The following is a 144,179-nucleotide window of genomic DNA, read 5'->3' on the forward strand; positions in this document are numbered from 1 at the left end:
TAACGTGAGCGACTTTGCAGCTGTTGGGAAGAGCTGTGTTGGCCTGGTCTCCACGGAGGACACCAAGGGTCAGCAGAGCGTGCGGGAGGGAAGGCAGCCTGCAGTGCTTCTGCGGGGGGTTCTCCCCAGCATGGTGCTCTGCTGAGTTGACTCTTCTCTGAGTTTGGTTGCCAGAGGAGCAGACAGCAAAGTAATGAGTTCTGGAGGGATTGTATAATGACAGGAAGAAATAGGAACCTGGAGATTTTCTGGACTAAAACACGCTTTTCGTTCCTGATTCAGTGTGTTCCATTACAGAATTGATGAGTTGTGTCTATTCTGGGACTTCATTGAAATAAACGTTCAGCCTAAATGTTAAGGGATTTGGTTTATTTGGCTGGAGGACTCGAGCCGGGATGACAGCCTCTCAGATCACTCTGAGGGACTGCTCCCAAGAGGTAGGGGAGGAGCTAGGATAAATAGAATCTTTACAACAAAGATCAGGTAATTGGAACAATAAAATATTGCTTGTTATCTAAAGAAAACCAGATATCTCAAGTTCAAGTATTTACTGCTTTTCTATGTATGGTGAGAAGCAAACATTTGGGTCATTGAATTCATTCCTTTGGCAAGCCCCTGGCTATCTAGGGCCAGTATCCTGTCCTTTCTTACTCTGAGTCTGCTCAGAGGGCACCACTGTGAGTGGCTGAGAGGCCGGGCTGTAGGCATGTACTCGCTGGGGTTTGGCAGCAGCCGCTGATGACTCGGATTCAGCATTCTTTGTTTACTGTCATGGTTGCAGTATTTTCATGCACATTGTAGTATTTTCATTCACAGTGTTCCCCCTTGGTCCTAAATTCGACCAATATTTTGAGAGAAATTTCATGACCAATTTTGTCCCACATTGCTAGGATGGCTCATTCCTAGTTCAGGTGAAGAATCTTCTGAGTTGCCATTCAAGGTGTTAGTTTTTTTTATCAGGCCCTGTTGATACTAAAAGTTCTCTGGATCACCTGTCTTACTACTCTATTATGATCCAGGAAGTGTTTAACCTTCTTTGCTCATTCCCATACCTAGAATCACACTATTATATTTATTTTATTCAGGGTTATAAATTTTATCTGTTTCTTCAAGATGTTTAGCCATCATCAATCTTGTGGGCCTAGTTACACATTGGGAAATGTAACAGACAACAATTTTATAAAATAGACAGGATATAAGTAATACAGCTAGTAACGTTAATAAAGTCACGAGTAAGAATTTAATAGTCGAGAAGTTGTATTTTTGGGTTAAAATTTTGCTTGTGTTTCTGAGTTTGATCCTATGAGAAAGTTCATATTTATGGTCAGGGTCAGAGCAGGTATTAATTGGCCAGTTGAAATCTCCCACCTTGTAAGATCAACAGTGGCCTAAACAGAACTATAATTTCTTTTTAGAATAATGTTTCTGAGGGCTACCTAGTTAGAGCCTTGTATTAGGGAAACCCACCAAGGTAACACAGAAGTACTAGACATAGGTAATTTATCATAAACTTAACAATTGGAGTAGTTCATAATCAAAGGTTGGAGAAATTATCAAAGTAATTGGTATACAGTCCTGGTCCGGTGTCTTGGGTCAGCAGTCTAGCTCAGATGTCGTCTTCTTCTCATCCTGGTATGGAAGCTTTTTCTCCATTTGGGCATTGTTTTAAGGTGAGCAGCGCTCTATAAGCCAGTGCACTGCAGGGGCTGTTTCAGATAGGAAATGAATCCGAGACTCCGTTTCCTTCAGCTTTGGTGTGTATGGTCTAGTTAAGAGTATCTGAAAAAGGGTCTTTCCATTCAGGTTGGAGACAGTTCTTTAAGTCATGCCTGTTGCAGTATGTATAATCCCCTGGCTGCAGGTCATGGGGCATTGGAATTTTACCCAAGGATAGATTACTGAGCTTCAGAATCAAACCTAGAGTATTCTTTTCATAATTCAATTAAACTGTACAGCAGTGTGACATAACAGCAAGGAATGATCTGGGAAGTGTCTTAGTAAATATGGACCTCAATTAACAAAACTAGAATTTAATATCGACTAAAATATAATTTTTTTCTCTCTAAAGTTACCCTCAGTTTTCTCAAATATAGCCAAATCAAGATTAATTTCTTTACAAATTAAATCTGATTATTTGATCATATAGGCTTTTTAAATTGACTGTGTTGGAAGTTTTAATACGGAGTCTCAGGGTAGAATGTTAATAAGGTTTTCTAAGGCCAAGAAAGCCACGTCAAGGCTTTTCATGGATTTTTGCCTTACAGATTTAGGTAAATTCTTTTCTCTTTAAAATCCTTAAAATACCTTTATACTCCTATATCTCTTAGGAGATGATCTCCCTAATTTGTCTGATAGAGCCACTGGGGACTTAAGTATTTTTAGTCTTTTGAGGGATCAGATAGAGAGAAAAGATAACTGTTCCAAGTCTGTATACATAGTTATAATTTATCAAATTGCTGTGAACCATAACTAGCTTAAGGAGAAGAGATTCTTTATGTCTGGGAAACAGGTTAAAAGGCAGTAGTATTTCAAACAATATCAAAAATTATAACCATATTCAGCTGGTTAATCAGTCCCATGTAACTAATTCTTTTAATGAGAGTTTTCATTAGAACTTTAAAATGTCTTACCCAGTTTAGTTCAGTGCTGTAGTTTGAAATTTATTAGAAATCAGTAAATCTCCTTGAAGAGAAAGCATTTTGCAAAACCATCAGAAGAAAACAATTAACTGTCTATAAATGACAAAAGATTTAAAAGCATGGTTAAACACCATTACACTATAATCAATAAAGAAACCTGTTCACTATACCCATAATTATCACTGGTAACATTTCAGATAAACCAGAATTTTAGGGAGTCCATATAATTTCTACAATACCTATATTAATAATATTTCTCATTCAATATAACCTTAGAAGTTTTATGATTCATTTGACAATTCCATGTTATTTAAAATGCCAAATGAAACTTTATAGTTAAAAATCTCTCTTTGGGATGTTTCAGGGGCCTTCTGTAGCATCCCAAACTTAACTGGAGATTAAAAGAATTTTAATTAATTAAATTAATTTTTATTTAATTAATTAGAATTTTATATTTGGGGAGCTTTTTGAAAGATTTCAGAACACTTGATCAGATAAACATATAGATCACTGTAAAGTAGTACTAATTCATTAACAAGAAAATACGTCAAATGTAAAGGCAGAACAGATCAGCTAAGTGGTATAAGAAGTTTTACAATCTGTTACTGAAGGTGGATTAATATTTTAAGAAAATTTTTTCCTCTTAACAGAGAGAAAACCAAATCTAATCTTGTTCCAGCTAACTTCTAAGATTCATTTACGTTGCCCAATTTGATTCTAAACTTAGCCAATTCTGACCACGTACAAAACTTTCCTCAGGGTTCCTTTTCCACAAGCCTTCCACAGCTTTCTATACTTATATTAGTGTGTCCCTTATTTTGTCTTCCATTCAGAGGTAACCAGCTTCAGGAGAAAGTCACTATTTTTCATTAACAAAGTATTATTCCATTCTTACATCTTCCTTTACGCATTTATATTACTTTCCTAGGATACTGAGATCATTCCCTTACTAATAGAGACTATTTCTGTGTGACACCAACCATTTATTAATATTTCTAAACACCTTTAGTTTCACTGTAAGAGGAAGTTAAATGTTAAGTAATTCATATTTCAATCTTATTTTATCTGAAAATGGCATAGATATTTAATAAAATCTTGTCATTTAACTTAATTTAGCACAACTCTAGAATTTAAAGATATCAAACATTTAGAGATTATTTTAAGCATACATTTTAAAAATATATTTTAAATATTTACCCAAAGCTCTCATCTCATTTGCATTTAATTTACTTAAAATTTTACCACAGCACATTACTGTTATTTTTTTTTTGACAAATCTGCAACAGATATAACAGGATCTTATTTGACTTTCATTAAACCTAGGTACAGTAAAGGTATTATAGTTAAGATGGATGATTTTAAAGATGTCTACATTTATTAGAACATACTTAAACTAAACAATATCAAATATTACCTTAATATTGAATATTTTCCAATTCACATGACACTGAAAGTCAATTTGTTAAGTTTTTATTTTAAAAATACTTAATTTTTAAGCTCTTATATTTTTACATCAATTAAGCAGAGCTCTTTGACTTCGAAATTTTTTTTTTTTTAGCAGTAGAAATATCTCACTTCTATAATCTGTATGCAGGCTTATAAACAGACAAAAGCTAGAGATCTCATAGCTTCACTTTAAAACTTACTTATATTTATAATAATAGTTGGAGTAAGCTGAATTTGCTTGCTCAAATCACTAAGGCTTACTATTTATGAAACAGATAATTAAGATTTCCTCACAAAGTCTGAAGGACCCGTCAGAGTTCTGAGTTCTAAAATGCCAAAAATTTCATGGCCTCAAGTTTTATTTCGTTGAGCTAATTAGGCTCAGTCCTAGGTCACTGTTTGTTGTATTTATATTTCTGATCTGCAAGACAAAGACACTCTCTTCCAGGTCCCAGATAAATGCTCTGTCACCCAGACCCAATTTTATCTCCTTAATTGGCATTTTTGTATCAGTGAGAAGAGCTGTAAACAAAGAATTCCATGTTTTAAAACTAAGGTTTTCTTTATTTTGTCTTCCAAAGCTTGCATAAGACATTTATTAAGGTCTCTTTTCCTTGAGTTATAAGTTAAACCCAGGGTAAACCTATATTTTTTTTTTTAGCTACTCAAATTACTTTTTAGATTTACGTTATATTGGACGTCTCAAGTAACTATATTGGTTTCCTTTAATTTGTTCAATTAATATTTTCAGAGGGATAGACATGTGCCCAGCCTTATAATACCAAGAAGGATAAGCGTTTTTCCACTGAAACATATCTATCCCACAACATAAGCAAAAGGTTTATATAAAGACCATCTAAATATACCAATTTCACAAACTTTTATCTCAATTTTATTAAATCTTATACCTTTAATTTTTATATTTATTAAGTTTAATCAATAATTCTTATTTCTAGAAGGAGTGACAGAAACCTTTTTTTTGTGGGTGTACATTGTATATAATTTTATAGAAGTCTCTAGGATGCCCAAGTTTCAGCCAAAGAGCTTAGGCCCTTCTCGATTTTTAATTTCATTAATTGGTCTGTTGTCCCAATCCTTGATCAAGTATTTCAGTCTACATATAAATATATGTTAAACTGTAGTAAATAAAACGGACTTGTTTGAACTTTAATGTTGGGGGGGAGTAGGTGAACTCTTTGGCCCTTTTTTTTTAACTTTACGTAGTGTAGTATCAAAACCCTGTATGTAAATCCAAAAATGTCCATTTTATTTATCTCATTCAAAATAACCATATAAAAATATTTATCCTTTTGGGATAAGCCACTTATCTGTTTTTTTGACATTTTTACAATCCTTTTTCCAGTTATTCAACCTAATTAACATTAATTATACTAAGTTTTTATTAGCATCCCTAGAAACATTAATCAGAAAGGAAAAACAAAAATGTAGCTTTTCAAACCAGTTATATTTTTATATCTGAGTTCTTAGGTTAACCATTAGATATATTTTTCTGCATTTAAACTTTATTTTAATAGGTACCAATAAAACAGCCGTTTATAATGAGATCTCTTTAAACTTTCACCAATTAAAAAGTTTTTCCAAATTAAAAAATCCATCATATGGCCATCAATTTATATATATATAAATATATATATATATATATATATATATATATATATAGTGATTTTAAACCAATAAGATGAAGAGGCCCTTCCACATGAGAGTCGGGGTGTTGCCTAAATAAAATTCAAAGGTTTACTCTCCAAAAGCTTATAGCCTTCGTGGTCCAGGCTGATGCAACAAAGTTTAAGATGGCAAAATATCTGAAAATTGGTACAATCAAAGAATTGCTTAGAATCACAATTTATTTGCGTGGCCACCATATGTACACAATACTTGAACTTTTGTATGGCAGAGTCCAAGGTTTCCTTTAAAAACTAAACTAAACATATATATACTTACATGCACACACTTAAAACATCCAGAGAAAGATAAAACGTTTACATTTCAAGGACACAGGAAGAGAAATCCAAGTTCCCACTAAAGGGGATTTTGTTTTTACAAGTTCAGAATGCCAAAAAATGTTTTTATCAGGCCTGGTTATTTCCAGAGTGAGTTTTTTTTTTTCTTATTCCCGATTAATGTTGTAAGTTTTGTATGTACATAAATCTGGCTGGGGTTTTACTTGGAGACTGGCAATCTGTCATTTCTTTTTCTTTTCTTTTCTGTTCTTTATTTTTTTTTTGAAAGTTCTATTCCCCATTGTAAGGTCGGGTTCTCAGAATAAATTTGCTAGTAAGATTTCCCAGAGGGACAACTCTGTGGCATGAAGTCTTTGTGTCTACCACTCCTGGAAGATTCCCTGTCACCCGAGAATGCTGTTACCAGCCAGGAGGATGGTCCAAAATTTGGAGTTGAAAGTTTCCTCATAAGAGTTTTACTTTTATCCTGAAAAATTCAATGGAGGTAACCAAATTGAGGAAAACATTAGACCAGCCTCTTACCTAACCACTCAGTCCTGAACCCAGTGTCTTTCAACTTGGACCCACTCGGGATGTCTCCACTGGGTGGGTAATTCACCTCAGTTTCTTTCAACTGGAGGGCCACGTACCTGGATACACCGCCAGATAAAACTTAGGATCATCAACCAATATGTGAGATCTGAGAACCAGGAGAGACTCAGCCAAATTCATCTGGACCCCCCGAGGAGGCGGATGAGCACAAAGGGCCACTGCTGGTACCAAGGCTCTGGTTACTTGGAGAGTTCAGGTGGAGAGAAATCTGCTGTGGTGCTTCATGGTGTCCAAAACTGTTGACTGAAATAAACGTGCAGCCTAAAAGTTAAGAGTTATGTTTCATTTGGCGGGAGGACTCGAGCCAGGATGACCGTCTCTCAGAACTCTCTGAGGGACTGCTCCCAAGAGGTTGAGGAAGAGCTAGGATATATAGGAGCTTTACAACAAAGACCAGGTTGTTGGAACAATAAAAGATTACTTGTTATCTAAAGAAAGCCAGGTATCTCAAGTTCAAGAATTTAGTGATTTTGTATGAATGGGAGGAAGCAAATATTAGGACTCACTGAATTCATTTTTTAGACAAGCACCTAGCTATCTCGGGCCAGTAGCCTGTCCTTTCTTATTCTGAGTCTGCTCAGAGGGCACCATTGTGAGTTGCTGCAGTGGCTGGGCTGCAGGCCTGTCCTCGCCGGGGAGTGGCGGAAGCCTTTAATGACTTGGTATCAGTATTCTTTGTTTACTGACATGGTTGCAGTATTCTCATTCACATTGTAGTATTTTCGTTCACAGACCGAATATGGATCATCTGCAAACTTGGAAAGCAACCGAGATGGAATTACTGCAGATACTTTCTGCTTTAATAAGCCGTGTGCAAACATAAACACGGAGGAAGCATACACTTGGATTTGGAGGTGTAGGAAAGGGATCCTGCACATTGCAGGAGAACGCAATGCAGAATTCCTTAAGTCCAACTTTCTTTACTGTAGTGGTTTCTGAGAACAGTTTATGGTAATTAAACAACATTGACAAACGGTGGCACACATTGCTTTTAAGAGATGGCCGGCTGCAAACTTTTATATTGGACAGGTGGAATTCATAGGCAAGTGGTCAGGTGGATGGGAGAGAGATGGAGCCAAGGCCTGGGCCCAGATTCCGGTTTAAATTGCCATTTCTTCACCATAGGGCCTTGGAATAGAATGCATACTCTCAACCTGTTGGTGAATCTGTGAAATGGGCATGATAATATTCATTTCTTCCTGGGATTGTTGTAAGATCTAAAGAGTATTATAGCACACATGAAGCATTTAACACCCTGGCACTTAGCAGTGTTCACTGTGTGGGGCTGCCCCGCTTAGCGTGCGTCAGAGCCGTAAAGGCAGCATTTGTCTGTTGAGGATGCACTTGTAGCCCCTTGGCTAGGTTGTGAATTTGTTGATTTCCTTTAATACTTGTAACTCTGTGTGACATGGGCAGTTATTTTCATGGACAGATGAGGAATCTCAGGGTAAAGAAGACTGTGTAATTTGCCCAAGGTCAGACCATAATTTTGGGTGCAGGGGCCTCAGTTCAGCATGGGCCCCTGGGCCTTCTGCTCTCTCCGTTCAGCACCAGAGCCAGATATGGAGTTGGCTGTTTCCCTGCCCAGAATATCCGGCAGGACCCAAGACACACCTGGCCCTGTGCTGCTTGAGCAAAAACTCCGGAGGAGAGGGAGTTACAAAAGGGATAAACATAAAAACAGACGACAGCAAACTGTGATCAGCTCTGAGAAGGAAAGGAACACGTCTCGCCGTGCAGAGCTGGGAGCTTTCCCGTCTGGGCTGCTCTGGGGGTGTTCATCTCAGCTAAACAAGTTCTGCTGTTGCAGCAAGGCAGGAAGGCAGGGCGCATGTGGGCAGGTAGACAGGGCCTCATTGATCGTACTCATTCCCCATTAAGCGGCAGCTTTCACGGGCACTTACCTAGTAAACATTGGCCATAATCTTCACGCAATTTGCTTGGTAGTTTTATTGACCCCAGCTTTGAGATGAGGTCATTGAAGCTGGGGAGTTTGTTGCATGCCCGTGATTACCTTGCAAATACCCCCACTGGTCTTTCAACCTAGACTGGTGTGGCTGTCATGCCCCATCCCTGTGAATGGCATCGTGCAGCTTCTCCCAAGTGGCCCAAGTGACTGACATTGATATGCTTAATTCGTAGGAAATGGTATGTGGCAATAAGAGAAAAAGATAGTAAGAAATTGTTTGGAAAACAAGAAAAAAACCTATTCTTCCCCAGCTGGGGGAGCGTAACCTGTATCACCCACCCTAATCACTGCCTGTCACCTCCTCCCTGAGGATTCTGTGTTCAGAAGCCACTCTGAGCCTTGGGAGAACATTTTTCCTCATGACACTTTTGACTAGGACCCGCGACATCTCTGTCCCTGGTTAACACTCTCTTCAAAGCCGTTTAAATTTTTTGCAGGTTCCTCCACTCTGATGTAAGAATACCCTGTATAACTTCTTGATGCAGCTCCTTAATGAAGATCTTGTGATGGAAACCTAGCCAAAACTGGGATGTATGCACATAGTGACTGCAACTTCAGCACATTGTGAGTTCATAATCAGAGGGGTGGGTGACTCAGGAAAGGCTTTTTTAAGGTAACAAGGGGAAAGTGAAAGAACGCTTGCTGTGTGAGAAAGAAACATCTCGGTCACAGCCAGCAAGACACCTGTGTTCATGATGGGGTGTGGCGAGTGCAGAGTTCTCACAAAGAAAGAAGTGATGTGATGGGAGGGAGGACAGTTGGGTAATTTATTGGGGAGGAAAAAAGTGGGCTGAACATTTCCTGGTTGAACAAGAGGATTGTGACATGACGTGCTTGTATTTTGGAGAGAAGGGTTTTGTGGGGACAGGCCTAGGAGTACGCTGTATGGCTGGGGAGTCAGCACAACAGAGAAACACAGAGAACCGGGCAGACCCCAAGGCCCAAGCTGGGGGAGAGGCTGCCCGCAAATTGAAACCCTGGAAGCTGGTTCTGTCCCTTAGCTGGGGCCTCAGACGTCACTTCACAGCCCAGTCCTGTTGATACAAGAATAAAAAACGTTGGGCATGAGAAGGGCTGTGTCCCAGGCTTTCATTGAGACCCTGGGATGTGCCCCACCAGATTTTGTTCTTTGACTTCATGCAGTAAAGAATTCAAGAGCAAGCCAGTGTTGAGTAAAGGTATATATATTCAGACAGATACATTGAAATGCAAGAGAAACGTCACGAGGTGTGGTGGTTTCATGCACAGATTAGAAGTAGGTACACACCCCACAGACAGAAGGTCTGTCTTCTCCAAAGAGGGACAGAGAGTGGTGACCACGAGGTGGCGCTGTGTTGCTTGTTTTCTTGGGCTTGGTGGTTTCATATGCTAATAAGTAGAAGGACCAGCCTTAGGGCAAGGGGCTAGGATTCCCAGGGAGTTGGCCATTTCCCACCCTTTGACCTTTTGTGGCTATCATTGGGACTGCCATGGTGCCTGGGGCATGTTATTCACCAGGTTACTATTACAATGGATGTTTACTGAATCTCAAGATCTGCTAGAAGTTAAATCTCTTCATCCTGAGCCTCAAGGCCTATTGGGGGTTGAATCCTTCACCATTTTGATGTCAATTGCTGCGGCCTTCCTTGAATGGCTGTGCTCTTCCCCCTTCCATCCTGTATCACTGTGATGACACAAAGACAGCAAAGGCCGGGCCCTAACCGTGCTCCTGCATTTAACGGCAGGAGGTGTGGTGTGGGCTTATGATGACTCTGAGTGGTGAGAAGGATGTTTCAGATTTTCCCACGTGAGACATGGCGACTTACCAGCAGCCTCCCCAGATTTATCTCACGGGCATTATCGCTTGTGTTGTTATGGAAACAAAAGGCCAGCCAAGAAATAAGAATCACACAGAGGGTTGGAGTACTGAGATTTATTACGCTGGCGGGCTCAGAGGGGTTTCTTTTCCAAAGCTCTGAGCACCTCCAAGACGTGCACATGAGGTTTTATAGGGTTAATTACAAGTATGGGGCTATTAGCCAATAAGGCTCAAACAACAAAAAGCAAGGAATCAGTACACTGAAGCTTATCAATTTGGAACAGATCACGTTACTGACAACTGTTGACCTTGGATTTTCGGGTTAGCTTATTAGCCCAGTAAACTGACACTAAACTTCAGATTTACCAGGTAGCCCAGCAAAACTTAGATCAGGAAACCGACACTTATCACACTTTGATTTGTGACTTAGCTTGTTAGGCCAGCTGTGGTTTTCCTTCAGTGTCACTTATCTTTTGAATTTTTCTTTTTTTCTTTTTTTTAATATTTAATCCAAATTTAATATCAGGGTTCTTTGGGAAAGAAATTTCTCTTTTTCTTTTCTTTGGTGATCTTTTAGGGGGGCAGTTAATTAGATGTATTTACCTGTTAGTGGAAGCCCTGGGGCTTCAACCCAGGACCCCGTGCACGCTAAGCACACGGTCTACCACCCGCCCCATCATCTTTTCTTTTTGGTTTCGCTGCCAAGAATCCTACAGCTGAATTTCTAGTCAGCCTTAACACTTGCCCTGACTTCATGGAATCCATTTTTATGAGTTTACTTCCCCCTGGTTTCATTTAAGTATTGAATCTCCATTTTCTCTTCACTCTCCGTTTTGCCTTTTGTTGTTATGGTTGTTAAGCTGTGTTTAACAGAATTGTTTAAATTCTCTTTTAGCAAGAGGCTGAATGTAAATAAATATGTAAGCAAACAGCACAATTAAATGCTTTTATACATTCTGAGCTGTTTAGTAGTAACTTAAAAACCGAATTGAATATTAAAGTGATAGCATTTTAAAAATATTTTTTAATTTTTCATAAAAATATAGCTGATTTAAAATATGATATTAGTTTCAGGTGTACAATAGATGCTCCATTTATAGTTACTGTAAAACATTGTCTGTATTCCCTGTGTTGTAAGATACATCCCTCTAGCGTGTTTACATTACATGTTGCAGTTTGTATAAGAAAGTTGGGTAACGCAGAGTCTGGAAAGTGGCTGTGTATGACTCAGGTTCACGTTCACCCTGCCTGTCAGAGCTCAGGCCTTCACTCCTTTCTGCAGGGGAGCGAGTGGAGGCAGCTCTCATCAGCGCTGTCACCACCCTCTGAGTGGCAGTGACAGCAGTGACTGTGTGTGGACGTGCAAATTGTTTTTCCAAGAGCTTTATATGCGTTTCTGCATTTAATAATTAAAGCCCTCCTGTGAGGAAGCGTTTTAAGTTTTTAATGCATAATACATTTTATTTTGATATTGATAGATTTCAAAACTCTGGAAAATTTACAGGAGTAGTACAATAAACGCTTAGATACAGTTCACTTTAAAGGGCACTATTTGGCTTTCTGTGTCTGGCTTATTTTAGTATAAAGTTTCAAGGTTCATCCATAATTGTAGCCTGAATCAGTACTTTATTCTTTTTGCTTGATAATATCCTTTTCCTTTGTTTTCGTTTTTGGTCTATTTAAAAATATTTTCATTGAAGTCTTGTTAGTTTATAATTTTGTGTTAGTTTCTTGTGTACAGCACAACACTTCAGCTAAATAGGAACCTACCTGTATTCATTTTCATCCTCTTTTTAAACATAAGTTACTATAAGATATTAAATATATTCTCCTGTGCTATACAGTATAAACTTGCTGTTTATTCTTTACATACTCAGTATCTGCAAATCTTGAACTCCCAGTTTATTCCTTCCCACACCCTCTCCCCACTGGTAACCATAGTTTGGTTTCTATGTCTCTGTGTCTGTTTCTGTTCTGTAGATAAGTTTATTTTTTTGTTTCTTTCTATTTTTTTTTTTTTAGAGTCCACATGTGAGCAATCTCATATGGTATTTTCCTTTCTCTTTCTGGCTTACTTCACTTAGAATGACATTCTCCAGGTCCATTGATGTTGCTGCCAATGTCATTATTTTATTATTATTTTATGGCTGAATAGTAGTCTATTGGACAAATATGCTACAACCTCTTTATCCAGTCATCTCTCAGTGGACATTTCGGTTGCTTCCATGTCTTGATATTGTAAATAGTGCTGCTGTGTACATTGGGGTGTAGGTGTCTTTTTCAATTAGGGTTCCTTCTGGATATATGCCCAGGAGTGGGATTGCTGGGTCATCTGGGAGGTCAATTTTATGTCTTTAGAGGAACATCTATACACTTTTCCACAATGGCTCCACCAAACTGTATCCCCACCACAGTGTAGGTGTGTTCCCAATTCTCTGCAGACTTTCCAGTATTTATTGTCAGTGAACTTCTGAATGATGGCTATTCTGACTGGTGAGAGGTGATACTTGATTGCAGTTTTGATTTGCATTTCTCTGATAATGATAATGAATATTTTTTTATGTGGCTACTGGCCATTTGTACGTCTTCATTGGAGAAATGTTTCTTTAGGACTTCTGCCAATTTTTGAATTGAATTGTTTGTTTTTCTTTCTTATTAAGTGTAAAAGCTGTTTACATATTCTGGGAATTAAGCCCCTAGCAGTTTCATTTATTGTAAATATTTTCTCCCATTCCATAGGTTGGTTGTCTTTTTGTTTTGCTTACTGTTTCCATAGCTGTGCAAAAGCTTGTAAGTTTAATTAGATCCCTCTTGTATATTTTTGGTTGTTTTTCTATTGCTTGAGTAGACTGCTCTAGGAAAACATTGCTGAGATGTATGTCAGATGTTTTGCCTATGGTTGCTTCTAAGAGGTTTATAGTGTCTTGTCTACATGTTTAAGTCTTTAACACATTTTGTATTCATTTTTGTATATTCTGTGAGGGAGTAGTCTAACTTCAATGATTTACATGCAGCTGTTAAGTTTTCCCTACACCATTTGCTGAAGAGGCTGTCTTTACTCCATTGTATGTTCTCACCTCCTTTGTCAAAGTTTCAATGACCAAAAGTTTGTGGGCCTATTCTTGGTAAATGTGTTTATCCGTTCATTGATGGATGGATATTGTTAGTAACTTTTGGCTACTCTGAATGGTACTGCTATGAATATTGATGTGAAATTTTTTATGAGAATATGTTTTCATTCTGTTGGCTGTACATTTGCCCCGCCATATCTGTAGTTTCCACTACATGAATCCAGATGGTTGATTGTAAAGGGACTCGAACATCCTTGGATTATGGTATCCAGGGTGTGGGGTTCCTGAAACCAACCCCCCAAGGATATTGAGAGATGACTCTATATGTAGGAGTGGAATTGCTGAGACATATAACTCTAAGCTTTTGAGGAAAAACCAGACTTCTCCAAAGAAGCTGCAACATTGTTCCTTTCCCCTGGCCGCATATGAGGTTTCTCTGCCTCCTGAACGACATTTGTTATTGTCCATGTTTTGGTTATAACCATCTTAGTGGGTGTAAAATGAGATCTCATTTTGTTTTTGACTTCCCTAGTGATGCTGAGCATCTTTTCATATGATTATTGGCCATTTGTATATCTATTTAAATTCGTGGTAAATTTAAAAATTGGGTGTATTTTTTTGTATTGTTCAGTTGTAAGCATTCGTTATATATCCTGGATACTACTCTCTTATTAGATACATGCTTTGCAAAATTTTTCTTCTATTCTGCACATTGTCCTTTAACTATATTTTTTTAAACATTAAAACAATTTCTTTACAAGGGAGGTAGTTTGATGTAAAGATTTATTTTATTTTTTTGCAAAGCACGCACTCTCTGACTTGAGATACCCTTTTCCCCTGTCATTTCACTTTCTTGATGATGTCCTTTGTAAGAAAAAGGTTTTAGTTTTGATGAAGTCCAGTTTATCTGCTTTTTCCTTCTATCACTTGTGCTCTTGGTTTTGTATCTAGGAAACCAAAGCCTATCCTAGGCCCACAAAGATTTATACTGTGTCTTCTTTTAGAAAGTTTATAGGTTTAATTTTTACATTTCTGTCTGTGATCTATTTTCAATTAATTTTATTTGTTATATAAAATATGGGTGTTCAGATTCCAGATTGATTCTTTTGCCTGCAGATACCCAGCTGTCCCTGAACCATTAGTTGAATAGACTATTCTTTCAATGGAGTGTTTTTGGCCCCCTAGTGGAAAAGTGTCTGTAAATGTAAGTTTTTCCCCGTGGGTTTTTATTGTGTCTCTTAGACTTATTTATCCAAACTTATGCCAGTATCATACTGACTTAGTACTATAGCATTTTAGTACACTTTAAAGTGAGTCCTCCAACTTTACTCTTCTTTTTCAAGGTTGTTTTTGCTGTCCTGGGCCCCTTGCAGGTCCATGTGAATTTTGGGATCAGTTTTTCAATTTTGCATAGAAGTCAGCTGGAATTTTGATAGGGATTCCACTGAATATATAGTTCACTTTGAGGATTCTTAACATTTTTAATAATATTGTCAATCATTCCATGAAAATGGGATGTCTTCCATATATGTAGATCTTTTAAAATTTATTCTGGTGATACTTCAAAAAGTTCAATGTACAAATCTTGTAAATTTTTGTTAAATGTATCTCTCACTTTATTTTTAATGCTGTTGTAAATGGAAAGGCTGAATTTCTTATGGGTGGGACTATGTATCAATCTTCTTATTTGTAGAATTCCTTCACAACAAATACCCTTGGTATATATTTGCTACATAAATCTATCCACAACTATTCCCCGCCCCGTGTTATAAGAAACCAAGACCCAAGGTAAGCTACTTGAAAACACCTATGTGGAAGTGAGAAATGAGACCCTTGGGTGGGTCTTTGTGCAGATGATACTGAGAGCTTATTCTGAATGGCTTCTTCTTAATTACTTTTAAACAACCCTTTCAGTGTATTTAGTCAGATACATTAAGATTATGCCCTTTTGATGTGCGGAGTAGCTAAGACTATAATTTTCAAATAAATTCTAGTGAGAGTGTTGTACTTGAAACCTAATTTGCATCAATCTTTGAAGATTTATGTTTCAGGAGCTTTGACTAAAGAACAACTGTCTTTATTCTATAATGAGAACTAAATGCTCAAGCAACATGTAAGAGTTTGAGCAAACTGCCCCCGCCCCGTAGTGCTGGGTGGCTGCAGCTGTAACTGGAGTCAGCACTTACCTCTCCCAGTATGCTTGTGCTGATCTGCTCAAAGTGGTTCGTCCAACAGTTTGTCAGTAGTCTGTTGGACAAAGTCATAAAACATTGATTGAAGGTTGCTAGAATGCAATATATTCTTATTAATATTAAGTAAGCACATATTGAATGCTTACTGTATGATGGAATTGTCCCTCAGCCTCACATGAATATTATTTGTCTTGAAACCTCACATATTTCCTTGTTATTCTCACTTTACAGATAAGGAGACTGAGAATTAGGTCTTCTCTCTTTGGGGGGAGCTCATTATTAATGATGGGCAGTTGTAAGGAAAAAGATATTGATTCATCATGAGAAAACATTTTTGTGAGAGTCAGCAATGAAGAAGATGAACACTGAAGAAGGTGATCATTGTTCGAGTGAGACAAGCCCTGGGTTGTGCGGAGTCAGCATCCCTGTCCTAGACACGGCACGTGTAGAGCTGCGTGGTGGGTGAGGCGGCGCGGCCGTGCAGGGAAAGCGGATGCTGGGGCCTTAGGCTGTGCTCAGGCCTGGTTGGGCTTTCTCCTAAGGGGAGTGAACCATCATTGACAGATTTTAAGTAGGAGAGTGGGGTGCTCTCATAGTTCATATTTGTCTTCTAGAATGTTTGGAAACATTTAGAAGGCTTGGCAGGAGATGATGTGATGAGTCAGAGTAGGGTGGCTGCGAGGTGTAGCAGTGTCCAATTTTCAAGTGGTTTTCAGGCCCAGGCTTGTGGCTTAGTAGCCGTGTCAGTTTGAATGACGCACGCAAGGAAGTGAAACAATTTATCTAATCAATTGAAGCAGTGATGTACCCAATTCCCAGGACTATTGTGGAGATCCAGTGAGATACACTGTGCAGTGTGCAGCGTGGTCTCCAGCAGAGGGTCAGTGCTGAGTGAGTGCCAGTGAGTATCTGGTAGGTCAGTTGAGGGTAGTGGGACTCGGTGTCTGAGGATATCTGGTCCCTGAAGGAGGGGTCCATTCACATCTGTGAGTGATGGGCCTGAGTTGGGAGACGCAGGGAGACCTTACCCTCCGACCAGGGGCCCTGGTAAGGACGGCTATGGGAGGAACACCGTGAAGTCAGCTCTTTGCATGTGGAGTTGGAGCTGCCTTTGAGACAACTAACTGCAGTGTCACGAGCTTAAAGAGGAGATCTGGGCCCAGGTTGTGCATTTTCCTAAAATCTCAACTCCTAAGGACGCCGAAGTATTGATCACTGAACGTGAAGTCATACTTTAAAGGACAAACGAATAGTAGTATTATCTCTGTCATCAAAGCTCACGTCTATTTATTCATCACTCACTTTGCTAATTGGGTACTTACAGAGCTCACTTCACCGTCCTCCCGTGGGCTCAGGCTCCACAGAAAAGAGCTGGTGAGACTCCCTCTTTTCTAGAATAAGACACATTTAGCTTGTAGACTTCTCTACCTCGCCAGACTTAGGAAATTAGTTTGTTGGTTTAATTGTATTTTCTGTTGGCCATGTCCTGACAGGAGAGAAATTTTACCTCATGGTCATGTTTCAATTAGCTGTTACTGAGAATTGCTGATCTGATACATAGTGTATGTATTACATTAACTTTGTAGAGTAGTTATCATTTTTCTGTCTTTGCCCTTTAATTTTGTTTGCCCCTTCAGTGTTCTATTCTTTTTGGGGCCTTATTTTTTTTTAATTAAAAAATGTCTGTTAGCAGTTAAGAAAAAAAAAGCACAGAAAAAATGCACATGAGAACTAAATTTAGAAAATGTCTAGTGTGTTTTCTGTCTCGGCAATGGAGGGTACTAGAAACTCCTGAAAACCTTCATTACACAAGTTCCTTAAAATGCTGATTGAGAAATAAAACCTTCCTTCCTCATCTTTCAAGCTGCACAACTCATTGTCAAGAAAGTGAGGGAAAATTCTCAGAAGCCAAGACAAACGAGAAAGCAGGGTTTCTGAGAGATACGTGAGCGTTAGAAGCCGTGGTGTGCTGGTTGGCTCCTGAACTGATTTTCAGTTGCCTTGACAGGAGGGAGGGATGTGAGCCCCAGACCTCTCACACTAGGAGTTGGATGGGTGATCATATAATGGGCCAAGCCCATCCTGAGAATCTTGCTTTACTAAAGGGTGAAATAGGAAAAAAAATTCCTCAAAACAAGAAAGTAAGAAAAGTCAATTTTGTTGGAAGAGGGGAAAAATAACAAATCCAAAGTAAGGATATAGTTTAAAGCTGTTCTGGCATGAGAGTGACCACAAACACCTGGCAGAAAAGCACAGCTACTCCTTGATTGATAAGTTGTATTTTGAATGAATCAGTGAACAGCTATTCCGAAAAAGGCCTCCAGAGTCTTGTGGATCAAGATACTGGACAGCAAACACCTCTCTTCCAAGGTCTCATTCAAATAACCAGAAAGGTTTTAAAGGAAACTAACAATAATCTGAGTTGTATTTATTGACATTACTATATGCTAAGAATTCAGAGGTGACTATGGAGTTGTCTCCTATTTTATGGACCTTATTTTCTCTTTGGGGAGAAAAATGACATAGTTGGGTATCTTGGTGGAGGGAGGTGTTAGTCTGTTGCAATTAGCCAGGAGAGGAGATTAAGAAAACAGTGAAAGATCGGTGAACTTTTTAGCTGAGGACAGTCTTGTTCACTTGGCTTTTAATTGCAGGCTCAATGAGCTGTCACTGGAGGGAATAGATCTTACGGAGGATGGACTTAGCTCAGGCCTCTTTTGAATGGACAAGTGAACCTGGAAAAAGACAGTCAAATCTGTGCAGACATTAAAGTTCACTTGAACGTGCTGCATCCCTGAGCCAAAGATAGGACAAATATGCAGCAATTCTTGAGGACAGAAGAGTGGTTTTTAAGGTTCTCCAAGAATGAATCCCATGGAACCGAGATGGCCAGTTGTCAAACTGAGACTTTGTTCTTTGGACGGTGTACCCAGCAAGGGTTTTGGCCTTTTATATGTTTCCATTTGTCTTTAATACATGTCTGTTGATGAGGACATGGGCACAAATGTTTGACACCTTGTCGAGGCGATTTTGGATACCTGCCTAGAAGCACGGGCACAGTTGTGGCTGCTTCATACATCTTGCAGCCCATCCCTTTCCCCGGCTCCGTGATCACGGCAGAGTGGTTCCTTGTTGACCTGTCCGTTTCCTCTGTGACATCATAACCCATGAAAAGACCGGAGCATATTAACTTGGCTTTGTTAAAGTCAAAGAAACAGATCAAATATGGAGTCAGATTTGTTCTTTCCTATTTCAGTAGTACCATGGAGATGGCAGTTTGGGCAGCTTTTTGTAGTGTCCTGGAGGCTTTCTCTCTCAGCTTCTGGGTGCCTCTATTGAAAACCCTTCATTGCTGTCTGGCCTGCTGGTAATGCACACTGCCTGTTTTGCCCTGAAGATGTGTTCTGTTTATAAACTCATCTCTACTCCTTGGAAAACAACTCAAGAAAAACTCAGTTGGTTTTCCACCAGCCATGGGCAGGGGTGAGGTAAACCGTGTTATTATTTCATAAAATAATAGTAATAATAGTAATAGTCATAGTAGTAGTACTTGTAGTAATAGTAATAATAATAATAATAAAAATAATAATAATAATAATAATAATAATATTAATAGAAGTCTTAAAACAGGACAGAGCACATTGGAGAGAGTCAAAAAATGCTTTCTGGCTTAAATCAAAAGTGATGACTAATGATTCCATGGCTGCTGTATTTGCTAAGCTAATTACTCCTTTGCTCCATTACACATTTCTTTTATCTGAAAAAGAAATACAAGGAAATGGTTTAAAAAAAAACTCAGAGAACAAAAATACACAAGTGAAAGAAGTTTTCCCTCATCCTCTGTTCTTTCAGCCCTCTCTGGAGATGCCTCTGTTTACTATCCTTTGGGTGCTTTTCCAGATATGCTTTGCACATTCCCACCTATGTATGTAAATTCCTTTAAAATTTTAGTTATTTTTAACTTAAAGGGGTTTAAATCCTCAAGTGGCATCTGGCCGGGTAATATAACAGAACAAATCTGACTCCATATTAGATTTGTTCCTTTGAATTTAACCCTATGCTCTGTCACCTAGGCTTCATCTTGCTTGTAAAACAATGTTGCCTAGAGCCTGAAATAAACAGGAGACCCTATTCTGAAGGCTCTGACCTTTAAGGATATTTAACACTTTTTCATTCATTAAAAGATAGCAAATTGCAGAATAGAAAATAACGTTTCTTTTGTTGGAGGTTTACAGGGATCTGACCCACGCAGATAGCTGCAAGAAGAAAGGATTCTAACAAGAAGGAATTCCTACACTAAGAAGTTTGCACTAACCAAGCACATAGGAAAGGAGCCTGAATTGTGACTTGGGGAGATGGTTTTCCAGGACATTAGTTTGCCATCTAGGTCTACAGAAACTTGCTATTCCATGCCCCAACATCTGGTCTCCCAACTTATTGGCCTGTCCTGCACTGAGGAGAATTAATTTCGACTTGGTAACACTCCTATCTACCTAGAAAGCTGGGCACTGGAGCTGAGTGTTATGGAAACAGGCCAGCCAAGACAAAAGCACCAATCGGAGTGTTGGAGTACTCAGAATTATTATGCCGGTGGGCTCAGAGGGGCTTCGGCTCCGAAGTTTTGAGTACCTCCAAGACGTGCACATGAGGTTTTAAAGGCTTAGTTACAAGTAAGGGGGCATTAGCCAATAAGACTCAAAGAACAAAAAGCAAGGAATAAGTACACTGGAGCTTATCAATTTGTAACAGATCACATTACTGACACTTGTTGAGCTTGGAATTACGAGTTAGGTTGTTAGGCCAATAAACTGACACTAAACTTCAGATTTACGAGATAGCCCAGCATAATTTAGATCAGTAAACTGACACTTATCACACTTAGATTTGTGACTTAGCTTGTTAGCCCAGCTGGACTTTTCCTTCACATGAGGACAGCTCTCCCACACCCAGGGAACTACTGTGAGCCCTTGATGTTTCCACTAGGGTGGGGTATGGTTTACCCAGGAGGGATGGGGACTATGCACCAACACTCAGGCAGTCTGCTCTGTCTGGGGCTCTGATCTTGTACCATCCCGCTCCCCGCCAGCCCAACACCTGGGACAGTGGAGCTAAGGCAGAGATCCTGCCTGCCTGTTTCCCAGCGTGTAAAAGGGGAATATGTGCTCTTCCCAAGGTAGTTCTGAGCGACAACACCTGCGGGTGCTTGGTTCTCAGAGCAACAGAAAACCCAGCTCCGCGTGGGGGCAACGGGTGTGATCTCCCTAGGGTTTCTGCAGAAGCATCGGACGGAGGGTTGGATCACGGTGGTAAAATTGAGCTGCGGGGCTTGAAGGGTAACAGAAGGGTACAGAGGCAGGTCTGCCGCCTAGGGGTGCCCCAGAGGTAAAGCTTTTTTTCTCCAACTCCTCTAAGACCCTCCCTTCTCCAGATCCCTTCCTTCTCTCTGCTCATCCTGTCCATCTGTATCCCACCAATTTTCCCGTCCTCTCCACCCGCTCCCATTTTCTCCCTCCCTCGCTGTCCCACCTTCTCTCACAGAACCCAGAGAGGATCGCTGGCCCTCCTGCGCATGCGCAGTCAGTGCCAAGTGGTCCGCTGGTTGGGAGCTCCATATCCGAGCCGGGGATCGGGCCCAAAGGCTTCTCAACTACGTCGCCCGGTAGGCCTTTGGTTCCTGCCTGGGGTCGGGGCCTCTGACTGTGGAAGTGCAAGGTGGGGGGCTCCTGGGAAAGGGGTCAGGCGGCTGCGGGAGGGCGGTCCGCCTGTCACAGACCCCAAGGGCGCTAGTCAGCCCGTGTTCAGATGAATTGCTCAGGCCAGACCCCTCTGCCAGCGCCACCTGCCCCGGCGTCCCGGCCACAGTGTCCAGGGCCTGGTGTGCACCTGCCATCTCTCACCCAGCCGGGATCCCCTCAGTCCGCGGCTGGCGTCCCCTTCCCCTCTCCCTCCCGCTAGTGCTCTCCTCCCGGGCTTCCTCTTCTCGTCCGGCGGCCCGTCCCCGCCCCTGGGCGGGCTGTGTCCCGGGCGGGCGGGGTCTGCGGACCCGGACGGGGGCGGGCGCCTGGGACTGGGGCTGGGGCTGTCCTCCGAGCGAGGCTGCAGCCCGCGTCCCCCTCCCCGCTTTCCCTGCCCCGCGACCCCGGGGCTGCCCTGCTCTCCCTTTCCCGCTCCCTGAGGACCAGCTCTGTGGCGTGGGCGCTGCTACCTGGGCTGAAAGCCTCCGGCTCTAACGCCCAGCTTCTCCTGGTGGAGTCGGGAAAAGGGAGCGTCACTGCTAAGCGAGGTTCTGTCTCCCCCCTCCATGTTTCTGCCTCAGGTAAGTACCTTGAACACTTTCAGGTGTTATGATGGCGGTGCTTGTTGATGTCACGTGTTTTTATAGTGAGAGGGATTGCAGTGGTGAAAGCAGGGCTTGGTTCTGTTAAAAATGTGCTGAAGGCATGAGGCTGTGACATCCTCCTTCCTTCCCTCTCCCAGGGTGAAAGGAGTGATCCTCGATTTTCAAAAGATAGTTACAGTCCCTAACTAGCCCAGCCCAGCTATTGTGTGTTAACAGGAACAGCACCACCAGAGGCCTTGGAGACCCAGGCATATTGCAGTCCTAAAGTGCTCCTGGCATAGTTTGGCTTGTTTAGGTTTTTTGTTTTTCTTAAATTGTGAGACAGACTAGTGTATAAACTGAAAAATAATTGTCAAGAAATAATTTTCATAGGACAGTTTTATTGTGATATAGTTCACAAACCATGAATTCCATCCATTTAAATGGTACAATTCAGCAGCTTTTTGCATATTCACAGTGGTGCATCCATTATTATTCCAGAACGTTTTCATCACTTCAGAAAGAGCAGTGGAAATGAATGACCTATCCACCCCTCCCAAGTGGTGGTTCTAAAGAAATTTCTTGGCTATTCCTGACCATAAATTAACTTGTTATATTCCAAGAAAAATCTGGTAGGAATTCTAACCAGAATTGAAATGAATCTGTCTATCAAAACAGGAAGAATTTATAACTTTATGGCATAAACTTCTTCTACCCATGAATATATCTGGGACCCTATCTTTTCATCTGACCAGAGCCTGGCCCATGTGAAGTTCTCACTACTTTTTGGGCTTGTGAATGATGAGATTCTATACATCGTTAGTTGCAACTGTAGCCTTTCACAGAAGAGAAAAGTAACCTCAGTGAAGCAAGTGACTCTCTGATGGTCAGAAAGAGTGACAGCCAGTGCTGGAGTGATCCAGTGGACTTGGTGTTTGCAGCTAGATTTCTCGACCACCTACAGTTAAGGGGATTAGAGAGTTCTTTTATTTTTTCTTAATGGCGTTGCATTTATTTTTACTTATTTTTTAAAATTATTTTTATTTAAGTGTAGTCAATTTACAATGTTATTTTCAAGTGTGCAGCAGAGATTCAGTTATAAACATATGCATATGTATATATATATGTTTTAGATTGTTTTTAGTATAAATCACTACAAGAAATTGAATATAGTTCCCTGTGTTATATAGCAGGCCCTTGTCATTTATTTTATATTTACTAATTTGTATCTGTTAATCCCCCCTTTCCTGCCTGCTAAACACAGTTTGCATTCTATGTCCATGTGTCCATTACTAGGAGCACCGTTTTTCCTAGTAATATATGCTCTTTTGCTGCTTTCAGTTTCAGTAATTCCATCTTATCTGTGGGAGCTTTTCTTCTGGTGGCCTTAATGTGGTTTGCACACGTGGTAATAGAGATCTGTATTTGGGAGAACCCCAGGCCTCGTGTAGTCCCTGGTACAGAGTGCCCACTGAATTGATGCTTGAACTGGGAAAAAAGCACAGTAAATGTTGGAATTTCCACTATGGTTGAGAATTCTATAACCTCTTAATATTGGCTGCACCCATTCTGGGTAATTTGGTGGAAATTCATGTTATGGTGGTGAAGAGACGGGGCCTTGTATGCTTCTTCTCTTTCTGTTTTCTAACACTCATTCTCCTGGGCCTTCCAGATCCTCCCCTAGAAGTGCCAGGTCTGGCTTGGTGCTGCACTGAGGCAATATTTGTTAATAAGGCCCTTTCCTCATCTCTTCTGAGCCTCCGGTTTTTTCTCTGCACAATGAGGGCTTAGACTAGATAACTACTTTTCAGTTTCTTTTAAAGCCATGTTTCCTTTGAGAAACAGAAAATGCAAATCTCTCCTCTCAAACCAACCCTTTAGATTTTGAAAAGTCCTCCAAGGAGTGACATAGCTCTTTGTGGAAAATGAATGTGATTGTGATTGCAGGTGACACAGAAAAGACTATTCAGAGATTGATTGCAGGGAGAGGGCAGGAAAGGGGCAGTATGTCACACTTTCTAGTGTGAGCACTAGAGCAGGGGCTTGGATTTAAATACGGTGTCTGACGTGGCCTCTCTCTAATCTTGTAGAATGTGATAAACTTCTCTACCTCAGTTTCTTGATGTGTCAAGTTGGGGTGATAATATTTTAAGGCTTTTGTGAAACATTATGCACATAAGCCATTTGTGTATGGGTAGAAACAAGACCTGCTAGGGATTCAGGGATTTGTTTAAAAAAAAATCGTGTCCATAGCACTCTGTCTGTGTGTATTTAGTAGTTTCTGAAGGGTGAGGGTGAGTCTAAAGTCCATCGTGGGACAGGTGGCCCATGGTTCTCTGTGCCCCTGAATGCCCCCTCCTCCCCAGTCCTCTTCCTCAGTCCAGGATGAAGTTCCCTAGTAGATTTACTCAGAGGTCTTGTGAAAATGGCTATTCATTTTATTGTTTCACCAAGAAGGACTGCCATCATGACCTCAGCCCTCCCCGGCCGCCACACCAACCCGGATCCCACCCCGGTCCATGTCCACTGGCCCCGCCAACGGCGCTGCCGTACATTTACCGTCTGTGAGACGCCGCCCCAGAAAGGATGTCGGCCGCCAACTGACGCGGCCAGAACTAGTGGCCCGGCCAAGCAAGCCGCCATCCCCAGCAGCAAACACCGCCATGGTCCCGGGCAGCTGCACACTTCCGGAGCCCGCTGCCTGCCCCAGAAGCGCACGCCAGCCCGCGAGGAGCGCGGCGTCTTTATCCATGGCAACGCCGCGGGGCCCTGCCCTAGCGCTTGCGTCTGCGTCCTCCCGAGGCTAGACGTGCAAGGGCAGAACTTTCGGAGCCAATGGGAGCAAGGGCGCGGCCAGGACGGGGGTGGGGGGAGGCTTATGGGGCAGCTGGGCGGGGCCGGGGCGGGCGGGGCTGCGCGGAGGTCCTCAGCTGCAGGTGGCACCGGCCGGAGGCTGGGGCAATGCTGCCAACAGTGGGCGCGGCGGCGGGGCAGCGGGGCGGGGGCACCCTCACCTGTCTGTGTGCGGGGCTCAGCCTGGGCTCCGCGGCCTCCGCTTGCACCGGAAGTGGACCCAGGCTACCTGTGGGCAAGATAGAGGACTGAGCCCAGGCAGGCACGGCTGGCCAGGTAGGGCACCTGAAGTGCAGATCCGCCAGGCCGGCTGCCGGCCTTGAATACGCGCTGCTAGGCAGTTTCCAAGAAGACGGGATCTGTCCCAAGAGGGGAGGTAGGGCAGGGTGCCAGATGCCTGGTTGGGTGCGGTCTTACAGGAGAGCCACGTTGAGAGGGTGCAGAGCAGCCCCTGTGTTGGCGGGGCTAGGAATTTGGGGTATAGGGTGGGGATGATGTGTGCCATTCCCTGTGGTCTCCCAAAGAACTCGCACCCCCAAGCAAAGGACCCTGCTCCCTCCACCCTTCACTGCATCCCCTGCCTTCCCCAGCACCACCGCCCCTGCCCCCGGAGGGTCCCATGACCTCTCCCCACACCAGGCACCGTCCCTGTTACAGGTACTTATCTCCTGGTGGTTCCAGCCCAAGGGTGGGGGCTGTATCTGACCAGTTAGGATGCCTGGAGCCTTTGTATGAAACCTCAGACTATAATGCAGGCGTGCACAGAGGCCCCTCAAACAGGATTCCCTGCATTCCCTCCCCACCACGCACCCACAGCGCAGCTGCCACACCAGGCCAAGCCTGCAGGAGGACCGCTGTTCCCTCTCCTCCTGTCCCTGATCAAGAGTGCACCGCCCACACTGCTGGGTATTTAGTGGGCCTTAGAAGAGCAGCTGGTATTTTCATGGACAAATATTTGCTCTTTTGGGAAGAGTTGAGTGCAAAGGGATGTAGGGTATGCCTTTTCTGTTGTCCTGGAACTGGTGACTAGGATGCAAACTTAAGTCAAAGCAGTTTTTAGAGAGAGCCGCAATATATCTTACCCAAAGATCACTGTTCCCCTACAAAGGCAACACCACCTGGCGGGTGGGGTCCTGGTCCCTCTTTCTGGAGGTTGGGCTTTGCACCCTCCAGCTGGGACAGAGCCCGAAACAGCTCTGAACACGCTCCAACAGGCTTTCCCAGCACAAACTGCCTTTATTTTGAATCTGGCTGAAGGAAGCAGCTGAGAAATCTGGGTAAATCTTCCTGGGTGTAACCATGCCTTTTGTGCTGAATGAAAGAGCGGCTCTCCACATGCTAACAGCTTAGAACTGAATGTGTGTCGAAGCCTTCATGCATGTAGCATGTTGGGAACAGCGTTTCATGGTGAGGGGAACTCTATAACTTACATGTGTATGGGGAAGCCCTCACTCCAACAGGGTTTTCCTGCACAAACTGCCTTTATTTCGAAATTGGCTCTTGCTGAGAAATCTTGGTAAGTGTTCTTAAGTGTAGCCATGCCCATTATGCAGGATGAAAGAGCGGCTCTACACTTTTTCACATCTCAGAAATGAATGTGTGTTGAAGCCGTCATTCATGTAGCGTGTTGGGAACACAGAATTTAGTGGTGAGAACTATGTAAATTACATGTCTATGATGAAGCACTCTCTCGAGCCGGGTATTCCAGTGCATACTGCCTTTATTTCGAAACTGGCTTCTCAGAAGCCTGTGGTCTCCACTGCAGGTCTGTCTCCAAACCCAGGGCCAGCATGGTAACTCTGCTCCCCCTGTCTATTCTGGAAGTTCTAGGTGTCCTCCATGGCCCTTCCACCATTATGTTTTTGGAAAACCCCGCAGATGGAATGGGCCTGAGAACTGGAGAGCTGGATGCCAGAAGCCACTGCCCAGTGTGAGGCTCCTGGGAGGGGCATCTCCTCTCCGTGGGCTCTGATCTAACCTCCCCTCTCCCCCACCCCCACCCCTCTACTCCTGCATTTCCTGATTGATCCCTGGATAATGGTCCATACCAGGAATGACCTGGGAGAGGTTTTATGAGTCTTTAAGTGGAAAAAAAAAAGAAATCTTTAGACAAGTTACTGAAAGTAACTTCCAGCTTTACCGGGAAAGACCTCATTCCAATGTTTAAGGCTAGTTGACAGGGTGTCAAATTGCTTAACCACTCACATCTGAGCAAGTGCTACCTCTCTCTCCAGCTCCCCGCAGCATCCACCTGTGGCAACTTGGCCAAAAGAAGGCAAGAAAGCTCTTTCCCCTCGCCAGCACCAGCGTGGCTTTGGAGTCAGTGGAGGCTGAGAGAAAGAGCCCCGCCCTGAGGTTTGAGGGGCCTCCAGCCACAGCCAGAGGAGCGGGGGTTTTCAGAGTGGCCCAGCAGGGAAACCAGGCAAGGCCACCTGGCCCAAGTCTTCCCTGCCCAGAGAGCCCCATGAACTGCTTTGGGCCACACTCCCCGTTTGGGCCCCCTGCAAAAAGATACCACGGGAGCCACACCTGAGAAGGCAGAAGGACAGCCCTTTAGCCTGGGGTCCCAGCAGGTGTGTCCTGTGAGACCTGTGGCCACATAAGTTCCTTGTCTCTCCAGGTCACTGAAGGGACTGTGCTGGGCATCTTGGTGGTCAGGGACATGGGAACACCTCTAAACTCTGAAGAAGGACAGAGAGACTCTTCCTGGAAGCAAGGATTCCAGGGAGACACCTTGCCCAGAACTGGGGGACTGTGTCCTGAGTAGACCCCTGGGAGGCAATGTGGGGCTGTGGGGTCCTCTTCTGAGAAGGGAGCAGGTGAGTTTTCCGGGGGTGGGGTCCTGCTTTGTCCAGACATGTCCTTGTGTAAGACTCATTTACAAACACCTCCAAGTCCACCTAGGGGTGGCCCCAGAGGTGGGGGTAGAGGAGGAGAGTGAAGGGTGCAGACTTAGGGCCCCCTGAGCCACCCAGGGAGCCAAGGGTCAGTGGGAACATCTTGGGAGTCTAGTGCAGGGGTGGAGGACGAGCACTAAGAACATGCCAAGTCATGCAATAAAGTGACCCGTGACCACGAGACACAGGTGGCCGTACACCAAAAGAGGCAGATAGAAATTTAGACCCAGGATCTGAGAACCTTGAGAGGGGCTGGAGGGTCCCAGGAACCCTCAGGAACAGCTCTTCTAGGGGCACAGACATCCCAATACACACATTTCTCATGGAAGCTTTTTGGGGTGCAGAGTGAGTTACCAGGATCCTGAACTTAGTATGGAATCACGGTTCCTGGCAATAAATTGCTGTCATTTGTCCCTGGACATGCACAGGGGAGCTGACTGCTGTGGGGGTCACTGCAGGACTAGAATCTTCTGGTGTCTGCTCTGTGACCACAGAAACCCAGGGGGATTTCTCAACAGGAGAACCTGGAGACCATGCCTGCAAGGACCACCCTCATGGGATGGCCAAGGAGCTCGTGGTACCCAGGTCACCAAGTGACGAAGTTGTGAGGTTGCCTGGGGAATCGTGGGGGCATGTAGATTTCTGAGGTCAGCACGTGGGCCCAGCACTGCTGGATGGTCTGCACAAAGAGGGGCCTGCCCTCCTGATGATGGCTCTTAACACCTGCAGGGAAACTGCTCCCAGGGCTCCTGGAGGTCCATATTGAGAGTGTCCTGCCAGCCTTGTGGGGTCACCTTCCCCTGATGCAGAAGCAGACCTCTCTCCCTTGAGGCCCAGGGGACACCTGGCTCAGGTGCCACCTGTGTGCCCTGGACACGCAGAGCCCCAGAGCTCTGGCACAGCCTGGGGTGTGGTGGTGTCCGGGCAAGAAAGGCCCTGGGAAGGGGGTCATTCAAGGGCAGAGGCCACTCTGCAGGGATGCTGGACCTGGCAGCAATGCACTGCTTCAGTACTCCCTTGGGTTGGGTCTCCAACCTGTGGGATGGAAGGACCACTCCTTCCTGTGTTGCAGTCGGGGGAACTAGATCCATCGTCAAGGTCAGCCCTGAAAATGGAGGCTGCGCTACCTCCATTCCTGGAAAGAAAATCAGTCCCCTCCAGTCCAGGTGATTCAGAAAGTCATTCAGCAATGTTCGGGGCCCCCACTTTAGGCTTTGAATTAGAGCTGAGCGGCTTAGGAGGCCAGATCCCTGACCGTGGCTCCAGGAGCAGGTTTTCTGCTGGGGGACAGGATCCTCACAAACACCTGTGTCTTTGTGGGACACTCCCCTCTGACAAGCTGGGAGGCAGGGTGCAGTTGTGGGAAATCGTGTTTACATGAGCAGAGGGCCACCATGTGGTGGGGGCACAGGAGACTGTGAGAATGAGTCCCACAGCCTTTCTGGAATCAAAAAACTGGCAAATGTGAAAAAGTGCATAATTTGTTTTATTGAACAGGCTGCTTATGTACGTTTGGAGGACCAGGTTCAATGACTCAGCATCCCTCCAGGACAATAGCCTCAAGAGAAGAACAGACAGAGCAGGAGGAGATCTGGGGTTTCTCCCAGGAATGAGGTGGAACAGGGATTTCTGCAGATTTGCAAGGAGTCCCCGACCACTGAGCATGGGGTTACAGCCCCACGAGACCCCTGTCATGTTTGGCTTGGGCTCTGGTTCTGGCCTGCTCATGTATTCTTCCAGCAGAGTTCCAGAATCTCAGAGGGTGGACTTAGAGGGGCTGCGTTTGGAACCTAGTGAGGAGTTGGAGGGTCCTTTATATTGAGTCCCTTCATCCTAATCACCGTAGCTGAAGCCCAACACCCCCCAGGCCCCCATGGTTGCCGTGGAGGGAGAACAAGCCTGGCAGGCGACCTAGGGGTCCCACTACTGTGTCCTTCCCTTGTCTTCGTTCCCTTTCACCCCGGAAGGTGTGATTGTCTCGTGTCATGGTGGCCTCCACAATGTCCCTCCCAGTAATCTCTCTTCTCCATCAGGTGGGGTTCCCAACCCCGCTCAGCCTTCTCTGCATGGATGCTGAAGGACCAGGCCCACCTGAAGTTCTGAGCTCGAGCAGTAAGGTGGAAACAAAGAAACCAATGGAAAAAAGAAGCAAGTGATTGTGGCAAAGCTCCCCACCACAGAGAAGCTGCCCTGAGTGGAAGGGAGAGTGTGGGCATGCCCGTTTGTTTCCTATCTCCCAGTGCTCTTAGCTTTCTTATTGCCTACCTGCATGGTTACAACAAAATGATCTGCAAAACTGAAAATATTTACTCTCTTGCTTTTACAGAAAAGGCTGGCCAGCCTCTGGTCCGGTACCAGGCAAGAGATTGGAGTTCCTTTCCAGTTTGGAAACATCTTGGCAGGCCCAGGTTTGCAAAGGTCTTTAAGAGTAGTTACGGAGTTTTGCTTTTAAACTTTTTTACGGCTGTATATACTTGTGAGATGTGGTTGTGATGTATAATTCTGAGCCGGGATTTTCTCAAACTGTTTCTCACTTCTTATACCAGACATTCCTAAATTCCAAGTGGAACTGCATATTAAGGAAGCCATGGAATTTAGCAAAAGGATACAGATCTCATTTCCTTTTAAGCATCGGTGTACCTCCATCATGGCAGTATTTGTTATGTGTTATTGATAGGGGAACTAAGTAGTAAACAGATTAATAGAAAATAGGGGATTTTAGGTACACAGGTTCATCTTTTCAACATTGTTTGTAATATTTGCAGTTTAAGATGACCATTCCTGAGAAACAGGCAGCCTCTTAGAATGAAATAGCATTTCCTCTGAACCATAATTAATTTTTATTTTGTAGACAGCAGGAAGGGTAATAACACGTCACACATTTGGGGACGTCAAAGAGAAAATGTAACTTTCTGGGAGCGCACTCCCCCGCCTCCCCCTGCCCTTTTTACTGTCCCATTCTCCCTGGAAGGCTCTTTCTTATCTTCTGCTCATGGCTCCAGTAACTCTTTCTTCCTCCTTGTTCCTCAGCTGGTAAGGTTAGTTTTCTACTTTGAACAAGCAAACAAGCCAACAGAAGAGAAATTTCACAAGCAACTCCCAGCACATCCGCTCGCCTTCTGATGTCTGTGACCTCACTCTCGGTGCCCCACCGCTTATTAAAAGTGGCATCGAAAGCCAGTTCCTCCAAAAGTCCCCGAGGCCCCATCCCTCCCATCTTCTCTGGGTTGTCACTCCCAAAACCATCCTCTCTTTCACTGCCTCATCTATTTTGTTCTCCTGCTAGTTGGCACCATCAGTATATAAACGTCCATCCTCTTAAACCAACAGCACTCCTTGACCCTAATTCACCCCCACCAATTGCCACCCTGTGTCTTTGCAGCAAATCTTTAAGGAGTTGTTTAAACTCACTGTCTGCATCTTCTCTTGAGCCATCCCCTTTTACACCCATTCTGGCTTTTCGCCTGATCCCTCGCTCTATGGAAACTGCCCTGTCAAGGCCATCAGTGACCCCATGTTGCTAAATATAGTGGTCAATTTTGACTCCTCATCATGCTTGGCCCCTCGGCAGCATTTGACCCAGCTCTTCCATCCCTCCTACCCCGTGTTCCTGCTTCACTCAACCTCCAGCCCATCTCTCTGTCTGTTTCTGCATTTGGCCTGCTGGCTGGTCCTTTGCCAATGTCTCCTGTTTTTCCAAACATATACTGTGGGTGTTCCCCAGGGTGGGTTCCTGGGCCTCTCCTCTCTCTCTCTGCTATTCCTTTGGTGGAAGCAACCCAGCCTTGGAAATTGGCATGCCATCAATTTCTCAATTTCTCCAAAATTCCCTGATTTCCCCTTTCCATCTGAGCCTTTATCCCTGAGACTCACATCACATTCTTTTCCTTTCATTCATCTTGCTTTCACATTCATACATATGTTCTACTATGAAATTACTTTTCCAAATTTTGAATCAGTACATATATATCATGTAAAATGCTCAAATATGTATTATTTCCACTAAGATGCTAATTCTACCTTAGAACATTTCTGCACTTCTGTATTTATGTGAATAAAGCGAATAGTATTTCTACAAGCCTCATAGTTAAACACTGTTATTTTGGGGCTATTATGTAACATGAAATAATGGTACATGAACATAGTCGTTTTTCATTTATTTTTATGTAACACCGAGATGAGGTTTTTGCCCTGAAGACTGGTTTTATTGAAATTTTACCTACGTTACGGACAGTCAGTTTAGGTGAAAGCCCTCATTTCTCCCCTTTTTGATATATGCTCCATTTGGCTATATATAACATATAACTTGGCATGAAACAAAATTCCCAAATCATTCACATAATACAATAATATGTTTAATTATATTTTTTAAATGTTAAAAAGAAAAAGAAAACAGATTCCTCTACCTATTAGGCACTTCTGTGGCAATATGTAACACACCCCTTAACCATGACATTGAAGAACTGAGCTGATACCAGCCCCTTTCCACCTGCTCAGCCCCACCTTTTCCCATCCCCTTTCCCATCCGGAGAGGACATCCCTCCCATTGTCCAGGCCCAGATGTTGGAACCATGTCCTTTCTCTCTCTTTCTTTTACACTCACAGACAGCAAATCCAGCTTGTTAGAAAATTCTGGATATTCTGTCTTAATTAAATACCTGCTCTCTGCTCCCCGCCCTCCTAAGAGCCACCTTCAGCCTTTCCTGGATACCAATAGCCTTCTGTTTCCATCTTTGCTTTCCTACAATCTCTCATCCACACAGAGTCAGAGGGAGCCTGTAAAAACATACATTGGGGGTGGTGGGTGTTGCTCAGTGGTAGGGCGCATGCTTAGCATGCTTGAGATCCTGGGTTCAATCACCAGCACATTCATTAAAATAAATAAATTACTTCCCCCCAAAAAACACAAACACAAAAGCATAAGTTGGACTACATCACCCCTCCCCTCAAAACTCACTAAACGGGTCACCATGTCATTAGGAGCCAAAGTCGTCACAAAGGCCTCAGGACCCGGCGTGCTCTGCCTCTCTGCCCACACTCTCCCCCTCACTCTGGGGGCCTCTGGCTCCGGCTCTTCCTTCTTCCTCCGGATCTATTCTGCTTCAAGTTCATTACTCCGTGAGATCTGCCAGGATTGCCTTATTCTCTCCTGCCTGCCTCCCACCCCACCGCCATCACCCGAGTTTGCTCATATCACTCTTTTTTAAAAATTTATCCAAACTCTTGCTACCCCAACATGCTGCCTGTTTCCTCTGCTAAAATTCTGAGCCCCCAGTGATGGGGAGTCATGTCTATTTTGTTGACTGATAAAGCCCGAGAGCCTTGGGAACGGTCTAGTTAGGAGATTCCCGTATGTTGTACGAGCTTATACACATTTGCTGAATGAATGTAGATGCCCTGGTCCAATCCGATGGAGCACTTCTGTGACGTGCTCAAAGAATAACTCTCCTTTCCACCTGAGAGGGGGTGACAACTTCCCTGGTGATTAAAGGCAAGAATTTTTTGCTTTATGCTGTTAACCTTAGGCGGGGAGACTGGGGGATCTTCATATATATTTTTAAATTTGGTTCACTCTGCAGTTGGTCTTTGGTCTCTGTATAATTTTGAGAAACTCTTTATGAGTGATCATTCTTTGATCAGATTGAACAGGTTCCAGGGGGAAGGACCAAGCCTGTCCCATCAGCCATTCTATGTGTCTTGTCCTGGGACCCAGTGGATGCTCAGCATGTAAGTGAACCGACAGGAGTGAGTGAAGAGATGGGAGCATCTCATTATTGTGGCGGATCTCTGTCCAATGCCTTGAGATTTGGGGAAGGGTTTATGAGTGCAGAAGGGAGAGGTCAGGTCCTCTGTGCTTTTCCTGAGTGCCCTGGCCTTACCCATTCCCCCAGCCCCCTCTGGGCAGCCAAGCCAAGGAGCTGGGCCACCAGGGGTTGTGCTGATCAATAATCCACCTTCACCCCAATTCCGGGGGTAGGTACACATGGTTGTAGACACTGGAGTCAGGTCCTTGGAGGAATTCCTCACCGAACTATGTTTTGGACCTTTTATTTTTCTCTAGAACTTCCAGCTGAAGAAGATTGTTTTAGACACATGAAAGTTGAGGACACCTTCTGTCCCCTCACAACCCAGGTGGGGCTGGGAGTCTGCTGTTTCTATAGCCGGTGGGCTCGTGTTGGTTTGGGCATCCCTGTGCCTGAATTCCTGCAGTACACTCGGTGGTAAGGTTGGGGGTGCCTGGCAGGGAGGGAAGCGGGTTGGGAGACTGTACAGCTGGGCTGATGTTAACCTGGGGTGAGCGGGAGCTTGCTGATGCATGGCATCTCGGGGCAGGGAACTCTCCACACTCAAGAGGGGTTCCCACTCCCGCAGGGTCCCTTTGATCAGGGTGCTGGGCTGTCAGGGGACCACAGGGGTCCCAGTGAGGATTAGGGTGCCTTCAGGCAATGGGAAGTGTGGGGTCCAGTGGCAATTGAATTAACTGTGCACCCAAACCCAGCCCCCACCTCTTTCAGCCTGTTTCCTAATCTGCAAAACTGGAATGTTATTAAACATCTCACGGGGTCATTGATGGGCTGGGACAGACTAGACAGTCAGGAGCTGGAATTCCTCTGTCCCCTGATTGTTTGCCTTCTTTCTGACTATTTGCTCTCACAAGCTCAGTCTCTCTGTCTCTCGCTCTTTCACTTCTAAGTGTCTCTCATGCTCTGGTTTCATTTGATTTCCAACCACCGCCCCTCCCCTCCGCCAAACTCCAGATGAGTGAACTTGATTTCTATGTGTCAGTTCCAAATTCCCAGGAAAGATGCTCTGTCACCTCTGGATCTGCTGTCCAACCCATGAGTTGTGGCCAGAGGAGCGAGTCCTTCTGGGACCAGCAGAGGGTCTCTGCCGAGCCCCCAGCCACCACTGTGGGAGCACATAGCTCTCCGTGGAGGAAGTACTGGCTGTGACCTTGTGTCACTAAGTGTGAATTTATGTCTTCTCTTGAACCACCTTCATCCTCCTAAACAAAGATGAAAATTAAACACTCCCGGGATTTGTGTCATGGAACACTCAGGTTGGGGGCTAATGGGGCTGGAATTTCTGCTGTATTTAAGGGGCTACACTGAATCCCCAACGAGAGCCTACAAAGGGAACAGCACCGGCCCCACCCAGCACTTAGGGCGCTGAGTCTGCGTGACGGTGAGCCAGGCTTCTGACCACAGCTCAGGGGTCTGGTCTGACCAATTAGCCTTTGAAACCAACCAGCTTTGGATTCCTCAATCCCACCCTGAGGTTTTACCTGAACCATCAGCTTCTGTATCTCTGAAGACAGATGCTGAGGACCCTTCACGTAAGCCGTTCGCACAGCCCTGTTCAGGCCTTTGTGCTGCACGGTCTGCCCGGCGAGCTGACCGAGGTTGGTATTTTACTGATGTTAGAAGTAGTCTGGTTTCCCGATGTACTGTTTCACTGAACAAGCAACAGAAGCCACTTCTCGCTGATAAAAGCAGAAAAGGGACATAATGAAAAGATACTGGGAGGGTGTGTGGAGTGGCCAGGACCGGAGCCAACCCAGGAGCTGTAGGAGGTGTTAGGGAGCCCCAGGCACCAGGCTGGGAGGGGTGCTACCGGGCCCCCTGCCACCCCAGAAGGGACCCCCCTCCACCCGACCCTCCACCTCACTCACTGCAGGTTCATGTCCCGGCAGGGCCAGGTCACACTGAAGCCACCAGCACACACCTCAGTTGGGGAGCTGGCCCCGTCTGAGCTGCGGGCGTGCCTGGTGTGGGGAGAGGCCCAGTTAGAGGAAGGCAGTTCCCCTACTGTTCCGAGTTAAGGTGCAAGTCAGTGCCCATCACTCAGGAGAGCCGGGCTGGACGGACCTCATTGTGGTGACTAGGCTGTCTGAGTTCACTTATTACTTTCTACGTTTGAAGGCCCTGGAGGGAGAAAAAGTGAAGGTTCTAGTACTTATTTTGTGTTTCCCACGTACCAGGTGTGGTAAACAAGCCACTTCAGACAAGGCCCGGAGCAACCACGTAAATAGGCCACGGAGCAAGTCGTGCAGTCAGGCCTCTGTGGTCCCGAAACCCGTGTCCCCATCGGCTCCATAGTTACCAGTGGAAACTAGGGGGATTTATGGGACTGTGTGCTCCTGTGGGGGCTGGGATATGTGTGTTTAAGTCCACATCTTCAGAAACTCGGCTAGAACCACAGCCACTGATTGCACGGTGGCAGAGGAAGGGAGGATTCCAGCCTCTGGTCCAGCTCGTGTGGAGCTCAGAAGTTCTTCCTCCTGTCCTGAAAATAACACCAAATCTGAGGGAGCTGCAAACCCACTGCTCTTCTTAGATCCCAGAAGACTGAGGGGGAAAGCTGCTTCCAACCCAGAGAGGTTGCAAAGGGAACAGCGGGCAGGCTTGGAGAGTCACAGCTCCCAAGGCAGAACCTGCTTTTGTAAGAACCCCGGGGGCAGGCAGATTTAACAGGTCCCTGAGGCCAGCAGGAGGCTCAGTGTGGGGAAATCAGAGTGTGACAACTCCAGGGGGCCAGTCAGAGGGGCCCCATGCTCTTTTTCATGTATTTTACATCCAGGACCGTGTCCTGTTCTCAGAATGAAGGTCAGAGGATAACTCCTCATGCTTCCTGCCTGGAGAGGAGAAAATAACTGTATTGAAATACACCCAGAACATTCTGTTTCATTGGGGGAAGTTGTTTTTTGTTTGTTTTTTTAATGAGAAATTATTTTACCAGAGCCTAACCAACCTGGGAGAAGGGAAATCCCTTCTGTGTCACCCAAATTGGGGTGGGGGGAAAGAGACACACTTGTGGAGGTCACAGCTCAGGGCACAGGCTCAATGAGAACTAATCACAGGACTGCAGATGCCCTGCTCTGTCCCGCTCCCCCAACACCTTACCTCCATGTCAGTAGGGCCCGTGTGTAATAACAGGAATAATACTAACAGAAGTAAATGTCTCAGGAGTGTCTAGGGAAAACCCAAAGACAGCGGGGAGATGAAAACAAGGACACACAGGCTGTTTTAGCCTCTCACACCAATAGCTGTAGCAAACTACACACAGCCCAGCCCCAGTAGATAAACAGACAACCTCACAGAAGAAATTATTTATTTTGGTTCTCTTACCCAGTGCATTCCATGGTGCATCCTCGCCTAGAATTGAGTGGAAGCAAGTCCATCTCAGAAGGGACATAACTGAAGAGGGATGGCTTCCCAGACTCTGAGGGGCAGAGAGAGCACCAGCCTGGGTTAGAGAAAGGTGAGGGGTGGGGTAGGGTGTGGGCTGCCTTCTTCCCCATATAAGGAACCTTCCTGAGGCCAGCACAGTAGGAGGGAGGGCCATGGGGTGGAAGCAGCCAGACTTCATCCTGAGAACTGTTGGGATGCCTCAAAGGGACCATTCAGGTGCCCAAACTGGGCCCTGATTGAGGGAGCCAGTCGGTCTGACTCAGAGCCTAGGACTGAGGTGGGCTCACAGCAGGCCGGTATTACTTGGCCGGATCCATTTCAATTCTCCGAAGCCCTGTGTAAAACATGAAGCGTGGACGGCCTGGTGAGCACAGCTCTGCCCTCAAGACCGGTTTCAACTCCTCTCTTCCCAGAGAACAGCATCTCTGAACCCGTCCTGGGTGACCTCACAGAGATCACCCTAGTGGCCCAGGCTAGTGACCGGGAACATGTACCTTCCTGCAGGCAACCCCTGACGTCCACTGATGCATCATATACTGGCAAAGAGTGAGTCACTGTGCATTGGTCTAACAGCAGAGACTCTGCCAAAGGCCCAAGAGGTGGTGTGTGGGACATGCAGGGGTGCAGGAGTGTAAGCAGTGCAAAAGTGTAACTGGTGACAGGGGTGCAGGGGCTGTGGAGGGCGCAGGCATTTCAGGGGATGTGGGGGTGGAGGGATGCAGAATTGCAGAGAGTAGCAGGGGTGCAGAGGTGCAGGGAGTGTAGGGATGCAGGGAGGTGCTCAGGGACCTGGCCAGGATAAGAAGGCAAGTGCACATCCTTGCAGTCAGCCTGACCCCGGTAGGCTATTGCAATGCTTTTGGGCTGCGGCGGCGGCGGTGGCGGTTGGGAGGCTGCCCGGGCAAGCCGATCGATTTCTTCTCTTCCCTGCAGCCTGGCCTGGGGTGGGGCTTGGCCGCCGGAGATTCGCCAGATGTTGCACTCCAGGTAAGCTTGCTCCTGGGAGGTGGGGCGGTTAGGTCAGAAGGCAGTGGCAGCGGCAGAGGGGCGGAGCGGGTCTACCCCTGGTGAACGGGTGGAATAGCTGCCTTGTCCCGGCTGCTGGGCCTGGGAGCGGCCTCTTCTTCCCCAGGTCGCCGGACACTCCTGTCCCACTCAGCTTGCTGAGTGCGGAGTGGGGGGTCGGGGCCGTTAAGGTGCGGGACCCACGGGGGGAGGGAGGCTGCCGCGGGGGAGCCGATCAATTCGCTCCGCTCTCCCCGGAGGCGGAGCCAGGGGCGGCTTCTGCTGCCCTAGAGGCGGGACGCGGGTCTCCAGATGAACTTGCTCCTGGGAGGCGGCGGCGGAGGCGGCAGGGGCAGGGGATGTGTTCCAGGGAGTTGCTCCATTTCTTCTCTCCCCCACGGCCTGGCTTGGGGGCGACGTCTGCCGCCGGAGATTTGCCTCAGGTCCGACTCCAGGTGAGCTTGCTCCTGGGAGATGGGTGCGGTGCGGTCAGGGGGCTGGTAAGGTGGTGGCTGCAGGCATAGGGAGGCTGCCCCGGAGGAGACTGTGGATTAGCTCCATGTCTGCACCGCGTGGCCTGAAGGCGGCCTCTGCTGCTCCAGGTCCCGGGACACCCCTGTCCCACTTTGCCTGCTGGGGGCGGGAGGCAGGGTAGTCAGGGTGCAGGGGTGGCGGTGGTCGGGGGCCTGCAGCGGGGGAGCGGACCATTTGCTCCCATCTTCCCCGCGTCTTGTCCTGGGGGCGGTCGCTGTTGCCCTGTGTTATGAGACGCGTGTATCCTAGTCGGCCTGACCCCGGGAGTTGGACTTGGTACTTTGGGGGTGGTGGCAGCAGCGGCAGGTTTTCCCATGGAACTTGTCCATTTGCTCCCACTTCCCCCCATGGTTTGCCCTGGGGGCGGTCCCTGTTGTCCCAAGTTCGTCGGACGTCCATCTCCAGGTCAGCCTGCTCCCTAGAGGAGGCCACTGTGAGGTCATGGGCAAGAGTGGTGGCTGCTGCGGGGGTAGGGGCTGCCTTGGGGAGCTGGTGGATTGGCTCCCGTCTCCCCGATGGCCTGGTGTGGGAGTGGCCTCTCCTGCCCCAGGTCACCAGACGCACCTGTCCCACTCAGCCTGCAGGGGGAGGGGCGCCCTGGGCGGTGCCTTTAAGGTGCGGGGGTGGCGATGGCGGGGGTAGAAGACCTGCAGCGCGGAGCCTGTCAATTTGCTCTCCTCTTCCCCGTGACCAATCCTGGGGGCGTCCTCTGCTGCCCAAGAAGCCGGATGCCCGTCTCCAGGTCAGCTTGCTCCTGGGAGACGGGCCCGATGTGGTCGAGGGGCAGAGGCAGTTGCGACGGCCGGCTGCCCCGCCTAATGGGGCCACTTCTTCTCCTCTCCCCTGACCTGGCCTGGGGACGTCCTCTCTGGCGCAAGATTCGCCTGACACCCCACACCTGGTCTGATTGCTCCTGGAAGGTGGGCGCGGTGAGATCAGGAGGTGGAGAGGACAGGGGCTGCCCCTGGAGAGCTGGAGGATAAGCTCCAATCTCTCTGCAGGCCTGACGTGGGGGCAGACTCTGCTGCCCCTCGTTCCCAGGTCACACTTCTTCGGGTCATATTTCCCCGGGGTTGCGGTAGGGTGCGGGGGCGTCGGGGTGTTGGCGGGGGTATGGAGCCTGTCACTCGGGAGCTGGGGGTTTAGCGCCCATCTTTTCCGCAGATTGGCCTGTGGGCAGCCTCTGTTGCTCCAGATCGCAAAGCAATTTCCCTGACAGCTTAGCCACCGGAGCTGGGCAGGATGGGCTGAGAGGGCTGAGGCAGCCGCCAAGGCAGCGACGGAGGGGGCTGTCCCTGGCCAGCTGGTCAATTTGTTCCCATCTCAACCTTTGCTGCCGCAGTTTCGCAGAACGCCCTTCTCCAGTTTATTCTTCTCCAGGGAGGTGGGCGCAGTGCATGCAGCCCGAGGTCTGGGCTCTCCCTTGGGAGGGGCAGAACTCTCTTGTTCTCCTTTGTCTTTATTCTTCAGCGAAGTGGTTACTGGACGCAATTCTTAATTCTGAGAAAGTGTAGCCTGTGTTATGGAAGAGCTGCTGGACAGTGAGGTTTCTGGGTGGATTTTCACATCAGCTGATGCCCCAGGCAGGCAGGAAAGCTATTACTCAGAGCTTCTTAGTCTGGGGTTGGGGATGGCCCCGCCATCCTCGCCATGCTTTTTAAAAATGTGTTACTCCCCTCTTTTTCCTAGGTGACATTTTAGGTTATTGGGTCTCAGATTGCTGGCACACTCATCCCTGTTCTCAGACATCTTTTATACTTGGGTGAAGTGATAAGTAGGGGAAGATGATTTACTGAAAGGTAAGAATACTTAAATTCGCATTAAAGCTACATTCTGTCAATCTTTCTAAAATGATTTTCCTCTGATTCTAAATCCACGACCTAGTGAATGTTGTACTCCTGTGTAAATTATTGATCTTCACATCACATTTGTTGAGTGGTCAACGAGATTTGTTAATTAGATTATTCCTGAAAGGAAAAGTTCAGGCTTTTCAGAATTCCTTGTCTGATGTCACCCAGGCAGTCACAGTAGAAGACAGAGCTGATATAAAAATCCCTCAGCTGCCTGAACTGCAAAGCTTCTGGGATTACTGATCCCTGAAATGCAGGTGACTCTTGATGATAATCTGGGGGATGGTTTAAATGATCAGATTCTTCCAGTCCTATAAATGGGTTCCGTGGCCCCAGCCCCGGGAGAACTGGACATAAGGGCCATATCGTGTGTGGTGGGATGGGAAGGCAAGGTGTAAGAGCTGGAATCACTGAGATTCCACACTCGCTAAACACAGTCTCCAGAGCCTAATTGTTGTCAGGTTCTGTTCTGGATTTGAGAGTGTGTTCATACATGATTCTTGCCCTTCTGGAGTCACTGCCTGGGTGGAAGTAACCTTTACATAGATCTGTGGAGGATGACATTTAAGTAGATGGACTGTTATGGTTCTCAATGTGCCCAGGCTTGCTCTTCCAGGCACTCGTGGGACTAACGCGAGTCATGTTATTCACTCATTCACTGATTTATTACCCTTGAATTGATCACTCGTCCCACAGTAAGTGAAACAAGGTAACAGGAAGCTGAGTTTTGTCCCCTCTCCTATCACTGATTGTTTTTCAGTTGGGCGCCCTGCGTATGCATTGTGAAACGGTGGTATTTCGTGCCCAATGGGGCAGCACTGTCAGTTCTGAGAATCAGGGGAGACACATGGGTAGGACAGCACCCTAACACACATGGCACCCCCCCATCCCGTGAGACAGAATTGTCGATGCTCAGGTGACCCGATGTAGACTGCGGTGCTAAACCTGAGCATGTTTAGTTATCCTGGTGGCTATGAAAATACAGACTACCAGTCGCTACCTCTGGAGACTCTGAGGGTGTGCACCCCAGGATTCTGCATTTTAAGAAGCACTTTAACGAATCCTGATGAAGAGATCTGAGTGTCCCACGGAGAAACACTGGTGTGCGAGGCACCAATATTGAGGATTCTCAGGGAACGATGTCTTTTTAGGATGGTCCATGGGCCCTCACTTTAGACTTTTGCCTTGGGTTTAATTGTATGTGTTCAGAAGTGATGTCTTTCAATTCCAGTGCATGTCAGCATGCTCTGTGCAGGGATTTACTCTCAGTAGATGGCAAAAACTATGATTCTTCAGGTCACCGAGCTACACTGTGAACGATATTTTATTTTGGTTTTCTTTGTAGCAATGCAGAGTCTCCCGAGAAGAGATTTAGACTCAACAGCTTTGTGTCAGACTTTGGAAGACCGCTGCTGCCCAAGGTGCTCTCTGGCAGTGCAATGACGAATCTAGGTCCCTCTTTCACTGCTACATCAATGAAGTGGACCACTTGGACAAGGCCAAAGCTGGTATCCCTACCATAGCCCTTTACAGTGTTATTCGGCTCCAGGAAGCCATCAGATGCAGCAGGTGGCCAGAGGAGGAGCCAAACAGACTCATGAAATGTGACATCCCCAACTTTATCAACACGGACCAGAACTCTGCCTTTGTGGAAGATGATTTCCTGATTTTGTAACTACCGATTGTTCTAGAAAATAAGCCAGTTGCCCAGAACTCACACAAAGACTTGAATTGAGAAACGTGCTTTCTCAGGTATCTTTCTGAAGATGTGAAGTCTGTCTTTGTATGGAAGGAAGTCCCCTTTCACAAAACTGAATGTGTTTGTGTCTGAGAGAGGGAAATGGAGACAGAAAGACGAAGAAGCAGAAGAGAGCCCCCTCAGAAGAGATCTAGTTAAGGTGAGTTTTTGTGCCTTTAAAAAACATTTGGGGTTTTAGGGGGAACAACGTATTTACACTGTCTTATTCTCCTCATTGGAAACCTTGGCCCCGTCGTCAGAGTCAGCGGCCTTGAACGGGGGTTGCACGCTGCGTTTCATCTGGCACTGCGACTTCCACGCTCTGCCTTTAGCACGTTGCTTTGCCTGTCAGGGTTGCCACCCTTTTAACTGTAAGGTGAGGAGTCTGGAGTAGATGATCCACCCCAGCTCTGCTGTTTTGCAAATTTCTGATTTCGTATTCGGATGAGTCTGGGATACACCCAGAGCAGTATAAACCAGGCCCTACCTCCTGCCTATTGCTGGGGCATCCCTCAGGTCTGTGCCTTCTACTCAACCCTTTACTGAGCCCAGCTTTTGTCAGGAGCCCAAGTGCCTACCGGGATGGCAGGGGACTTGTCTTTCGTGGTCACGGTGGCCAAGAATTCTATTGGTGTGCTGAAACAACTCTTCTGAGATCCTCCACCCACCCCTGCTCAAACCTAATGACAGCACTACGGTTCCTTTCCTAGGAGGAGAATCAATCCATGGTGCATTTTATGACAATCCTGTCCCCAGGGATGCACGGAAGTTTATCAGCTGAGTGAGGGGAGGTGCCTCTGTGTCCCTGTATCTCTGTCTGCTGACAGTTCGCTGCCACCGGCTACTGAACAAGAAAAGTGCTATTCACCATGTTGTGTGTTTTCCAAATGTGTAGGTGATGGTCTTGTGGCTCGTGCGTGGGCTTTGATTTGGGATGGTGAAGGGCTTATAAATACCTCATCAACATGTATTCGAGGTGGCCTGGTGCCACACAGATTTGATTCATGAAGGCATCAAGCCTGCACACTGGTTTGGAAACAACTTGGTTTTGATCATTCACACTGCATGCATGACTCGCTGCTAATCTCTGGGTGGTTTTTTCATTTCAGATTTATTCACCCCATGTCTTGCTTAAGCTGAAAAATACATTTATTTCACCAGAATATTCCCTGATTCTTTGTTTACACACATCCAGTTTTTTTAATTCCTTTAAAAATGATTCTGTGTTTATAATGCCTCCTAATTTCTATCATCTCTATGTTGCCAGTGGCCTGAGACATGCACCAGATTTGATGCCGGAACAGTTCCACCAAAAGAAATCCCTTTGCCGTAATATCTTTTGAGGAAAATATTATTCTTTAAGGCTCTAACAGTAAATCGTAGAAGAAAGCATGGAACATTTCTTGTAGTTAATACATGTTCATGCGAAAAGAAATGATATTTTCATTAAACAATGTTGATTTTAATAACTTTTACAAATGTGAACATTATTATTCATAATTTAAGTAACCAGATAAAACCACAGTTATTTATTATGAAGATTGAAAACTATTTACATGGTCTCTTAATTAGAAGTAGCTTTATTAGAAGACTGAAGGGTATTTAAAAGATGGAAAAATACCCATGATGACACCATCATTTTTATTAACTAAATATCAAGAACTGTGCAGGGATAAGATTTAACCCTCTGCAAACTGCCAAGTTAGCATGAGGTAGTTTGTGGATGCTGCCAGAGGACAGGACACTCCCCCAGGATCAGAGACAAAGGACTCCCTGCCAGCACAGAAGGCAGCCTGTGGTTCAAGTTCATATTGGTTCCTGAGTTCCTTTCCTATTGCTGTTGTAACAAAGGACCACAGACTCAGTGGCTTAAAGCAATACACATTCATCTTCTCACTGTTCTAGGGTGCAGTAGTGCAAAGTCAATGTCAGTGGGCTAAAACCAAGGAGTGGCCAAGGCTAAGTTCCACACCTAGGCTCTTGGGAGGGATTCATCATCCTACCTTTCCCAGCTTGCAGAGGTGCTCACACTCCTTGGCCCAGGGCCCTGTGTCACTGTGACCTCTGCTGCCACTTTACATCTCTGTCTCTGACTATATAGATATAGAGGAAGAGTCTTCTACATCTGGTATGGACCCTTTTTCCTACATGGACATTGTATCCTTATTTATGTGCAGATGAAAACCCCTTCCCTCCAGGGTGCGGTGGCATCAGCTCACAAGATGACCACTCTGGGCTTTAAGTGTCCTCTTTGTATTGTCATCAGGGAACTTCTCTTTCCATAGTTAGCTCTGTGTTACTTTGTTGTTATATTTTACCCAGAATTACTGAAAGTTTTACTTAAAAGGGATCCTAATTAGCTCTGTTTACCTGTTTCCAGAGCTGAAAGCTTCAGTTCTAGAGTATCAGTTTGATTTTTCCTAAAAATACATTCCAGTATATTTCTCTGGTGAAAGTCTCTACCCTGTTATCTATTCTCCCATCATTTCCTTATTTTCTTGAATATATTAAAAGTATTTTATAGCCTTTATTGGTAACTCTGATGCCTACATCACCTGGGGTTTGCATCCTTTGTCTAATGCTCCTTATTCTCATGTTATCTGTCATATAGTCTGGACATGTTGCATGTCTAGAAATTCTTTATTACATGGCAGACATTGCAAATGAAAAATCCATGTTATCTTCTGTGAGAGCTTTTCTACCTTCCCGTTAGGCAGACAGTGTGAGGGACTGATCATGTCACTCCAATCAGGCGCTGAGGTGGATCAGGACTAAAGTGCCTTTTTTCTTAAAACAGCTTTGAGGTATACTTGGCAAAATAATTTTCACACGTTTAAAGTGTACAGCTTAATATGTTTTGACGTAAGAATATCCCCAAGGAACCATGACCACACTCAAGACAGTGAACATACCCATCACCCACAAAGCTTCTCTCCTGACTTTTTTTGTCCCTCCCTCCCTCCCCGTCTCTTCCCCTGGGAACCATTGATCTGCTTTCTATCACAACATATTGGTTTGCATTTTCAAGATCCTTATATGAATGGATTCATGCAGTATCTACTCTATGTTGTCTGACTTCTTTCATTCAGTGTAATTATTTTGAGAATCATCTGTGTTGCTGTATTAATAGCTTATTTGTCTTATAGTAGAGTATTGTTTAGTGCTGAGTTTTTACTGAAGAGTTTATTGTGAGCAGTGTTTGTATAGACCATCATTTCTTTCTGCATTTACTTCTTGATGGATGCATGGGTTATTTACAACTTGTGCTATTATAAATAAAATAGCAGTGAATATTTGGTTATAAGTCTTTGTATGGACATATGCTTTTCCTTTCTAAAGCACCAGATGAGGAATGTCTGGATTATATGGTACATAGGTGTTTACCTTTTTAAAAGAATCTGTTAAAGACTTTTCCAAAATGGTTGTACTATTGTAAATTCCTCGTGGTGTGTATCAGTTCTGGTTGCTCTACTTCCTTGCCAGCACCTTGTAAGGTCAGTCTTTCTAACTGTATTCATTCTAGTATGTATGTGAACTAGTATCTCACTGTGGTTTTTAAAAGCATTTCTCTAATGACTAATGACACCTTTAATCAGCATCTTTTCATATGCTTATTATCCATCTGGATATCTTTACTGAAGTGTGTTTTCTGGCCTCATTCATTCAGGTGTTTGAATTATTATTGAATTTTGAGACCTCTTTATTCTGGATCAGATACAAAGAGAGACCATTATCAGATATATGATCTGCAAATAGCTTCTGTCTATGGCTTGTCTTTTCATTTGCTTAGCAGTGTTTAGAAGAGCATTGAAGAGTCTTCATGTTCATAAAGTTCACTCTATCAGTTTCTTTTTAAAATAGATGATACTTTTGGTGTCATAGCAAAGAAAAATTTGCCAAACCCAAGGCCATAAAGCTTAAGCCTATGCTTGTTCTCCTAGCTGTTTTATAGTTTTAGATTTCCTATTAAGATCTATGATCCATTTTGAGGTAAATTTTGTATATTTTGTGAGGTGTGAATCAAAGTTCATTTTTTTTTTTTTGCGTATCACTATCTAATTGTTCCAGCACTACATGCTGAAAAGATCCTTTCTCCACAGCATCCTTTTTGAGAATCAATTGTCTGTATAAGTCTTGGTTTAGTTCTGAACATTCTATTGTGTTCCATTATTCTATTTTCCTGTTTTACACCAACACCCTAATTTCTGATTACTGTAGCTTTATAAAAAAAAAAGTTTGAAAATCAGATAGTGCAAGTCTTCCAACATTGTTTTTCTTGTTCAAAGTTGTTTTGGATTTTTGGGATCCTTTGAATTTTTATATGAATTATAGAATAAGTTTTTAAATTCCTTACATCCTGTTCTGCCAAAATTCCACCCATGTCTTTGGCCGTCTCCAGAGCCACATTTTCTGAAGAAGTCTCTCTAGATCCCAGGTGAAAGGAATTTCCCTTTCGTCTGTGCTCAAATCACATTTGATATTATTTGATTCCATTTAATCATATTTGCCTGTATGTACTTGTCTGATCTTTCCAGCCATTTAGTAAATCTCAAAAGATTAGGAATCTTGACTTGGTTCCCTCTGTGTGCTGAGAAACTAGTTCTATGCTTTGCAGGAGTGAGCCCTGCAGTAAGAGGTATCTGCAGCACACATCTAGCTCATTGCTTGAATATTGTCAAGGAATTCTGCAGATTTAGAATTGTTTATTGATTGTTGTCTCCAAGACGGCTCAGTCTTTTTTATTTCTATTGCTACTGCTGCAGTTTCAAAGAACAATGGGCTAGTTATTTTGCAAATATCAAATCATACTCTAATTGTGTTGTCACGCAAATTATGTGCTGCTGTGTCTTAACAACCTGCTTAGTGTTCACAGGCTCCTTCACTCATGGAAAATTTGGGAGAATGTCATATCCTTAGAGATAGCAATGCTGTCTTTGGCGACCTGAGCAGCAGTATCTGAATTCACTCCTGCTATTTTTCCAGTGTCCCCTCTAGACCTCCTCCAGCCCTCCATGGGGGGCCCTGCAGTTCTGCCCTAGAAAAGCCTGTTGCTTCTCAGGAAGACTTCCCTATGAAACATAATCATGTCCTTCTTGTGGGGACATTCAGTCCAGAGACCTGAAAGCAGGGGAAAATGTTCAGCCTGCTTTTGGTAGAACCTAAATTCTTCCATACTTGTTAGAAGCAATTTCAATGAGGAAACTGTTTTGGCATCTAACAAATCAGCATAAATGACTGATGAGGAAGATCAGCTTCCCCATCCCACTCAGTCGTCATGTTGATGTGACACACACATTGGCAAACATTTTCCCCTGTGAGCAACGTAAAGTTCAAGACGTTATGAATGGCTTTTTATTTTTATTTCTTAGTCTTTCCACATTCACTGTGTCTCGTGAGATTATATGAATCCTGCTTATTTTCAGCCCAGCACTAAACTTTTTAAAAGGATCACGTGTTTAAAAGGCTAGTGGACAATTTTTTAGAAGACAGAAATCCTTAGATTTTGGTCCCAGAGTTGAATCTTGGTTAGTGGTGAATGAAAATTCCCGTTAAAATTTTAAATTCAGTGATATAAAGTCTTAAAAATAGTTAAATATTAGTCAATTTCATTAAACACTATAAGAGTTATTTACCTTTAAGCCTGTTTCTGGGGCAATTTTGCAATGATTCCCTCCCTTTATCGATTCCCTCTTTATCAGAATCCTTGAGAGGCCCCTGTCATCATTGTCAGTATCATCATCATCATCATGGAACTGATTCTTCTGGAAGATTCTAGGAAAATAAAGAGATGGACGGGATTATGTGTAGGTCAGTGTGTGCATATACAATAAGAACAGCTGTCAGACATTAGATGCAAGATACCCATTTCATTTAGGGGAGAATGTGGTCATGAAATCCTGATGTGGTGAATGAAGGAAGCGGTGGGAACAGGATAGTCAATGGAAAGGAGGAGGAAGTGAGTGAATTGGAGAGCATAGATCCTTGGTTAGTTGATCAGCACATTGGTGAGAATGAGGGGAGTGTGATGGCAGAATCATGTCCCTCCCTGGCCACAGGGTAGCCACCTGTGACATGTTACTGTACATGGCAAAAGGGATGACAGATATTTTAGGATTAAAAATCTTAGAGGATTTCTGTCTCCTAAATTGTCTATTAGTTAGCCTTTAAACCCATGATACATTATTATAGATTAGTGCAGGGGCACAAATAAAAAGGATTCATATAATTTCACCAGACAAACTGAATGTAGAAAGGATAAGGAAGAAAAACAAAAAGTCACTTATAAGTGCCTTGAACCATAAATTGCTCATGAGGAAATGTTACACAAGGTGAATGTCACAGCCACATACATACTGCCTGAGTGGGATGGGACAAGGGGATCCTGAGATGAGACAATAGGGTGAGTAGTCTGGATTGTCCAGGTGGGCTGAATGTAATCACAGGGGTCCTTAAAATGGAGGATATTTCCCAGCTGAGTTTAAAATCAGAGGGAGGTGTAGCGATGGAGCAATGTTCAGAAAGGCTGCTGACCATGAAAATGGAGGAAGTTGAGGGGCACAAGCTAAGGAAGGTGGGTGACCTCTGTAAACTGGAAAAAAAAAAGGAAACATTCTCTTCTAGACCCTCTAGAAGGAAGGAACCCTGCTGGTATCTTGAATTTATCCCAATGAGAACTGTGTTGGATCTCTGACATCCACAGCCATAAGCTGATAAGTCTGTGCTGGTTTAAGCTATTAAGCTTAATGGAATTTGTTACAGTGGTAATAGGAAAATAACATAGTGAGCGGTAGTGTAAGGGATTAAAGGTCTAGGATGGGGTGTGGAGAGAATTCTGACATTTACACCTAAAAAACAACCAGGTGAAGTGGGAAGGTGTTTTAAGGAAGTCCTACCTGGCAGGGCTGTCAAGCAGACTGGAGTGAGCGAATCCTTGGAGTTAGAGGAATCAGTTAAACCTCTACAAGGAAAATAAGAAATAAAATGTAGCAGGGCTTCAGTGTTAGTAGATGTAGGAATGGAAATGGGCAGAGAGATATAAACATTATTTTGAAATTAGCTACAGGTTTGATGACTGCATGTTTGGGAGAGTTAGCCGATGTGTGGACTGAATGCATCCCCTCAAAATCCATATGTCGAAACCTCATCTCCCAGGTTGATGATATAAGGATGCGGGGCCTTTGGGAGGTGATTAGTAGGATAAAATGAGGTCCTGAGAGTATTGCCCTCATGAATGGTATTAGTGTTCTTATACAGGGCCCCAAAGTGCTTGCTTCTCTCTCCTCTCTGGGCCATGAAGATAGTGGGAAGACAGCCATCTTCGAGCTGGCAATCCTCTCCCAGATACATTGACCTTGAAAGCCTCAGCCTCCAAACCATAAGGAATATGCTGGTTGTTTAAGCCACCCGACACACGGTAATTTGTTACAGAATCCCAGACTGACGAAGACAGTGGAGAATGCCACTGCGTTTGGCACTGATTGCCTGGAGAATGCTGAAACCCAGGGAAGTGGGCAGCACAGACGTTTACTCATTTAATCCTGCCAACACTGTAGGGGATAGAGTCTACATTTTCCTCGCTATTTAAAAGGTAAGGAAAAAGAGGCACAAATAATAACAATGACAATGACAACAACAACAACAACAGCAACAATAATTTGTCCAAGATTCACACAGAACTCCCTGGAGGGAGAGTGAGAATTAATACTTATGCAGGCTGGCCCCAGAGCCCATGCTCATAACTACTAAGTCAGATCACCTTGCTTATTTAGATCAGTTTTTTTTCAACTGTGATATGAGTGTACTGTGTCCAGTAACTTATAATTTCAAAATACCTCACTGTAAGGGAAACATTAGTTGCAGGCATTACAACCCACAGAAAGCTAGACATACAAAAATAACTTGTTAGGGCAAGATAACCAATAATGTTTTTAAATATTATACCTGCTGACCCTTTGCAATAAAGTGTTTATTTATAATTCTGTCTGGCTACAGAATAACATCATTATCCTGCATGTGGCTGGTGGCTCCCGTGTTGGACAGCATGGGTCTAGAGAATTTAAATGACTTGCCCAGCCTTGCCCAGGAAGCTCGTGGTGGGATCAGAGCTATAGTCTGGGACTGTTCCTTCCTATCCAACAATTCCCTCATGGAAGTTTAGAAGCTTCTCCTTTGGTGCCCAGCTGTCTATCCGTACTTATGACATCTTGTCAGGTGCCCCGGCCTGCTCCTGAACATCAGCCAGAACCCACTTCTGCTCTTTTTTGGCCAGGTAATACCTTCTAGCAACTTCCATTGCCTTCTTGGCATCAGTTTTTACATGGAAGAGTAGTGGCTAGAGAAGGAAATGTGTCCACATGACAGGTTTTTCATAAATATAGTAGGAGTGGTCAAGAGAAGAAAACCTCAGGAATACGAGTGGAAGCAGGTCATTTAATATACCAAATGCGTACTTTCAATGTATGTTTGTGTTTCCGAGTCCACGCTTGTTCTACTCGTGCATTATAGGCCAACACATCAGGAGACAAGGATTTGGGGCAAGAAATAGCGGCTTTAATTTGTAAAGCCAGCGGAGAAGATGGTAGACCAATGTCCTGGAGAACCATCATCCCAAGTCAGAATTAAGGCTCTTCTTATATTAAAAAGGGGAAGCGGGAATGCTTGGTTGTTGCAAACTTGGTGTATGAATTCTTTGTTGTTAGAATCCTTTGTTCTTGCAGCTCTTCACCTGGGTCAGATCCGTGTAAACCTCCAACAAGCAAATGTTATTTTCTATTCTGTATCTTGTTATCTTTATACGAATGGAAAAGTGATAATATCCTTCAAAGTCAGAGCCTTGAGAATAGGGTCTCCTGTATATTTCAGGATCTAGGCAACATTGTTTCACAAAAGGTGCAGAAACAGCAAGACTAAGCCTAGGAAACAGGGCACAGGTTTAAAGTCAAAGGAACAGATCTAATATGGAGTCAGATTTGTTCTTTCCTATTTCAGTAGTGCCATGGAGAAGGCACTGTGGGCAGCTTTCTGTAGGGTCCTGGAGGCTTTCTCTCTCAGCCTCTGTGCACCTCTATTGAAACCCGTCATCGCTATCTGGCCTGCTGGAAAACAAGTCCGCCTGTTTTGCCCTGAAGTTGTGTTCTGTTTATAACTCATCTCTACTCCTTGGAAAACAACTCAATAAAAACTCAGTTGGTTTCCCACCAGCCCTGAGCAGGGGTGAGGGATAGCATGTTATTATTTTATTAAAAAAATATATAAAAGAGTTTTAAAACAGCACTGGGCACATAGGAGAGAGACAATCAATGCTTCCTGGCTTAAATCGAAAATGATGACTCAGTGAGTCTATGGCTGCTGTATTTGCTGAGCTAGTTACTCCTTTGCTCCATTACACATTTATTTTAACTGAAAAAGAAATATATGCATATGGTTAAAAAAATTCAAACAGAGCAAAAAATACTCAAGTGAAAGAAGTTTTCCCTCATCCTCTGTTCTTACATGCCTCCCTGGAGATGCCAATGTTTACAATCCTTTGTGTGCTTTTCCAGATATGCTATGCAAGTTCCCACCAATGTATGTAAATTCCTTTAAAGTTTTACTTATTTTTAACTTTAAGGGATTTAAATCCTCAAGTGGCTTCTGCCACAGTAATAGAAAAGAAGAAATCTGACTCCATATTAGATCTGTTCCTTTGACTTTAACCCTGTGCTCTGTCTCCTAGGCTTCTTCTTGCTTGTAAAACAATGTTGCCTAGAGCCTAAAATATACAGGAGAGCCTATTCTGAAGGCTCTGACCTTTAAGGGTATTTAACACTTTTCCAATCATATAAAGATAACACGTTGCAGAATAGAAAATAACGTTTGTTTTGTTGGAGGTTTACAGGGATCTGACCCAGGGAGATAGCTGCAAGAACAAAGGATTCTAACAAGAAGGAATTCCTACACCAAGAAGTTTGCAAAAACCAAGCACATAGGAAAGCAGTCTGAATTCTGACTTGGGGAGATGGTTTTCCAGGACATTAGTTTGCCATCTAGGTCTACAGAAACTTGCTATTCCATGCCCCAACACTTGGTCTCCCAACTTACTGGCCTGTCCTGCACTGAGGAGAATGAATTTGGACTCAATAACACTTCTACCTACCTAGCAAGTTGGACACTGGGACTGAGGGCAGCTCTCCCACACACAGGGGCCTACGGTGAGCCCTTGATTATTCCCCGAGGTTGGGGTATGGTTTACCCAGGAGGGATGGGGACTCTACACCAACACTCAGGCAGTCTGCTCCTTCTGGGGCTCTGACATTTTACCTCCCGCTCCCTGCCAGCCCAACATTTGGGACAGTGGAGCTAAGGCAGAAATCGTGCCTGCCTGTTTCCCAGCGTGTAAAAGGGGAATATGTACTCTTCCCAAGGTAGTTCTGAGAAACAACACCTGCGGGTGCTTGGTTCCCTGAGCAACAGTAAACCTAGCTCCTTGTGGGGGCAACGGGTATGATACCTGTAGGGTTTCTGCAGAGACCTTAGCTGGAGGGCTGGGCCAGGGACGTAAAATATGAGCTGTGGGCAATGACGGGTAAGAGAAGGGTGTATAGGCAGGACTGCTGCCTCCTTCGGGGTGCCACAAGAGGTAAAACGCTTTCTCCCCATCTCTGTTACTCCCCTCCCAATTCCAGATAACTGCCTTCCCTCTGCTCCTCCTGTCCATGTGTCTCCCTCCACTTTTCCCCGCCTCCCCTCCTCCTCCCCTATTCTCCCTCCCTCGGTTCCCCTTCCCTCTCAGGACCCAGAGCGGATCGCTGGCCCTCCTGCGCATGCGCAGTTGCTGCCAGCTGGACCGCGGGTTGGAAGCTCCAGCTCCGAGCCGGGGATCGGCCCCAATGGCTTCTCAGCTCTGTCGCCCTGTAGGCCTTTGGCTACTGCCTGGGGCCGGGGCCTCTGGCTGTGGAAGTGCAAGGTGAGGGGATATCGGGAAAGGGGTGAGGCGGCTGCGGGAGGGCGGTCGGCGTGTCACAGCCCCCCAGGGCGCCAGTCAGCGTGTGTTCAGCTCGATTGCTCGGGCCAGACCCCTCTGCCCGCGCCACCTGCCCCGGCGCACCGGCCACAGCTGCCCAGGGCCAGGTGTGCCCCTGCCGCCTCTTGACCCAGCCGGGCTCCCCTCAGTCCGCGGCTGGCGTCCGCTTCCCCTCTCCCGCCGGCGAGTCCTCCCCTCCCGGTCTTCCTCTCCTAGGCCGCCGACCCGTCCCCACCACTGGGCGGGCTGTGTCCCGGGCGGGCGGGGTCTGCACACCCGGACGGGGCGGGCGGCTTGGGCTGGGGCTGGGGCTGGCCTCCGAGCGGGGCTGCAGCCCGCGTCCCCCACCCCGCTCTCCCTGCCCCGCGACCCCGGGGCTGCCTTCCTCTCCCTTTCCCGATCCCTGAGGTCCAGATTAGCGGCGTGGGCGCTGCTCCCCAGGCTGAGAGCCCGCGGCTGTAACTCCCAGCTTCTCCTGGTGGAGTCGGGAAAAGGGAGCGGCAGTGCTGAGGGAGCTTCTGTCTCCTTGATCAGGATTTCTGCCCCAGGTAAGTACCTTGAACACTTTCAGGTGTTATGATGGCGGTGCTTGTTGATGTCACATGTTTTTATACTGAGAGGGATTACAGTGGTGAAAGCAGGGCTTGGTTCAGTTAAAAATGAGCTGAAGGCATGAGGCTGTCTCATCCTCCATCATTCACTCTCCCAGGGTGAAACGTGAGACCGTCGATCTTAAAAAGATACTTATAGTCCGTAACTAGTCCAGCCCAGCTACTGTGTGTTAACAGGAACAGCACAACCTGAGGCGTTGGAGACCCAGGGACATTGCACTCCTAAAGAGCTCCTGGCAAAATCTGGTTTGTTTTGTTTTTTTTTGTTTGTTTGTTTTACTTAAATTGTGGGACAGACTAGTAGTATAGAGGGAAAAATAATTGGCAAGAAGGATTTTTTCATATAACAGCTTTATTGTGATATTGTTCACACACCATGAAGTCCACCCACTTGAATGTTACAATTCAGCAGCTTTTAGCATATTCACATTTGTGCAACCATTATTATTCCAGAACGTTTTCATCACATCAGAAAGACCAGTTGAAATGCATGACCTATCCACCCCTTCCCAGTGGTGGTTCTAAAGAAGTTTCTTGGCTGTTCCTGACCATAAATTAACTTGTTACATTCCATGAAATATCTGGGAGGAATTCTAATCAGAATTGCAATGAATCTGTCTATCAAAGCAGGAAGAATTAATGTCTTTATGGCATAAACTTCTTCTACACATGAATATATCTGGGACCCTATCTTTTCATCTGTCCAGAGCCAGGCCTATGGGAAATCCTCATTAATTCTTGGGTTTGTGAATGATGAGATTCAATACATCATTAGATGGAACTGTAGCCTTTCACTGAAGAGAAAAGTAACCTCGTAGAAGCCAAGTGATTCTCTGATGGTTAGAATGAGAGACCGCCAGTGCTGGAGTATTCGAGTGGACTTGGTGCTTGCAGAGTTCTCCACCACCTACAGCTAAGGGGATTACCGTGTTCTTTTACTTTTTTTTTTATGGCGTTGCTTTTATTTTTACTTATTATATAAAATTATTTTTTATTGAAGTGTTGTAAATTTACCATGTTAGCTTCAGATGTACAGCAGAGATTCAGTTATAAGCTTATGCATATGTATATAAATGTTTTTCAGATTGTTTCTAGTACAACTCATTACAAGAAATTGAAAATAGTACCCTGTGCTATATAGTAGGTCCTTGTCATTTATTTTATATTTATTAATGTGTATCTGTTAATCCTCCCTTTCCTGCCTGCTAACAACAGTTTGCTTTCTATGTCCATGAGTCTATTTCTAGCAGCACCGTTTTTGCTAGCAATATATGCTGGTTGGCTCTTTTCTGTTTCAGTAGTTCCATCTTATGTGTGGGCGTTTTTCTTCTGGTGGGCCTGTGTGTGGTTTGCACACGTGATAATAGAGATCTGTATTTGGGAGAACTCCAGGCCTCGTGTAGTCCCTCGTATGGAGCGCCCACTGAACTGATGCTTGAACTTGGAAAAAAACAGTAAATGTTGGAATTTCCACTATGGTTGAGACTTCCAGGTTTCTATAACCTCTTTAGCCCACCTAAATTTTGGCTGCACCCAATACTGGATAATTTGGTGGAACTTCATGGTATGGTGGTGTAGAGACAGGGCCTTGTATGCTTCTTCTCTTTCCTTTTTCTAACAATCATTTTCCTGGGCCTTCCAGGTACTCCCCCAGAAGGGCCCAGGGCTGGCTTGGTGCTGCACTGAGGCAATATTTGTTAATAAGTCCCTTTCCTCATCTCTTCTGAGCCTCCATTTCCTTCTCTACACAATGAGGGCTTAGACTAGATAAGTGCTTTTCAGTTTCTTTTAAAGCCATGTTTCCTTTGAGAAACAGAAAATTCAAATCTCTCCTCCCATCACAACCCTTTAGATTTTGACACGTCCTCCAAGGAGTCACATAGCTCTTTGTGGTAAATTGATGTGATTGTGATTCCACGTGGCACAGAAAAGACTCTTCAGAGATTTATTGCAGGGAGAGGGCAGGAAAGGGGCAGTATGTCACACTTTCTTGTGTGAGCACTGGAGCAAAGGCTTGGGTTTAAATACAGTGTCTGATGTGGCATCTCTCTAATCTTGCACAATGTGATAAACCTCTATCCCTAGTTTCTTAATGTGTCAAGTTGGGGTGGTAATGTTTTAAGGCTTTTGTGAAACATTATACACATAAGCCATTTGTGTCTCGGTAGATACAAGACCTGCTAGAGAGTCGGAATTTCTTTAAAAATACATATATATTGTCCACATCACTCTGTCTGTGTGTATTTTGAAGTTCCTGGAGTGTGAGGGTTGAGTGTAATGTCCATCGTGGGACAGGTGGCCCATGGGTCTGTGTGCCTCAGATTGCCCCCTCCTCCCCAGTCCTCTTCCTCTCAGTCCAGGATGAAGTTCCCTAGTAGATTTACACACAGGTCTTGTGGAAATGGCTTTTCATTTTATTGTTTCACCAAGGAGGGTTGCCATCATGATCTCTGTGGTCAGGTTTTGGTGACCTGAAGGCTATGCAATTGGGGATTTCTATTTTATAAAAAGAAAAAAAATTACAAATACAAAATTAGACCTAGGTTGGTGGCAGGGGCTTTTGAAAGTGGGGACCATTAGCTTTTTTAGCTTCAGGTGCAGTGGCCTCTGGCCACGAGGACACATCCTCATGCTCTGAATTTGGAGGGACCAGTGGGTTCAGTGGGAATATTTACTGAGTGCATCTCATGGGCTGCGCATTCTCTTATTTGTACTGTGTGTTCCTTATTTCAGATGGTGAGCTGATTTAAACTCAATAGCCTCTTTAAAATAATAGACTTTTTATTTTTAGATGTAATGTAGATTCCCATGTAGTTGTAAGAGATAATATGGAGAGGGCCTATGGACTCTTTGCCCAATTTTCTTTAATAGTTCCATCTTGCAAAGTTGGGGTACTATTCATTCGTGACTCACTAACCCTTTTAGGTTTGTGTTATTGCCCTCATTTCTATTTATGAATAAACTGGTGTTGAGAGAAGCACACAGGTCTGCCCAGGTCACCCACGTGGTTAGTGAAGATTTGGGTGGAACGTGGGCATGGCATTTCCAAGCAGTACCATTATGATGGTCTGTGGCAGGGAGCAGCATTCACTTTGCTTGTTTATTCATTCATTCAACAAACATTTATTGAATAAACTCTGTGGGTCAGATGCTTTCATAGGGTTATCTGATTCTTCAGCAGTATGGAGAATCAGGTAATGTTTTCTTTTTCTTTTTTTTTTTTAATATGAGAAAAATATCTCTGAGAGGTTATAATCTCCCCAAAGGAAAAATAGCTCATAAATGAGGGATAGTACATTTATACAGTTCCTTCTTCTTATGCAAATGGTACCCTAGGCATTTTACATTTGCAAACTTCCATAATCCAGATATATTCTTGTAAGGCAAGTAGTTTTTTTTTTAATTGAAGTATAGTCAAGTTTACAATGTTGTGTCTATTGCAAGGTGGTTTTTTTTTGAATTTTGAATGGAGAAAATATTTTTTGAGGGGGTTAATTAAGTTTATTTATTTGTTTCATTTTTCTAAAATGAGGTACTGAGGATTGAGCCTAGGTCCTTGAACATGCTAAGCACGTGCTCTACCACTGAACTGTACCCTCCTCCCCAAAGCAAGTTTTCTTACCCATTATTCTGCACCTTAGGAGTTCAAATAAATTGGCGTTGAAATCCAGATATTTTGATCCTACTATGGTTCTTTGCATTATATCCTGCTGAGGGGTGGGGAAGCAGTTCCTTTATTCATTCATTTATTCAGCAGTTTTGAGCACCGACTTTGCATCAGGGCCTGCCTAGGTGCTTGGAAACAGAAAACAAGAAATGATCCTTTTCTGCAGGGGATGGAAGCCTAGACCAAAAGCTGGGTAATGTGATCTGAGCTTCAGTAGCCATGTGCAGACGCTGAGGACAAACTTATCCCCGATTTGCTTGGACTTCCCTTGCCTTCTGGCTGGTGCACACCAGGTCGCCGCATCCCAGTGAGGCCCGCAGCCCACAGCACAGTATGTACATCGATTTACCCTCCCTTCTCGGCAGCGCCTGCAACATGAACGCCCCTGACTACTTGCAGTGCGCTGAGGACCACCAGACTCTCCCGATTGTGGTCCAACCCGTGGGGATCATCTTAGAGAATTTCTTTTGCATCTATAATGGAATCTCCTTGGTGAGCCAGATCAGACCGTGCGGCTCCCAGTGGGCACTCTGTATCTACTATAGGTATCTCTATGCGCCCGAGAATGGATGGAGTGACTTCCAGACCCACCGCAATGTCATGGGCCTTGTCACCATTACTGACTGCCTCTTGGCCAAGACCTTCTAGAAGCTCCACGCACAGAGGAGCTGTATGGCACCACGCTCTACGACTCTCAGCTCTTTGTCTTTGTGCTGTATGGGGAGGTGGCCGAGCAGCCGCACACCGACGTGGCCTTCAATCTACGAGGACTGCAGGGTGGTGGAGAAGAGGATCGACGACTTCACTGAGTCACTCTTCATCTTGCCCAAGTCCAAGTGGCTGGATGGGGACCCCGAAAATTCTGGGGAGAAGACCCCCCTCCTCTACATCCTATTTGAGAAGGAGGACTTCGTGGGACTGGACACAGACAGCAGGCAAGTCAACCTGAAGGCCGGGCCACCCTGGCTGTATGACAGATTGCTTCCCTACATCCAGAATGGGATCATCAAGGAGGAGGGCTTTCTTGTAGCCAAGGCGGGAAGGAGGTGTAGCCCGCCGGTTTTCAGACGTTTAAAACTAAATCCGCCTTTGTTTCAGAGAGATCCTTTTAGGGTTAGTGTGGACACTTACTCCCCTCTTTCAGCCAGGACACTTGGGGGGACCCCTGGAGTTGCTGTCCAATAGAGTAGCCACAGCTACTGTTGTTAGTAGTGCTGGGGAGGAGGCCGGTCTGAGCTGAGATGTGCTGTAGGTCAAATGCACATCAGACGCTGAAACTTGTCTAGTAAAAAGAATATAAACTATCTTGTTACTTTCTATATTGATTACACGTCAAAATGATAGTATTTTACATACAGTAGAATAAGTAAGGTCTGTTCTTAAAATCAGTTACTTGGTTTTTTTTTTTGTTGTTACATTTTAAACGTGGCAACTGAGAAACATTATTTACATGACTCTCATTTCATTCCTGTTGGACAGCCTGTCCTGGGACAGTTTCATCCCTTTGCTTATAAATGAGACTCTGAATCCCGAGACGCAGAACGAGGTGCTGGTTGAGCTCAGGGTGGAGCCGATGTCTCCTGCCTCCCAGGCCCAGCACCAGCACGGCTCAGGCCCTCTCCCCTGCCTGACAGCCACCATGCCAAGTTAGGGCATCAGAAACACTGCCAGGGGCTTCCGAATTAGCTCCTTACGCAGGGAAAGGCATGTCACGGTGTATGGGACACAGCAGGGAAAAATTCGTCCTCACTTTGTCCCTGTGATTAGGTCAAAGACCCCACTCTGCCTTGGAAGTGCAGATGATCTCTTCTGGGCTGCCTAACCCCTCACCCTCTACTATGTTTCCCTGTGTATCTTTCAAGCTGTCCCTCGGGCAGAAGAGGGTGAGACGTCTTTGCCGAGAGGTGGTCCCCCTTTACTGGGGAGAGTGAGGTGAGCTGTGTCCCCCCGGCCTACGGCCTCGGGCCTTGAGTCTGGAGAGCGCTCATGGCGGTCCCACAGGTGACGGTCGGAGGACATGGCACGTGCTGGCGGGCCCGCTGTGCAGGAGGGGCTCTGTGATTCTCTGTGATTCTAAGGTCAGATTCTACTTTCTTGTTGTTGGTAAGATGGAGGAGAAGATGCCAGAGAATTGATAAAAAGAAAATCCACACCAGTCCTGTGAATGACAGACACAGGGGATCCGTGTCCCACCTGCGTGTGGTGCCTGGCAGGCTCTGGAATAATTTTCACTTCCTCCCCGGACATTCCTCTATGGCTTAAGGAAGGGGAGAGGCATGTCGTGGCCATGATCTGTACTTGTCCTCACAGGGCCCTGTGATCTACATGCCCACTCTACACTTCTGCTCCTTGGAGATGAGGTGTCAGGTTTAGGAAACTGGGCACTGCTGAGGGCATAGCTGCCAGAACCGTGCTACACCAAGGCTGGCTCCGTTCACCTCACCTGTCACCTCCTGTTGAGTCCTAAGGCGTCATTCAAGGTAGGTGCATCGGTGCAATGAAAGCAGGGACCTCCTTCACCCCCTGGACAGACTGGTGGGTGATCAGTGGAAGCCTGGAGCCCTGCCCCAGCCCCACGCCAGTGCCTCCTATTTTGTCATAGGAGGCACTGGTGACATTTTTGCTCAGCAACTGCTTGGCTCTGATTCTGCAGAGCCAACAGAGAATGCCAGCTTGTTTTTGCCTTTTGAAGTCTGCCCTTGGGATTTGGCGGAGTAGCTGGATGTGTGCTTAGCCCATAGTGGTTGACACTGTCACCATTGTTTACCCAGAACCTCGTGTACCAGGCATGGCTGCCGGCATCAAAATACAGCAGCGCATTAAACCTCCCTCCTGGTGGGTCTGTCTGTTCTGGTACCATAAGGGCTCAGCCAGCATCTGAACGTCAGTGAGATAACGTGGCCAATGAGATCGGGTCAAGCACGTTCTCCGCCAGTGACTTTTACTCCATTGTTGCTTTTACTATTACACAGTCATTAATTTTTTAAACAATGCTTTGGTTCAGGAGCAGAACCTAATTCTCCCCTGTTCCTCTTGGTGGGAGTGAGTAAAGTTGTCCAGCTTGAAATGCGACCACATTTTGTAGCTCAAAAGCTGTCTACACGCATCTAGGTGAAGTTTTGGTTTGGGGCGCTGACCACGTTGGGGTCCCCCGGCAGCATCGCTCCCCTCAGGCCCCTGCCTTCCCTGGATCAGGAGGTGAGGGTGGGTCTCACCGTCCCTGCGTCCCTGTCCTCATCACACTGATGTAATTTCTTGTAAATGCTGTCAAAGTCATTTTTGTTCTCGTGTGTTTCTAATTTTGGCTGTTCCTCTATTCCTTTTTCTATTTTCCTTTTTCCCTTATACCACCCCGTGAGCATGTTGTTGGGTCTGAAAATGTGGGCTGTGCACACCCTGCATTGGAATAGCCAGATCGCCCTCTGTGCCGTCTCCATCGCTATAAAAAGCAAAAACTTAACAGTTGCCATGATTCGTATATTATCCTAGTCATCTTATTTTCTACTTTTTTGGAATTTTTGCTATGTTAGCACATCACCCACTGGAGTTTGATATATGTTAAAGTCCTTGCTTTGAGGAACCTGTTAGTTCGTCCTTATATTTGGTAACAAATGCTCTCTTACTAATTTTGTTTATTTGTTTTGAAGAAGTGAGATGCGAATTGATTTAGGCGGCTGCTGAGGGATTTTTTTCATGGAGTATTTAAACTTGGAAAGTCAAATTCTGCAGCACCTTGCTTGATTCTGGCTTTTACACAAACGTGCTCGGCACGAGGTTCCTGGCTGTCGCTGTGTGACGTGCGTGACGGCGCTTCCTGGCCGGCGGTCACTGGTGAGGAAGTGGCCGGCTCGGGGGTGAGCAGCTGCAGGGGACGCTGTTGGAGGAAGCAGTCACCGGTTTTTTGTTTTTTGGTTTTTTTTTTGCATTCACCTTCCCAGTGCCATTTACTTTACTTTGCATTCATAGAGGGGCAGGAGCGGGCCTAAAACCATGCCACTCTTTTGTTCCCTTTATGAGGCTGGTTTTTCTAAGTATCAGGAAAACATTGCCTTGTCCTAAGTAACTGGTTCACTTGGATCTGGTGGACACAGGGACCGCTAAAGGGGACCGTAGCTTCCTCTCTGCTTCAGCCAGTGGGCATTCAGAGCCAGGTCTGTGGTTTGCCTCAGCAGCCGTGCAGGCCTCCCTGCACCGGCCTTTACTTTTACCCCTTTTTGGCAGTAAATAGCTGACTCTGTGTCTGTTGCAGCTGATGTCCACCACTGACGGCCGTGTGGTTATTTTGCGGTAGTGAGTCTCCAACACCCCTGTCAGCCGTGAAGGGACCTTGCATTCTCACCCCGACCCTGGTTCATCTCACCCAGGGAAAGGGCTTGGCCACCACCGTCATGCTGGACATGAGGCCTTGTTTCTCCTTTCATGCTCTGGTCCAAATGTGGACACTTCATCCTTCACTGACTTGGTCTCGCTTGAGACAGTCCAGACTTTCTGAAAGAGTCCATCACATTCTGGGGGGGAACAGAACAGAAGTAAGAGTCGCAAGTAGGAGTCTAGGCTGTCTGGGTTGGCAAATGCAGGCTGGGATCTGTGATGGCCGGTCTGTGCCCTGGAAACTGGCCTTTCCCGTGGCTCCCGAGAGAAAAGGGGTCGGAGCGAGAACAGACTTGCCTGGGTTCCTACCATCCTCATCTGCTCACTGACAGGAGTGTCAGCTAACTAGGAGCTCCCCCAGACCTCGGGCCCTTCAAACCTCAGATCACGGGAGATCCTTGAGTCCTTTTTCTGGTCCTTCTTTGTGAGAATCCAGTGCCTTCTGAGGTGACTGGCAGCAGGAGATGCCTCCCCCTCCAGGGAACTCCCTTCGGAGGACTGTGACACAGTGCACCTTGCTGTGAGCTTGTGGGTTTCCATCGTGCTCCCTGCAGAACCAGACTTGAGACTGGCTTAGCGACAGAAATAACAAGACTGATTCCAGGGCAGGGCCAGGTGGAGGGAACAGTGGAAATTGAATGTGACCTCAAACACCTAGGTGGGTGCTGGGGCTGTTACTAAAATGGGGAGCCTGGGAGGTACCTGCCAGGAATCGAAGTCTAGAGTAAATGGTGGACATAAGGCCTTTTTTTTTGACATATGGCATTTTTAAGATGCCATTTGTCATCCAAGTTAGGACTTCCAAGAGGCACTCGTGTCTATGAGCCTGGGGCTCAGGTGAAGGAGCTGGACTAGAGATACACATTGGGATTCGTCATTCTTAGCTGGTGTTCACAGCCGTGCAAGTGGATCAGCTCATCTCAAGAGGTGCAGACTGTGTCTGAGGGGGGGCTGGCCTGTGTCTGGTTTGGAGGAAAGCCCGGACCATGCAGCTTTGGTGTGTCAGTCAGCGGCGTTTGTGATTTTCAGAGCAATGGCATTTATCCTTAAGGTTCTGGGGGGTGGGCAGGCCCACCCAGGAAGAAATCTGAAGAGAGGGTTTTGGCCACGTGTGCGCGTCTTGGGACGATCCAGAGGCTGCAGGGTCCAGAAGGGGAAACTCCTCAGAAGCTGGAGTCGGAGTGGGGAGTTGGGAGAATGTAGTCACACTCTCCTGTGATGAAGGGAGGGAGGCCTAGGGAGTCCGCACCCTAGCGGACTCTCTTTCCCACGAACAAAAGGCAATCAGACAGAAGATTTGAGGTAAGAAGGGATGGGCGTTGGGAGAGGAGCCAACCTGGAGAACGGTGGTTGAACAATTCTTGAATAGTCTCCCTGAAACATAGAGTTAAAAAAACCCAGACTCTTAAGAATATTGATAGTGACTGGGGAGGAGGCAGTTGTTTTTCTGACCTCCTAAGGGTAAGGTATGTATCCGGGGATATACAGAAGAATCGGGCAGTCTGTTCCTGGGGCTTCACCCTTACCAGGGGGAACAGTGCAAGTTTAAAGGGGGAGAAGGGCAGCGGAGGGAAACTAGCCAGGCCCCGTGTCACGTACCAGTCGGCCGCCCTACTTGCGTGTTGCATTCACATCCATGCCTCCCAAGTGGGCGGTGGCAGCCCCGTTTTGAAGATTGGGAAGCCTCCTCAGAGGTTTAAGGAATTGGTTCATTTAGCAGCTAGTAAATGCTGTAGCAGGATTCCAGCAGGGCCTTGTCAGACTTCAAGGGCATGTTCTCTCTACTAATTCCGGTTGTACCTGAAATGGTGAAGTGAGTCAGTTTCGGAGCCTTTCAGAGAAAGTACGCTTTAAGTGCCTCAGGACTGTTGCACAAAGCTCTTGTTCTTTCATGGTTCAGAACCACCGCAGTGCTTTTTGCCCCACAGATGTAAGGTCTTACTCCTTTGACGATGGCGTGGTTGTAAATGACATACAGGTGCAAAACCACACTTAGCAGCTTCTGAAGGGAAACTCTCCTGTTCTCCCTTGATCGGCTTTCTTCCACGGGATGTAACTGTGCTGCAGCTAAGGCCTGAGCTTTCCGTATGGAGTGAGGGTTTGATATCCAAATTTAGCATAAAACAGTCAGATGGAGAAAATCGAAGATGACAATATATTTTGGGGTTTCATTAGACAAGACATACTATCTGTTAATGGCTCATAAAGCTAATGAGATTGAGTACAGAACATTTCATTTCTTACTTTCTACTGAGAGCTGTCTTCCAACATAAGGTTCTCTGCTTTGGAACTTCAGCTCAGCCACTAGGGCGCCTGTCATTGTGTTGGTGTGATTGCATTTACACAGTGCATGTAATCTGGGCTTCCTTAGCCCCAAACACTCCAGTGCAGAATCATAGGCTGTAGCCATCACTTAGTTATACAAATACTTCTAAAACTATATGATACCAAAAAAAATAAATAAATAAAAATAAAGAGAGAGAGGGAGATTGCCTTTATCAAAGTTCCTTTGGATTTTAACTGCAAAGTGTTGTTGAGCAGCTCTGGTTTCCTTTGGATATGAATATATACATTTCTTTGCATGTAACTTGGATTTCAGGCTTGAACACCAAGCTCTTGTTTTCCATGAGCCACAAAAATCATAGCCAAATGACACACGTATGAAACAGTTTATTCTTTTTATCTGAGACAGAATCCTTGAATTTGGGACTTGAGCTGCGACTTTCCTGTTTGCTCTTCCCACCCCTCTTGTCACCTCACTCCTTTTTCCCACGTGGCCTCCAAGAGGTCATGGTCTCATAGGAGCAGGTGGACAAATACCAGTTGGTCGCCAAGCAGTGTTGCTGTAGATGGAGCCAGCCAAGAGCTAAAGGACATCATCAGGGAGGACTTCCTGGAAGAAATTGGCTCTACATTCAGTTCTGAGGACAGAGTAAGAGTCAGCCAGGGGAAGGAATCAAGAGGGTGACTCAGGTGGCAGGAGCAGCCTGGGTAGAGGCCTGGAGGCTTGTGGGGTGAGGACTCGGGGAGACTGCCCTGTGTGGTCCAGGGTGGTGGGTGAACCTGCTTTGAAGGACACTGGAGAGGGCCTAGGGGTGGAGGGCTTTGGAGGAGCTTGGTTTTTACTAGAACTGACACAGAAGAGGCAGTGAAGGGTGTCAGCAGGAAGTGACCCTTAGGAGAGCAGCTCTGCCTGTCCTTTTGAGTCCCACCCCTTCATTCTTTTATTCACAACACACGCAATTCTGAGTGTCTAGGGGAGACGGGGTGGACCTACAGTAGTAAGCAAAATGTACTTGCTTCTTGAGAGCTTAGCAGTGTCAGAAGTTGACTTAGATTAAAATGTTTTATTAACACAGCAGGGCACCTAATCCAAAGTGCGGAGGTTGGAGGGAAGGAAGACTTCCTTGACAAACAGTTAAAATGAGCCTGGAGGCTAGTGGGAAGTAGCAGCAGGTCACGGGGCCCCTGAGGTCACTGGGGACCTGGTACTGAGGTGAGGATGGACAAGCAGGGTCGGGGGTGGGGCTAGAACTCTACCAGGGAGCCTCTGATGGGTTTGAAGTGGGGGAGATGTAATCAAATTTGTGCTTTGGGAAGGCTGCCTTGGCTGTGTGTGTGTGTGTGTGTGTGTGTGTGTGTGTGTAGCGGGGAAGAGGGGGAGGGTGTCACCAACTGGGAGGGTCATTAGAAGACCATTCACAGGCTCGGAGGCCACCAGTGGGAGAGGGGCGTCGGGACTGCTTGGGGACCGCAGGGGCAGAGTGGATGCCGGGTTTCCTTGTGTGGAGGGCTTGTTAGCGGGGTCGCTCTAGCGACACCTTGTGGCTGGAAGTAAACAGATGGAGGCCGCCAGGTGGACTTACCTCTTCTCTCCTTCCCTGCCTTGTGTGATGATCTTAGCTCTGCCAACATATGGAACAGAAGAGCTAAGTTCCAGAGTAGCCCAGGACTTTGCTGGGCTCGTTCAAGTGAGAGCAGATAGGATTTAGGCTTGTGTTGAGATCTGTAAGTTAACTTAGCTAGAAACGTCCTGTCTTTTGGATTTTCATAGGGGTAGTAATTCTTGATAAAGATTGCTTTCTTGGTGAGAGGAAATTTAATACAACTGATGTCTTTCTCAAAAAATATCTTATCTTTAAGAAATTTAATATTCAAAATAATAGGAATATTTTAAAATGATAAACTAAGGCTTTCGTGTAGTTTCTTTGGTTTCTGAGTTGATGTGTAGGTAGACCCTTTGCATTACATAATAGCACATCTTTGACAGTATTTAAAGAGCTGTTAGTGAGCGCCCCCAATTTGAAAGCATCATTAAAGCTTGCTCTGAAATAGTGAAGTCATATAGGTCTTGTTTGCAGAAACCAGATATTTGGTTTATAATCTGCAGCATAGCTCCCTTTATAAAATAATAATAGATTCAAAATTAACAAAGTGGAAAATAATTGATTTTTTTTAAAAAATGAAACATAAACTTTCTTGTGCTATTGTTGCAACTGGAAATTTTGAAAAGAAAAATCCTATTGTAATATCATCTAAGTGAAATACATATATGTCTGTCACATTTGAATAGTAACTGCACAGTGGTTTTTGAAGTCAGGATCATTCCAGCTCAGATACTGGCAGTGATGGTTGCTGGTTTTCAATGGAAGAGCCTAAATTTGCTTTCTTAGCTTTATTCTTTTCTTTTCTTTTCTTTTCTTTTCTTTTCTTTTCTTTTCTTTTCTTCTCTTTTCTTTTCTTTTCTCTCTCTCTCTTTTTTTTTTTTTTTGGGTAGTGCGAGGGTTGAGTAGTGCTGTGCCAGCATGATTTGGGGGCAATTTGTGGGCAGATGTCGTGCAGCAGCAGTGAGATATTTCCATGCATTTTACTTTCCGGACATCACCAGGGAACATGTGTGGTTTGTGCCTGCAGGATGGGATGCTGCAGGACTCCCTGGTCCATCAATGTTATGTCTTGGAGCTGCTCCGGTCAGTGAATGATTTTCTGTGGCTTGGAGCTAATGTGGTCTGATGCAGATGATCAGATGTGTAACTAAAGTACTGTTACTTGAAATAAGAGAAAAGCTAGCAAAAATGTCTCTAAAATACAGGATGAGGGAGGAGAATTGGCTGAGCTGCTTGCAGTGGGGAATATTCTCAGGTGACTCCCTCACTGTGTCTCCTGTCACTATCCCCCACAGCCCTGCATGGCAGTCCTACTGAAGCAACCATGCACTTTCTCAGAAACGCGCTGAATTTCCTTGTGCCTCTGATTGTTCACTTTTTTTTTTGAAAGCACATCTTGCCCTTTGCTTAAATGCCATCCCTGCTAGCCACCACTTACACTCATTCTTCTGGACCTCATCCATATATAGCTGCTGAATGAAAGAACAAAATGTAGTATCTCCATTTAGTGGAATATTATTCAGACATAAGAGTGAATAAAACAGAAAAAATAAATAAAGGGGAATATGAAAAAAGCCATCTGCTCTGGGTAGTCCACCCTGACTGCTCAACCCGGCCTTTTCCCTTTGAAACCCCATCCCTTATACCCCACTCTACTATTTTTGATAGTATTTACCACCTTCTAATAAAGTTTAACATTTTCAAAAAAAAAGAGACATGCTGATACCACTTCAACATGGGAAAGCCTTGATAACAGCACGTTAACTGAAAGGAACCAGACACAAACAGCCACATATTGTTGATTTCAGTGATCTTAGAAATGCCCAGAATTGGCTCATGCAGTGGCAGAGAGCAGATGATGGTTGCAAGGGGCTGGGTGGAGGGGGGTTGTGGAGTGACTGCTAGTGACAGGGGTGTTCTATTGGGGTGATGAAGTGTTCTGGAAATAGATGGTGGTGAGGGCTGCACAACCGTGAGTGTGCAGAAGAATGCTGAGCGCTGTCTCTGGGAGTGCTTGTTGTTGGGGCGGCTTTATTTTGTTCTCATCCTGTAATGTGAAGGGTCATCTTGTGCTGAGACCATTCAACTCCTGTGAGTGGTAAGGCTAAGAGACTTTGCAGAGTCATGTTTCTTTTTTCCCCCTTGCTGAGTGTAGGCAAAAATGGTTTAAGCCTGAGAAAGTGCTCCATATGCAGAAATGTCTTTCAGTTTTGGCTGGTGTAAAAATCTTGTGAGCTTTTTAATCATTTAGGACAGTCTGTAGGGGGAAACAGCCTGTGAAGCCTGGGTGAGACTTGGAAGAGCCGCGCTACCCTCCCAGACACGGGTGGGGATTTCACCCCCATTCAGGCAGTGAAGGGCCAAGACCCGTGAGAGGAGTTGACAGTCATGAATATTTATGTGTATCCGCTGCTTCATCTTGGATATTAATTTCTAGCTGAGTCATTTTGTGGCGGCAGCCTCATCCTACATCAGGAATTTATAGTATCTGCTCTTTGAGGTGAAGAGCTGACAGACTTGATTATTTAACAGTCTATCTTGTATTGATATCTCAGATTCCTTTGTCAATCGCAAAACAGCAGAAATACAGACGTCCTTTAATGCCGATGTGACCTGGAGCAGGTTTAGTTTCTGTACCTCAGTGACCTTATCTGCGTGTGGGGAAGATGATAACAGTGCTTCCCTCAGAGGGGCTGGTGAGAGGAGACTGAGAAGCATAAATGGAAGACTTACACGAGATGCTCATGAATGACAAAATTTAGTGCTCTCAGCCTGGTGAGGCCTCAGGGGCAGAGATGTCAGAACAGAGCAGTCCTAGCCAGAGTTCGATCTGCATTGTCAGGTTTTATGATCACTATCACCACTGTGGGTTATCAGGTAGTTTTAAGACTTGGTAATATGAATTCATGAATAATGTTAAAGACTAGACAACTCAGATCCGGTTTACATAGTTCTCAAGATTTCCTGTGAGAAATGGATATTTTTTCCCCATCTTAAATCTGAGTGGATTCTCTAAAAAAATTCTGTAGTCCTCCATCTTTTTCCTTTAATTCTCCTTTTTTTTAAATAAAAGTTTTTAAATGGAGTTACTGGGGACTGAACTGAGGGCCTCATGCGTGCTGAGCACATACTCTCTCAACTGAGGTATACTCTCCCCCATAATTTTTTTAAACTTTACTTTCTTAGTATTCAGAGGTTAGAGGCCTCTAATTCTTTTTTTGGAGACTTGTCCATAAACCGGTAAATCTAAAATTAATGGACAAAATTTGGTTTATTAAAAAAATCATTAGAACTTTTATCAATCCATTCAAAAGGAAATGCTTATTGAGTTAAAATGTTTCTCCTTTATGGTGATTTCTAATTTTTGGTCTAGCTTAACTTATTAAAAGTAATCCTCATCATCATAATGACCAAGCTTGCTGTGAGTGGACACCTACCAAAGGCTAAACTGTTTTTCTCATGTTTTACTTCAAAGCAGGTGTTTGACGGTAGGTATCAATGTCTCCTTTTTGCAGCTGAGGGATTGAGAGGTGGGCAGCTTGTCCCAAATCAAACGCAGCTGGCGGTGCCTAGCTCGGTGCTGGAACCCAGGCTGCACAGGATGCATTCTCAATTTCTCCTCTGATCAGCCTCCCGTTGAGTGGTTTCCCGAACTACTGTGAGTCCATAAATGACCGATTTTGGCGATCTCAGCCTGATGAGGCCTTCAAAGGAGAGACACCAGTGAGAATGTGAGACAGAGCGGCATAAATTAAAATTGTACATTTTCACAAATGTTGCATTCTCAGGTAATGACTTAAATAGTTTATGTTTTCTTTATATTAGTGCTATGTAAGCACTAAAAACAAAACATTAAAAATGATTATAGTGCAAAATAGGAGTGGGCTTTGAAAGTCCAATGATTGCTAATGATGTTGCTTGTTTTTCTCTAGTGGTGTTTATTGACAGAATAATTTACAATGACTGAATTTGTTTTATGTATGTAGTCTTAGTATGGAGGAAAAGTTTGTCAGTGCATATTGAAAGTAAAATCTTTACTCTTTTCTTTCCTGATGATAAATATGTACGTTGTTTCCATGGCTTAAGTATATTTCCTCATTTGTGAAATTTGAGTGATGCCGTTTACCATGTCTGACTGTGAGAGGTAGACGCCTTGTATACAAAGCATCCAAGAGCTGCTTAGTAAAAATGTGCTGTCACAATGACAGATAGTTTAGAAGGATCAACTGTGAATACTAAAGAGGGTGGCTTGTTTCTGATGCATATTCAATATGGATATATATGAATATGGCTTAAAGTAACAAGGATTCAGGGTTTTGTGTGTGTGTGTGCGTGCAGTATGAAGTTTTAATGAAATCTGTATCATTCTATTGAGACAGGGACTAGTTAAATTGACTTAAGCAGACGACCTTGAAGATTATTTACACAGAATGTGTATTGTTACAACTCAGTGTTCTTGCTGCCGTGTAACTATACACTCAGACATTTAAATTCGTAGGACTCTGACCAGAAGCATTAAGTTTAGAAAAATCCACATTGATCATTTTCAGGGAATAAGCTTCTCTCTTTTGTGATTAAAGAAAATTTTGATTTATTTTTCTGCACTCTTAATAGGTTTTAAAATATCAAAACATTGATTTGACATGTCAGCTTTTTTAATAGAAAAAAGCTCATGCTGTTTTAATATGTAAATAAATGTTTTTGTATTTCAATACACTTCTATGATTTCCTGGCTCTTTGAGAAGTATTTTGCAAGATACTTAGATTACCTCCTGTTGGAAAAATACAGACATGACTTTTATGAATATAGGCCTAGTACAGGTCTGTTGGTTTTTGCTACAGTGCAAGACATGAAGACTAGGAGAGCAGTATGTACTACATAAGCTTTTAGTTATCTGATTCTTGTTTCTGATCCACAGGCAATTTTTGTGTTGCACCTTTCCAGGCAACCAGGAAGGCCTTTTAAGCCATAGGTGGCGCTGTTGCACCTTCTTACAGTCTTAACTTTCCTGTTTGTAAAGGAAGTCTTAAACTTTTGTTTTTTTTTTTTTTTGATTCCTTTGCTTAATGCTTCAGGGTAGCACAATGTCCATTATGTCTGACTACCTGGAACTATTATTCTGCTTATGTCTTAGTTTTATTCTATCATCTCGCTGTGAACATTTCAGACTTCCTGTGCAAACAGTTGCAACATCGGACTTTTCTTGCAGTGTTAGAAACCAGTGAGCCGGGATTTTATAAAAGAGCTAGAAGCGGCCTCTGGAGCACCTTAAAGCTGAAAAGTGTACTGAGTTCCCTAAGTATTATCCCCACCGCTGTGTGTCAATGGGTGGTAGGAGATTTGGTACATATACAAAGGGGTGTGGTGTTTTGACTTGGGTTTGTGTGCACGCGCTGCCACTGAGCTACGTGATCCTGAGTCAGTTCGTTCTGAGTTTTTCCCTCGTCTGTGAGATGGGGACACTCATTTCTGCTTTGTAGAATTGTGAGAATTAGAAATTATGTAAAGTGTTTAGCACAGTGTGTATGACAAGAGGGCTCATAATCTTAACTGCTATTTGGTGTGAAGCCATCATTTGATAGTCTTTGGCAATTACTGAGAAACAGGAAAATAAGAAAAGCTGGTTTTATGATGAAAGATATTTGAGGAGGTTCCATAGTTCCTATACACATAATTTAGCATCAGCAGAGTCAGGACAGTTACACAGTCGCCCTGAACCAATGTTAAGCCACAGAATTTTTGTTACTTCATATATGTTGGGGCTTAAGGGGACCCAATACTTATACACATGTTGTGTCCAGCAGCCAACTGAGAGATGACAAAGAAGAACAGGCAGGCGATAAATGTCTCCTTTATTACTGATGAAGCCACGTTCTCCATGAAATTCAGGGCTGTGGGAGAGTGAGTGTCATGACACTATGTCCCAGAATTAGAGACTTACGCAGTCCCAGGTAACTCTGGTCCACAGCGAGCATTCCCTTGAGAGATTCTGACCCATAATGCACAGGACTGTCTTGCCATGGAACTGAGCATCCCGGCTGCTTCCTAAGGGTGGCCAACACTGGAGGGGAAGGAAAGCTTTCATATGCCCTGCTTGTCTCCCCGGACTCACACCTCAATCTGTTAGTGTGAGGAGGGCTAGCCGTGGGCCAGTGGTCAGGAGTGTGAAGGGAGAAGCAGTCTCCCATGGACCAGAGGAGTGGGGAGGAGGGAATCCCCCCTCAGTTTAAACAGGTGGTGGCTTGAAACAGAAGGGTGCTCCTCAAGAGTTTATAAGAGGGGAAATAAGGATTTCCTTTGGGACTCAGAATAGTCATGAAACACAGAAGATGATTAGATGGGAGACTTGTAAATCACTTTCTTATTAAATTGAAATTTGTTGGGCACCAAAAATGTGCTACATTCTTTTCTGAGAGTTTTACAGAAATGAATCCTCCAATTTTCACAACAAGTGAGTAAGAAAGATTTGATTGTTATCCCAGGTTTACAGTGTGGAAATTGAGGCACACAGAGGGTAAGTAATTTGGCCAAGGTAACAGAGCTTGTAAGTGGCAGAGCTGGGATTTAAATCCTGGCTATCTGGTTTCCAGGCTCCCAGGGATGGGCTTTGGGTGTTTACAGGTATCTGCATCCCTGGATCTCTGTACCTCTGCATAAGTTAGACCAGAAAGGACAGGGAAAGTGGAGTTATACAGGTGCTCACAGTCGTGTCTCAGCCACTGTCCATGGAGTGTGCCCCGTGATTGGCATTAATTGTTTTCCAGGCAGTAGATCTGTTCTTATAACAGAAATTTAGTCCATTGAGTTAATCTAGAAACCCTTCCTGCTCTGCTTCTGTCCACGCTTGCCATGTGACTGCCTGCCCGAGATTGGGCCGTGGAGGAGAATCTGTACTCATGGTTGAACTCTGATATTTCAATCTGGTTTGTAGTTTCACATCTCCTGTTACATTAATAAATTAAATTTCTGGTTTTCTTGCATCAGTGTGTCATAAGTTTGCTTAATGTGAAACCAGTCCATGGGAGCCCAGGGGTGCTGACGGTATAACTTCTGAGCATGTGGCATTTCTACCCGTGCAGAAATGGCTGGAGGATGTCCACCTTCCTCACTGATTTCTCCCAGCAGCAGGGTCCTCTCCCACCCCCGGATGTGAGGATGGGATCTCTCTGAGTAGGCCATTCAGAGGCCGAGTCCACCAATCCGAAAATGATGAAGTACCTGGAAGTGGGTTTAATAGAAGACAAGGGCTTCCAGGTTGTCAGATGTGCTGTTCGAGTCCATTTGGTGAAAAGCTGTCCACTGTCTGTGGTTGAGCTGCTTCTTTGCTGTTTAAAAGTCTGTATTACATGAAGGGATTTTAAAAAGCAGAAAGGTGTGATTTCAGGTGGTACATCCGCACCGGTGAGTAGTGCTGGATGACCGCCTGTGTGAGGAATAGACAGAGTCTTACAAACTTCATAAAACAGCTTTTAAAGCTCTTCCATCTGAGTGCACTTCGTATGGGGTCCAGTTCATGACTGGTCGCGCTGAGAGGGCACGTAACTGATGATGGCAGAAAGGACATGGAGGCATCAAAAAGGTCCCAGACATGTTCTGTGTTTAGAGGATGGGGCACAGAGTAATATATTTGAGATGGTTTTTCATTGAACACTTTTGAGTATTTTCTAGGACTCCCCAATCCCCCATGGTTCCATGCAGCTGGGTGTCCCCTCAGTGCAGCTCTGTCAGCGCTTGCCCTGGGCTGATGCGGTGTCACGGGGAGCAGGACGGTCAGTGTCCCCGGCTCCTCCGAGCTCCGTCTCCTCATCCGCAGAGCCGGGTTTCTCATCCGTGTCTACTTAGTAGGATTGCTGAGAATCACACGTGATGGTTGTCAGGTGTGATTTGTGGTTGTCTCTGTGATTGGCGTATAGTCAATATTTGATAGAAACACTTGTTTTTTATTATAATTGTGGCTCCTAGATTGCAGTGGTTTTTAGTCTGCATTTATTTTTTTATATAAATTTATTCTTATTTTTAAGTAAGCACTTGTATTTATTTATTTTCATGAAGGTACTGGGGATTGAAGCCAGGAACATGTGCGTGCACAACAGGTGCTCTACAATGGAGTAATACCCACCCTCCTTGTCTGCACTTAAAAATAAATATTTCAATACACAATATATTTCTTAAACACCATCATGGGTCCTATTTTCTGCATAGACAATTGAATACATATGCCATCTCAATAAGAATAAATGTCATAGGGACATACCTTTCTAAATCTGTTTACATGTTTTAAAACGATCATAGCTAGTGAAAAACACGAGTCTTGGATCCACTACTTCTTAGGGTCTGCTTTGCCATCATGGGGAATTACATTCTACAGAGAAGGCTAATTGGATCTCATTGATATTTGGATGATTTTGCAATGTTCAAGGCTTTCAAAAGCTGACCGTTTTGTATTTTAAACTAACTACAAAGTTATCTTCTAGAAGTTGTAAGTCCTTAGCTTGTGAAGTGCCCAGTAATTAAGTTTGTATATGTCTGTGTCTCTGTGAACGTGTATGTGTGTGATTTCAGGAATGTAGCAATAAGTTCCATATAGCCTTCTGAAATCTTTCTCCTCCAGTTCAAGGTGTAGGTATATATTTACACAAATAAATTGATACTCTTTTGTGATTTGGCATATTGGTGGGAATAAGAGGTTCTCATAATTGTTTCAGAAGGGTTGGGGAGCATGAGCTTAGAAAATGGGAGGAGATAGAGGCAGGGAGGTTCTTTAAACTTTGTGCAAGATGAGAAACAGTAGCTTTTCTTTTTTCTTCTAAAGCAAACTGGCACTGAATTGTAACATACTAATACTCAGAATTGCTTTTCTGATCAGAGACAAGTGCCTCAGATTTTTCAAGGCAACATGAATGATGAAATGTGTTTTAGCAGTTATCTTTAAAAGTAGTTTTATTTTTCAAGTATAAGTCTATAGACTGTTCTTTTTTTCCAGCTGTACAAGAATTTCTCATTGATCCAGGTACGTGATCAATGTGTTTAGTTTCTTTGGGTTATTTATTTTTTTTAAGTGCTTGATTCATTCTGGTGTGAATGAATGTTTAAAATTTCTGGATTTTGATCTTTAAAACTTGCTGATTTATCAGAACTGCAAAAAACCTGATGTTTGTTCCTTGTTTGGTGGGGCAACCTATTGATTTATGTTGTCTGTTATAGAGGGAAATTCTTCCTCTAGCCTGTAGATAATTAAGTGAATGGCTTGCAGTGTGCCTTAAAAATTATTTGAATGCATTGAGCATGTTTGTCCAGTGAATTTTGGATTGAGTCATAATAATGACTTTGCTTTGATTCTGTGGCTTTTGTCCTCTCCACAAGAATTTGAATTCTGTTGCATTTTGTATTCGTGTTCTTAACAGGGGAAGGAATTTTGCATTTTTTACAGAGGTGGGTTTTCCTATCCCCTCTGAATTCCTTCTGTAATTGATACAGCGAAAATCTGTTATTGCAGTGCTTAATTATTTCATAAAAAATTTTTTGGCTTAATCAGAAACAATGACAAAGAATGATAATAAAAAATACGAAAACCTTCCTTCCTTTGAAGAATAGAAATGAGGTGGTCAGGCTCACGCATGCTTTGTACCTGACACACTTACTCTCATGTCATTGTGTATCATGAGTCGGAGATGGAGTTGCTTCAGGTTTATAGATTTTTGTTTTAACATTTGTGTTGAATTCATTCTCTAGGCATGATGATTCCTGTTGCCTTTGTGGAAAGTGTAGATGAAGGGAAACAAATGCTTTGTTTTGTTTTCAGGAGGCCTGAGATGCTGATGAGAAAAGAGTAGAGGGTGGGCTGAGGAAAATAGTGATAGACCCTCACCTCCAGGCTGAAATTGATGAACAAAGAAATCAATTAAGTGTATTGGTATTTGACTAATAGAAGTCAGACAGCCCAGACTGTCTAGTTATGCCCAAAGGAAAGTACTGAATTCACCTGCAGAATTAGGTGCTTTACCATGTAGAAGCAGCTTAGAGCAATCAGAAAAATCAGTCTTATGATGAGATATAAAAAGAATATAATATCTTTTATTTCTGAAACTTTTCTACATTAAGTTGTGTAGAGCTAAAATTAAGTTTCAAGCACCAGGAGTTAAGAGTTTAGGTGGTTCTGTGGGATCGTTATTCAGGGATGTGTCTAGACCCTGCTGGAGTGGCCGAAGCTGGCAGGAAAAGATCCAGAGCCAGGATTTTTCATCCTAGGATGTCCTCCATAATGGTTCCATGTGGGAGCCCATGATTGAGTTAACAAGTTGTAACACATCGCAGCCGCCTGTCAACTTTAAGAAAAAAAATGTGCTTATTAACTGCTTTAAAGCAAACACCTGTGCATCCTCACTCCTGTCTCCTTGCCATAAAAAGCAGAGACACTGCCTTGCTTGCATATTTGAGGTTATAGATAGCACACTGCTTATTGCACAGCAATGACCCAGGCCCTCAGCTATAAACGCCAGGCCTGCGTGGTGTTAGATAGTCTATTATCCCCAAAACAGGGACCAGGCTGGTCTGGTGGTCTGCTTTGTAATGAACATGTCTAAAAAATGTATCTTGTTCCCCTCAGCCCATGACTTCCCTAAAGGTAAACTAAGCCTTAGTACTCATGGTGGAGTCTACAATCTCTGTCTCATCCCTTCTTTCCCCAAGTTCCTGCCTACTATCTCACAACTGTTATTGACTTTTTACTTTGATTATACACAATAAATATGGGAGCATTTGAGAGACTCGTGGATTTGGCTCCCTAATCCCTCTCGCTTTCTTTCCTTTTTCCACAGTCTTGAGAAATTCATTCCGTGTCGGTAAGACTTCCGCCAGCCAGAACCCACAGTTCCAGGTGAGAAGGATGCAGGCTTTATACCTCCTACCCGAGGGAGAGAGAGGAGATAATTGAGATATGCTCCCCTGTGGTCCCTTCCTGCCCCAGGGCCACTCCAGTTCACCTGCAGCCTTCTGGCCTCTGCTCACAGGGCCTCTGTCCCAGGATTGACCGCAGCCTTTTATTCCCTTGTCAACATTCCCTGTGCCTTTCAGAGGTTGCTCTCTTCTCTGCAATTCAACCCTGGCAGATGTGATGGTGGTCAGCGTGCTGACGGGCAGTTACTTGGGGACTCCCAGGAGCCATGCTGATTCTCCTGAGTCATTCGGGGTTACAGAACTGTCAAGCACTGCAGGAAGCCCATTCACGTGAGTTCAACACAGCATTACATCACTTTCATTTTATTTTTGAATTTTCAGTGGAGAAATTATTTGTAGCACACTGTTCCAGATTTTAGGCCGCCTGCTTTCCTCACCACCATTTCCTTGTTGGCTCTGGTGCTTGTTTTAAGAACCAGGTTTCTTCTCTGGTCATTTGTAGCAGCTGGGCTTGCCGAATCCTTGATTTGCATTTGAAGCAGAATGCTTCTTCGTGATGTCAAACTGATTTTCCTTGTCATGTCTGAATATTTCTTGTACACTCAGCAACAGTTTCAAGTGAAATGCTCTTGTCCAATTTCGGTTAACTAATATTTGCTGATCTCCTGCTTTCATGCTGAAGGCAGTTTCTTCTTCCTGTAATAAATGTTAGCAATTTGCATTTACTATGGAAGGTACTAATCCGAGGTGCTTTTGTTCTTAACAGTTTTAATACAAATCACCCATTAAAATGTACAGCGGATTTTACTCTATGCCCAGAAATGTGCATCCCAGTCAATCTTAGAATATTTTCTTCCCCCCAACAGGAAACCCAGTACGCATAAGCAGACATTATCAACTTCCCCATCCTCCCCAAGCCCCAGGGAGCCACTCTTCTGTCTCTGTGGATTTGCCTGTGCTGAACATTTCATGCAAATCGAGTCACTTCATGTAAGTGGAACCGTCTATTTTGACTGACTTCTTTCACACTGAGTAACGTTTTCAATGTTTGTCCATGTTGTGGCCTGAGTCAGTACTCTATGCTTTGCTATTGCTGAATAATATTTCACTGTATGGCTGGGCCCCTTTATTTACCCATTCATCACGTGATAGTCATTTGGGTTGTTTCTGTTTTTTGGCTCTGAAAATTAATGGCGAAAAGTAATGGTGAATATTCCTGTAGGAGTTTTTATGTTAACATTTGTTTTCAGTTCTCTTACTTGTGTGCCCAGGAAGCAGAATTGCTGGATCATTCAGAAGCCAAATGTTCAACTCTCTGAGGACGTGCCAGGATGTTTTCCAAAGTGGTCACACTGTGTTACATCCTCACCAGCAATGGCTGCGGGCTCTGCTTCCTCTGTGTCCTCATTAGTGCTTGTTAATCTTTTTTTGATTTTAACCTATTGTAGTGAATGTGAAGCGGTTTCTCCTAGTTGTTTTGACTTGATTTCCTTTAGAGCTAATGTTATTGAACACCGTTTCATTGTGCTTATTGGCCATTTGTATATTTTCCTTGAAAAATATCTTTTCAGATTCTTTTTTCATTTTTTAATTGAGTTGCCTTTTTATTGTTGAGCTGTGGAATTTTTTTTTTGATACACAAATTCCTTATCAGATAAATGATTTGAAAAAATTTTCTCCTGAGTGTTGTTTTTTCACTTTCTGGATGGTGTCTTTTGAAGCAAAGTTTTAAAGTTTAATGAACTCCAATTTATCTCTGTTTTCATTTTTCCTTGTGCTTTTGGGGTAATATTTAATATCTGATGTATTTTATTAAAACTTGTATATATAAAATAACTTAATTCTTAGGACCGTTCTAGGAGATGGGTGCGGTTGTTGTCCCCAGTCTATGCATCGGAGACTGAGATGCAGAGAATTTGACTGACATATTAGTGTCAAAGCTACCCAGTGCTGTGGGAATTCAGACCCTCATGTTTTTCCCTAGCATCTGAGCTCAACACCACCATGCTCCAATCTTTCCAGGAAACGTTAATGAAAAAATCTTTACTTTTTTGATTTCTTGTTAGATTTTTTTCTTATTGGGGACCTCAAATTCTCATTTTCTTTTCGGATATCAGTGTCGATTTATTTTAGGTCTCATGTAGGGAGAAGCATTGCTATCAGTTAACTTCTTTATTACTCACTCTCCAGTGATGATTGTTGCCAGTTGATCTAATCAAGTCATGCTTAAGTCTTTCCTGCTCATGACACTAACAGCAGAGTCATGACTTATAGAATGCTCAAAGAAGAAAGTAGTTGATTGATTTTATTTTGCCAACAAATCAAACCAATCAGATAAAACCCTGGTGTTGACACAGACTATAAACCCTCCAGAATAGGGTCACTGTCTTCATTGTGTTTCATTTGTTGGGTCACAGTGTCTGGATAGTGCCTTGCTGTCCAGCAGTTTTGTGAGGATACGGTGCTCGTGAATCATTGTAAGGACAGAATTTTGACAACAGACTGTGTTGTTCATTTCACGACGGGAAAGGTAATATAGAATTACTGTTCAGATCTGTTTTAAAATTAAGCTTTGAATTTTGAGAATAGTTCAAGAAGCCATACAAAGGTCTTTTTCACTAATTTTAGATCTATCTTAGACACATTATGTTTACATAGCAGAGTAACTTATCAAGTAGATTTGACAAAAGGAGTGTTATATTGATTATTTGTTTTAGTTGAAATATTCTACCAGGGATAAAGTCATAAGTGCCCATAAATGAACAAATATATTTGTATTTAAATGCAACATGGGAGCAGACTACATATGTTTCTATATAATATATATGACTGTGTGTTTTAATCTTTCTGTCAGTGTTTTAATAGTTTTTCAGCAATTTTGTAACTTTAGAATTCTTCTATGGAAATCACCCCCAATTCTAGTGCAGTTTGTACTGTGTATCCTGTCTTATGCATGGGATTCCACTGTCCCCTCAGTGAGGAATTTCCTCTCCTATTGTGTTAGGAGCAGAGTTAAAGGAACTGTGATTTCTAGGCCTTTGCTCTCCATGTGTTTGCAGTTGGCTCTCAGTCACGATTTTCCCTTTCCAGAGTTTTTATTGTTAAATTAGAATTTCTGAAAATAACTATTAATATGTTGCATTGGTCTCCCTAGAAACTTGACGTCTTTGTGCTTTTCAGTTTTCAATTTATGAAAAATGCAAATGCACTCTTGTTTTTAAGTTGTCCTTTTTCAATAGATATTTATCTCTTAATTGATAGAATAATTTTTTCCCAATGAATGAATCGGTGTGCATGTTTTAAAGGATAACTTACTTTTTTATTTTTCTTATTGTAACAGTAATATTCATTGTAGAGAATTTAGTAAATAAGGATTAACACAGTAATAACTTCACAATGGCCTCTAATCTCACCTGGAGATACAGTTGTAAGGTTTGAAATTGAGAATTATAAGTCCTCTCAAATTTTTCTTTTTCAAGTACGTATTGGTTACTGAGATCCTCGAATTCCCATATGAATTGTAGCAGCAGATAGTCAGTTTCTGCAGAGGAGCCCGCTGGGATTGTGATCGAGACCACGTTGAATATACGGATCGCTCTGGGGAGCACTGCCATTCCAAGAGCACTTTCTTTTGATAGGGGAATGTGTGTGGAGTGTCTGTCCTGGTATTTAGGTCTTCTTTAACTTTTTTTTTCAACAATGCTTTGAGTTTACAGAGTATTATTTTACTTTAATTATCTTTGCCTTTATATTGAGGACAAGTGTGCAAGGTACTGGGATCAGAAGTGTATTTGAGCCCCGCAACTTGCTGCCACCATGGACGCTGCGCTCTTGCTTCACCCGCTGTACAATCTTGCACAGAATACGACCTCAGTAACTCTCTCTTGAATGAATGATTATATGATTGTTGGATGATGCTTGAGAGTCCTTGTGATGATTTTTTTCCCCAGCCTTTCCCCAGTTCTTAACTATGCCCTTTCTCTTCCTAAACTCCAGCCTGGGTTTCAGCCTGCCTGTGGCATTGATTTTCCTTGTCTGTGGACTCTTCCTTTCACTGGTTCCCGATAATGTTACATGTGGGCTGTGGAAACTTGCTAGATGTCAAGAAAGAGCTAATCCATTGTAGGCCAGTATTTTTAGAGTTTGTTATTGTTTTATTGATTGAAATTAAATGAGGCTGCCCCCTGAGCCCTCCCGTGAGCACTTTTGACCTTCCTACAGCTGATACTGCTCTAGTTGCTGCATGTGCCCTTTCCCCAGCCTTGATTTTGTAATTGAATAAGTCACCATCACTGGAGCCCTCTCTTTAAAAGATAAAGAGAACATTTGCTCCTTTTCCCTGTTTGGGGACTTCGATGAGATGAGATCCCAGATAAAGAATGGAGCCCCACCTCTTTCTGACCCCCGCTGTTTCCGTTCCTTTCTTCAGGGGAAAAGAGTACAATTCAACAGTATAAAGATTGATTGTGAGCTAATGAGATAGACAAGACAACCGATCATTTATTAAATAACCTTTCATGATAGAAACAAATGTATTATACACACAAACAGCACACAAAGCACTGTAGTACCATGGTTACAATCGTGGGTCCGAGTTCGTGTCCTGCTCTGGAGAGACCAGTCCTGTGAGATGGAGAACTGGTAAGTCGGCTTAGCCTCTCCAGAAATGGTTTTCTGTCCTGCAGAGACGGGGCTCGCTAGGCGTCCCCCCCGTAGAGGTGCTGTGGGGTGTAAATGATGCGCATGGGCAGCCTGAGCACAGCTGCTCATTCCTTGTAAGTGCAGGGTAGCATAGCTTTTGCGGTGATGGCTTTATGACCGCCCCATGTAGACTGTCAGTGCTCTGAAGGGATGCCTTGTGGTTTGGAGATGGGATTCTCACTTCTGTAAATACCCAAGTGTAGTGTTATTGGGCCCTGCTGATTTCAGTCTATTCTTTAGAAAGTACATATTGTAGATATATTTTTCAAGCATGCGTGCTTTTTTTCTTTTACTATTTAAAGTTCTACCCTCTCATCTCTTGGTATTACTTTTCATGGAATCCAGGAAACAGTCCTAAGCTACCTGCCTCTTCACACTTTTCCGTGGTGGTTTCCTTCCCTGATTAGAAGAGGGTTTTGCATAGGAAATTTTATTTGTTCCCCTTTTCTTGGAGTCTCTCTCTCTGTCTGCCCATCTCTCACCTCTCAATCTGTCCATTTCTCAACCCACTGCTTCTTCTGACATGTTCCAAAACGCATTTCAGGTAGCTTACAGAAGAACAGATACCAAATAAACAGGTGAGAAAATGGGGCCCAGTTCAGACAGTGAGGCTAGGAGGCGAGCCTGTGTGAGGATTGCAGGCGTGAGACACATGTCTCTGCCATGTGACTTATAAGATCGACAGCAGCAGTGTGCTTCAAGCTCCCAGCAGACACAGGGAAGCAGGATTTGAGGGAGATGCTTACTGGCTGTGAAATAAATAAGTGACTTAGGAGAAGCCCAGCCTTTCCAGCTACTAAGGCTTAGGAGAATATTTTGAGTGTCTTCCAAAATCAGAGTAAGGCATCTTTTCTTTTTCAGAGTTCTATGTATAGTTGGTTACATTCTATACCTGGAAATTTCTCCAAAACTGCTTCCCACGTGAGTCCCATGGCTCGGGGATTGGGTGGTTCTGCTCATTGATGGGGGTTGGCCAGAAACAGAAAATGAGAGCCTCAAAGCGGCCTGGGATTTGTCAGTTATGTTTTGTCAGTGCTGTAGGGTTCAAGAAATGCTTTCACCGTTTCTCTCCATCTGAGGCAGCAGCGCGCTCTCTTACCAGCATCAGGAGCTCAGGGCCACGGGATGGTGGGGGCTGACTGCACTGCCGTCAAGACAGCTGAGCTAGTCACTGCAGGTGTGGTTCTTTTACATACTGCATTTCATGTTCTTTACTAGAATGTTTCAACAGGGAGTTAATTAACTGAGTTAATTAACATTTAATAAATATGATCTTTGTTGAAAAGACAGTTATAGGCAGAATATAAGCTGTGAAGTCTTTAAAAACGGTTTCATTACTGAAATTTCATTTGGGGAGATACACGGTTTATCTTATATATGGCTCTCTTTTAAAGTAACAAAGAAACAAGACAGAAAAGGCAGAGGATGATTTCTGTTCTTCCTCTCGGCTTGCAGGTGCCCTCACCCCCAGTAGCATCAATCAAGACACCAGCACTGACACTGGCCGTGCTCAGAACTGCCTCAGCCCTGAAGACACTGCTGACAAATAGAAGGGGGCCACGCCCTGTTACAGCAGGTGCTCTCACTTTGTGGGTCCTTATGTAACTGCGCGGTGTTAATCAGGATCGCCCGTCCTACATTGTGTGATGCTGCTGCTTTGTCTCCTAGTTACTTGTTTCTCTAAGTATTCTTGTATTATTCTCCAATGCATAGTACTACACACCCAAAAATGCTTTTTTCAGATGAAAAAGAATGTGCATTTAAAATAATAACTCTGAAAAGGGGGGCAAAAGAGGCTATCCTTGTCCCGCTATTCAAAGATAATAATTAAGACGTTAACGTATATTTTCATCAGTGTGGATCACCTCTGTCATAAAAAACCAGAGAGCACTCTGTGACTGTTTACTGTGTGGACACCTCCATTTTCCATTTGGCTTTTTATATGTTTTTCTACAATATTCTATCTCCTCTGGCATGATTTTTGATGACCAGTATAGCATTCTGTCTTGTGGAGGCATTGTCAATTTTACTTCGGACTTAAATAAACTTTTAAATTCCAAGTATACTTAACTGAAATACTGAAAAGAGAACTGTGGTGGTACAGGAAGGCCCTACCTCCCTTCCCCTTATTTCCGAAGAGTAAAAACTGTTGAAAATTTGATATATATATTTCATGACCTTTATGCCTATGACATACATATATACACACATATGAGAATTCCATGTATACGTGTGTGTATATATGCTTTATTTAAAAATGAGACCATACTATATGTTTTTCTGCAGCTCGCTTTAATCACTCAGGTGTATATCATAGACGTCCTCCCACTCCAGACTCACCCGGTCCTTTCAGATAGAGTGGAGGGGTCTCCTGATTTGCGGGTGTGGTCTCTTTCCCACGCACACCTTTGGTGAGAGAATGCTGTGGACAAGGCCCTGGACCACGGTGAAACGCTGGCTCCCTCATTGCTCGCAGCTCGTCGTGATTTACCGCATCATTGTCTTGATGGTGGACAGTTAAATTTTCTCCATTTTCCACTGTCAGAAAGGATATTTGACTGGCATCCTTCTTGTACAGACATTCCTGTGATCTTTTATGAGTATTCCCTTAGTTAAGGCTTCTGGAAATTTAGTCCCTGGATGTGACATTTACATTCATCACAGACTCCATTCAAGTAACTCTAGAAATTCCTTCCATAGGGGAATGAAAAGATGCACAATTACTTATGTAACCAATTCTCTATTGCTGGATATGATTTCACTTCAGTTTTTCTTCCCACCATTGTAAACAGTGCTGTGTAAATGCCCTGATGGGTACATCTTTTTGGACCTAATTTGTTTTTTCCTAAAGGAAACGATTCCTAGAAGTGGTGTTGAGTCATTGTGTACGTACGTTTTTCAGAGTTTACATATCCATTGACATGTCGTCCTCTGAAAATGTCGCTCATGGTTTCTTCTCCCACAGATGGACACTAGATAGAATATCTTTTAAAAATATTTGCCAATATGATGAGCAAAAGTGCTTTTTCATTGTTTTAGTTTGCATTTGATGACCAGTGAGGTATTGAGCATTTTTCACTCATTAGCCATTTGACTTTTTTAAAATGAATGATTCCTTTTATCCTTTGCACACATTTAAGTGGGGGAGCTTCTTGTTGGTTTGTGACAGCTCTTTGTATGTTATGAACATTAACTTCTTGTCTTCAACAACATGTATCACAGAGCTTTTTCTTGTCATTTCTTTCCTTTCATTTTGTTTAGGAGGATTTTTATTTTGGTAGTGTCTCAAAATATTCTTATGATAATAAATGTATTCCTTATGTGTTTTATTTTTGAAATTATTCTTAAAAATAATTTCTTATACTGGAATAAATCTCCTCTGTAGGTTTTTTTTAATCTCTAAGATGGAGATGATAATAGTACTTGTTAATGTAAGGGTTAGTTGAGTTAATAAGAGCAAAGTGTTGTATTTGCTGTTATTAGTACTTTTTTATATTTACATCACTGTCTGTAAATTATCTTGTGGTCCTTATGAGAGGAATAGTATTTATTCTTTCTAGGTGATTGTCTGATTGTCTCAGGACAATTACTGAAGTCATACTTTTCTCTTTGATTTGAAATCCCACCTTTACAAAATACTTGTGTACACTAGAGTCTCTTTTTGAGCTCATGGTTCCCTTCTGTCAATCTGCCTTTCTTACTCCAGCACCATAACTTACATATTGTAAAAATTTATTTAATAATTGGCAGTCTGAATTTTTTCCATTCTTTTCTTCCATCCCAAATTTTCTTGTCTAGTATTATGATTTTATTATTCCTGAAGAATTCCAAAATATTTTGTTCAAGTTAAAATAAATCAGATTGGAGTTGCCATGGGAGTTTTCAGTAAGTTTTGAATTATTCTGATGAGAACTTACATCTTTACAAAACTGCTTTCCTCCATGCAATTTGTTGATGTCTCTACATTCTCACCTCTGACTTTACCCCTCAGTACAGCCCTGAAGTTTCTCCATTTAGAACATGGGCATTATTTTTTAACTTATTCCAGATTATTGTTTATGTTTTTGTCAATTTTGTAAGTGAAAATTTTTTGCTATTATATTTTTAAACGCTTAAAACTGAAATTTAGAAAGGAAGATTCGGTTTGTAAATACTCACTTTGTATTTTGTCATTTAAAATTGTAAGTATTAAGTAGTTGTTCCAGAATCCTTTCTTTTTTGTTTTTAAAAATTTGTGTCGAAGATTCTCAAAATGTTCATAGCTAAGTAGTATAGGTGGGGAGACAGATGGAGAGAGGTAGTGTGGCTCATGTACAAACTGTGAGCAGTTTCATGGCTGCCTTTAGGCTGGAGAAACCACAGAAGAGCCCAGGTTAGACAAGGAATGGCTTTGTATGCACTTGAAAGCCAGCTTTCCTGCCTGTATGGTGAAGCCTGGTGGGCGTGGCAGGTAGATGATCAAGGTCTGATCAAGGTCATTTGCTGCACAGAGCGCTGTGTCTGTGAGAAATGGTGACCATTGCCATGGCAAATGCTTGGTGCCAGGAACAATGCAGAGGAGCTGGGGAGCCTGTGTTAAGGATTTTCCAGTCCTGGGAGTGGGAAGATCAGACTCTGCATTCAGATCTGAGTTTGAATTAATCCTCTTTAGTTTACTGGACCTCTGACTTTTGTCAAGTTATGCATCCTGTTTGAACTCCTGCTTTGTTGTCTCTCAAAACAGAAGAATTACAGCCTGCTGCTAGAGTGTTTGATCAGGGTAAATGATTTGTGTCTATAAGATGCCACGTACAGTCACAAGCTCAGTGAGCAATGAGCTGTCCCCTCTTCTCCTGCAAATCAGTGCTCGATAAGTCATCAGCAGAAAGCGAGTCCCTAATTTGTATGTGGTGCAAGGAAGAACAAAACTAACGTCTTGCCTTTCCCTGGCAGTATTCTTAGTTCTTTGCTTCATGTACCTCTTTCCTCCTTCACTCTCCCCTTTCACCTCCTCCACCAAGAGCCTGAGACTCTCTCAGAACACTAGATTCAAATTATTTAAATTGTGGCTCATTCCCATGAAATGACAGTGACTTAAAAAAACTGTACACATCCCAGAATTCATTGTATTTGATTTACACACACACACACGTGCACACACACACACACACACACATCAGGCTACCTCCCATTTGCTGAGGGAGAAGGGCCACTTTTTCTGAGTTTTCATTTACTCAGCGTGAGAGCAGTCTCTTAAGCAGAATTTCACCTGGCTTCGTGCATGGTTTTTTAAATTGGATTTCTGCTTTTTGTCCATAAAAATATTCTCCTATTAGAAGACAGGAAGTGGAGACATAGATATTCTGCTGAGATATTGGTGTTATCATATTTGAGTTTTAATGGACATAAGGCGGCATAGAGTCATACATTATTATGGATGAGAATCCTTGATGATGTAACTTGGACAAGAATCTGGGTCTCCTGCCTTCGTGTCCACGCGGGTGAAGAGGCAACTGGGTGGGGGATGGCAGGGAAACTTCTTCCTTGAGTTCCAGGTTCTTGTTAGTTTTCATTGCTCAGCTGCCTTTAGTTTATGTCCATGAGGCCTCTCATGGGAAGGTCACTATGTCCTGAGAGACTGAGTTACTAATCAGCAGAAAGCTCTGGACCCACTCATATTTTCCAGAGTTTTTCTGCTGACCTGCTGACACTTTATATAAATGAGACCTAACAAACTACTGGATATAAAATCCTTATTGTTATCATTTGCCCTCGAGTTCCATAGGAATGGGGTGCTGTCTCAGGCTGTCTAAGGCTAGATCTGAACAAAGATAGGGTGATAGGCTCTGCTGCTGGACCCTCCCCAGTCAAATGGGATTTCCACCTTAGTTTTTAGAATCAGGCAGATGAGTTCAAATCTTGTCTTTACCAGTTATTAGCTTTGTGACCTTGGGGAAATAACTACTTTTTTGGTTCCAATTTTCTTTATCTGTAAATAAGTTCAGTATTTATTTTAGGGTTTTTGTTTTAGAATTGAATGTGCTAATTCCCTAATTTATTCCTAAAATACTGATCACATGGTTCTATGCTGGTGCCTTAGTAGTTGATTGCTAAGGGACTCAACAGTGAGAATGGGGGTGGAGCCCCCTGGATCATACAGCTTATATTCCAGGATATGCTTGTAAAAGACAAGATTGCAGTGGATTTTTAGTAAATGTCCATTCCTTTCCTAATCCCCATTGATTGTGTATATATCTTTATACTAATATATGAACAATTTTTTGCAGTTTAAATCTCTTTGTAGTATTTAAAGAATGTAGCTATAACAAAAATACGTGAAATAAAATGACTTGACTTTTATTTTCCTTTCAATAAGCAGAACAAAATAAAATAGAAAAGAAAAGAAAAAGTATTGAAGGAGTAGAAATAATTTTATTTCCGTGGAATCAACTCCCTATGTTAGGTTTTTCCATTGTGTTGTTCAACATCATATAAAATTGACAGGTTGTGACTTCAGTGTTGATAGCTAGGTGAGTATAGTTTCTTTTTGTGGTTGTCTTTGATGAATTATTTGCACTAGATCATAAATGATGTGCATGTTACATATTGGAAACGAGGAAACATTGGAGACATACTACCTCCAATGCAGTCATTTTGTTACCGAGTCCAAACTCGTTCTGCTCGCCACATGACAGGCCAATAAACCGGGAGATGAGGTGTTGGAGCAAGGAATAGTGACTTCACTTGCAATGCTGGCAGACCCAGAAGACGGCAGACTGATGTCCTGGAGAACTATCTTCCCCAAGTAAGAATTCAGTCTCCTCTTATACTAAAAAGGGGCGGGGTTGTGGTTGGTTGTTGCATACTTCTTGCTTTATGAATTGTTTGTCCTTTGAATCCGCTGTTCTTGCAGCTGTCCATGTGGATCAAATCATGGTACCCCTGTAAAACCTCCAAAAAAACAAAGGCTATTGTCTATTATGCAACTTGCCATCTCTACAGAAGTGCAGATGAGCTAACATTTTTAAAGATCAGGGCCAGGAGAATAGGCTTTCCTGCAGATTTCAGGCTAAAGGCAACTTTCTTTTTCAAATGGTGCAGAGCTACCAAGTCTGAGCCTAGGAAACAGGGCACAGGTTTAAACTCAAAGGAACAGATTTAACATAGGGTAAAAACTGTACATTTTATTACAATTCCGTTTCCAGCTTCATAGATAATATTAGTAAGAAATACGAGCAATTTTGTATTTTTGCTTCTTAATAACCGATAAGTGTACCAACTATATTTTGTGAGCAGGGATGCTGTGCAGGCATTGGGGTGACAGCAAACTCTTGTAGGGGGTGGCCGACCCTGCAACATCTCTGATGCCCCGTGAGTGTTGGTGAGGGTCCCCGTAGCCAGGGGCTCTCTTCAGGAACCAGCATATGGGCATTGACCTCTGGAGACCTCTTTTTCGGCTGCAGGAATTTTTTTCAGATATTGAGATTGAAAAATCACTCCAGCTGGGAATAATTAGGGAAAAAAACAAAAGGAAAAGGGTTTGGAGTAGAGTAGAAGAGTAGGACATAAGATCACGGAGCCTGAGTGCTTGGCAGCGGGGCCTCGGGAGAGAGGGGAGCAGAGGTGGGGAGGGGCCTGGCTCCAGAACCAGCTCCTGTAATTGCCCCCGCACACAAGCCACATAGCTTTAAATTGGCCTGGGCCACCTCTCTGGGCTGGATATCACCCTGGGCAGAACCGTGGTATCTGTAAAGTAAAATGACTTCACAACTATTGCACAGAGCTGCAGGTGTAAGAGAGCCTAAGCCTGTCTCAGAGTGCAGGGGACAAGCGGAAAGGAATGGCAAAATTTCCACTGACAATTGAAATTTTGTTAAATAGCCTGCTACAGTTGTTTGCATCACTTGAATGAATGCAGGCATATTTCTGTGGGCATTTATAGGTTCACTGAACCCCACCAGCCCCTCTTGCCCCCATCGGAGATGGGCTTTCTCAAGCACAGTGCCCCTCCTGCTTGGGTGGAAAACGCTGCTGGTCCTTGCCTGGGGCCGGGCTGCTGCAGGGCACTGAATCCCCGAGGCACGGCCTGTGAGACACGACAGGAACATCTCTGCTCTTGACTGGGTGCCTCCGTTTCCCCTGCAGTGTAAAAATGCCGATGACTGAGTTAGAAGCATGCTTCCAAGCTGTCCATGTCCTTGGCATCCAGAAGCGGAGCCTGGAAGCTTTCGAATTTATCCAGAATGCGGTTTACATTCACCTTCAGCAGGTGAGTGTATGTCCTTACACAAGTGGAGGAATTACTGCAGTTTTCCTGGAACTTTCTCACTACAAGTCCATTTGATTTTTCTGTGCTAGGATTCAGTATGGCCTGCTAAAAACTCTGGAGTGAGATCTTGAAACCCTGATGAAGAGCATTATTTATTTCACTTCTCTATATGATACTCTTTTACTTTTAAAATTCAGAATTTTTGGTTGTTTCAAAAATTTTTGGGGGGGTTGGAGAATCATGTTTGCTCTTACCATCTTTGCAACCTGTTGCTTTGTGCCTCTCACCTGTCTTCTGTCACTTGTGAGGCGGTTCCATTTGTGACCCTGTCCGGGTTGTTCATGTTATAAAACATAAAGCCTGTAAAAGTACAGTCCCTTTTCCTCCGAAGACATTCCACAAATACTCCTTTAACCTGGGTGTGGTTTTAAGAAGACAGAATCTTTAGAACATGTCCTTGCAGGTTGCTAGTGCAAAATCCCAAAATCAATAGTCTAGCTCAACATCTAAAATCTTTCTAATTTACCTTGGAATTGTATGGATAATTGAAGCAGTTTGCTAAGAACTCAGACCAGGTTTAGAATACAGGCTGGTGTAGCTCAGCAGGTCCTCCCAAGCTGATGCTCTGCCAGAGGGCGGGGCCGAGGGGAGAGGGCGGGTCCTGCCCTCCCTGAGGTGACAATTTCATGGCAAAGACTTTCACCTGGTGAAGAACTTGGAGTTTCTTCTAAGAAGAGTGGGTCTGAAAAGAGTCCAAAAAGCGCGGGAGTGACAAAGTCCCATTTGTCTCAAGTAGGGGAGAGTGGCTGTGGGGCCACGTAGGAGACTCATGTGTCCAGGTGGGCAGTGTTGGTGGCTTCCACTTGAGCGGTGGGACGGTCAGTGTTTAAAAGCGAACATATTGAAGGCATGTTTAGATGGTAAAAAGGAAAGGATGAAGGCTGTCTGTGAATGTAGGATGGAGTAAGGCCCAGGTTTCTGGGTGGATTAATGAGGTAAATGATGGTCCTTCTGTGCTCTGAGGAGGGAAAGCTTCAGAGGGAGTTCTGCGGAAATCTGATGAGTTCAGCTGTGGGTAAAGTGAAAGGTTGTTAGATGTGTGGTCTGGGAGCTCAGGTGAGAGCCAGTAGTGAGTAGGGGGAGGTGAGAGGGACTTTCAAATAATTTTGTATTGTGAACATACAAATAAGTATGAGTAATGACACATTTAACACCTCTATATTCTGGATTTAAAGCCCAGTAACATTTTGCTATACTGACTGCAGAGGTTCTTAATATTTTTTAATAGAAATAAGTAGAAACAAAATAGTGGAGTTAGTGAGCATCTTAGAGTAGATGTGTGTCCTTGTATGTATTTTTATACCTCATCTGTTTATAACCATAATCTACAAAAAGTTATCTTGCTTAGCATAAGAGTTAAACACAGGGACGTGACACACATTGTTGGGGGTTGAAGCTGATCTTCTCGGGCAAATTATGGACCCTCTCTTTGCCTTAGTTGCATCGTCTGTGACTGCCCCAGGGCCCCTCATCACAGCTGATTTCCTAGAGTAGATGTTGGGAGGGAGGCTGCTGAAGGGAGTAAGAGGTGGCAACTGCTAGGGATATTGAAGAGAGACAAAAACAGATTAAAGCCGATAAACTGAGTACAAATACCCTCTAAATAGAAGGAATCCCGCAGTGTTTTGAGCCGCTTATCATAAGGGAAAGAAAATCACGTGGATCCAAAGCTCTTGAGCATATGAATATTGTGGGTGGGAGGGTGTCATTATAAAAGTGTTGAGAAAAGGCCTCTTTGTTTTCCTTGACATTACCAGTAAGGATGGGGAGCAGAAGCGAAACCCTCTGCTTCACAGTTGAAGGTGCTGTTTTGTGTGAAACTGACCAAAGTTTGGAAACCAGTCATCAGCGATGCTGGCAAATGAAGAGGCTTCTGGATTGGGTGGGGCACTTGCTGTGACTTCCAGGTGACCTGCTGGCTGGGGACTGTGTGGCGGGCAGTAGTTTTGCAGGGTAGCCCGGGCATAATCCCTGGCTCTGATGCTGCTGGTCTGATTAACAGACCTGGGCGCACACTGTCCTAATGGGGCAGCTCGGGATGTGGCCCTGCCGTGCTGAGAGCGAGAAGAGGGCTCCCCTGAGGAGGTGTCCCTGCGGAGAGTGGAAATGTACTCCTGCAGGGGAGGAAGAGCCTCTGAGCAGCGGGCCGGATGCACAGGCAAGACCAGCATGAGCACTGATGTTTCCGGGAGCCGGAAGTCATACAGTGGCCCAAACGGCCTTGTTCCTGAGAGACTGGAGGGAATAGATGCTGAAAAGGCAGGCTAGGGTCAGACCCTGTGGTGGGTTATGAGTGACAGGAGAGGATTGTTCAGGCAGGCATGAGACAACCCTGTGGGCGTCCCAGCTGGGGCGTCACGCCGAAGGGAAGAGCAGAGTTATAGACTTTGCCACTTATTAGCTGTGTGACTTTAAGCAATATCACCCCACCTCTCTCTATATATATCTTCATCTGTAAAGTGACACAGTGACAAGGTCGTGTCATCAGAAGTATTAGCTTAGCTCTGATCCTCTTTGTCGACTCCTGTCAGTGCTTCCCTGCAAGGTTCTGCAACGGCTGCTTTTACCCTGAGACGGGAGGGCATAGAGGGACACTGTAATACCCGAGGGAAGGAAGGGGTTGCTTTAAAAGCAGACATGTAACAGCCTGCAGCTGCAGACCTGCAGGCAGTTTGGTTGACGGTCCTTGAGAGGACTTTGGAGGCCTTAGCGTCGTCTTAAGTCTTGTTTCCCCTTGGGGACCGGATTTGCCTTTGGGGATTGATGTTGAAGATTTGAGCTTCTGCAAAGCTGTTTTCAGAGATGGGTATATACGTAAAATATCATATAAAATAAAATGATTTACTTAACGAGTGCGAATTTGTAGCTGTTAGGAACAGCTCTGTTGGCCTGGTCTCCACGGGGGACACCAAGGGTCAGCAGAGCGTGCAGGAGGGCAGGCAGCCTGCAGTGCTTCTGCGGGGTGTTCTCCCCAGCAGGGCGCTCTGCTGAGTTGAGTCTTCTACGAGTTTTGTTGCCAGAGGAGCAGACAGCAAATTAATGAGTTCTAGAGGGATTGTATAATGACAGGAAGAAATAGGAACCCGGAGATTTTCCGGACTAAAACACGCTTTGGTTCCTGATTCAGTGTGTTCCATTACAGAATTGATGAGTTGTGTCTATTCTGGAACGTCATTGAAATAAACGTTCAGCCTATATGTTAAGGGCTTTGTTTTATTTGGCTGGAGGACTCGAGCCGGGATGACAGCCTCTCAGATCACTCTGAGGGACTGCTCCCGAGAGGTAGGGGAGGAGCTAGGATATATAGAAGCTTACAACAAAGACCAGGTAATTGGAACAATAAAACATTGCTTGTTATCTAAAGAAAACCAGATATCTCAAGTTCAAGTATTTACTGCTTTTCTATGTATGGTGAGAAGCAAACATTTGGGTCATTGAATTCATTCCTTTGGCAAACCCCTGGCTATCTAGGGCCAGTATCCTGTCCTTTCTTACTCTGAGTCTGCTCAGAGGGCACCACTGTGAGTGGCTGAGAGGCCGGGCTGTAGGCATGTACTCGCTGGGGGTTGGCAGCAGCTGCTGATGACTCGGATTCAGCATTCTTTGTTTACTGTCATGGTTGCAGTATTTTCATGCACATTGTAGTATTTTCACTCACAGTGCTCCCACTTGGTCCTAAATTCGACCAATATTTTGAGAGAAATTTCATGACCAATTTTGTCCCACGGTGCTAGGATGGCTCATTCCTAGTTCAGGTGAAGAATCTTCTGAGTTGCCATTCAAGGTGTTAGTTTTTTTTGTCAGGCCCTGTTGATACTAAAAGTTCTCTGGATCACCTGTCTTACTAGTCTATTATGATACAGAAAGTGTTTACCCATCTTTGCTCATTCCCATACCTAGAATCACACTATTATATTTATTTTATTCAGGGTTATAAATTTTATCTGTTTCTTCAAGATGTTTAGCCATCATCCATCTTGTGGGCCTAGTTACACATTGGGAAATGTAACAGACAACAATTTTATAAAATAGACAGGATATAAGTAATACAGCTAGTAACGTTCATAAAGTCACGAGTAAGAATTTAATAGTCGAGAAGTTGTATTTTTGGGTTAAAATTTTGCTTGTGTTTCTGAGTTTGATCCTATGAGAAAGTTCATATTTATGGTCAGGGTCAGAGCAGGTATTAATTGGCCAGTTGAAATCTCCCACCTTGTAAGATCAACAGTGGCCTAAACAGAACTATAAATTCTTTTTAGAATAACGTTTCTGAGGGCTATCTAGTTAGAGCCTTGGAGTAGGGAAACCCACCAAGGTAACACAGAAGTACTAGACATAGGTAATTTATCATAAACTTAACAAGTGGAGTAGTTCATAATCAAAGGTTGGAGAAATTATCAAAGTAATTGGTATACAGTCCTGGTCCAGTGTCTTGGGTCAGCTGTCTAGCTCAGATGTCATCTTCTTCTCATCCTGGTCTGGTAGCCTTTTCTCCATTTGGGCATTGTTTTCAGGGGAGCAGCACTCGATAGGCCAGTGCAGTGCAGGGGATGTTTCAGATAGGAAATGAATCGGAGACTCCGTTTCCTTCAGCTTTGGTGTGTATGGTCTGGTAAAGAGTACCTGAAAAAGGGTCCTTCCATTCAGGTTGGAGACAGTTCTTTAAGTCATGCCTGTTGCAGTATGTATAACCCCTGGCTGCAGGTCATGGGGCATTGGAACTTTACCCAAGGATAGATTTCTGAGCATCAGAAACAAACCTAGAGTATCTTTTTCATAATTCAATTAAACCGTACAGTAATGTGACATAACAGCAAGGAATGATCTGGGAAGTGTCTTAGTAAATATGGACCTCAATTAACAAAACTAGAATTTAATATCCACTAAAATATAATTTATTTTCTCTCTTAAGTTACCCTCAGTTTTCTCAAATATAGCCAAATCAAGATTAATTTTTTACAAGTTAAGTCTGATTATTTGATCATATAGGCTTTTTTAAATTGGCTGTGTTGGAAGTTTTAATACGGAGTCTCAGGGTAGAATGTTAAGGTTTGCTAAGGCCAAGAAAGACACGTCAAGGCTTTTCATGGGTTTCTGCCTTACAGATTTAGGTAAATTCTTTTCTCTTTAAAATCCTTAAAATATCTTTATACTCCTATATCTGTTAGGAGATGATCTCCCTAATTTGTTTGATAGAGCCACTGGGGACCTAAGTGTTTTTAGTCTCTTGAGGGATCAGATAGAGAGAAAAGATAAGTGTTCCAAGTGTGATTACATAGGTATAATTTATCAAATTGCTGTGAACCATAACTAGCTTAAGGAGAAGAGATTCTTTACGTCTGGGAAACAGGTTAAAAGCCAGTAGTATTTCAAACAATATCAAAAATTATAACCATATTCAGCAGGTTAATCAGTCCCATGTAACTAATTCTTTTAATGAGAGTTTTCATTAGAACTTTAAAATGTCTTACCCAGTTTAGTTCAGTGCTGTAGTTTGAAATTTATTAGAAATCAGTAAATCTCCTTGAAGAGAAAGCATTTTGCAAAACCATCAGAAGAAAACAATTAACTGTCTATAAATGACAAAAGATTTAAAAGCATGGTTAAACACCGTTACACTATAATCAATAAAGAAACCTGTTCACTATACCCATAATTATCACTGGTAACATTTCAGATATGCCAGAATTTTAGGGAGTCCATGTAATTTCTACAATACCTATATTAATAATATTTCTCATTCAATATAACCTTAGAAGTTTTATGATTCATTTGACAATTCCATGTTATTTAAAATGCCAAATGAAACTTTATAGTTAAAAATCTCTCTTTGGGATGTTTCAGGGGCCTTCTGTAGCATCCCAAACTTAACTGGAGATTAAAAGAATTTTAATTAATTAAATTAATTTTTATTTAATTAATTAGAATTTTATATTTGGGGAGCTTTTTGAAAGATTTCAGAACACTTGATCAGATAAACATATAGATCACTGTAAAGTAGTACTAATTCATTAACAAGAAAATATGTCAAATGTAAAGGCAGAACAGATCAGCTAAGTGGTATAAGAAGTTTTACAATCTGTTACTGAAGGTGGATTAATATTTTAAGAAAATTTTTTCCTCTTAACAGAGAGAAAACCAAATCTAATCTTGTTCCAGCTAACTTCTAAGATTCATTTACGTTGCCCAATTTGTTTCTAAACTTAGCCAATTCTGACCATGTACAAAACACTTCCCTCAGGGTTCCTTTTCCACAAGCCTTCCACAGCTTTCTATACTTATATTAGTGTGTCCCTTATTTTGTCTTCCATTCAGAGGTAACCAGCTTCAGGAGAAAGTCACTATTTTTCATTAACAAAGTATTATTCCATTCTTACATCTTCCTTTACGCATTTATATTACTTTCCTAGGATACTGAGATCATTCCCTTACTAATAGAGACTATTTCAGTGTGGCACCAACCATTTATTAATATTTCTATATACCTTTAGTTTCACTGTAAGAGGAAGTCAAATGTTAAGTAATTCGTATTTCAATGTTATTTTATCTGAAAATGGCATAGCTATTTAATAAAATCTTGTCATTTAACTTAATTTAGCACACCACTAGAATTTAAAGATACCAAACACTTAGAGATTATCTTAAACATACATTTTAAAAATATATTTTAAATATTTACCCAAAGCTCTCATCTCATTTGCATTTAATTTACTTAAAATTTTACCACAGCACATTACTTTTATTTTTTTTTTGACAAATCTGCAACAGATATAACAGGATCTTATTTGACTTTCATTAAACCTAGGTACAGTAAAGGTATTATAGTTAAGATGGATGATTTTAAAGATGTCTATATTTATTAGAACATACTTAAACTAAACAATATCAAATATTACCTTAATATTGAATATTTTCCAATTCACATGACACTGAAAGTCAATTTGTTCAGTTGTTATTTTAAAAATACTTAATGTTTAAGCTCTTATAATTTTACGTCAATTAAGCAGAGCTCTATGACTTTGAATTTTTTTTCTTTAGCAGTAGAAATATCTCACTTCTATAATGTGTACACAGGCTTATAATCAGAAAAAAGCTAGAGATCTCATAGCTTCACTTTAAAACTTACTTATAAGATAGGTATAATAATAGTTGGAGTAAGCTGAATTTGCTTGCTCAAATCACTAAGGCTTACTATTTATGAAACAGACAGTTAAAATTTCTTCACAAAGGCTGAAGGACCCTTCAGAGTTCTGAGTTCTACTATGCCAAAAATTTCTTGGCCTTAAGGTTTATTTCGTTTAGCTAATTAGACTCAGTCCTAGGTCACTGTTTGTTGTATTTATATTTCTGATGTGCAAGACAAAGACACTGTCTTCCAGGTCCCCAGAGAACTGCTCTCTCACCCATGCCGTATTTTATCTCCTTAAATGGCATTTTTGTATCAGTGAGAAGAGCTGTAAACAAAGAATTCCATGTTTTAAAACATTAAGGCTTACTTAAATATGTCTTCCAAAACTTGCATAAGGCATTTAGTAAGATCTCTTTTCCTTGTGTTATAAGTTAAACCCAGGGTAAACCTGTATTTTTTTATTAGCCACTCAAATTAGTTTTTAGTTTTACATTATATTGGACGGCTTATGTAACTATATTGGTTTATTTTAATTTGTTCAATTAATATTTTCAGAGGGACAGATATGTGCCTAGCCTTATAATACCAAGAAGGGGAAGTGTTTTTCCTTTTAAACATATGTATCCCACAACATAAGCAAAAGTTTTGTATAAAGACCATTTAAATATACCAATTTCACAAACTTTTATCTCAATTTTATTAAATCTTATACCTTTAATTTTTATATTTATTAAGTTTAATCAATAATTCTTATTTCTAGAAGGAGTGCCAGAAACCTTTTTTTGTGTGTGTGTGCATTGTATATAATTTTATAGAAGTCTCTAGGATGCCCAAGTTTCAGCCAAAGAGCTTAGGCACTTCTCAGTTTTTAATTTCATTAATTGGTCTGTTATCCCAATTATTGATCAAGTATTTCAGTCTATATATACATATATTTCAAACTGTGGTAAGTAAAATGGGCTTGTTTGAACTTTAGTCTTGGGGGGGAGTAGGTGAACTCTTTGGCCCTTTTTTTTTTAACTTTACGTTGTGTAGTATCAAAACCCTGTATGTAAATCCAAAAATCTCCATTTTATGTATTTGATTCAAAATAACCATATAAAAATATTTATCCTTTTGGGATAAGCCACTTAATTTTTTTTTCGACATTTTTACAATCATTTTTCCAGTTATTCAACCTAATTAACATTAATAATTCTAAGTTTTTATTAGCATATCTAGAAACATTTATTAGAAAGGAAAAACACAAACGTAGCTTTTCAAACCAGTTTTATTTTTTTAACTAAGTTCTTAGGTTAACCATTAGATATATTTTTCTACATTTAAACTTGATTTTAATAGAAACCATAAAACAACTGTTTATAATGAGATCTCTTTAAACTTTCACCAATTAAAAAGTTTTCCAAATTAAAAAATCCATCATATGGCCGTCAAATTATATACAAATATAATATATATATAGTGATTTTAAACCAATAAGATGAAGAGGCCCTTCCACATGAGAGTCGGGGTGTTGCCTAAATAAAATTCAAAGGTTTACTCTCCAAAAGCTAAAAGCCTTTGTGGTCCAGGCTGATGCAACAAAGTTTAAGATGGCAAAATATCTGAAAATTGGTACTATCACAGAATTGCTTAGAATCCCAATTTATTTGCGTGGCCACCATATGTACACAATACTTGAAACTTTTGTATGGTGGAGTCCAAGGTTTCCTTTAAAAAATAAACTAAACATACATATACATACATACACACACTTAAAACACCCAGAGAAAGATAAAACATTTACATTTCAAGGACACAGGAAGAGAAATCCAAGTTACCCCTAAAGGGGATTTTGTTTTTATAAGTTCAGAATGCCAAAAAATGTTTTTATCAGGCCTGGTTAGTTATTTTCAGAGTGAGTTTTTTTTTTCTTATTCCCAATTAATGTTGTAAATTTTGTATGTACATAAACCTGGCTGGGGTAATAGTTGGAGACTGGCAATCTGTCATTTCTTTTTCTTTTCTTTTCTGTTCTTTATTTTTGTTTTGAAAGTTCTATTCCCCATTGTAAGGTCGGGTTCTCAGAATAAATTTGCTAGTAAGATTTCCCACAGGGACAACTCTGTGTCATGAAGTCTTTGTGTCTACCACTCCTGGAAGATTCTCTGTCACCCGAGAAAGCTGTTACCAGCCAGGAGGATGGTCCGAATTTTGGAGTTGAAAGTTTCCTCATAAGAGTTTTACTTTTACCCTGAAAAATTCAATGTAGGTAACCAAATTGAGGAAAATATTAGACCAGACTCTTACCTAACCACTCAGTCCTGAACCCAGTGTCTTTCAACTTGGACTCACTCAGGATGTCTCCACTGGGTGAGTATTTTCCTCATATGTTTCCACCAGCCCCACTTTGGACATATCCTCAAGGTGGATATTTCCTGTTATCTTTCAACCAGGCCCCACCCAATATGTCTCCACTGGGTGGGTAATTCACCTCAGGTTCTTTCAACTGGAGGGCCACGTACCTGGATACACCGCCAGATAAACTTAGGATCATCAACCAATATGTGAGATCCGAGAACCAAGAGAGACTCACCCAAATTCATCTGGACTCCCCGAGGAGGTGGATGGGCACAAAGGGCCACTGCTGGTACCAAGGCTCCGGTTACTTGGAGAGTTCAGGTGGAGAGAAATCTGCTGTGGTGCTTCATGGTGTCCAAAACTGTTGACTGAAATACATGTGCAGCCTAAAAGTTAAGAGTTATGTTTCATTTGGCGGGAGGACTCGAGCCGGGATGACAGCCTGTCAGAACTCTCTGAGGGACTGCTCCCAAGAGGTTGAGGCAGAGCTAGGATATATAGGAGCTTTACAACAAAGACCAGGTTGTTGGAACAATAAAAGATTGCTTGTTATCTAAAGAAAGCCAGGTTCTCAAGTTCAAGAATTTAGTACTTTTGTATGTGTGAGAGGAAGCAAATATTTGGACTCACTGAATTCATTTTTTAGACAAGCACCTAGCTATCTCGGGCCAGTAGCCTGTCCTTTCTTATTCTGAGTCTGCTCAGACGACACCATTGTGAGTTGCTGTAGCAGCTGGGCTGCAGGCCTGTCCTAGCTGGGGGGTGGCGGCAGCCTTTAATGACTTGGTTTCAGTATTCTTTGTTTACTGTCATGGTTGCAGTATTCTCATTCACATTGTAGTATTTTCGTTCACAGACTGATTATGGATAATCTGCAACCTTGGAAAGCAACCGAGATGGAATTACTGCAGGTACCTTCTGCTTTAATAAGCCGTGTGCAAACATAAACAGGGAGGAAGCATACACTTGGATTTGGAGGTGTAGGAAAGGGATCCTGCACATTGCAGGAGAACGCAATGCAGAATTCCTTAAGTCCACCTTTCTTTACTGTAGTGGTTTCTGAGAACAGTTTATGGTAATTAACCAACATTGACAAACTGCACAAATTGCATTTAAGAGCTGGCCGGCTGAAACTTGTGTATTGGAGAGGTGGAATTCAAAGGCAAGTGGTCAGGTGGATTGGAGAGAGATGGAGCCAAGGCCTGGGCCCAGATTCCGGTTTAAATTGCCATTTCTTCACCATAGGGCCTTGAAATAGAATTCAAAATCTCTTAACCTGTTGGTGAATCTGTGAAATGGGCATAACATTCGTTTCACCCTGGGATTGTTGTAAGATCTAAAGAGTATTATAGCACACATGAAGCACTTAACCCACTGGCACTTAGCAGTGTTCACTGTGTGGGGCCGCCCCGCTTAGCATGTGTCAGAGCCGTAAAGGCAGCATTTGTCTGTTGAGGATGCACTTGTAGCCCCTTGGCTAGGTTATGAATTTGGTGATTTCCTATAATCCTTGTAATTCTATGTGCCATGGACAGTTATTTTCATGGACAGATGAGGAATCTCATGGTAAAAAGACTGTATAATTTGCCCAAAATCAGACCATAATTTTGGGTGCAGAGGCCTCGGTTCAGCATGGCCCCCTGGGCCTTCTGCCCTCTCTGTTCAGCACCAGAGCCAGATATGGAGTCGGCTGTTTCCCTGCCCAGAATATCCGGCAGGCCGCAAGACACATCTGGCCCTGTGCTGCTTGAGCAAAAACTCCGAAGGAGAGACAGTTACAAAAGGGATAAACATAAAAACAGACGACAGCAAATTGTGATCAGCTCTGAGAAGGAAAGGAACACGTCTCGCCGTGCAGAGCTGGGAGCTTTCCCGTCGAGGCTGCTCTGGGGGTGTTCATCTCAGCTAAACAATTTCTGCTGCTGCACCAAGGCAGGAAGGCAGGGCGCGTGTGGCCAGGTAGACAGGGCCTCGTTGATCGTACTCATTCCCCATTAAGCGGCAGCTTTCACGGGCACTTACCTAGTAAACAGATGTTGGCCATAATCATCACGCACTTTGCTTGGTAGTTTTCTTGGCCCCAGCATTGAGATGAGGTCATTGAAGCTGGGGAGTTTGCTGCATGCCCGTGATTACCTTGCAAATACCCTGACTGTTCTTTCAATCTAGACTGGTGTGGCTGTCATGTCCCAGCCCTGTGAATGGCATCGTGTAGCTTCTCCCAAGTGGCCCAAATGACTGACATTGATATGCTTAATTCGTTGGAAATAGTATGTGACAATAATAGAAAAAGGTAGTAAGAAATTGTTTGGAAAACTGGAAAAAACCTTTTCTTCCCCAGCTGGGGGAGCGTAACCCGTATCACTCACCCTACTCACTGCCTGTCACCTCCTCCCCGCCGACTCCGTGTTCATAAGCCACACTGAGCCTTGGGAGAACATTTTGCCTCATGACACTTTTGACTAGGACCTGCAACTTCTTTGTCCCTAGTTAACTCTCTCTTCAAAGCCATTCAACTTTTTGCAGGCTCCTCCACTCAGATGTAAGAATAGCCTCTTTAAACTTCTTGATGCAGCTCCTTAATGAAGATCTTGTGATGGAAACCTAGCCAAAACTGGGATGTATGCATATAGTGACTGCAACCTCAGCACTTTGTTAGTTCAGAATCAGAGGGGTGAGTGACTCAGGAAATGCTTTTTTAAGGTAACAAGGGGAAAGTGAAAGGACGCAGGCTGTGTGAGAAAGAAACATCTCAATCACAGCCAGTAAGGCACCTGTGTTCAGGATGGGGTGTGGCGAGTGCAGAGTTCTCACAAAAAATAGTGGTGTGATGGGAGCGAGGACAGTTGGGTACTTTATTGGGGAGGAAAAAAAGTGGGCTGAACATTTCCTTGTTGAACAAGAGGATTGTGACATGATGTGCTTGTATTTTGGAGAGAAGGGTTTTGTGGGGACAAGCCTAGGAGTACGCTGTATGTCTGGGGAGTCAGCACAACAGAGAAACACAGAGAACCGGGCAGACCCCAAGACCCATGCTGGGGGAGAGACTGCCCACCAATTGGAGCCCTGGAGGCTGCTTCTGTCCCTTAGCTGTGGCCTCAGACCTCCCTTCACAGCCCAGTCCTGTTGATACAAGAATAAAAAACGTTGGGCATGAGAAGGGCTGTGTCCCAGGCTTTCATTGAGCCCCTGGGATGTGCCCCACCAGATTTTGTTCCTTAACTTCATGCAGTAAAGAATTCAAGAGCAAGCCAGTGTTGAGTAAAGGTAGATTTATTCAGAGAGATACATTGAAATGCAAGAGAAACGTCACGAGGTGTGGGGGTTTGATGCTCATATTAGAAGTAGGTACACACTCCACAGATTGAGGGCCTTCCCCAAAGAGGGAGAGAGAGTGGTGACCGCGAGGTGGCGCTGTGTTGCTTGTTTTCTTGGGCTTGGTGGTTTCATATGCTAATAAGTAGAAGGACCAGCCTTAGGGTAAGGCGCTGGGATTCCCAGGGAGTTGGCCATTTCCCACCCTTTGACCTTTTGTGGCTAGCATTGGGACTGCCATGTTGCCTGGGGCATGTTATTGACCAAGTTACTAATACAATGGATGTTTACTGAAGCTCAAGATCTGCTAGAAGTTAAATCTCTTCATCCTGAGCCTCAAGGCCTATTGGGGGTTGAATCCTTTAACATTTTGATGTTAATTGCTGTGGCCTTCCTTGAATGGCTGTGCTCTTCCCCCTTCCATCCTGTCTCACTGTGATGACACAGAGACAGCAAAGGTCTGGCCCTACCTGTGCTCTTGCATTTAACTGCGGGAGGTGTGAGGTGGGCTTATGATGACCCTGAATGGTGAGAAAAATGTTTCAGATTTTCCTACGTGAGACATGGGGACCTGACAGCAACCTCCGCAGATTTATCTCACGGGCATTATCGCTTGTGTTGTTATAGAAACAACAGGCAAGCCAAGAAACAAGTATAACTCACAGGGTTGTAGTACTGAGATTTATTATGCTGACACGCTCAGAGGGGCTTCTTTTCCAAAGCTCTGAGCACCTCCAAGACGTGCACATGAGGTTTTATAGGGTTAATTACAAGTATGGGGCTATTAGCCAATAAGGCTCAAACAACAAAAAGCAAGGAATCAGTACACTGAAGCTTATCAATTTGGAACAGATCCCGTTACTGACAATTGTTGTCCTTGGATTTACGTGTTAGCTTATTAGTCCATTAAACTGACACTAAACTTCAGGTTTACCAGGTAGCTCAGCAAAACTTAGATCAGTAAACCGACATTATCACACTTAGATTTGTGACTTAGCTTGTTAGCCCAGCTGGGGTTTTCCTTCACAGTGTCACTTATCTTTTTTATTTTTCTTTTTATCTGTTTTTAAGTATTTAACCCAAATTTAATATCAGGGTGTTTTGGGAAAGAAATTTCTCTTTTTCTTTTCTTTGGGGTTCTTTTGGTGGGAAGGTAATTAGATGTATTTATCTGTTAGTGGAGGCCCTGGGGCTTGAACCCAGGACCCCGTGCACGCTAAGCACATGCTCTACCACCCGCCCCTTCATCATATTCTTTTTGCTTTAGCTGCCAAGAATCTTACAGCTGAATTTGTAGTCGGCCTTTAACACTTGCCCTGACTTCATGGAATCCATTTTTATGAGTTTATCTCCCCCTGGTTTCATTTAAGTATTGAATCTCCATTTTCTCTTCACTCTCCGTTTTGCCTTTTTGTTGTTATGGTTGTTAAGCTGTGTTTAAAAAAATTGTTTAAATTCTCTTTTAGCAAGAGGCTGAATGTAAATATGCAAACAAACAGCACAATTAAATGCTTTTATATATTCTAAGCTGTTTAGTATTTACTTAAAAACCGATTTGAATATTAAAGTGATAACATTTTAAAAATATTTTTTAATTTTTTATAGAGATATAGCTGATTTAAAATATGATATTAGTTTCAGGTGTACAATAGATGCTCCATTTATAGTTACTGTAAAACATTGTCTGTATTCCCTGTGTTGTAAGATACATCCCTCTAGCGTGTTTACATTACATGTTGCAGTTTGTATAAGAAAGTTGGGTAACGCAGAGTCTGGAACGTGGCTGTGTATGACTCAGGTTCACGCTCACCCTGCATGGCAGAGCTCAGGCCTTCACTCCTTTCTGCAGGGGAGCGAGTGGAGGCAGCTCTCATCAGCGCTGGCACCACCCTCTGAGTGGCAGTGACAGCAGTGACTGTGTGTGGACGTGCAAATTGTTTTTCCAAGAGCTTTATATGCGTTTCTGCATTTAATAATCAAAGCCCTCCTGTGAGGAAGCGTTTTAAGTTTTTAATGCATAATACATTTTATTTTGATATTGATAGATTTCAAACCTCTGGAAAATTTACAGGAGTAGTACAATAAACGCTTAGATACAGTTCACCTTAAAGGGCACTATTTGGCTTTCTGTGTCTGGCTTATTTTAGCATAAATTTTCAAGGTTCATCCATATTGTTGCCTGAATCAGTACTTTATTCTTTTTGTTTGATAATATCCTTTTCCATTTTTTTTGGTTTTAGTCTATTTAAAAATATTTTCATTGAAGTCTAGTCAGTTTATAATGTTGTGTCAGTTTCTTGTCTAAAGCACAAGACTTCAGTTAAAAAGGAACATACCGGCATTCATTTTCATACTGTTTTTAAACATAAGTTACTATAAGATATTAAATATATTCTCCTGTGCTATACAGTATAAACTTGCTGTTTATTCTTTACATACTCAGTAACTGCAAATCTTGAACTCCCAATTTATTCCTTCCCACACCCTCCCCCCTCTGGTAACCACAGTTTGGTTCCTGTGACTCTGTCTGTTTCTGTTCTGTAGAGAAATTTATCTTTTTGTTTCTTTCTTTTTTTTTTTTTTTTAGATTCCACATGTCAGCAATCTCATGTGGTATTTTCCTTTCTCTTTCTGGCTTACTTCACTTAGAATGACATTCTCCAGGTCCATTGATGTTGCTGCAAATGGCATTATTTTATTATTATTTTATGGCTGAATAGTAGTCTATTGGACAAATATGCTACAACCTCTTTATCCAGCCATCTGTCAGTGGACATTTCGGTTGTTTCCATGTCTTGCTATTGTAAATAGTGCTGCTGTGAACATTGGGGTGTAGGTGTCTTTTTTAATTAGGGTTCCTTCTGGATATATGCCCAGGTGTGGGATTGCTGGGTCATCTGGGAGGTCAAGGTTTTGTCTTTGATGAACCTCTATAATTTTTCCACAATGGCTCCACCAAACTGCATTCCCACCACAGTGTAGGAGGGTTCCCAATTCTCCGCAGCCTCTCCAGTATTTATTGTCTGTGAACTTCTGAATGATGGCTATTCTGACTGGTGAGAGGTGATATTTGATTGCAGTTTTGATTTGCATTTCTCTGATAATGATATTGAACATTTTTTCATGTGCCTACTGGCCATTTGTGCGTCTTCATTGGAGAAATGTTTCTTTAGGACTTCTGCCAATTTTTGAATTGAATTGTTTGTTTTTCTTTCTTATTAAGTGTAAAAGCTGTTTACATATTCTGGGAATTAAGCCCCTAGCAGTTTCATTTATTGCAAATATTTTCTCCCATTCCATAGGTTGGTTGTCTTTTTGTTTTGCTTACTGTTTCCATAGCTGTGCAAATGTTTGTAAGTTTAATTAGAGCCCTCTTGTATATTTTTGGTTGTTTTTCTATTGCTTGAGTAGACTGCTCTAGGAAAACATTGCTGAGATGTATGTCACATGTTTTGCCTATGGTTGCTTCTAAGAGGTTTATAGTGTCTTGTCTATATGTTTAATTCTTTAACACATTTTGAATTCATTTTTGTGTATGCTGTGAGGGAGTAGTCTAACTTCATTGATTTACATGCAGCTGTGCAGTTTTCCCTGCACCATTTGCTGAAGAGGCTGTCTTTACTCCATTGTATGTTCTCACCTCCTTTGTCAAAGTTTCAATGACCAAAAGTTTGTGGGCCTATTCTTGGTAAATGTGTTTATCCGTTCATTGATGGATGGATATTGTTAGTAACTTTTGGCTACTCTGAATGATACTGCTATGAATATTGATGTGAAATTTTTATGAGAATATGTTTTCATTCTGTTGGCTGTACAGTTGGCCCTCCATATCTGTAGTTTCCACTACATGGATCCAGATGGCTGATTGTAAAGGGACTCGAACATCCTTGGATTATGGTATCCAGGGTGTGGGGTTCCTGAAACCAACCACCCAAGTGTATTGAGGGATGACTCTACATATAGGAGTGGAATTGCTGAGCCATATAACTCTAAGCTTTTGAGGAAATACCAGACTTCTCCAAAGAAGTTGCACAATTGTCCCTTTCCCCTGGCCGCATATGAGGTTTCTCTGCCTCCTGAATGACATTTGTTATTGTCCATGATTTGGTAATAACCATCCTAGTGGGTGTAAAATGAGATCTCATTTTGATTTTGATTTGTCTAGTGATGTTGAGCATCTTTTCATATGCTTATTGGCCATTTGTATATGTATCTAAATTCGTAGTAAATTTAAAAATTGGGTCTGTTTTATTGTATTGTTCAGTTGTAAGAATTCGTTATATATCCTGGATGCTACTCTCTTATTAAATGTTTTGCAAAATTGTTCTTCTATTCTGCACATTGTCTTTCACTTTATTTTTTTTAAACATTAAAACAATTTCTTTACAGGGGAGGTAGTTAGATGTAATGATTTATTTTATTTTTCTTGCTAAGCACGCACTCTCTGACTTGAGATACCCATTTCCCCTGTCATTTGACTTTCTTGATGATGTCTTTTGTAAGAAAAGGGTTTTAATTTTGATGAAGTCCAGTTTATCTGCTTTTTTCTTCTATCACTTGTGCTCTTGGTATTGTATCCAGGAAACCAAAGCCTATCCTAGGACCACAAAGATTTATACTGTGTCTTCTTTTAGAAAGTTTATAGGTTTAATTTTTACATTTCTGTCTGTGATCTACTTTGTTTTAATTTTTATTTGTTATATAAAATATGGGTGTTCAGATTCCAGATTGATTCTTTTGCCTGCAGATACCCAGCTGTCCCTGCACAATTTGTTGAATAGACTATTCTTTCAATGGGGTGTTTTTGGCCCCCTAGTGGAAAACTGTCTGTAAATGTAAGTTTTTCCCCGTGGGTTTTTATTGTGTCTCATAGATTTATTTATCCAAACTTATGCCAGCATCATACTGACTTATTACTATAGCATTTTAGTACCTTTTAAAGTGAGTCCTCCAACTTTACTCTTCTTTTGCAAGGTTGTTTTGCCTATCCTGGGCCCCTTGCACGTCCATATTAATTTTGGGATCAGTTTTTCAATTTTTGCAAAGAAGTCAGCTGGAATTTTGATAGGGATTCCACTGTATATGTAGATCATTTTGAGGAGTCTTAATATTTTTAATAATACTGTCTATCATTCCATGGAAATGGGATGTCTTCCATATATGTAGATCTTTTAAAATTTATTTTGGTGATACTTCAAAAAGTTCAATGTACAAATCTTGTAAACTTTTGTTAAATGTATCCCTCATTTTATTTTTAATGCTGCTGTAATTGGACATGCTGAGTTTCTTATGGGTGGGACTATATATCAATCTTCTTATTTCTAGAATTCCTTAACAGCAATTACCCTAGTTATATATTTGCTACTTAAATCTATCCACAACTATTCCCCGCCCCGTGTTATAAGAAACCAAGACCCAAGTTAAGCTACCTGAACACCTATGTGGAAATGTGAAATGAGACCCTTGGGTGGGGCTTTGTGCAGATGATACTGGAGCTTATTCAGGATGGCTTCATCGTAATTTCTTTTAAACAACCCTTCCGGTGTATTTAGTCAGATACATTAAGAACATGCCCTTTTGATGTGCGGAGTAGCTAAGACTATGATTTTCAAATAATTTCTAGTGAGAGTGTTGTTCTTGAAACCTAATTTGCATCAATCTTTGAAGATTTATGTTTCAGGTGCTTTGACTAAAGAACCCTCACCTGTCTTTAATCAATAACGACAACTAAATGCTCAAGCAACATGTAAGAGCTTGAGCAAACTGCCCCCACCCCGTAGTGCTGGGTGGCTGCAGCTGCAACTGGAGTCAGCGCTTACCTATCCCAGTACGCTTGTGCTGATCTGCTCAAAGTGGTTCGTCCAACAGTTTGTCAGTAGTCTGTTGGACAAAGTCATTAAAAATTGATTGAAGGTTGCTGGAATGCAATATATTCTTATTAATATTAATTAAGCACATATTGAGTGCTTATTGTATGATGGAATTGTCCCTCAGCCTCACATGAATATTATTTCTCATAAAACCTCACATATTTCCTTGTTAATCTCACTTTACAGATAAGGAGACTGACAATTAGGTCTTCTCTCTTTCGGGGGAGCTCATTATCAATGATGGGAAGTTATAAGGAAAAAGATATTTATTCATCATGAGAAAACATTTTTCTGAGGGTCAGCAAAGAAGAAGATGAACACTGAAGAAGGTGATCATTGTTCGAGTGAGACAAGCCCTGGGTTGTGCGGAGTCTGCATCCCTGTCCTAGAGAAGGCACGTGTAGAGCTGCGTACTGGGTGAGGCGGCGTGGCCGCGCAGGGAACGCGGATGCTGGGCCGTTGGGCTGTGCTCAGGCCTGGTGGGGCTTTCTCCTAAGGGCAGCGGACCATCATTGACAGATTTTATGTCGGAGAGTGGGGTGCTCTCGTAGTTCACTTTTGTCTTGTAGAATGCTTGGAAACATTTAGAAGGCTTGGCAGGAGGTGATGTGATGAGTCAGAGTAGGGTGGCTGCGAGGTGTAGCAGTGTTCAATTTTCAAGTGGTTTTCAGGCCCAGGCTTGTGGCTCAGTAGCCGTGTCAGTTTGAATGACGCACTCAAGGAAGTGAAACAATTTATCTAATCAATTGAAGCAGCGATGTACCCAATTCCCAGGACTGTTGTGGAGATCCAGTAAGATAACGTTTGCAGTGTGCAGCATGGTCCCAGCACAGAGTCAGTGCTGAGTGAGTGCCAGTGAGTATCTGGTAGGTCAGGTGTGGGTGGTGGGACTCGGTGTCTGAGGATATCTGGGCCCTGAAGGAGGGGTCCATTCACATCTGTGAGTGATGGGTCTGAGTTGGGAGAGGCACGGAGAACTTAGCCCCCGACCAGAGGCCCTGGGCAGGACGGCTATTGGAGGAGCACCGTGAAGTCAGCTCTTTGCAGGTGGAGTTGGAGGTGCCCTTGTGACATCTAAGTGCAGTGTCACGAGCTGAAAGTGGAGGTCTGCGCCCAGGCTGTGCATTTTCGAATAATGTCAACTCCTGAGGACACCGAAGTATTGATCACTGAACGGAAGTCATACTTTACAGGACAAACGAATAGTAGTATCACCTCTGTCATCAAAGCTCACGTCTATTTATTCATCACTCAGTTTGCTAATTGGGTACTTACAGAGCTCACTTCACCGTCCTCCCGTGGGCTCAGGCTCCACAGAAAAGAGCTGGTGTGTCTTCCTCTTTTCCAGAAGAAGACACATTTAGCTTGTAGACTTCTGTACCTCGCCAGACTTAGGATATTAGTTTGTTGGTTTAATTGTATTTTCTGTTGGCCATGTCCTGACAGGAGAGAAATTTTACCTCATGGTCATTTTTCAATTAGCTGTTACTGAGAATTGCTGATCTGATACATAGTGTATGTATTATATTAACTTTGTAGAGTAGTTATCATTTTTCTGTCTTTGCCCTTTTATTTTGATTGCCCCTGCAGTGTTCTATCCTTTTTGGGGCCTTATTTTTTTTTAATTAAAAAATGTCTGTTAACAGTTAAGAAAACAAAAACAAAGAAAAAATGCACATGGGAGCTAAATTTAGAAAATGTCTAGTGTGTTTTCTTTCTCGGCAATGGAGGGTTCTAGAAACTCGTGAAAACTTTCATTACACAAGTTCCTTAAAATGCTGATTAAGAAATAAAACCTTCCTTCCTCATCTTTCAAGCTGCACAACTCATTGTCAAGAAAGTGAGGGAAAATTCTCAGAAGCCAAGACAAATGAGAAAGCAGGGTTTCTGGGAGATATGCGAGCCTTAGAATCCCTGGGGTGCTGGTTTGATCCTGAACTGATTTTCAGTTGCCTTGACAGGAGGGCAGGATGTGAGCCCCAGGCCTCTGACACTAGGAGTTGGATGGGGGATCATATTATGGGCCAAGCCCATCCTGAGGATCTTGGTTTACTAAAGGGTGAAATAGGAAAAAAAAAATAATTCCTCAAGGCAAGAAATTAAGGAAAGTCAATTTTGTTGGAAGAGGGGAAAAATAACAAATCCAAATTAAGGATATAATTTAAAGTTGTTCTGGCATTAGAGTGACCACAAACACCTGGCAGAAAAGCACAGATACTCCTTGATTGATAAGTTGTGTTTTGAATGAATCAGTGAACAGCCATTCTGAAAAAGGCCTCCAGAGTCTTGTGGATCAAGATACTGGACAGCAAACACCTCCCTTCCAAGGTCTCATTCAAATAACCAGAAAGGTTTTAAAGGAAAGAAGCCATAATCATAGATCTATTTATTAACAGTTCTATATGCTACGAATTCAGAGGTGACTATGTAGTTGTCTCCTCTATTATGGACCTTACTTTCTCTTTGGGGAGACAAAATGACATAGTTGGTAATCTTGGTGGAGGGAGGTGTTAGTCTGTTGCACTTAGCCATGAGAGGAGATTAAGAAAACAGTGAAGGGTGGGTGAAATTTTTAGCTGAGGACAGTCTTGTTCACTTGGCTTTTAATTGCAGGCTCAATGAACTGTCACTGGAGGGAATAGATCTTACGGAGGATGGACATAGCTCAGGCCTCATTGGAATGGACAAATGAACCTGGAGAAAGACAGTCAAATCTGTGCAGACATTAAAGTTCACTTGAACGTGCTGCATCCCTGAGCCAAAGATAGGACAAATATGCAGCAATTCTTGAGGACAGAAGAGTGGTTTTTAAGGTTCTCCAAGAATGAATCCCATGGAACCGAGATGGCCAGTTGTCAAACTGAGACTTTGTTCTTTGGACGGTGTACCCAGCAAGGGTATTGGCCTTTTATATGTTTCCATTTGTCTTTAATACATGTCTGTTGATGAGGACGTGGGCACAAATGTTTGACACCTTGTCGAGGCGATTTTGGATACCTGCCTAGAAGCACGGGCACAGTTGCGGCTGCTTCATACATCTTGCAGCCCATCCCTTTCCCCGGCTCCGTGATCACGGCAGAGTGGTTCCTTGTTGACCTGTCCGTTTCCTCTGTGACATCATAACCCATGAAAAGACCGGAGCATATTAACTTGGCTTTGTTAAAGTCAAAGAAACAGATCAAATGTGGAGTCAGATTTGTTCTTTCCTATTTCAGTAGTACCATGGAGATGGCAGTTTGGGCAGCTTTTTGTAGTGTCCTTGAGGCTTTCTCTCTCAGCTTCTTTGCGCCTCAATTGAAAACCCTTCATTGCTGTCTGGCCTGCTGGTAATGCACACTGCCTGTTTTGCCCTGAAGATGTGTTCTGTTTATAAACTCATCTCTATTCCTTGGAAAACAACACAAGAAAAACTCAGTTGGTTTTCCACCAGTCATGGGCAGGGGTGAGGTATACCATGTTATTATTTCATAAAATAATAGTAATAATAGTAATAGTAATAGTACTAGAAATAATAATAGTATAATAATAATAATAATAATTATTATTATTTTATTATTATAATAAAATAAAATTATTATTTTATTATTATAATAAAAGAAGTCTTAAAACAGGACTGAGCACATTGGAGAGAGTCAATAAATGCTTTCTGGCTTAAATCAAAAGTGATGACTTAGTGATTCCATGGCTGCTGTATTTGCTAAGCTAGTTACTCCTTTGCTCCATTACACATTATTTTAACTGAAAAAGAAATGCAAGCAAATGGTTAAAAAAATAACTCAAACAGAGCACAAAAATACACAAGTGAAAGAAGTTTTCCCTCATCCTCTGTTCTTTCAGCCCTGTCTGGAGATGCCACTGTTTAATATCTTTTGGGTGCTTTTCCAGATATGCTTTGCACATTCCCACCTATGTATGTAAATTCCTTTAAAATTTTAGTTATTTTTAACTTAAAGAGATTTAAATCCTCAAGTGGCTTCTGCCCGGGTAATAGAACAGAACAAATCTGACTCCATATTAGATCTGTTCCTTTGAATTTAACCCTATGCTCTGTCTCCTAGGCTTCATCTTGCTTGTAAAAAATTGTTGCCTAGAGCCTGAAATACACAGGAGAGCTTATTCTGAAGCTCTGACCTTTAAGGATATTTAACATTTTTTCATTCATTAAAAGATAGCAAATTGCAGAATAGAAAATAACGTTTGTTTTGTTGGAGATTTACAGGGATCTGACCCACGCAGATAGCTGTAAGAACAAAGGATTCTAACAAGAAGGAATTCCTACACTAAGAAGTTTGCAACAACCAAGCGCGTAGGAAAGGAGCCTGAATTGTGACTTGGGGAGATGGTTTTCCAGAACATTAGTTTGCCAACTAGGTCTACAGAAACTTGCTATTCCAAGCCCCAACATCTGGTTTCCAAACTTATTGGCCTGTCCTGCACTGAGGAGTATGAATTTGGACTTGGTAACACTCCTATCTACCTAGAAAGCAGGGCACTGGAGCTGAGTGTTATGGAAACAGGCCAGCCAAGAAACAAGCACCAATCGGAGTGCTGGAGTACTCAGAATTATTATGCCGGCGGGCTCAGAGGGGCTTCTGCTCCGAATTTCTGAGCACCTCCAAGACGTGCACATGAGGTTTTAAAGACTTCAATACAAGTAAGGGGATATTAGCCAATAAGACTCAAAGAACAAAATGCAAGGAATCAGTACACTGGAGCTTATCAATTTGTAATAGTTCACATTACTGACACTTGTTGAGCTTGGAATTACGAGTTAGGTTGTTAGCCCAATAAACTGACACTAAACTTCAGATTTACGAGATAGCCCAGCAGAACTTAGATCAGTAAACCGACACTTATCACACTTAGATTTGTGACTTAGCTTGTTAGCCCAGCTGGACTTTTCCTTCACATGAGGACAGCTCTCCCACACCCAGGGAACTACTGTGAGCCCTTGATGTTTCCACTAGGGTGGGGTATGGTTTACCCAGGAGGGATGGGGACTATGCACCAACACTCAGGCAGTCTGCTCTGTCTGGGGCTCTGATCTTGTACCATCCCGCTCCCCGCCAGCCCAACACCTGGGACAGTGGAGCTAAGGCAGTGATCCTTCCTGCCTGTTTCCCAGCGTGTAAAAGGGGAATATGTACTCTTCCCAAGGAAGTTCTGAGCGACAACACCTGCGGGTGCTTGGTTCTCAGAGCAACAGAAAACCCAGCTCCGCATGGGGGCAACGGGTGTGATCCCCGTAGTGTTTCTGCAGAAGCATCTGATGGAGGGCTGGATCAGGGAGGTAAAACATGAGCTGCGGGACTTGAACGGTTACAGAAGGGTACAGAGGTAGGTCTGCCATCTCAGGGTGCCCTAGAGGTAAAGCTTTTTCTCTCCAACTCCGCTACGACACTCCCCTATCCAGACCCATCCCTTCTCTGCTCTTCCTGTCCATCTGTATCCTCCACTTTTCCCCTCTTCTCCACCCGCTCCCATCTTCTCCCTCCCTCGCTGTCCCACCTTCTCTCGCAGAATCCAGAGAGGATCCATGTCCCTCCTGCGCATGCGCTGTCGGTGCCTGGTGGTCCCCTGGTTCGAAGCTCCATGTCCGAGCCGGGGATTGGCCCCAAATGCTTCTCAACTCTGTCGCCCGTTAGGCCTTTGGTTCCTGCCTGGGGCCGGGGCTTCTGGCTGTGGAAGTGCAAGGTGGGGGGCTCCAGGGAAAGGGTTCAGGCGGCTTCGGGAGGGTGATCCGCCTTTCACAGCCCCCAAGGGCGCCAGTCAGCCCGTGTTCAGCTGAATTTCTCTGGCCAGACCCTTCTGACAGCACCACCTGCCCCGGCCCCCGGCCACAGCTGTCCAGGTCCAGGTGTGCGCCTGCCACCTCTCACGCAGCCGGGATCCCCTCAGTCCACGGCTGGCGTCCCCTTCCCCTCTCCCGCCCGCGAGTCCTCTCCTCCCGGGCTTCCTCTCCTCGGCCGCCTGCCCGTCCCCACCAATGGGCGGGCTGTTTCCCGGGCGGGCGTGGTCTGCGGACCTGGACGGGAGCGGGCGGCTTATGCTGGTGCTGGGGCTGGCCTCCGAGCGGGGCTGCAGCCCGCACCCCCCCTTTCCCTCCCCCCTAGGGCTGCCCTCCTTTCCCTTTCACCCTCCCTCAGGACCAGCTCAGTGGCGTGTGTGCTGCTCCCCGGACTGAGAGCCTCTGGCTGTAGCGCCCAGCTTCACCTGGTGGAGTCGGGAAAAGGGAGCATCAGTGCTGAGCAAGCTTCTGTCTCCTCCCTCAGTGTTTCTGCCGCAGGTAAGTATCTTGAACACTTTCAGGTGTTATGATGGCGGTGCTTGTTGATGTCACGTGTTTTTATAGTGAGAGGGATTAACAGTGGTGAAAGCAGGGCTTGGTTCTGTTAAAAATGAGCTGAAGGCATGAAGCTGTGATATCCTCCTTCCTTCCCTCTCCAAGGGTGAAACGTGTGACAGTCAATTTTAAAAAGATAGTTACAGTCCCTAGCTAGCCCAGCCCAGCTAGTGTGTGTTAACAGGAACAGCATCACCAGAGGCCTTGGAGACCCAGGGATATTGCAGTCCTAAGGAACTCCTGGCACAGTTTGGTTTGTATTGGTTTTTTGTTTTTCTTAAATTGTGGGACAGACTAGTGGTATAAAAAGAAAAATATTTGTCAAGAAATATTTTTTCATATAACAGCGTTATTGTGATATAGTTCACACACCATGAAGTACATCCAGTTAAATGGTAAAATTCAGCAGCTTTTAGCATATTCACAGTTGTGCAACCATTATTATTCCAGAACGTTTTTATCACTTCAGAAAGAGCAGTGGAAATGAATGACCTATCCACCCCTCCCCAGTGGTGGTTCTAAAGAAATTTCTTGGCTAATCTTGACCATAAATTCACTTGTTACATTCCAAGAAAAATCTGGTAGGAATTCTAATCAGAATTGCAATGAATCTGTCTATCAAAACAGGAAGAATTAACGTCTTTATGGCACAAACTTCTTCTACCCATGAATATATTTCGGACCCTATATTTTCCTTTGTCCAGAGCCTGGCCCATGGGAAGTCCTCACTACTTGTTGGGCTTGTGAATGATGAGATTCTATACATCGTTAGTTGCAGCTGTAGCCTTTCACAGAAGAGAAAAGAAATCTCAGTGAAGCAAGTGACTCTCTGATGGTCAGAAAGAGTGACAGCCATTGCTGGAGTGATCCAGTGGACTTGGTGTTTACAACCAGAATTCTCCACCACCTACAGCTAAGGGGATTAGAGTGTTCTTTTATTTTTTCTTAATGGCGTTGCTTTTATTTTTACTTATTTTTTAAATTATTTTTTATTTAAGTGTAGTCAATTTACAATGTTAGTTTCAGGTGTACAGCAGAGATTCAGTTATAAACATATGCATATGTATATACATATGTTTTAGATTGTTTTTAGTATAACTCATTACAAGGAATTGAATATAGTTCCCTGTGTTATATAGCAGGTCCTTGTCATTTATTTTATATTTACTAATTTGTATCTGTTAATCCCTCCTTTCCTGCCTGCTAAATACAGTTTGCTTTCTATGTCCATGAGTCCATTTATAGGAGCACCATTTTTCCTAGTATTATATGCTCTTTGGCTGCTTTCAGTTTCAGTAATTCCATCTTATCTGTGGGCGCTTTTCTTCTGGTTGCCTTTATGTGGTTTGCACACGTGGTAATAGAGATCTTTATTTGGGAGAACTCCAGGTCTCGTGTAGTCCCTGGTACAGAATGCCCACTGAATTGATGATTGAACTGGGAAAAAAGCACAGTAAATGCTGGAATTTCCACTATGGTTGAGAATTCCAGGTTTCAATAACCTGTTTAGACAACCTTACTATTGGCTGCACCCATACTGGGTAATTTGGTGGAAATTCATGGTATGGTGGTGTAGAGACGGGACCTTATATTCTTTTTCTCTTTCTATTTTCTAACACTCATTTTCCTGGGCCTTCCAGATCCTCCCCCAGAAGTGCCCAGGGCTGGCTTAGTGCTGCGCTGAGGCAATATTTGTTAATAACGCCCTTTCCTCTTCTCCTCTGAGCCTCCGTTTCTTTCTGTGCACAATGAGCGCTTAGACTAGATAAATACTTTTCAGTTTCTTTTAAAGCCATGTTTCCTTTGAGAAACAGAAAATGCAAATATCTCCTCTCAACCCAACCCTTTAGATTTTGGTATGTCCTCCAAGGAGTGACATAGCTCTTTGTGAAAAATTGATGTGATTTTGATTGCAGGTGACACAGAAAAGACTCTTCAGAGATTTATTGCAGGGAGAGGGCAGGAAAGAGGCAGTATGTGACACTTTCTAGTGTGAGCAACGGAGCAGGGACTTGGATTTAAATACGGTGTCTGACGTGGCCTCTCTCTAATCTTGTAGAATGTGATAAACTTCTCTACCTCAGTTTCTTGATGTGTCAAGTTGGGGTGATAATATTTTAAGGCTTCTGTGAAACATTATACAAATAAGACATTTGTGTCTCGGTAGAAACAAGATCTGCTAGGGATTCAGGGATTTGTTTAAAAAAAATTCTTGTCCATAGCACTCTGTCTGTGTGTATTTAGAAGTTCCTGGAGGGTGAGGGTGAGTCTAAAGTCCATTGTGGGACAGGTGGCCCATATTTCTCCGTGTCCCAGTTTACCCCCTACTCCCCAGTCCTCTTCCTCAGTCCAGGATGAAGTTCCCTAGTAGATTTACACAGAGGTCTTGTGGAAATGGCTTTTCATTTTATTGTTTCACCAAGAAGGGCTGCCATCATGATCTCTGTGGTCAGGTTTTGAAGGGCTGCCATCATGATATCTGGTAAGAATTCTATGCAATTTGGAGTTCCAATTTAATGAAAAGAAAAAAATTACAAATAGAAAATTAGAACAAGGGTGGTGACAGGGGCTCTTTTAAGTGGACACCATTAGCTTTGTTAGCTTCAGGTGCTGTGGCCTGTTGCCACGAGGACCCATCCTCTTGCTCTGAAGTTGGAGGGACTAGTGGGCTCAGTGGGAATGTTAACTGAGTGTATCTCATGGGCTGGGCATTGTCCTATTTGTACTGTGTGTTCCTTATTTGAGACAGTGAGCTCACCTTTCCTCGATAACCTCTTTAAAATATTAGACTTTTAATTTTGAGATGTAATGTAGATTCCCATGTGGTAGTAAGAGATTATATGGAGAGGGCCTATGGACCCTTTGCCCAGTTTTCTTAATGGTTCCATCATGCAGTGTTGGGGTACAATTCATTACTGACTCACTACCAATTTGAGGTTTGTGTTATTGCCCTTATTTCTATTCACGATTAAACTGGGGCTTCGTGAAGCACGCAGGCCTGTCCAGGTCACCCACATTGTTAATGCAGAGTCGGGTGAACGTGGGCTTGGGATTTCCAGGCAGTACCATTATGATGGTTTGTGGCAGGGAGCAGCATTCACTTTGCTTGTTTATTCATTCATTCAACAAACATTTATTGAGTAAACTCTGTGGGTCAGATGCTTTCATAGAGTTATCTGATTCTTCAGCAGTACTGAGAATCAAGTAATGTTTATATTTTTTAATCTGAGAAAATTAGCTCTGAGAGGTTATAACCCCCCCAAAGGAAGTATAACTCATAAAGGAGGGATAGAACGTGTGTACAGTCACCTCCTTTTATGCAGGTGGTACCCTATGCATTTTACATTTTCAAACATCCGTAATCCAGATATATTCTTGTAAGGCAAGGCTTTTTTTTTAATTGAAGTATAGTCAAGTTTACAATGTTGTGTCAATTGCAAGGTGTTTTTTGACTTTTGAATTAAAAAATACTTTTTCAGGAGGGAAATTAGGTGTATTTATTTGTTTGATTTTTTAAAATGAGGTACTGGGGTTTGAACCCAGGACCTCGTACATGCTAAGCATGTGCTCCACCAATGAACAGTACCCTCTACCCCAAGGCAAGTTTTCTTATCCATTATTATGAAGCTTAGGAGTTCAAATAAATTGAATAGGAATCCAGATCTTTTGATCCTACTGTGGTCCTTCTCTTTATATTCTGCTGAAGGGGGTTGGGGAAGCATTTCCTTTGTTCATTTCTTTATTCAGCATTTTTGAGCAGTGACTTTGCATCAGGGCCTTGCTAGGTGCTTGGAAATAGAAAATAAGAAATGACCTTTCTCTGCAGAGGCAGGAAGCCTAGACCAAAAGCTGGGTAATGTGATCCGAGCTACAGTAGCCATATGCAGACTCTGAGGACAAACTGTACCCTTGGATTTGCTTTGGCTTCCCTTGTCTTCTGGCTGGTACACACCAGGTCACCGCAACCCAGATGGGCCCGTAGCACACAGCAGAGAATGTACCTCGATCTCCTCTCCCCTCTCGGCAGGGCCTGCAACATGAGCATCCCTGACTACGTGCAGTGTGCTGAGGACCACCAGACTCGTCCCGTTGTGGTCCAATCCATAGAGATCATCTCAGAGGAGAATTTCTTTTGCATCTATCAGCTACTCACCTCGGTTAGCCATATCAGCCCTTGTGGCTCCCAGTGGACACTCTGTATCCACTACAGGCACCGCTATGTGCCCGAGAATCGGTGGAGCGTCTTCCAGAAACACCCCAAGGTCGTGGGCCTTGTCACCATTACCGAATGTCTCTCTGCCAAGGCCTTCGAGAAGCTCCACATGCAGAGGAGCTGTATGGCACATCGCTTAATGACTCTCAGCTTTTTGTCTTTGTGCAGCATGGGGAGGTAGCCGAGCAGACGCGCACCGACGTTGCCTTCAATCTAAGAGTACTGCAGGGTGGTGGAGAAGAGGATCGAGGACTTCACTGAGTCACTCTTCATCTTGCTCAAGTCCAAGTGGCTGGATGGTGGCCCCAAGAATTCTGGGGACAAGATCCCCCTCCCCTGCATCCCGTTTGAGAAGGAGGAATTCATGGGACTGGACACAGACAGCAGGTAAGTTAACCTGGAAGCCAGTCCACCTTGGCTGTGTGCTGGATTGCTTCCCTACATCCAGAAAGGGATCAGCAAGGAAGAAGTCAATCTTGTAGCCAAGGGGGGAGGGAGGTGCAGCCCGCCGGTTTCCAGACATTTCAAAGTGAATCCGCCTTTATTTCAGAGAGATCCTTTTAGGGTTAGTGTGGACACTTACTCCCGCTTTACAGCCAGGAACATGGCGGGACCCCTGGAGTTGCTGTCCAATAAAGTAGCCAAAGCCACTGATGCTAGGAGCACTGGGGAAGAGGCTGGACTCAGCTGAGATGTACTGTAGGTCAAATGCACATCAGACGCTGAGGCTTGTCTAGTAAAAGTACATAAACTATCTCTCTACTTCCTATATTGATTACATGTCAAAATAATAGTATTTTACATACAGTAGATTAAGTAAGATCTGTTCTTAAAATCACATTCTAGTATTTGTTTTTTGTTTGTTGGTTTGTTTCTTTGTTTCAAATTTTAAACGTGGCAACTGGGAAACTTTCTTTACATGGCTCTCATTTCATTTCTGTTGCGCAGCCTGTCCTGGTACATGCTCATCCCTTTGCTTATAGATGAGATGCTGAGCCCCGAGAGGCAGAACGAGGCGCTGGTTGAGCTGCGGCTGGAGCCGCTGTCACCTGCCTCCCAGGCCCAGCACCTTTTCAGCTCAGGCCATCTCTTCCTGCCCGACAGCCACCATGCCAAGTTAGGACATCAGAAACACCGCCAGGGACTTCCTAATGAACTCCTTATGCAGGGAAAGGCGTATCACGGTGTATGGGACAGAGCAGGGAAATGTTCATTCCCACTTTGTCCCTGTGATTAAGTCAATGGCCCCACTTTGCCTCGGAAGTACAGATGAGCTCTTCTGGGCTGCCTACCCCCCACCTTCTGCTCTGTTTCCCCGTATATCTATCATGTTTTCCCTCGGGCTGAAGAGGGTGAGATGCCTTTGCCGAGACGTGGTTCCCCTTTGCTGGGGTGAGTGAGGGAAGCTGTGTCCCCCCGGCCTACGGCCTCGGTCCTTGAGTCTGGAGAGGGCTCATGGTGGTCCCACAGGTGGCGGTCAGAAGACCTGGCATGTGCTACCGGGCCCGCTTTGGAGGTGGTGCTCTGTGATTCTTGAACTTACCTAAGATCAGATCCTACTTTCTGGTTGTTGGTAAGTTGGAGGAGAAGATGCTAGGGAATTAATAAAAAGAATGTCTAGACCAGCCCTGTGAGTGAGAAGCACAGGGGACACTAGTCCCACCTGCGAGAGCCCACCTAGCAGGCTCTGGATGAATTTTCTGTTCCTCCCCAGAAATACCTCTATGGCTTAAGGAAGAGGAGAGGCATGTCGTGGCCATGATCTGTACTTGTCCTCACAGGGCCCTGTGATCTACATGCCCGCACTCCCCATCTGCTTCTTGGAGATGAGCTGGCATGTTTAGGAGCCTGGGCACTGCTGAGGGCATAGCTCCCAGCACCGTGCTACACAGAGTCTCGCTCCGTTCACCTCATCTGTCAACTCCTGCTGAGGCCCCAGACATTAGTCAAGTAGGTGCATCAGCGAAACCTAAGCAGGGACCACCTTCTCCCCCTGGACAGACTGGTGAGTGAGCAGTGGAAGCCTGGAGCCCTGCCCCAGCCCCCACGCCAGTGCCACTTCTTTTGTCATAGGAGGCACTGGTGACATTTTTGCTCAACAAATGCTTGTCTCTGAGTCTGCAGACCCACCAGAGAATGCCAGCTTGTTTTTGCCTTTTGAAGTCTGCCCTTGGGACTTGGCGGAGTAGCCGGATGTGTACTTAGCCCACAGTGGTTCAGCGCATTAAACCTGCCTCCTTGTGGGTCTGTCTATTCTGGTACCATAAGGGCTCAGCCAGCATCTGAACGTCATTGAGATAACGCGGCCAGTGAGCTCGGGTCAAGCAGATTCTCCTCCAGTCACTTTTACTCCATTGTTTCTTTTACTATTCCACAGTCATTAATTTTTTAAACAATGCTTTGGTGCAGGAGCAGAGCCTCATTCTCTCCTGCTACTCTTGGTGGAAGTGAGTAAAACGGTCCAGACTGAAATGCGACAATAATTTGTAGCTCAAAAGCTGCCTAGTCGCTTGTAGGTCGAATTTTGGTTAGGGGAGCTGAACACGTTGTGGTCCCCCGGCAGCGCCGCTCCCCTCAGGCCCCTGCTTTCCCTTGAGCAGGAGGTGAGGTTGGGCCTCACCATCCCCGCGTCCCTGGCCTCACACACTCACATAAATTCTTGTACATGCAGTCAAAATTATTTTTGTTCTTGTGTGATTCTAATTTTCTCTTGTTCCTCTTTTCCTTTTTCTTTACTCCTTTTTCACTTGTACTGCCCAGTGAGCATGTTGTTGCTTCTGAAAATGTGGGCTGTGCACACCCTGCATTTGAAATAGCCAGATTGCCCTCCGTACAGTCTCCATCGCTTTAAAAAGCAACAACTTAACAGCTGTTTTGATCCATCTATTATCTTAGTCATTTTTTATTTTCTGATTATTTGGAATATTTGCTTTGTTAGCTCATCACCCACTGGTGTTTGATACCTGTTGAAATCCTTGCTTTTGAGGAACATGTTTGGTCCTCCTTTTATTTGGTGACAAATGCGCCCTTATTAAATTTGTTTCATTGATTTGAAGAAGTAAGATGTGAATTGATTTAGTCGGCTGCTCAGGGATTCTTTTCATGGAGTATTTAAACTTGTAAGGTCAAACTCTGCAGCATTTTGCTCGATTCCTGCTTTTACACAAACGTGCTCAGCACGCGGTTCCTGGCTGTCGCTGTGTGACGTGCGTGACGTCGCTTCCTGGCCGACGGTCACTGGTGAGGTTGTGGCCGCCACGGAGGTGACAGCTGCAGGGGACGCTGTTGGAGGAAGCGGTCACCGTTTGGTTCTTTAATTTTTTTTTTTTGCATTCAACTTCCCCGTGCCATTTACTTTACTTTGCCTTCATAAAGGGGCAGAATTGGGTCTAAAATCCATGCCACTATTTTTTCCCTTTACGAGGCTGGTTTTTCTGAGTATCAGGACAACATGGCCTTCTCCTAAGTAGCTGGCTCACCTGGATCTGTTGGGCAAAGGGACTGCTAAAAGGGCCGTAGCTTCCTCTCTGCTCCAGCCAGTGGGCATTCAGAGCTGGGTCTGTGGTTTGCCTCAGCAGCCGTGCAGACCTTCCTGCCTCGGCCTTTACTTTTAACCCATGTTGGCAGTAAAGAGCTGAATCCGTTTCTGTTGCAGCTGACGCCCACCACGTGGGCCCCCTAACGTGTCGTTAGTTTGTGGTAGTCAGTCCCCAACACCCCAGTCAACAATGAAGGAAGATGATTTGTCCAACCCAGGACCTTGGATTCTCAACCCTACCCTGGTTCATCTCACCTGGTGGAATTGTTTGGCCACCACCATCATGCTGACCATGAGGCCTTGTTTCTCCTTTCATGCTCTGGTCCAAATGTGGACACTTCATTTTTCACTGAATTTGTCTCGCTTGAGACAGGCCAGAATATCTGAATGAGTCCATCACATTCTGGGTGGGGAACAGAACAGAAGTAAGTGTCGCAAGTAGATGGAGTCTAGGCTGTCCGGGTTGGCAAATGCAGGCTGGGATCTGTGATGGCTGGGCTGTACACTGGACACAGGCCTTTCCCATGGCTCCTGAGAGCCCATGAGTTGAAGTGATAACAGCCTTGCGTGGGTTCCCCCATCCTCATCTGCTCATTGGCAAGTGTGTCTGCTAATTAGGAGCTCCCCCAGACCTCGGGCCCTTCAAAGCTCAGACCATGGGAGAACCTTGAGTCCCTTCTCCTGGGCCTCCTGTGTGAGAATCCACTGCCTTCTGAGGTGAACAGCGGCAGGAGATGCCTCCCCATCCAGGGAGCACCCTATGGAGGACTGTTAGTGCACCATGCTGTGAGCTTGTGTGTTTCCGGCCATGGTCCCTACAGAACTACACTTGAGATGGGCTTATTGATGGAGATAACAGGACTGATTCCAGGGCAGGGCCTGGGGGAGGGAACAGTGGAAATTGAATGTGACCTCAGACACCTCGGTGGGTGCTGGGGCTGTTACTAAAATGGGGAGTCTGGGAGATACCTGACAGGAATGGAATTCCAGAGTAAATGGTGGACATGAGGCATTTTTAAGATGCCATTTGTCATCCAAATTAGGACTTCAAAGAGGCACTCGGGTCGATGAGCCTGGGGCTCAGGTGAAGGAGCCGGACTAGAGATACACGTTGGGAGTCGTCATTCTTAGCTGGTGTTCACAGCCTTGCATGTGAATTAGATCATCTCGAGAGCTGCAGACTGAGACTGAGGGGGGCAGGGCTGTGTCTTGGTTGGAGGAAAGCCCAGACCATACAGCTCTGGTGTGTCAGTCAGTGGCGTTTGCCATTTTCAAAGCAATGCCAGTTATCCTTAAGGGGCCAGGGGCTGGGCAGGGCCAGCCAGGAAGAAATTTGAAGGGAGGGTCGTGGCCACGTGTGCGTCTTGGGAAGGTGCAGAGGCTGCAGGGTACGGGAGGGTAGACTCCTCAGAAGCTAGAGTTGCAGTGAGGAGTGGGGAGAAGTTAGTCACAATCACCTGTGAGGGAGGGAGGGAGGCCTAGGGAGCCCCACCTTACCGGACTCGCTTTCCCATGAACAGAAGGCAGTCAGACAGAGGATCTGAGGTGAGAAGGGATGGGCACTGGGAGGGGAGCCAACCTGGAGAATGGTGCTTGCAAAATTCTGGAATAGTCTCCCTGAAAAATAGAGTTAAAAATACCCAGACTCTTAAGAACATTGTTAGTGACTTGGGAGGAGGCAGTTGTTTTTCTGGCCTCCTAAGGGTAAGGCATGTATCCAGGGATACACAGAAGATACGGGCAGTCTGTTCCGGGGGCTTGATCGTTACCGGGGGAACAGTGCAAGTTTAAAGGGGGAGAAGGGCAGCGGAGGGAAACTAGCCAGGCCCCGTGTCAGGTACCAGTCGGCCGCCCTACTTGCGTGTTTCATTCACATCCATGCCTCCCAGGTGGGCGGTGGCAGCCCCCTTTTGGGGATTGGGAAGCCTTCTCAGAGGGGTTAAAGAATTGGTCCATTTAGCGACTAGTAAATGCTGTAGCAGGATTCAAGCAGGGCCTTGTCAGAATTCAAGGGCATGTTCTCTCTACTGTTTCCAGTACTTCCCTGTTATACCTGGAATGGTGAAGTGGGTCAGTTTTGGAGCCTTTCAGAAAAAGTATGATTTAAGCGCCTCTGGACTGTTTCACAAAGCTCAGCATTCTTTGATGGTTCTGAAGCACGCAGTGATTTTCGTCCCAGAGAGGTAACGTCTAACTCCTTTGATGATGACGTGGTTGCAAATGGTGTACAGGTGCAAAACCAGACTTTGCAGCTTCTGAAGGGAAACTCTCCAGTTCTCCCTTGGTCGGCTTTCTTCCACGGGATGTAACTGTGCTGCAGCGTAGGCCTGAGCTTTCCATATGGAGTGAGAGTTTAATATCCGATGTTAGCATACAACGGTCAGATGAAGAAAACCGACGTTGACAATTTATTTTTGGGTTTCATTAGTCAAGATATACTATCAGTTAATGGCCCATATAGCAAATGAAATTGAGTACAGGACATTGCATTTCTTACTTTCTATTTAGAGTTCTCTTACAGAATAATGTTGCCTGCTTTGGAACATCAGCTCCACCACTCACGGCACCTATCAGTGTGTTGGTGTGATTGCATTTACAGAGTGAATGTAATCTAGGCTTCCTCAGCCTCAAACACTTCAGTGCAGAATCACGGGCTGTAGCCGTCTGTTAGTCACGCAAATACTTCTAAAATTATATGATTCCAGAAAAGAAAGAAGAGAGAGAGATTGCCTTTATCAAATTTCCCTTCAGTTCTAAATGAAAACTGTTGTTGAGCAGCTCTGGTTTCCTTTGGATAAGAATATATACATTTCTTTGCATGTAACCTGGGTTTTGGGCTAGAACACCAAGTTCTTGCTGTCCACAAGCCACAAAAATAGTAGCCAAATGGCACACGTGTGAAATAGTTTATACTTTTTTCTGAGAAAGTATCCTTGAATTTGGGAGTTGGGCTGTGATTTCTGCTTTTTAATTCCCCCACCTGTCTTGTAATCTCTCACTCCTTCCCACGTGGTTCCCAAGTGTTCGTGGTCTCAAAGGAGCGGGCAAACACCCAGTTGGTCACCATGTACTGCTGCTATAGATAGAGCCCAGACAAGACCTAAAGGACATTATCAGAGAGGACTTCCTGGAAGAAATGGGCTGTACATTCAGTTGTGAGGACAGAGTAAGAGTCAGCCAAGAGAAGGAGTCAAGAATGTGGCTCAGGTCGCAGGTGCAGCCCGGGCAGAGGCCTGGAGGCTTTTGGCGTGGGGACCCGGGGAGAGTGCCCTGTGCGGTCCAGGGTGGAGGGAGCCCCTGCTGGGGAGGACACTGGAGAGAGTCCGGGGTGTAGGTCTTTGGAAGAAGTTGAGTTTTACTAGAACTGACACAGTAGGCAGTGAAGGGTGTCAACAGAAGTGACCCTCAGGGAAGGTACTTCTGGTTTTGCTTCTGATATACTACAGACAAAAGGGTCGGGACGGGTGAGAGCAGGTATGTCTGTCCCTTTGAGATCCAACCCGTCATTCATTTATTCATAACACGTGCACTTCAGTGAGTCTAGGGGAGAGAGAGTGTAGCCACATAAATAAGCAAAATGTATTTGCTTCTTGAGAGCTTAGCGTTGTCAGTTAGCCTAGAATGTTCTAGGAAGAGAGGAACAAATTGTGGAGGTTGGAGGGAGGGAAGGCTTCCTTGGGAAACAGTCAAAATGAACCTGGAGGCAAGTGGGAAGTAGGAGCAGGTCAGGGGGCTCCTGAGGTCACTGGGGACCTATGTACTGAGATGAGGCTGGGCGAGCAGGGTCTGGGGTGGGGCTAGAACTCTACCAGGGAGCCTCTGAACTGTTTGAAGTGGGGTTGATGTAATCAAATTTGTGCTTTGGGAAGGCTGTCGTGGCTTTGTGTGTGTGTGTAGCGGGGAAGAGGTGGAGGGTGCCACCAACTGGGGGATCATTTGAAGACCATTCACAGGCTGGGATATGGGCTTCGGGGCTACTTGGGGACGGCAGGGGCAGTGTGGATGCCGGCTTTTCTTATGGGGGACTTGTTAGCGGGGCTGCCCTAGAGGCACCTTGTGGCTGGAAGAAAACTGATGGAGGCTGCCAGGGGGACATTCCTCTTCTCTCTTTCCATGCCTAGTGTGATTATCTTAGCTCAGCCAACATTTGGAACAAAAGAGCTAATCTCCAGGGTTGCCCAGGCCTTTGTAGAGCTCCTTCGAGTGAGATCTGATAGGATTTAGGTTTGTGTTCAGATCTGGATGTTCACTTAGCTAGAAACGTCCTGTCATTTCGATTTCCATAGGGGTTTTTATTCCTGATAAAGATTGCTTTCTTGGTGAGAGGAAAATTATTACAGCTGTTGTCTTTTTCAAAAAAAATCATATGTTTTAAGAGCTTTAATATTCAAAAGAATAGGAATATATAAAATATTTAAGGAAGTCTTTGGTGTGGTTTCTTTGCTTTCTGAGCTAATGTGGACTTAGAGCCTTTGTATTACTTAATAGCACATCCTTGTCAGTATTTAAAGAGCTGTTAGTGAGCACCCCAGGCCCCACCTCTCAAAGAATCGTTAAAGTTTGCTCTGAAATAGTGAGGTCATAAACGTCTTGTTTTCAGAAATCAAAAGGTTTTAAATACGCAACATAGCTCCATTTATAAAATAATAATAAGTTCAAAATTAAGAAAATGGAGGATAATTGATTTTTTTTAAAGCCTAAACATAAACTTTCTTGTGCTAATTTTGCAACTGGAAATTTTGAAAAGAAAAATCCTACTGCAATATCATCTACGTGGTATATATATATGAGTTTCACGTTTGAAAAGTAACTGCGCAGTGGTTTTCAAAGTCAGGAGCATTCCAGCTCAAATACTGGCAGTGGTGGCTGCTGGTTTTCAATGGAAGAGCCTAAATTTGCCTTCTTAGCTTTTTTTTTTTTTGTACTGAGAAGGTTGAGTAGTGCTTTGCCAGCATGATTTTCGGGCAATTTGAGGGCAGATGTCGTGTTCCAGCAGTGAGATATTTCCATGCATTTTATTTTCTGGACATCACCAGGGCACATGTGGGGTTTGTGCCTGCAGGCTGGAATGCTGCAGGACTCCCTAATCCATCACCATTATGTCCTGGTGCTGCTCCGGTCAGTGAATGATTTTCTGTGACTTGGAGGTAATGTGGTCTGATGGTGATGATCAGACGTGCAGTTAAATGCTATTAATTGAAATAAGAGTAACCTAGAAACATTGCTCTAACAATACAGGATGAGGGAGGAGGATTGGCTGAGCTGCTTGCAGTGGGATGTCTTCTCAGGTGACTCCCTCACCGTGATTCCTGCCAATATCCGCCCCAGCCCTGCACGGTAGTCCTGCCGAAGCAAGCAAGCACTTTGCTCAGAAACGCACTGAATTTCCTTGCGCCTCTGTTTGTTGGCTTTTTTTTGAAAACACATTTTGCCCTTTGCTTAAATGCCATCCATGCTAGTCACCCCTTACACTCATTCTTCTGGACCTCGTCCATACATAGCTGCTGAATGGATGAACAGAATGTAGTATCTCCATGTAGTGGAACATTATTCACACGTAAGAGTGAATAAAAAAGAAAAAAAAAAGAGGAAAATGAAAAATGCCACCTGTTTTGGGAAGTCCACCCTGACTGTTCAACCCACACTTTTCCCTTTGAAACACAATCACTTATGCTCCACTCTACTCTTTTGATAGTACTTACCACCTTCTAATAATCTTTAACGTTTCCAAAAAAAATAAAAAATAAAGAGATGCTGATGCCACTTCAAAATATACAAGCCTTGCTAACAGCATGTTAATTGAAAGGAAGCAGACACAAACGGCCAGATATTGTTGATTTCAGTGATCTGAAAAGCCCAGAAAAGGCACATGCAGAGGCAGAGAGCAGGTGATGGTTGGAAGGGGCTGGGTGGAGGGGGATTACGGAGTGAATGCTAGTGATAGGGGGATTCTTTTGGGCTGATGAAGTGTTCTGGAAATAGAAGGTGTTGAGGGCTGCACAACTGTGATTGTGCAGAAGACTGCTGAGCGCTGTGTCTGGGAGTGCCTGTTGTTGGGACATCTTTATTTTGTTCACATCCTGCAATGTGAAGGGCCATCTTCTGCTGTGGTCATTCTACTCCTGTGAGTGGTGAGGGTCAGGACTTTGTAGAGTCCTGTTTCTTTTCTCCCTCTGGCTGAGTGTAGGCAAAAAAATTTAAGCCTGAGAAAGTGCTCCATCTACAGAAATGTCTTTCAGTTTTGCCTGGTGTAAAAATCTTGAGAGCTTTTAACCGTTGAGGCTAGTCTGTGGGGGTAAATAGCCTATGAAGCCTGGGTGAGCCCGGGAAGAGCCGCGCTTCCCTCCCAGACACGGGTGGGGATTTCACCCCCTTTCAGGCAGTGAAGGGCCCAGACCCGTGGGCAGACTTGACAATCGTGAATATTTACGTGTATCCGCTGCTTCATCTTGGATATTAATTTCAAGCTGAGTCAGTTTGTGACGGCAGCCTCATCCTACATCAGGAATTTATAGTATCTGCTCTTTGAGGTGAAGACCTGACAGACTTGATTATTTAACAGTCTGCTTTGAATTGATATCTCAGATTCCTTTGTCAAAAGCAAAACAGCAGAAATACAGACGTCCTTTAATTCCAATGTGGCCTGGAACGGGTTTAGTGTCTGTGCCTCAGTGGCCTTATCTGCGGGTGGGGAAGATGATAACAGTGCTTCCCTCAGAGGAGCTGGTGAGGGGAGAGTGAGAAGCACAAATGGAGGACTTACACGAGATGCTCATAAATGACCGAATTTAGTGCTCTCCGCCTGGTGAGGCCTTAGGGGTAGAGATGTCAGAACAGAGCAGTCCTAGCCGGAGCTCGATACGTGATGGTAGCTGTTATGATCAGTATCACCACTGTGGGTTATCAGGTAGTTTTAAGACTTGGTAATATGATTTCATGAATAATGTTAAAAGACTAGACATCTCAGATCCAGTTTACATAGTCCTCAAGATTTCTTCTGAGAATTGGATGGTTTCTTCCCTATCTTAAATCTGAGATGAGTCTCTAAAAATTTCCGTATTCCTCCATCCTTTTGCTTTAATTCTCTATTTCTTAAAAAACAAAGTTTTTAGATGGAGTTACTGGGGACTGAATTGAGGGCCTCATGCATGCTAAGCACATACTCTCCCAAATGAGGTATAATCTCTTCCCTGATTTTTTTTTAAATTTACATCTTAATTTTCAGAGGTTAGAGGCCTCTAATTATTTTTCTGGAGACTTGTCCATGAACCTGTAAATCTACAATTAATGGACAAAATTTGGTTTATTAAAAAAAAATCTATAGAATATTCTACAGTCCACCCAAAAGGAAATACTCATGGACTTAAAATGTTTCTCCTTTAAGGTGATTTCTCCTGTTTGGTCGAGCTTAATTTGTTAACAGCCATCCTCATCATCATAATGACCAAACTCGCTGTGAGTGGACGCCTAACTGAGGCTAAAATGCTTTGCTCATATTTTACTTCATAGCAAGTGTTTGATTGTAGGTATCAGTGTCTCCTTTTTTGTAGCTGAGGGATTGAGAGATGGGTCAGCTTGCCCCAAATGACACGCAGCTGGCGGTGGCTAGCTCGATGCTGGAATCCAGGCTGCACAGGATGAATTCTCAATTGCTCCTCTAATCAGCTTCCCGTTGAGTGTTTTCCCGAACTCCTGTGAGCCCATAAATGACCGATTTTAGCTATCTCAGCCTGATGAGGTCTTCAAAGGAGAGACACCAGTGAGAATGAGAGGCAGAGTGGCATAAATTAAAATTGTACATTTTCACAAATGTTTTATTCTCAGGTAATGACTGTAAAGGAAATAGTTTCTTAATTTAGTGCTTTGTGAGAACTAAAAACAAAACATTTAAAATAACTATTGTGCAAGAGAGAAGTGGTCTTTGAAAGTCCAACTGTTGCTAATGATGTTACTTGTTTTTTCTAGTGGTGCTTATTTACTGAAAAATTTCCAAACACTGAATTTGTTTTATGTAGTCTTAGTATGAAAGAAAACTTTGTCAGTGAGTATTGTAAGTAAAATCCTTACTCTTTTCTTTCCTGATGATGAATATCTTAGTTGTTTACATGGCTTAAGTATATTTCGTCATTTGTGAAATTTGAGTAATATGGTTTACCTTGTCTGACTGTGAGAGCTGGACGCCTTGTATACAAAGCACCGTAGAGGTGCTTAATAAAAATGTGCTGTCACAGTGACTGATAGTTTAGAAGTATCAACTCTGAATACTAAAAAGGGTAGCTTATTTCTGATGCATATTCAATATGTGTATATATGATATACATTAATATGGCTTAAAGTAACTAGGATTGTTTTTTTTAAGTGCAGTATGAAGCTTTAATGAAATCTGTGTCATTCTAGTGAGACAGGGACTACTTAAATTGCCTTAAGCAGACGACCTTGAAGATTATTTACACAGAATGTAAGCTCAGAATTCATGTTGCCGTGTAACCATCCATCAGACATTTAATTTCTCGGGATTCTGACCAGAACCATTAAGTTTAGAAAAATCCACATTGATTATTATCAGGGAATAAGCTTCTCTCTTTTGTGACTAAAGAAAATTTTGATTTTTTTCTGCACTCTTTTCAGGTTTTAAAATTTCAAAATTTTGATTTGACATGTCACTTTTTTAATAGAGGTAATAAAGCTCATGCTGTTTTAATATGTAAATAAATGTTTTTGTATTTCAATACCCTTCTATGATTTCCTGGCTCTTTGAGAAGTATTTTGCAAGATACTTAGATTACCTACTGTTGGAAAAATACAGACGTGACTTTTATGAATATAGGCGTAGTACAGTTCTGTTGGTTTTTACTACAGTGCAAGACATGAGACCTAGGAGAGCTTTGCTGCTGATTGCCAGGAGGACAGATCTCAGGTCTCAGTCTCCCCTCGTGTAAAATGAAGTGGCTGGACTGGATTCTTTCCTCTTCTAAGATGAGCTTCCATGAGCCTATGTCTTTTGTTTATATTTAGGAGTATTAGCAATATCAGATTAAATACTGAATACCCCTCCATCCCCCCGAAGCAAAGTGCAGTATATGCTACATAAGCTTCTAGTTATCTGATTCTCGTTTCTCATCTTACAGTCAATTTTTGTGTTGCATGTTTCCCGGCAACCTGGAAGGTCTTTTTAGCCATAGGTGGCGCTGTTGCAACTTTTTACAGTCTTAATTTTTCTGTTTGTAAAATAAGGCTTAAACAATGTGATTTTATTTTGATTCCTTTGCTTAATGCTTCAGAATAGCACAACGTCCATTATGTCTTTCTACCTGGAAAATTTTTTCTGCTTATATCATAGTTTTATTCTTTTATCTCGCTGTGAACATTTCAGACTTGCTGTGCAAACAATGGCAAAATCGGGCTTTTCTTCTAGTGTTAGAAACCAGTGAGCCGGGATATTATAAAACAGCTAGAAGCTGCCTCTGGAGCACCATAAAGCTGAAAGGTGTGTTGAGTTCCCTGAGTATTGACCCCGCCGCTGTGTGTTAATTGGTGGGAGTTGATTTGGTACATATATGATGGGGTGTAGTTTCTTGACTTGGGTTTGCCTGCACGTGCTGACACTGAACCATGTGATCCTGAGTCAGCTCGTTCTGAGTTTTCCCCTCGTCTGTGAGAAGGGGACACTCATATCTGCTTTGTAGAATTGTGAGAATTAGTAATTATGTAACATGTTTACCACAGTGGGTATGTCAAGAGAGCTCATAAACTTTAGCTGCTGTTTTGTGTGCAGCCATCATTTTATAGTCTTTGGTAATTACAAAGAAACAAGAAAATAAGAAAAGCTGATTTTATGATGAAAGATATTTGAGGACGTTCCATAATTCCTACACCCATAATTTAGCATCAGCAGAGTCAGAACTGTTACACAGTCGCCCTGGACCAACGTTAAGCCACAGAAATTTTTGTTACTTCATATATGTTGGGGCCTAAGGGGAACCAATACTTATACACATTTTGTCTCCAGCAGCCAACTGAGAGATGACACAAAAGAGTAGGCAGGCGATAAATGTCTTCTTTGTTACTGATGAAGCCACGTTCTCCATGAACTTCAGGGCTGTGGATAAATGAGTGTCATGATACTGTGTCCCAGAAGTAGAGACTCACCCTGTCCCAGGTATCTCTGGGCCACAGCAAGCCTTCCCTTGAGAGAATGAGCCCCATCATGCACAGGGCTGTTCTGCAATGGAGCTGAGCATCCAGGGTGCTTCCCTAGGGTAGTCAACACTGGAGGGAAAGGAAGGGTTTCACATGCCCTGCTTGTCTCCCCGGAATCACAACTCAATCTGTTAATGTGAGGAGGGCTAGCTGTGGGCCAGGGGTCAGGGCTGTGAAGGGAGTAGCACTCTGCATGGCCCAGAGGAGTGGGGAGGAGGTATCCCTTCCATCAGTTTAAACAGGTGGTGGGATGGAACAGAAGGGTTCATCCCATGAGTTTATAAAAGGAGAAATAAGAATTTCCTTTGGGTATTAGTCTAGCCAGGAAACACAGAAGATGATTAGGAAGGAGACTTGTAAACCACTGTAATATTAATTTGACATTTGTTGAGCACCCAAAATGTGCTACATTCTTTTCTGAGCGTTTTACAGAAATGAATCCTTCAATCTTCTCAACAAGCGAGTAAGGAAGGTTTGATTGTTATCCCAGTTTCACAGTGTGGAAATTGAGGCACACAGAGGGTAAGTTGACCAAGGTCACAGAACTAGTAAGTGGCAGAGCAAGTATTTTAACCCTGGCTGTATGGTATTGTGGCTCCCAGAATGGGCTTTGGGTGTTTAGATGTATCTGCATCCCTCGATTTCTGTACGTCTGTGCCTCAATTAGCCCAGAAAGGACAGGGAAAGGAGAGTTACACAGGTGCTCACAGTCGTGTCTCGGCAACTGTCCACGAAGAGTGCACCGTGATTAGAATTAATTGTTTTCCAGGCAGCAGATCTGTTGGTATAACAGAAATTTAGTCCATTGAATTCATCTAGAAATCCTTCCTGCTCTGCTTCTGTCCACACTTGCCATGTGACTGCCTGCCCGTGTTTGGGCCGTGGAGGAGAACATATACTCATGGTTGAACTCTGATATTGCAGTCTGGTTCATAGTTTCACATCTTCTGTTACATTAATAAGTTAAATTTCTGGTTTTCTTGCATCAGTGTCTCATGAGTTTGGTTAATGTGAAACCAGTCCATGGGAGCCCAGGGGTTATGATGGTATAAATTTTTAGCACGTTGTGGCACTTCTAGCCATGCAGACATGACTGGGGGATGTACGCCTTTCTCACTGATTTCTCCCAACAGCAGGGTCCTCTCACGGATGTGAGGCTGGGAGCTCTCTGAGTAGCTCAGTCAGAGGCCAAGTCCACCAATCCGAAAATGATGAAGTACCTGGAAGTGGGTTTAATAAAAGTAAAGGGCTTCCAGGTAGTCCGATGGGCTGTTCAAGAAATTTGGTGAAAAGCTGTCCACTGTCTGTGGTTTAGCTGCTTCTTTGCTATTGAAAAGTCTGGAGTAGATGAAGGGATTTTAAAAAGCAGAAAGGAGTGATTTCAGGTGGTACATCCACACCGGTGAGAAGTGATGGATGACCGCCTGTGTGAGGCACAGACAGAGTCTTACAGACTTCATAAAACAGCTTCAAATGCTCTGCCATCTGAGTGCGCTTCATATGGGGTCCAGTTCATCACTGGTCACGCTGTGAGGGCAAGTAACTGACGATGGCAGAAAGGACACGGAGGCATCAAAAAGGTCTCACTCATGTTCCCTGTTTAAAGAATGTGGCACAGTGTATTATATTTGAGCTGGTTTTTCACTGAACAGTTTTTAGTGTTTTCTGGGACTCCCCAGTGCCCCAAGGTTCCATGCAGCTGGGTGTCCCCTCATTGCAGCTCCGTCAGCGCTTGCCCTGGGCTGATGTGGTGTCACGGGAAGCAGGACGGTCAGCGTCCCCGGCTCCTCTGAGCTCCGTCTCCTCATCTGCAGAGCCTGGTTTCCCATCCGTGTCTACTTAGTAGGGTTGCTGAGAATCACACGTGATGGTTATCAGGTGTGATTTCTGGTTGTCTCTGCGATTGGCAAATAGCCAATAATTGATAGAAACTCTTGTTTTTTTTATTGTAATTGTGTCTCCTAGATTGCAGTGGTTTTTAGTCTGCATTTTTTTATAACTTTACTCATTTTTAAATATGCCCTTATTTTATTTATTTTTTTTTGAGGTACTGGGGACTGAAGCCAGGACATTGTGCATGCTATGCAGGTGCTCTACAACTGAGTAATACCCACCCTCCTTTTCTGCACTTAAAAATAAATATTGCAATACACAAAATAGCTCTTAAACTCCATCATGGGACCTGGTCTCTGTATAGGCAAATGAACACGTATACTATTTCAATAAGAATAAATGCTGTTGAGACATACGTTTCTGAATCTGTTAATGTGCTTAAAAACGATCATAGCTAGTGATAAACACGAGACTTAGATCAAGGACTTTTTAGGGTATGTTTTGCCATCATGGGAAATTACATTCTACCGAGAAGGCTAATTGGGTCTCTTTGATATTTGGATGGTTTAGCAGGTGATCAAGGCTTTCCAAAGCTGACAGTTTTGTATTTTAAACTAACTACAAAGTTATCTTCTAGAAGATGGAAATCCTAAGCTTGTGAATTTCCCAGTAATCCAGGGGGTATGTGTCTGTGTCTGTGTCTGTGTGAACGTTTGTGTGTGTGATATCAGGAATGTAGAAATAAGTTCCATATAGACTTCTGATATCTTTCTCTTCCAGTTCAAGGTTTAAGCATATACTTACACAAATAAATTGATTTTCTTTTGTCATTTGGCATATTGGCGGGAATAAGAGGTTCTCATACATGTTTCAGAAGGGTTGGGAAGCATGAGCTTAGAAAACGGGAGGAGAAAGAGGCAGGGAGACACTTCACACTTTGTGCAGTATATGAGAAACGGTAGCTTTTCTTTTCTCTTTTCTTCTAAAGCAAACTGGCTCTGAATTGTAACACACTATTACTCAGAATTGCTTTTCTAATCAGACACAAGTGCCTCAGATTTTTCAAGGCAACATGAATGATGAAATGTGTTTTAGCATTTATCTTTAAAAGTAGTTTTATTTCTCAAGTAAAAGACTATAGCCTGTTTCTTCCAGCGTCTCAAGAAATTCTCATTGATCTATGTACATGTTCTATGTGCTTATTTTCTTTTCTTTTTTTTTAAGTGCTTGTTTCATTGTGGTGTGAATGAATGTTTAAAATTTCTGGATTTTGATCTTTAGAAAATGCTGATATATCAGAACTGTTAAAAACCTGATTGTTCTTTGGTCCTTGTTTGGTGGGGCACCCTATTGATTACTCTTGTCTGTTAAAGAGAGAAATTCTTCCTCTAGCCTGCAGATCATTAAGTGTATGGTTTGCAGTATGCCTTTAAATTTCATTGAATGCATTGAACATGATTGTCCAGTGAATTTTGAGTTGACTCATAGTAATGACTTTGCTTTGATTCTGTGGCTTTTGCTCCTCTCCACAAGAGCTTGAATTCTCTGTTGCATTTTGTATACGTGTTCTTCACAGTGGAAGAAATTTTGCATTTTTTACAGAGGTGGTTTTTCCTAACACCTCTGAATGCCTTCTGTAATTGATACAACAAAAATCTGTTATTTCAATGCTTAATTATTTCATAAACTAGTTTTTGGCTTAATCAGAAACAATGACAGAGTGATAATAAAAAATAGGAAAACTTTCCTTCCTTTGAAGAATAGAAATCAGGTGGTCAGGCTCACCCATGCTTTGGGCCTGACATACTTAATCTCATGTCATTGTGTATCATGATTCGGAGATGGAGTTGCTTCAGGTTTATTGATTTTTGTTTTAACATTTGTGTTGAATTCTTTCTCCAGGCTTATGTATCCTGTTGGGTTTGTTGAAACTGTAGAAGGGAAACAAAAGCTTTTTTTGGTTTCCGGAGGCCTGAGTTGCTGATGATAAGGGTTGAGGGTGGGCTGAGGAACAGAGTGACACTCCCTCTGCTCCCAGCTGAAATTGATGAACAATGAAATCAATTAAGTGTATCGGTATTTGACCAATAGAAGTTAGCGAGCCCAAACTGGCTAGTTATGCCCAAAGAAAGTACTGAATTCACCTGCAGAATTAGGTGCTTTACCAAGAAGAAGCAGCTTAGAGCAATCAGAAAAATCAGTCCTATGATGAGATATAAAGTAAATATAATATCTTTTATTTCTGAAACTTTTCTACGTTAAGTTGTGTAGAGCTAAAATTAAGTTTCAAGCACCAGGAGTTAACAGTGTGGGTGGTTCTGTATGATCATTATTCAGGAATGTGCCTAGACTCTGCTAGAGTGGCTGAAGCTGGCAGGAAAAGACCCAGAGCCAGGATTTGTCACCTTAGGGTGTCCTCCATAATGGTTCCATGTGGGAGCCCATGATTGGGTTAACAAATTGTAACAGACCCCAGCCGCCTGTCAAATTTAAGAAGAAAACGTATGCTTAGTAACTGCTTTGCAAGCAAGTGCCTGTGCATCCTCACTCCTGTCTCCTTGCCTTAAAAAGCAGAGATAATGCTTTGCTTGCGTAGATGATGTTTTAGATAGCACTCTGCTCATCGCAAAGCAATGACCCAGGCCCACAGCTATAAAGGCTGGGCTTGTGTGCAGTTGGATACTCTATTATCCCCCAAGCAAGGACCTAGCTGGTCTGGTGGTCTGCTTTGTAATTCACATGTCTAAAGGATGTATCTTATTCCCCTCACCCCATGACTTACCTAAAGATACACTAAGCCTTTGTACTCATGGTGGATTCTAGAATCTCTGTCTCATCCTTCTTTCCCCAAGTTCCTGCTTACTATCACACAACTGTTAATGACGTTTTCCTTTGATTATACACAATAAATATGGGATCATTTGAGAGGCTCGTGGAGTTGGGTCCCTACGCCCTCTCTCTTTCGTGACTTTTTCCACAGAGTCTTGAGTATTCATTCCCTGTACGTAAGACTTCTGCCAGCCAGAACCCACAGTTCCAGGTGAGAAGGATGCAGGCTTTATCTCTCCTACCCGAGGGAGAGAGAGTAGAAAATTGAGATCTGCTCTTCCGTGGTCCCTTCCTGCCCCAGGTCTGCTCCAGTTCACCTGCAGCCTTCTGGCCTCTGCTCACACTGCCTCTGTCCCAGGACTGACAGCAGCCTTTTCTTCCCTGGTAAACATTTCCTGTGCCTTTTAGAAGTTGGTCTCTTCTCTGCAATACAACCCTGGCAGATGTGATGGTGGTAAACGTGCTGGTGGGCAGTCACTTGGGGACTGCCAGGAGCCATGCTGATTCTCCTGAGTCTCTCATTCGGGGTTACAGAACTGTCGAGCAGCAGAGGAAGCCCTTTAACGTGAGGCCAGCTCAGCATTGCATCACTTTCATTTTATTTTTGAATTTTCAGTGGAGAAATTATTTGTAGCAAACTGTTCCAGATTTTTGGCTGCCTGCTTTCCTCACCACCATTTCCTTGTTGGCTCTGGTGCTTGTTGTAAGAACCAGGTTTCTTCTCTGGTTATTTCTAGCAGCTGGGCTTGCCGAATCCTTGATCTGCATTTGAAGCAGAATGCTTCTTCGTGATGTCAAGCTGATTTTCCTATTTCTGAATATTTCGTGTACACTCAGCAACTCTTTCAAGTGAAATGCTCTTGTCCAATTCTGTTAACCCATATTTGCCGATCTCCTGCTTTCATGCTGAGGGCAGTTTCTTCTTCCTGTAATAAAAGTTAGCAATTTGCATTTACTATTTGAAGGTTCTGGCCCTAGGTGCTTTTGTCCTTAACAGTTTTAATACAATTCACCCATTAAAATGTGCAGCGGTTTTTACTCAAAGCCCAGAATTGTGCATCGCAGTCAATCTTAGAATATTTTCATCCCCCAACAGGAAGCCCTGTATGCACAAGCAGTCATTCCCATCTTCCGCATCCTCCCCCAGCCCCAGGCAGCCATTGTTCTCTCTCTATGGATGTGCCTGTGCTGGACATTTCATGTAAAACAAGTTATTTCATGTAAATGGAACTGTCTATTGTGACTGACTTCTTTCACACTGAGTAACTTTTTCAATGTATTTCCAGGTTGTGGCCTGGGTCAGTACTCTATGCTTTGCTATTGCTGAATTATATTCTACTGTATATCTGGGCCCTACTGTTTACCCATTCATCAGGTGATAGTCGTTTGTGTTGTGTCTGCTTTTTGTTTGTGAAGAGTAATGGCGCCGTGAATACTCCTGTAGGAATTTTTATGTGGACATTTGTTTTCAGTTCTCTTGCTTGTGTGACCAGAGAGCAGAAATGCTGGGTCATTCATAAACCAAATGTTCAACTCTCTGAGGACCTGCCAGGCTGTTTTCTAAAGTGGCCACCCTGTGTTACATCCTCACCAGCAAGGGCTGCGCGCTCCGCTTCCTCTGTGTCTTCATTAGTGCTTGTTACACATTTTTTTTATTATAACCTATTGTAGTAAGTGTGAAGCGGTTTCTCCTAGTGGTTTTGACTTGATTTCTTTTACAGCTAATGATATTGAACATCGTTTGATTGTGCTTATTGGCCATTTGTATATTTTCTTTGAAAAATACATTTTCAGATACTTTATACACATTTTAATTGAGTTCTCTTTTTCTTGTTGAGTTGTAGGAGTTTTTTCTTTTATTTGAAGATACAAATACTTAATCAGATAAATAATTTGAAAAAATTTTCTCCTCTCTGTTGTTTTTTCACCTTCTGGATGGTGTCCTTTGAAGCAAATTTTTAACATTTGATGAACTCCAATTTATCACTGTTTTCTTTGTTCCTTGAGCTTTTGGGGTAATATTTAAAATCTGAGGTATTTTATTTAAACTTTTATATAAAAAATAACTTAATTCTTAAGACCGTTCTAGGAGATGGGTGCTGTGGTTGTCCCCAGTCTATGGATAGGAGACTGAGGTGCAGAAAATTTCACTGAAATATCAGTGTCACAGCTACCCAGTGCTGTGGGATTTCAGACCCTCATGTTTGTCCCCAGCATTTGTGATCTTCACCACCATGCTCCACTACTGCCTGGAATCATTAATGAAAAAGTTTTCCTTTTTTGATTTCTTGATTGTTTGTCTTCTCATTGGGGAACTCACCTCTTCATTTTCTTTGCAGAGATCTGTGTAGGTTTATTTTAGATCTCATGTACTTATTTATTACACAGGCTCCAGTGATGATTGTGCCTAGTTGTTCTAATCAATTCATACTCAAGTCTTTCCTGCTCATGACACTAAAAAGAGAGTCATGATTTACATAATGCTCAAAGAAGAATGTACTTGAGTGATTTTATTTTTCTAACCAATCAAACAAATCAAATAAAAACCCGGTGTTGGAACAGATTATAAGCCCTGCAGAATAGGGTCACTGTCTTCCTTGTGTTTCATTTGATTTGTCACAGTGTCTGGATAGTGCCTTGCTGTCCAGCAGTTTTGTGAGTATATGGTGCTCGTGAATCATTGTAAGGAAAGAATTTTGACAACAGACTGTGTTGTTCATTTCACAAGGGAAAAGATCATATAGAAATACTGCTCAGATTTATTTTAAAATTAAGCTTGGTGTTTTGAGAAGGGTTCAAGAAACCATACAAAAATCTTTTTCACTAATTTTAAATCTATCTTAGACACATTATGCATACATAGCAGAGTAACTTATCAACTAGTTTTGACAAGAGGAGTGTATTATTGATTATCTATTTTAGTTGAAATATTCTACCTGGGATAAAGTAATCAGTGCCCATAAATGAACAAATATGTTTGTATTTCTATGCAACATGGGAGCAGACATCATATGTTTCTATATAATATATATGACTGTGTGTTTTAATCTGTCTGTCAGTGTTTTTATAGTTTTTCAGCAATGTTGTAACTTTAGAATTCTTCAATGGAAATCACCCCCAATTCTAGTGCAGTTTGTACTGTGTATCCTGTCTTATGCATGGGATTCCACTGTCCCCTCTGTGAGGAATTTCCTCTCCTATTGAGTTAGTAGCAGAGTTAAAGGAACTGTGATTTCTAGGCCTTTGCTCTCCATGTGTTTGCAGTTGGCTGTCAATCAAGATTTTCTCTTTCTTGAGTTTTCATTGTTCAATTAGAATTTTGGAAATAACAATTAATATGTTGCAACACTCTCCCTAGAAACTTGATGTGTTTGTGCTTTTCAGTTTCCAATTTACAAAAAATGTAAATGCACTCCTGTTTTTAAATAGTCCTTTTTCACTAGATATTTGTTTACTTCTTTATAGTCAAAATATTTTTTTCCCAATGAATGAATCGGTTTGCATGTTTTAAAAGATACTTTACTTTTTAAATTTCTTATTCTAACAGGTATATTCGTTGTACAGAATTTAGAAAATAAGGATAAACACAATTATAACTTAAAAATGGCCTCTAATCTCACCTGGAGATACAGTTGTAAGGTTTGAAATTGAGAATTACAAGTCCTCTCAAACTCTTCTTCTATTTTAAGTACGGTTTGGTTACTGAGATCCTCGAATTCTCATATGAATTGTAGCAGCAGATAGTCAGTTTCTGCAGAGGAACCCACTGGGATTGTGATCGAGTCCACGTTGAATATATGGATCGCTCTGGGGAGCACTGCCATCCCAAGAATGCTGTCATTTGATTCAGGAATGTGCGTGGTGTGTCTGTCCAGGTATTTAGGTATTCTTTAATTTTTTTCAGCATTGCATAGAGTTTACATTGGATTATTTTACTATATATTTTGCCTTTATACTGAGGACAAGTGTGCAAGGTACCGGGATCAGAAGTGTATTGGAGCTCCGCAGCTTGCTGCCACCATGGACGCTGTGCTCTTGCTTCGCCCACTGTACAATGTTGCACAAAATAGGACCTAAGTAACTCTCCCTTGAAAGAATGATTATATGATTGCTGGATGATGCTTGAGATTCCTTGTGATGATGTATTTTTCCCAGAATTTTGCCTCTTCTTCACTATGCCCTTTCCCTTCCTTTCCTCCAGCCTGTGTTTCAGCCTGCCTGTGGCATTGATTTTCCTTGTCTGTGGACTCTTCCTTTCACTAGTTCGTGATAATGTTACATGTGAGTTGTGGAAACTTGCTAGATGTCAAGAAAGAGCAAATCCATTGCATGCTTGATTTTTTAGAGTGTGTTATTGTATTATTGATTGAAATGAAATCAGGCTGACCCATTGAGCCATCCCCTGAGCTCTTTTTGCCTTCCTACAGGTGATACTGCTCTCGTTGCTGCATCTGCCCTTCCCCCAGACTTGGTTTTGGAGTTGAGTAAGTCACCATCACTGGAGCCCTCCCTTTAAATGATGACGAGAACATTTGCTCTATCTCCTTGTTTGGGGACTTCGATGAGATGAGGCAACAGATAAAGAATGGAGCCCCACCTCATTCTGATCCCCGCTCTTTCCGTTCCTTTCTCCATGGGAAGAGTACAATTCAAAAATATAAAGATTGTGAGCTAATGAGATAGACAAGACAACCGATCATTTATTAAATACCCTTTCATGCCAGAAACAAATGTATTATACACACAAAAAGCACATAAAATACGGTAGTACTGTGGTTACAAACGTGGGTCCGAGTTCGAGTCCTGGTCTGGAGTGACAAGTCCTGTGAGATGGAGAATTGATAGGTCGGCTTAGCCTCTCTTGGACTTGTTTTCTGTCCTGCAGAGATGGGGCTCGCTAGGCGTCCCTCCCCCGTAGAGGTGCTGAGGGGTGTAAAAGACACGTGTAGGCAGACCGAGCACAGCTGCTCTTTCCTCGTAAGTGCAGGATAGCATCGCTTTTGCGGTGATGGCTTTATGACCGCACCGTGTAGACTCTCAGTGCTCCAAAGGGATGTCTTGCAGATTGGAGATGGGATTCTCACTTCTGTAAATACCCAAGGATTTTGTTATTGGGCCTTGCTGATTTGACTCTATTCTTTAGAAAGTACATAATGTAGATATATTTTTCAAACATGCATGAATTTTTTCTTTTATTATTTATAGTTCTACCCTCTCATCTCTTGGTGTGACTTTTCATGGAATCCAGGAAACAGTCCTAAGCAACCTGCCTCTTCACACTTCTCCGTGGTGGTTTCCTTCCCTGACTAGAAGAGGGTTTTGCATAGGTAATTTTGATTGCTCCCCTTCTCTTGGAGACTCTCTGTTTTTCTGCCCATCTCTCACCTGTCCATCTGTCCATTTCTCTACCCACTCATTCTTCTGACTTGTTTCAATAAGCATTTCAGGCAGCTTACAGAAGAACAGATACCAAATAAACAGGTGAGAAAATGGGGCCAAGTTCATACAGTGAGGCTAGGAGTTGAGCCTGTGTGAGAGTTGCAAGCGTGAGACACACGCCTCTGCCTTGTGACTTATAAGATAGACAACATCAATGTGCCTGAAGCTCCCAGCAGACACAGGGAAACAGGGTTTGTGGGAGATGCTCATTGGCTGTGAAATAAATAAGTGGCTTAGTAGAAGCCCAGCCTTTCCAAGTACTAAGGCTTAGGAGAATATTTTAGTGTCTTCCAAAATCAGATTATTGCATCTTTTCTTTTTCAGAGTTTTATGTATAGTTGGTTTACATTCTATACCTGGAAATTTCTCCAAAACTTCTGCCCACGTGAGTCCCATGACTCGGGAATGGGGTGGTTCTGCTCATTGACGGGTGTTGGCCAGAAACGGAAAATGACAGCCTCAAAGGAGCCTGGGATTTATCAGTTATGTTTTGTCAGTGCTGTAGATTTCAGAAAATGCTTTCACCTTTTCTTTCCATCTGAGGCAGCAGCGCGCTCTCTTACCAGCTTCAGGAGCTCAGGGCCACGGGGTGGTGGGGGCTGACTGCACTGCCGTCAAGACAGCTGAGCTAGTCACTGCAGGTTGTGGTTCTTTTACATACTGCAGTTCATGCTCTTTACTAGAATGTTTCAACAGGGAGTTAATTAACTGAGTTAATTAACATTTTATAAATATGATGCTTTGTTGAAAAGACAGTCATAGGCAGAATATAAGTTGTGATCACTTTAAAAATGGTTTCATTACTGAAATTTCAGTAGGAAAGATCCAGTTTATCTTATTTCCGCCTCTCTTTAAAAGTAACAAAGAAACAAGACAGAAAAAGCAGAGGATGATTTCTGTTCTTCCTCTCGGCTTGCAGGTGCCCTCACCTCCAGTGGCATCCATCCAGACACCAGCACTGACACTGGCCGTGCTCAGAACTGCCTCAGCCCTGAAGACACATCTGACAAATGGAAGGGGGCCGCGCCCTGTTACAGCAGGTGCTCTCACTTTGTGGGTCCTTATGTAACTGCGCGGTGTTATTCAGGATCGCCCTTTCTACACTTTGTGACGCTGCTGCGGTGTCTCCTAGTTATTTGTTTCTGTAAGTACTCGTGTAATTTTCCAATGTGTGGTACTAGACATCTAAAAATGCATTTTTCAGATGAAAAATAGTGTGTATTTAATATAAATGTCTGAAAAAAGGGTCAAAAGGATCTATCCTGGTGCCAGTACTCAGAGATAATAATTAACACATTAACATCTATTTTCTGTTCTTTTCATCAGTGTGTATTACCTCTGTCATAAAAACCAGCGAGCAATGTGTGCCTGTATACTGTGTGGAGACCTCCATTTTCCATTCGGCTTATTACACATTTTTCTACAATATTCTATCTCCCCTGGCATGATTTTTAATGACTAGTATAGCATTCTGTCTTGTGGAGTCCTCGTCCATTTTACTTTGGACTTAAATAAACTTTTAAATTCCAAGTATACTTAACTGAAATTCTGAAAAGAGATCTGTTGTGGTACCGAAAGTCCCCTACATCCCTTCCCCTTTTTTCCTGAGAG

General features: G+C 43.4%; 1 protein-coding gene and 1 long non-coding RNA gene across 3 annotated transcripts; both read left to right on the top strand.

The window, feature by feature from the left end:
- Positions 1-33,914: 33,914 nt before the first annotated feature.
- LOC140692929 (uncharacterized) lies at positions 33,915-41,932 on the top strand. 2 transcript variants are annotated; one of them, XR_012068563.1, is made up of 8 exons: positions 33,915-33,978; positions 35,072-35,159; positions 36,890-37,018; positions 37,362-37,494; positions 37,882-37,935; positions 38,214-38,408; positions 40,177-40,286; positions 41,683-41,932. It is a non-coding gene; the product is annotated as an uncharacterized lncRNA (long non-coding RNA). The 2 variants fall into 2 exon arrangements; XR_012068564.1 differs by lacking the exons at positions 33,915-33,978; positions 40,177-40,286 and having other exon boundaries at positions 35,015-35,159; positions 41,683-41,923.
- Positions 41,933-41,958: 26 nt separating this feature from the next.
- LOC140692913 (uncharacterized) lies at positions 41,959-110,858 on the top strand. The gene is made up of 15 exons (XM_072957122.1): positions 41,959-42,235; positions 49,504-49,663; positions 50,068-50,344; positions 52,740-53,020; positions 53,547-53,625; positions 74,598-74,624; positions 76,432-76,490; positions 76,688-76,840; positions 77,377-77,500; positions 82,073-82,132; positions 82,314-82,388; positions 82,667-82,787; positions 87,886-87,995; positions 89,336-89,459; positions 110,787-110,858. The coding sequence occupies exons 3-8, from the start codon at positions 50,272-50,274 to the stop codon at positions 76,781-76,783; spliced, it is 615 nt and encodes a 204-aa protein (XP_072813223.1). The 5' UTR covers positions 41,959-42,235; positions 49,504-49,663; positions 50,068-50,271; the 3' UTR covers positions 76,784-76,840; positions 77,377-77,500; positions 82,073-82,132; positions 82,314-82,388; positions 82,667-82,787; positions 87,886-87,995; positions 89,336-89,459; positions 110,787-110,858.
- Positions 110,859-144,179: the final 33,321 nt, after the last annotated feature.

This window comes from Vicugna pacos, unplaced genomic scaffold (genome assembly GCF_048564905.1).
Source record: "Vicugna pacos unplaced genomic scaffold, VicPac4 scaffold_19, whole genome shotgun sequence".
Taxonomy (NCBI): domain Eukaryota; kingdom Metazoa; phylum Chordata; class Mammalia; order Artiodactyla; family Camelidae; genus Vicugna; species Vicugna pacos.

Coding starts and splice junctions, on each gene's coding strand:
- LOC140692913 (XM_072957122.1), top strand. CDS start 50,272: ATGACATCTTGTCAGGTGCCCCGGCCTGCTCCTGAACATCAGCCAGAA. Junction 53,626..74,597: donor GATCAGGATTTCTGCCCCAG/GTAAGTACCTTG, acceptor CTTTTTTTCCAG/CTGTACAAGAATTTCTCATT. Junction 74,625..76,431: donor AGAATTTCTCATTGATCCAG/GTACGTGATCAA, acceptor CTTTTTCCACAG/TCTTGAGAAATTCATTCCGT.